Source organism: Drosophila ananassae (assembly GCF_017639315.1).
Source record: "Drosophila ananassae strain 14024-0371.13 chromosome 4 unlocalized genomic scaffold, ASM1763931v2 tig00000073, whole genome shotgun sequence".
Taxonomy (NCBI): Eukaryota; Metazoa; Arthropoda; class Insecta; order Diptera; family Drosophilidae; genus Drosophila; species Drosophila ananassae.
The window spans coordinates 609167-711582 of NW_025319042.1; the positions used below are offsets into that span (position 1 = coordinate 609167).

At 35.5% G+C, this 102416-nt stretch overlaps 8 protein-coding genes, 1 long non-coding RNA gene and 4 other non-coding genes across 17 annotated transcripts; 7 read left to right on the top strand and 6 right to left on the bottom strand.

Moving 5' to 3' along the window:
• Window positions 1-29158: 29158 nt before the first annotated feature.
• On the top strand, window positions 29159-31298 carry LOC123257868 (ATP-dependent zinc metalloprotease FtsH-like). Its single transcript, XM_044717840.1, has one exon. The coding sequence runs from the start codon at window positions 29179-29181 to the stop codon at window positions 31015-31017; it is 1839 nt and encodes a 612-aa protein (XP_044573775.1). The 5' UTR covers window positions 29159-29178; the 3' UTR covers window positions 31018-31298.
• An 11178-nt stretch (window positions 31299-42476) lies between these two features.
• On the bottom strand, window positions 42477-42548 carry Trnac-gca. The gene has a single exon. It is a non-coding gene; the product is annotated as a tRNA-Cys (tRNA).
• Window positions 42549-46981: 4433 nt separating this feature from the next.
• Window positions 46982-48757, bottom strand: LOC123257880 (ATP-dependent RNA helicase CshA-like). Its single transcript, XM_044717852.1, has one exon. It carries the CDS (start codon window positions 48294-48296, stop codon window positions 47088-47090), a length of 1209 nt encoding a protein of 402 aa, XP_044573787.1. The 5' UTR covers window positions 48297-48757; the 3' UTR covers window positions 46982-47087.
• A 12058-nt stretch (window positions 48758-60815) lies between these two features.
• LOC123257879 (probable chromosome-partitioning protein ParB) lies at window positions 60816-62197 on the bottom strand. The gene is made up of 2 exons (XM_044717851.1): window positions 61205-62197; window positions 60816-61140 (listed from the first exon to the last, which is right to left on the bottom strand). The coding sequence occupies exons 1-2, from the start codon at window positions 61974-61976 to the stop codon at window positions 61121-61123; spliced, it is 792 nt and encodes a 263-aa protein (XP_044573786.1). The 5' UTR covers window positions 61977-62197; the 3' UTR covers window positions 60816-61120.
• A 2641-nt stretch (window positions 62198-64838) lies between these two features.
• Window positions 64839-69080, bottom strand: LOC123257902. Its single transcript, XM_044717868.1, has 3 exons — window positions 68805-69080; window positions 66047-68318; window positions 64839-65932 (listed from the first exon to the last, which is right to left on the bottom strand). Exons 1-3 carry the CDS (start codon window positions 69078-69080, stop codon window positions 64839-64841), a joined length of 3642 nt encoding a protein of 1213 aa, XP_044573803.1.
• Window positions 69081-72574: 3494 nt separating this feature from the next.
• On the top strand, window positions 72575-72646 carry Trnae-uuc. The gene has a single exon. It is a non-coding gene; the product is annotated as a tRNA-Glu (tRNA).
• A 933-nt stretch (window positions 72647-73579) lies between these two features.
• Trnap-ugg lies at window positions 73580-73653 on the top strand. Its single transcript has one exon. It is a non-coding gene; the product is annotated as a tRNA-Pro (tRNA).
• Window positions 73654-74323: 670 nt separating this feature from the next.
• On the top strand, window positions 74324-75242 carry LOC123257877 (succinate--CoA ligase [ADP-forming] subunit beta-like). The gene has a single exon (XM_044717849.1). The coding sequence runs from the start codon at window positions 74325-74327 to the stop codon at window positions 75240-75242; it is 918 nt and encodes a 305-aa protein (XP_044573784.1). The 5' UTR covers window position 74324.
• A 3-nt stretch (window positions 75243-75245) lies between these two features.
• On the top strand, window positions 75246-76189 carry LOC123257878 (succinate--CoA ligase [ADP-forming] subunit alpha-like). The gene has a single exon (XM_044717850.1). The coding sequence runs from the start codon at window positions 75246-75248 to the stop codon at window positions 76119-76121; it is 876 nt and encodes a 291-aa protein (XP_044573785.1). The 3' UTR covers window positions 76122-76189.
• Window positions 76190-78796: 2607 nt separating this feature from the next.
• LOC123257881 lies at window positions 78797-80515 on the top strand. 2 transcript variants are annotated; one of them, XR_006507932.1, is made up of 5 exons: window positions 78797-79293; window positions 79360-79445; window positions 79508-79643; window positions 79935-80092; window positions 80152-80515. It is a non-coding gene; the product is annotated as an uncharacterized LOC123257881 (long non-coding RNA). The 2 variants fall into 2 exon arrangements; XR_006507931.1 differs by having other exon boundaries at window positions 78801-79293; window positions 79935-80515.
• On the top strand, window positions 80035-80107 carry Trnav-uac. The gene has a single exon. It is a non-coding gene; the product is annotated as a tRNA-Val (tRNA).
• Window positions 80516-83558: 3043 nt separating the features above from the next.
• LOC123257870 (primosomal protein N'-like) lies at window positions 83559-85271 on the bottom strand. 2 transcript variants are annotated; one of them, XM_044717843.1, is made up of 2 exons: window positions 85057-85271; window positions 83559-84982 (listed from the first exon to the last, which is right to left on the bottom strand). In XM_044717843.1, exon 2 carries the CDS (start codon window positions 84767-84769, stop codon window positions 83564-83566), a length of 1206 nt encoding a protein of 401 aa, XP_044573778.1. In that variant the 5' UTR covers window positions 84770-84982; window positions 85057-85271; the 3' UTR covers window positions 83559-83563. The 2 variants fall into 2 exon arrangements, with proteins under 2 accessions (XP_044573778.1, XP_044573777.1); XM_044717842.1 differs by having other exon boundaries at window positions 83559-83804; window positions 83875-85271.
• A 9655-nt stretch (window positions 85272-94926) lies between these two features.
• LOC123257867 (type IV secretion system protein VirB11-like) lies at window positions 94927-102078 on the bottom strand. Of its 3 annotated transcripts, XM_044717838.1 has the most exons (4): window positions 101373-102078; window positions 99917-101320; window positions 98985-99115; window positions 94927-98920 (listed from the first exon to the last, which is right to left on the bottom strand). In XM_044717838.1, the coding sequence occupies exon 4, from the start codon at window positions 98071-98073 to the stop codon at window positions 96055-96057; it is 2019 nt and encodes a 672-aa protein (XP_044573773.1). In that variant the 5' UTR covers window positions 98074-98920; window positions 98985-99115; window positions 99917-101320; window positions 101373-102078; the 3' UTR covers window positions 94927-96054. The 3 variants fall into 3 exon arrangements, with proteins under 3 accessions (XP_044573773.1, XP_044573774.1, XP_044573772.1); XM_044717839.1 differs by having other exon boundaries at window positions 94927-99115; XM_044717837.1 differs by having other exon boundaries at window positions 94927-99115; window positions 99917-102078.
• Window positions 102079-102416: the final 338 nt, after the last annotated feature.

The window sequence follows — 102416 nt, forward strand, 5'->3', positions numbered from 1 at the left end:
GAGAAACAGCTTTAATTCGCTCTCTTCTTAATATATTCATACGATAAAGCACTCAGAGTTGTTGCTGCGCCAATCTAACTTAATGTTGAATGCAAGCTGTATAGCTAAAGTAAGTAAGATTTGCCCCACGCTGTCACGAGGTAAACCTTACTTATTCTAGCTATATCAAAAAGGAGGGTTATTATGTCAATAAGATCTACTTCACCAAGAATATCTGTGCAACGTAAATCTAAGCCTGAATCTTTTCCAGTTACTTTAGAAGAGGTGAAATCTTTTTTACGCATTGAGAACGACCAGGATGATAAATTGATTTCAAGTTTAATTTTTATGGCAACTGATTACGCTGAATGGCATATGGAAAAGTCACTGGTGAAACAAACATGGCAAGTTTCATATGAAGATTATGTAAAAGACAAGATTTGATCTGACAGACAAGAATTAACTGACAGAAGAATTGAGGTAGTCAAAACTAATATCAGGCTCTTGTGTAATGCTACTAATATTTTTCTGAAAAGCAATATATTTGCTATCAAGAAAAGTTTGCATAGGCGTTTTGCCATAGCAATATTTACCCGAGTGAGGTCTTGTCTCATTATAAGAACGCAACCAATGATCAACATCAATCTGTAGATCTTCCAAAGAACTGTAGATTTTCTTTCTAAAGATGATATTGTAACACTCATCTTGCATGGTTCTATGAAACCTTTCACATATGCCATTAGTCTGTGGAGAGTTGGCTTTAGTTCTAGAATGATCGATGTTTTCTATGCCCAAATAAAGCTGATAAGCGTGATTTTCGGGCTTGCCACAGTACTCCGTACCCCTATCAGTTAAAATGCGTAATAATGGAATTTTCTGCTCATCAAAAAATGGAATAACTCTATCGTTGAGAAGATCTGCAGCTGTAATAGCTGTTCTGTCCGTGTAAAGTTTAACCATTGCAACTCTGGAATAAGTATCAACAAAAGTTTGCTGATAAATGCGCCCTATACCTTTGATATTGCCCACATAATAGGTATCTTGAGAACCCAAATAACCTGGATGTTGCGTCTCAATTTCACCATGAGCTTCCCTTTGTTCTTTCACTTTTTCTAAAGCTGCAAGTTGTTCTTCAGTTAAAATGATTCCGTCTTGAGCTACTTTTGTCTCTAGTGCTTTAAGTCTCTTTTTGAGAGTTTCAAGGTCATTTCTTAGCCATACAGACCTTACTCCTCCCTGAGAAATTATTATACCTCTTTTTCTCAGTTCATTTGCAGCTCTTTTTTGCCCATATGCTGGAAATTCTGTTGCTATACCAATCACTGCTCTTTCTATATCGTCGGAAACTCTGTTTGCTAATAGCGGTTTTTTCTTACTTATTTCATGTAATGCTTCCTCTCCTCCATTTTCATATAACTCCTTAAAGCGATAAAATGTATCTCTTGAGTATCCCATCACTTTGCATGCTTGAGACACATTTCCTAGTTGTTTTGCTAGTTCTCTAGCTTTGGTTTTAATATTTTTGTCTGTATTGTACTCATATCTAACACTCCTTTATTTTTATTATTTTTAACTTACTTTTTTAAAGTGTCAGGTCAAGTCTTATTTAATACAGTTGATGTTGTATACGAAGCTGGTTATGACAATGTTCCTGAGCAGATAAAACTAGGTATTATGCGGCATGTTTCTGCTCTTTACAAAAATCGTGAATCGGAGGTAAGTAGCCATTTGTCTGAAGTGAAGAAGGTATATTCTCCGTTTCGCGAACCAAAGGTTGTGTTGTAGCTCTTTCTTGTCATCCAAACTGGGCTACTACGTCATACCGTTACGGATAGATCCCGCTAACAAGCAGCGGGATGACGAGGTATAAACCTTATCGTCATACCGCCGCGGTATCTCAGCCGCTAACACGTAGCGGAATGACAGCAGTCCTACGTCATACCGTCACGGATAGATCCCGCTAACAAGTAGCGGGATGACGAGGTATAAACCTTATCGTCATACCGCCGCGGTATCTCTTAACATAGATCCCGCTAACAAGCAGCGGGATGACGAGTTTCTATATATCTTTTGAGGGTTAATCATGAAAAAAATTCAAGCTATAAACGAGTTGTACAATAGCATTTATGAAGCACTAAAAGCAAATTCTGATTTAAGAAAATATGTTACTAACATTTATGACTACTTACCTAAACAGGTCACCATTCCTTACTTGAGATTGCGTGCAGTGAATTATAGCAACCTGCATATGCTGTCCAATTTTGCTACAAAGGCAAGATTTTCATGCGACATATATACTTATCATATAAACAGTATGTTTGCCATTATAAGGCATATTAACTTGATACTTAAGAGCATTGAAGGTTTTAGTAGTGAGGTCATTTTAGAAAGTAATTGTGCTATGGATCAGCACGATGAAATTTTACATTCAACAATTAATTTTGATATTTTAATAAAAGGAGGTGATAATGAGCAAATTACAGCTAAAAATTAAAGATCATGACAATAATTTTATTGTGTTAAATAATATAAGAAACCTAAGGTTTACTTTGCGTAATAACAGAGAAGAGGTAAAAGATATTTCTTCTTTTGGCTGGAGGAAAGTGCTCGATTGTGCTGGAAGCAGACACATTACGATAAAAATTAATGGAATTTTAGACTCTGTATTAGCTGATGAATTATTACGTAATTCTGCTATGCTAAACTCTAATAATGATTATGAAATTAGTTTTAATGCTAAGGAAAAGATAAGGCTTAGGTGTTCAGTTGAATTGTATGAGAGGTATTATGATCCTGTTACTTTTGACAGCTTTACTGTCGTTTTAGCTAGCGCTGAAGTTGTAAACGCTTTTCATTAATGTTAATTTAATCTTTTCATATACAATAGTAACTGGTGAGAATTTTAACTAAATTAAAAAAAATCATGAACGACAAAGACCTTTTCGAGGAAGACGGTGATGATATTGAAGAAAATAACGATGATAAAAGAGAGAAAAGTTTAGAAAATGAAAATCAGCAAAATCAAGAAGAACAACACAAAGAGGAAGATAAGCAATACATAATACAGTATATTCAAGACTATTTGAAAGTTTTTGAGGATATTCTAAATCAGATCGACGAAGGAATTGATAATTCGGATAGTTACGAAAGGACTATGCAAATAAAGCGAAGCATAGACAGGCTCATAGAGACTTTATATAGTCAGGCTGCGTCCGAAGATATTGATGCAGAATTTGAAACTACCAAACACACTCGCGATAAATCAGAATCTATGAAAAGAGTTAGAGAGAAGAGAAGAAAGCAAGTGATAGAAGAAGTATTAAGTAGCATGTTTGCCCAGCAACAAAAGGAGCTAATGAACGCTAAACACTTAAGTCATGGACATGAAACAGCAAAAGATGGGGATGTCCACGAAGCAAAGGAAAAAGTGAAGTCTTCAATCAGGGGAGTGTTGTTTTCGGTGATTGCTCATAGGATGGATCCAAGAAGGAGGGCAGGGGAAACTGCTGACGGTAACGAAAAGCAAGCTCATATATATGGCAGGGAAGCAGTTGGTGGAGCTTTAGGTGCATTGTTAAAAACGTTTTTAACAGCAGTTGTTGCCGTTGTGCGTGAAATTGCTAAGCCACTTCAGAAACCGGAAACATCTTTTGCAAAACAAGTTGAAGAAAGCAGAAACGCAGATTCACAAAAGGGTCGATCTGTGTAGATTTCTCCTTGTAATAATCTTTCGATTCTACTGTCTGTTAATTCAAATTAGGGTTATAAAATTTTAGAAGCTAGCCTTATATAACCAATTTATAGCAAGAAATTACGATACAAAAATCAGCGTCCGTTAGAAAATAAACATAACACAGGGTGATAGAGTTGCCCCTATCCATAAGCGTCAGTTAAGCTCAAAATTGTAAGCTTAAAATATGGTTGAATAATTATTAATAATAGTATATAATTATTAACGTTTTTCAGGCATTTTGTTATGGGTGCGCCAAGTAAGCGTTTAGAATACAGTTGGTGAAAATCCAACGGACCTTACCCAGAAAAAGTGGAGAGAAAGTGTGGAATGTTTTTTACAAAAAGAATGATGCATCAAATTGTTCTGGAATGCAATAGTTAATAGTGACGTTGTTTGTTATAAAAAATTTCTATGTATTCAAATATTGCAGTTCTAGTGTGTTGAGCAGAGTGTTGTGAAGTATCAATAAGTATTTCTCTTTTCAATGAGCTAAAGAAGCTTTCTGCAACAGAATTGTCGTAACAACAGCCTTTATTACTCATCTATATTCTTTACAGCTAAGAGATATTGATACCCTTGCGCAGTATATTGTGAACCTTGGTCACTGTGCAGCAGTAGATTTTTAACAGGTTTACGCCTATTAATGGCCATTAATAAAGAGTTCATAACCAATTGTTTATTTATTGCACTACTCATTAACTACCATACGTGAGAATTATTGCTGCCAAATATAGCCATCCCTCCTTGGTTTTGATGTAAGTAATCCCATACTTTATTTGGTTGATCAACAATAAAGTTTTGATCTAGTATATTGGGAGCTACAGCTCTATTATCTGTTTGTTGTTTTTTAATTTTAAACTTTCTTCTCAGAGGTTGTCCGGAAACAAGTAAAAGGCTATAATATCTGAAATTTTAGTACGGGGTAAAGATGAGAAAAAAGTATCCAACAGATCTAAGCGAAAGGGAATGGGCAAGAATAGAAAAACACTTCAGAGTATCATACAAGAAAGGAGGAAGGCCGCCAAAGTATAGCAAAAGAGAAATATTAGAAGCAATTTTCTATGTATTGCGTACAGGGTGTCAATGGCGGTATTTACCAAATGATTTTCCGCTATGGAAGACTGTGTATGAGCAGTTCAGGCAATGGAAGAAGCAGGGAATTTTTGAGAAAATGAATTATGAAATTACAAAATATAGTAGAAGAAAAATAGGAAGGAATGAGCAGCCGAGTGCCTGTATAGTAGATTGTCAATCTGTAAAGACTACAGAAAAGGGGGGATCAAAGGCTATGATGGAAGTAAAAAAGTAAAGGGTAGAAAAAGGCATATAATTACAGACACTCAGGGTTTTATACTAGGTTGTTACGTAGGCGCTGCTAACGAAAATGATAGAGATGGTATTAAAATAGCATTAAACAATATGAGAACAAAATATACTAAAGTTAAAAAAATGTGGGCTGACATGGGATACCAAGGAAGAAATTTAAAGAATCACATAAAGGAAGAATATGACATAGATATTGAAATTGTTAAAAGGCCTCCATGTAGATTTTGGGTGCACAAAGATACGCCACCTGAGCTACTACCAACAAGAGAACAAGGGTTTAAAGTACAGCCAAGAAGATGGGTTGTAGAAAGGACTTTTGCTTGGGTTAATAGGAATAGAAGGCTATCGAAGGAGTATGATTTACTCACAACATCCACTGAGAATTTCATATACCTAGCTATGAGTAGGGTTATGTTAAAGAGGGAATATGCTTGAATTTACTAGTTTCCGGACAACCTCTCATACCAACTCTCATTGTTGGCCAGTCAAATAGGAGACATTGCAGAGTTGTTTAATTGTGGAGCTGGCAAGAGAAGTAATAAATTTGCACAAAGCACCCTCAAGCAGAGCAATTGTATCGTATATTTTATTGCGCAAAATGTTCTGTTTTATATATAACCAAAGCCTCTCAACAGGATTTAGCTCAGGTGAGTACGGAGGTAGGTATATAATATCGATATTTTTAGGTACCTTTAAATTTTTTGACCTATGCCAACTAGCACAATCCATAACAAGAAAAGCCTCTCGTGTTTCTAGATATTGCGACATCTGCTCAAGAAATATGTTCATGCAATCAGTGTTGACATTTGGTGCAAATAAGCTAGAACTCTCTCCATTTCTAGGATTAACCGCACTATAGAGATAGAAATTTTGCCTACCTAATTTTGTTTTAACCTGTGTTCTAATCCCCTTTTTAAACCACCCATGTCCAACCTTTGAATGTGTGCCAAACCGTGATTCATCAAAGAAAAATAGCTCTTTTTCTGGATACTTGCTAATAGCTCCATTGAGATTTTTTTTTGAATTCCTCTTGTTTGCTTTTATCTTGTCCATTATGAACTGGTCTTGGTGTAATATATGAGAATTTCATCTTTTGCATATAGCGGTGTACTGTAGATTTGCTGATATTTAATCTGAACTTTTCCTGGATTCTTATTCTCATTTCTTTAATGGTAATATTAGGATTTTCTTCTATCCACTCTTCAATTTGCTGTAGTTGAACCTGATTTAATTTAGTTTTTCTACGGCGTTGTGGAGGAGCAAACAGTTTTTCTTCTCTGCCAAATTTCAAGAGTTTTACCCACGAAGTTAGTGCGCTTCTTGAAATGCAATATATTTTTGCTACAGCCGTTATACTGTACTTTTTTGCTGCAATTACAGCATTTAGTTTTTTTGAAACATATGCATTATTCCTTACTTTCTTCAGCATTTCTTTTGCTGATTCTACTACTTTTTCATCCAATAATTTTGATCTTAATGCCATTTATACCTCAACTATTTTACTTACTTCATTATGGCTTTTCTTCCATCTTTGTCCATCTGTTTGCCGTGTAATGGGAATTGGTATAACGACGTTTTTGTAAACGGTAGATCTGTGTGTCGAAAAGGAGATATCTTAACTATGGGAGAGACACTAACGCAAGGATCAAACAGCGTATTTGTTAATGATATTGGCATAACAAGAACCGGTGACTTGGCATCGTGTGGTTTTCATGTAATGAGTATTAGCAAAAATGTATTTGCGAGCTAAAAATGCGTGGGATGAGCAATAAAACGGGAAAAGAGCTTGAAGGAATAGAACATTTAAAGCAATCAATTATTGATATATTAACCACGCCGATAGGCAGCAGAATAATGAGGAGGGAGTATGGCTCAAGGTTATTTGAGTTAATTGATCGGCCAATAAATAGAGATTTTTCGTTAGAAATTTATGCAGCAACAGCGGAAGCACTGGGAAAATGGGAAAAGAGATTTAAGTTAGAAAAAGTAAAAATCACAGAAGTAAAAGAAGGGAGAGTAACATTGGATTTAGAAGGTGTCTATCTTTCAGAAGGTAAGTTCATAAATATTAATGGAGTAGTTGTTTAAAAATGCAGCAGCCAGAGATAATTGAAAAACTGAGCTACGAAGAAATATTCTCGAGAATGAAGGAAGAGTTAGTTCTTCGTGACCCAAGCTTTACTGCTCTTATTGAAAGCGATCCAGCAACAAAAATTATGGAAATAGCGGCCTGGAGAGAGCTTTTGCTAAGAAAGAGGGTTAATGAAGCAGCAAAAGCAAATCTGCTCCGTTTTGCAACAGGAATAGACCTTGATCACCTAGCTGAATTTTATGGCGTTGAGCGAAAAGGTGAAGAAGATGATGAACGATTTAGAAAAAGAATCAAGGCAAAAATAGAGGGCTGGAGCACAGGAGGTAGCAAGGAGCACTACCGCTTTCATGCGCTTTCAGCAGATAGCAGAGTTAAGGATGCGCTGGTTGAATCAAAAGTGCCAGGGAGTGTAGAGATCTCGATTTTATCCACGGAGTTATCCACAAATGGCATAGCATCTGAAGAACTACTGGATATTGTAGGAAAGCAAGTCACCAGGGATGATATAAGGGTATTAACAGATACGATAACAGTAGTTGGTTGCAATATTATTGAAATAAATATCCACAGCAGAATTAGTATTAAAAGACCAGATATTGTTGAAACAGTGAAGAAAAGATTTATAGAAAAATTTGAAACAACGAAAAGATTGGGATGGAGTGTAACAAGGGCGTGGATTATAGCAAATCTATTTATAGAAGGAGTGGAAAACGTGGAATTAATAGAGCCAAGAAAAGATGTTGTGGTAATGGGGAATGAGTGCGTTTGTTTAGGCAAGCTAGAAATCGAATTAATGGGCAAAAGCTAATGTTACTTCCACCTAATAGCACAAAAGAAGAAAGAGCCATAGTAGAGGCTATCGATTACAAAGTTGATCCAAGCAGGATAAAAGGATTTAAGTTTAATTCTAAAGATGAAATACTACCGTGGATAATAGAAGAATATGGATTGGGGGAAATTCTGCGTTGGGTAACAGACAAAAGAAAGGCGATAAAAGAAGGGATAAAATTTCAAAGACTGCGTGGCACACCAGAATCACTTAAAATAGCATTAAAATGGGCAAATATAGAAGATATTACGATCATTGAAGAGCCACCCGGTAAACACTTTTTTGAGTTGCAGGTAGGGATAAGAGATGTACCGAATGACTTCTTCGTGGATGCAGTAGTAGAACTAGCAAAACTATCATTGCCAGCAAGATCGAGGCTAATGAGGCTTTTCAATGACCACTATAATATTGGAAGATTTATTTTAGATGAAAGCTTTTTTGGCAGTTTGTTATCGGATTATTCAGGGGTAAAAGTTGAAAAAGATGGACCAGTGTTATCATTTGGAAGAGTAAATTTTTTCAGGTCTAGTGGTCCAGTTATTAGGATTATAGAGAACTATCTACGCGATCATTATGAACAAGCTTTGAGCAATGATATATATCGCCTAGATGTAGCAATACTTGGAGAAACCGAGCCTCACACAAAGAATTACAGAGGTATTTATGAAAGGAATCATGTGTGGTATAACTTCAAAGCGCTATATCCGCTACCACAGAGCTTATTACCGGCAATTAAGTTTGCTAAGGCACAAATAGTATTATCAGATAGCTGGAACTTAGGGGAAATAAACGCATGTTTTCCGGTTACTAGTATAGAAGAGGAAGGGGATAAATTTTTATTGGGAAGTAGCAAACTATCTGAACAACTGTGGAATTTAAAATATAAACCAGTTTTAGAAAGGTTTAGCGTTACTCACCACTACAAGGTAGAAGATTTTACCAACCAAAAAGTTATAAGATTTGGTGTGGCAGAGCACAATGTTCATTTTGAAAGCGATTTAAATTCAGAGCAAAAGGATTCAATACATGAACCGGAAAATTACATTTTAGTGTTTTACCCAGGTGTACTAACATGGCACGAACATCGACATTTGAACAGGTCTTGGAAAGAGACGCAAGTAATATGTTTAATGCGTTAAGCATATATATTTATATCTTCATATACTATATTAGTATTTAGTTAAAAAAGGTGTACTACACGAAAAAAGACTTGCCTTTTTATGCTAAAACACGCATAACTTAAATAGTAGCAAGTAAACATAAGAAATTTATCTTGCGCTAAAAAAGCTAATTTTGTGAGGTACATATGTTATTTACGTTAAACAAAAAACTGGAAAAATTAAAGGAGAATTCATTTCGTGGAATAAATGAAAAAGACGCAGCAGGTTGCACAATATTGCACCGAGCAGCACAAGTGTCAGACCCAGAAGTAATAAAGTTACTGATAGAAAAGGGAGCAAAAACAAATATAGAAAACAAAAGCGGAGAAACACCACTACACCTAGCAGCATTCTATGGAAAGGTAGAGAATGTAAAAGTACTATTGGAGGAAGGAGTAGATGTAAATGCTAGAAACGGTAAAAGAAATACGGCATTACATTATGCGAGTCTAATGGGGTATGAGGAGACGGTAAGGGAGCTAATAAAAGGAGGGTCAAATGTTAATACTGGGAACTACATAGGAAGGACCCCCCTACATGAAGCAGTATTTATGAGGGAAATAGGGAATGTGAGAGCGATATTAGAAGCGGGAGGTGACGTAAATGCGAGAGACCAAAAAGGATATACATCACTGCATATAGCATGCAAAACAGGAGAAGGAAGGATAACAAAAGAGATAATAAAAGAGCTAGTAAAAGCTGGAGCAAATGTAGAGCAAAAGGATAAATTTGGCAAAACAGCAATGTATTATGCGAGAACTGAAGAGTTGCTAGAAAAACTAAGGGAGTTATCGGAGCGGACAGTAGATGCGATATTGAGCCTAAACCTAAAAGAAAAAGGAGAAAGAAGGTTTGAAGAAATAAGGGAAAAGCTAGAAGAAGCACCATTGGTCAAGAAGGCACTGATGGAAGTGGAAAAAGAGCTAGAAGATATGGATGAGAAGATAAAAGAGCTATAAAAAGAGCTTTCTGTAAGAGAAGGGAGTAAAAGGTAGGCTACAAGATAATAGGAATAATATGGAAAAAAAGATCATTAGAGGGAAAAAAGGAGCTTGATGATTTGGGAGAGTGCTCAATTGATGAAAGATAGCGTATGTGTTTCTAAAATTTTGCATAAAAGCTGAGAAAAACAAGGGTTAACAGTTGCGTCTTTTTCGCAAGAGTGACTGATAAATGGATTTATGGAAAAAAAGGAGTGCCCGAACTATAAAAATATTTACAGGAGAAACTATGAGAAAAAAGGTATTAACTGTAACTTGTCGATATGAACCTGATGAGTTAGCAGAGCAACATCTAGCAGACGCTTATGAGCTGTTACTAAGATATGCGGTAAAAAGAAACAACGAAAAGGAGATGAAAGAAAATGACAACAGTAGCATTATATGCGAGAGTTTCATCGAAGAAACAAGCGCAGAACAATACAATAGAGAGCCAAATTGCCGAGCTCAAGTGTAGAATTGCTGCGGATAAACATGAGTTATTAGATGAGTATGAATTTAAGGACAATGGCATTAGTGGGTGGATTTTAGGGCGTGAAGGTTTAGAAGCGTTACGTGATAAAGTAGCAGAAGGTGAAATTGATAAAATTTATATTCATTCACCTGACCGGTTGTCAAGAAAATCTGCACACCAAGTGGTATTACTTGAAGAGTTTGAGAAAGCAGGAGTAGAGGTAATATTCTCAAATCATAAGATTGAAAATAATCCAGAGTCTAAATTATTGCTAGGAATGCAAGGATTATTGTCAGAGTACGAATGTACAAAGACTATGGAACGTAGTCGTAGAGGAAAACGCCATAGGGCAAGAAAAGGTTGTATAAGTGTAATTGGTATTGCGCCTTTTGGTTATAAACGTATGAAGCATGTAGATAGAGAAAAGACAAGTTTTGAAATCAATGAAGAAGAAGCAAAAATAGTAAGGCAAATATTCATGTGGATAGGACAAGAAAGAATAAGTATAAGGGAAGCTATACGTAGACTAAAAGATATGTCAGTAAGAACAAGAACTGAAAAGAAGGTTTGGCGTCCAATAATAATTTGGAAGATGTTAAGAAACCCAGCGTATAAGGGACAAGCAGCGTTTGGTAAGTTAAAAAGGGTTGAAAGAATATCAAGAAAAAAAAGTAAACAAAAGGTAAAAAATGTTTATGTTTATCGTACAGATGAAGAAAGTTGGATTTATATACCAGTACCAAAGATAGTTGATGAAGGATTATTTAACAAAGTACAAAAGCAACTGGATGAAAATAGAAAAAGAGCAAGAATGCAGAGAAGGGAAGAGATAAATCTACTACAAGGTCTAACTATATGTCAAAACTGCAAAAGTACGTATAGTGGTGTGCATCATAGAGATGGGGAAAAAACGTATAGCTATTATCGCTGTAGTAGTATAGTACGTATTACTGATGATGAGGAAAAATGTAACAATAAATTAGTCCGAGCAGATATGTTAGAAATAGCTGTATGGGAAAAGGTGAAAGATGTACTAAAAAACCCAGAGATGATAAAAAAGGAATACCAACGTAGAGTATTAGAAAATAAAAATGATGAATCATCAGAGAAAAAGTTTGCAAGAAGAAAAAATCAAATAAAAGAAGGTATCGAAAAATTAATGGAAGATTATTATAGTCAAGAAAATGCAGGAGAGAAAGGATATATAAGCGAGGAAGAATTTAAACAGACAATGAAAAAAATGAAGGAACGCTTACAAGGGATAGAAGAAGAGAAAAAAAAGGTAGTTGATCAGAAGGCAGTAGAAAAAGGAATAAGTCTTATTATAAATAGTATAAAGAATTTTTATTCTAGTGTAAAATCGAACCTGGAACAGCTAGATTGGCAAACTAAGCGCGGCATTATTAAAGCATTAATAGGACAAATTAACATTGGTCGTGATCAGGTAGAAGTAGGATTTCAGATCGAAGAACCAGAGCAGGATGGGGGAATTCTTAATTTGTATCATTGTACTACACATCATGATAAGGGGGCTGGCGGAGTTTGTCAAGCAAGTTTTTTCGTTTCTATTTCCAATAAAAGTTCGTTATATGGTTATGCAAGAAGTCTAATGAATCGCGGCATGACGTCTTAGCTATAGATGCTGGTCTGTGTGATTTCAAGAGAAGCTTAGTAGATAAGTTGTGTTTTAAACCAGATTCGGTATTTTAAACTGAACATTTTCAATAATACCACCTGGCATAACTGAAACTTCTACATTCATGCTTACTTTTAGGTAGTCCATTAATTCATCAACTAATATGTCAGGAGCAGAAGCACCTGCAGTGATCCCTATCTTTTCTACGCCCTGAAACCAGCTTTTATTCACACATCTGTAATTATCAATCAAGTAGGCTCTTTTTCCTCTAGCAGTGCACAGATCTAATAAGCGGTTTGAATTTGAGCTATTTTTACTTCCTACAACTAATACCATGTCTACAATTTCAGCTAGCTTTTTAACAGCATTTTGTCTATTTTGCGTTGCATAGCATATGTCCTTTAAATCTGGACCTGTTATGCCTGGAAACCTTAATTTTAGGGCAGCAATAATGTCACGGGTATCGTCGATGCTTAACGTGGTTTGTGTAACATAAGATAAATTATCTGGATCTTTAACCTTTAAATCATATACATCCTGCAAAGTTTGCACTAAAGTGATAGGATTGTTTACTCTTCCCCTAATTCCCTTAACTTCTGGATGGTTTTCATGCCCAATGAGAATTAATTCTTTACCACTGTTTTCATACCTTTTTGCTTCTTTATGCACTTTGTTGACTAAAGGACATGTTGCATCAATCACTTGAATACCCTTTCTTTTTGCCTCATCTTCTATATTTTTTGACACTCCGTGCGCGCTGAAGATCAGTATTCCTCCATTATCTTCAATTTCCTTGATACTGCTTACAAAAACCACTCCTTGTTTCTTAAAGTCCTCTACTATATATTTATTGTGAACAATTTCGTGTAGCACATAAACTTGGCGCTCGTTTTTGTATTTTTCTAAAGTAATAGCTAATATGTCCACAGCTCTTTTTACCCCGGCACAAAAACCTCGTGGTTCAGCTAAGATGATTTCCATTTTTGTCAAATCAAGTAAATATGCAAGCATTACTTAAAAATAAGCTCCGCTCACTGTGTTTTATAGTACCATTATTTATATTTTATATAATAATTATTTTTCGCATATTCTCTTTAACATTTGATCAACTTACTACTTCAGAAAATTTTAGAAAAGATAATATAGTACATAAACAACCCGATATTTTAGATAGAAATGGAGTGGTAATAGCAACAAATGTGCCCACAACATCACTATATATAGATGCAACCAAAGTAAAGAATCCGGAAAGTATAGCAGCACAACTGTGTTCTACTTTGCATGACCTCGAATACAAGAACTTATATAGAGTACTTACTTCAGAAAAGAAATTTGCTTGGATAAAGCGGCACTTGACTCCAAAAGAATTACTAGCGATCAAAAACGCTGGTGTACCAGGAGTAAATTTTTATGACGACATAAAGCGTATATATCCTCACAGTAATTTATTTTCACACGTGCTTGGTTACACTGACATAGATGGCAACGGTATTGCAGGAGTTGAGGCATATATAAGTAAAAATAATGAGCAAGAAAAGCCCATAATACTATCCTTAGATACACGAGTGCAAAGCATAGTGCATGAAGAGCTAACTAAAGCTGTAAGCAGATATCAGGCACTTGGCGGAGTAGGAATTGTTTTAAATGTGAGAAATAGTGAAGTTATCTCGATGGTCAGCCTACCTGATTTTAATCCCAACTTACAGAATAAGGCAGAAGACGTACAAAAGTTTAATCGCGCCAGTCTTGGGGTATATGAGATGGGGTCGGTATTAAAATACTTTACAATAGCCGCAGCGCTTGATGCGAACGCTACAAAAACTAGCGATTTATATGACGTATCAACACCAATCACCATTGGAAAGTATAAAATTCAGGATTTTCATAAATCTAAAATTCCAAAAATTACTGTGCAAGATATATTTGTAAAATCATCCAACATTGGTGCAGCAAAAATTGCAGTCAAACTAGGTATTGAAAAACAGGTAGAATACTTTAAAGCTATGAAGCTATTTTCTCCTTTGAAAATAGAAATACCAGAAAAATCCACACCGATAATCCCGGATAAATGGAGTGAAAACACTTTAATAACAGCATCTTATGGTTATGGCATAGCTGTAACTCCTATACATCTTGCACAAACTGCAGCAGCATTAATCAACAATGGGATATTTCATAACGCAACCTTGATGTTGAATAAAAGAAGTATAGGAGAGCAAATTATCTCAAGAAGAACTTCCAGGGAAATGAGAAAATTATTACGTGCAGCAGTAACAGATGGCACTGGCAGAAAAGCAAAAATAAAGGCATATTCAATAGGAGGAAAAACTGGATCGGCGGAAAAAGTTGTAGATGGTAAATATAGCAAAGATGCAAACATAGCATCATTTATAGGAGTGCTAACTATGCTTGACCCAAGGTACATAGTGCTAATTGCTATTGATGAGCCTCAAGGGATGCACCATACCGGGGGAGTAATTGCTGCGCCTATAGTAAGAAACATTATAAATAGAGTAGCACCTATACTAAATGTTACACCTGAGATGTAAAATTATGATTGCTTTACTATAATTTCAAATTTATCATTACCAAAATCCTTATTAATATACCAAGAACCATCATCTTTAGTTACAAATTCAAGACCTTTAAGGTCTTTTTTTATTGTCTTTCCATTTTGACCATCAATAGCGATATTAATATCGAATGTAATAATGTCTAGATTTATCATAGCTTCTTTCCCGCTGCACGAATTTAGACTGAACTTGCCTAACATGACATCATTAAAACTCACTTCCCCTGTATAGACATCACACTGACCGTCCACACAACACGTAGTTTCAATATAGAAAAGATCTGACATACAAAATACCTTAAAAAAAAGAACTAAACATATATGGCCACTACACCACACCGCTAACAAGTAGTAAAGCGTCGATAAACCTAAGTTACTTTAGCTACGTAGCCATAATACAGCTAGAAATGTAAAATTCAACAGTTAATTGTGTGATTAATAGAGAAGTCTTATTTAGTACACCTTATAGGAATGGCTGTTTAGTTTTTTTGTTAATCTTTTTTACCATGCTGTCAATCATATGCTTTATCCCTTGATATACAGAGTATGTACTTTCGTCGCTACGCATATAAGCAGAACAGGAAAATACATTATGTTCTTCGTCTTCTATTGATAACTCTGTATCGCATTTTATGTGCTCGCCGCCAAGCCTTTCTATCAACTGTTCTCTGTCATCTCCTATAGTTACCTTAACCTTACTTTCTTCTTTACCTATCTTGCTACTTAAAATTGAAACAATGATGGCTGGAGATATGCATATCGCTCCTATTGGCTTTTTTGTAACAAAAAATTCTGAAACTAATCTTTCAAATTCAGGCATTACTGTCACCATGTCTTTACTTTCAGCTAAGTCAGATAAATTTTTCGCAACCCCGTATCCACCAGGTACAACTAGCATGTCAAAATTTTCAGCTTTGGCTTCTTTTAAGTCATATATTTCGCCTCTTGCGATTCTTGCTGCTTCCACAAGTACATTCCTTTTTTCTTTTGTTGCCTCTTTTGTTCTATGATTCATAACTTGTGTGATATTGATATCAGGTGCAAAGCATTTAACATCCACTTCCTGCTGATCAAGCACAAGCAAACTTAAAACCGCTTCTCTTACCTCTACACCGTCAAGGTGACCACACCCTGATAAGACCACAGCAGCTTTTAATTTTTTTTCACCCATAAAGTACCTTGATTTCATATAATCTAGATATTTTAATACAAATTCTATATTTGGAAAGGGGTATGTTATATCAATTATAATATAATTAATGATTAGTATGTATAATTAGGCATATTTATAATCAACGAAGCTGAATATGGAATCTAGCAATAGTATGTTTTTTGACACTGACTATCCAGAACTAAGAAAAGCTATTTCAGATATAATAGAAAGTATTGCACAATCCTCACAAGAGGGGAAAAAAGAGTTATTTACAACCCTATCAGAACAAGTTAAAGGGATGAACCTCAAAGATTTAGGTTTAGCGATTAATGACCAAGGCTTGCAAAAGGAGGTAAATAAAGAATTATTTATAAAACTCATTGAAGAAGCACTTAAAGATTTAACTTCTGAAAATGTTGACTCAAAAATAATAGAAGAGGCGTTAAAATCTGTTAACCAACAAGCAATAAGTAATGTTATAAATAATAATAAAGGTCCACTGGACAATCTAGTCAATTATTTTAAATCAGCATCTGCAAATAAAAAAATTGGAATAGCTTCTGCCGTAATGGTATTAGGAGCAGCATTTTCTCCACTTATTGTGCTTGCTACATTAATAGCGCTTGTAGCTATTGGAGCACGTTATGTAGGAATAGGTATAGGAAGGGCGGGTGAAAAAATAAAAGAAGGTGCGATTGAAACAGGAAAAGCAGTGAAAAGTTCATATAAGGATTTAATAGATAAATTACCTACAGTTCAAGCAAGAGAGAATAACTTTAGCAGACTAAGAACAAACGTGCTTGAAACTATTGCAAACATTAGTCTTAAAGATAACAAAAACGTTGACACTAAAAAAGGTTTTGATGATGGGAAAAAAATATTAGAAATGCTTCAAAATGAAGGGCAGCGATCTGCTATACAAGAGTTAGTAAAGAATGGAACCATTCAAAATTTTTCAAAAGATGATATGAGCAGACTTCTGGAAAAGGGCCTCAGTACTCATGTAGCAGATATGAAAGCACTTAATGACCTTATAAATAAATTTCAACCTGTAATTATGGCAATTGGTAGTGACATAAAAGAGGTAGAACAAAAAGTTAATGAGAAAGCTCAGGAAATGAAGCCAAATTCTCACTTAGGTATTTCAAGTGCTGCACGAGTTAGTGAAGGAGGAATCACAGGACCGAGTTGATGCATTTTTTGACGCAAAAATTACTATCAGAAAGAGGGATTGCGCTACTCCTTTTTATCCACTTTTTTGAGCAATCCACTTTCAAATCTAACACACATTTCAGTGATTATAATATCCAATTTTTGATCATGTTGTTCTACAGGTAGATTTTTACAATATTGTTTCTCATAGGCTACTCCTATAAATATTTTTCCAAGCGGCCGTAATTTTTTTATCATTGTATCATACCAACCACCGCCAAAACCTAATCTATTAAAATGATCATCAAAAGCAATAACAGGAGTAATGATTGTGTCAGGAATTACGTCTTCATTTGTTTTGTTCCATTCCTCAAATTTTAGTAACTTATTTTTATTAGGAATTGCTACTTTATAATCTAAATCGAGTAAACTATGCATCAAAGGCACAACATCTATTTCCCCATCCATTGGAATGTAAGCCGCAATTGTTTTGCCTTTAACGTAGCTTAAGTTCTGATTAAAGAGATTAATAAGGGAATTTGCTGCATAACTGGAATAACTTTCATCAATATCTTTTCTTATAGCTCTATATTGCTCTCTTATTTCCTTTTTGTGCTGTTTAATATCTTTGAACATGATCTATCCATTTCGCAGTAAGTTTTTCTTGTAAACTATTTTGCTTCAAGCGCTCACTTAAAAAGTCAAAGTCAATAAACTCCATATCCTGGTCTTGATTACTGCAACTATAAACAAAACTTCTTTCTCCTGTTTCCTTATTTATATGTTGCTGAACACATTGAGCACAGATTTCTTTCATCATACACTGCATAGGAGAATTAACTGACGATATTGCTATATGACTTGACTTCAGATATGGCTTTAAAATTGTTTTTCTAGCTTCATTCACAGCTTTCATCATTTTATCAGAACCAATAGTGATAATTTTATCTATAACGTTCAAATTAATACCTAATCTTCCTTGTTGATAAGAGACTATTGCATCAACTATATTACCATGAAAGGATTTATCTTGATCTCTGCTTGTTTCTATCAATCCTTCTTCACATACCCAAACTACCGCATTTGATGCACGCTCTATCAGTGCTCGTTTAAATACATCACTTAACTTCTTATAGCCAGCGAAGTACAAAACCTTGTTATTATTTTCAAGACATGCCTTCCCTATCGAAAATAACACTGCATTTCCAACTCCACCACCAATTAGCATTATATTCTTCATGTGCTACTTTAACTACATTTGTTCAAATTTTTTGAAATTTTGTAGAACAAAGGCACACAAAGACAGAGACAAGGACACTCTCTGACTTCAACTATACCGATAACTGATAGCTGCATTTTTACGCATATCATCTAATAACAAGTTGCTTTGTATCATAATCTTTTGTTGGTACATTTTCTGTTTGATTGCTTCTATACCCGCTACATTACTCTTGATATCACACAACATCATCAACTTTGCAGTGCCATTTTCTCTCAATTCTACTATTTCATTCACACTTGTTTTACTAAATAAAATCTGTAAATCAGGATTTAAATCTCGCATTTTTATTTCAAATTCTTTTGCGTTTGGCAGCTTAAAATTATCTGCTAATTTATCAAAATTTAAACAATTAACTTTTTGCTCCTTGAGATTATCTAATAAACTTTCTGAACCTTCAACCACAATCTGTTTTAATTTTAAAGTGCTTTCCAGCAGTGCATGATTAAGTTGTACTTTATCTATTACTTTTATAACGGAGTAACCTTCACTGAAACTGAATGGACCTGCTATGTCGCTGGTTTCTAATCCTTCTAAAACGCTCTTGAGTTTTCCTTTTAGCTGACTTAAATTAACTGTTGCTTTACGCATCTTTATTGGAGATTCTGGGTTATTACTGTTGCGTAATTTTTTTACTAAATCTTCAGCTATACCATAAACGTCCTTGTCTTTTTGATCAGGAATTATAAACTCTTGGAACGTGATAAGATAATTCGGCTTTTCTGTTTGCCTTTTTACATCATTTATTTCTTTATCGCTTATATTAATAAATGGCACAATTCTTACTTCAATAATTTTGCTCCACAGTAACTGACATTTTATTTGTTTTCTTAAAATACCAAGATCTATATTATGCTTCTCTATGTATTGATCAACTTCATTAGCCTTAAGTTTAAAACTTTGGGTTAAAAATAACATAATAGCATTATCTAACTCCTCGTTGCTCAATTTTATATTCAGCCTCTGTGCTTCATTGATAATGACAATTTCGTCTATTAGCTCCCTAAGCACTTGAGGCTTTGCTTCTTTTTGATTAACACTTTGAGTGCCAAACAATGAATTTATAAAGTTGATGCGTTTTTCGATATCTAAATTTGAAATTGGTTCACCATTTACATCTGCAACAATTTCAATCTCGGTTGCAAGCAACCTAAGTGGCAACACTATCAACAGTAAAATTAGTATTTTATACATACAAGTAAAGTTGTTTAGTTAATAACCAATTCTATAATAAATACTGAGTCAATGCTAGCCAACTTTTTAATAGTGATCTCAGTGACAATGGAAATAAAAACCATTGCAACAAAATCAGGTACGCTGGTAAATAGGCTAAAAACATGCTAATATAGCGAATTTAAACCGTGCTAAAAACAGTATACGGAAGGAGAGGGATTCGAACCCTCGATACGACTTTTGGGTCGTATAACGGTTTAGCAAACCGCCGCCTTCAGCCGCTCGGCCACCCTTCCAAATTTAGAACCTAAAGATTATATAATACCAAGACCTCTACCACCTGTCTAATGCTTTTAATTGCAATATTTGTATCTGTTCAGATGCATGGCTAATGCTGAAACAAAAATTCCAGTGCTCCCTTTCTTGTCATCCCAGTGCCCAGACACTGGGATCCAGGATTTTGATTAGCACTAAGTTGGTGAGCATATAAGTGTTATGTTAAAATATAACGTTTTTACGGAAAGTCTGGATCCCAGTGTCACGCACTGGGATGACATCATTTACTATGTGCCATATTGCAATGTTCGTGCAGTTGTGCGCGGTATAGATTCCGCTAACACGTAGCGGAATGACGAATTTGTTATTTTTCAAATCGTAGAGCCACTTTAGCTATAAATCAACAAAAACTAATTTCCGCTTTTAATAGAGCTTGCAACAATTTGTTTTGCTTCTTCTACACCAACCCATTCTCCAACTGCTACCGTTTTTCCCTTTTCTAGATCTTTATAATGAGAAAAGAAATGAGTAATTTTATCTAGTAGGCTTTTAGATAAGTCAGAATAGTCCTTTATATTGTCATAATAGCTATCAACACTGGAAACAGGCACAGCTAATATTTTCTCATCTTCTCCTTTTTCATCTTTAGTGAGTAATGCGCCTATTGGACGCACCGATATTAAAACACTAGATGCTAAGGGAAATTGAGTTAGCACCAAAACATCCACAGGATCACCATCACCTGCGCAGGTATTTGGTATAAACCCATAATTGCAAGGATAAGTCATTGAGGTAGACAAAAATCTGTCAACTTGTAACAACCCAAACTCTTTATTAAATTCATACTTTACAGGCTCAGCATTCGCACTTATTTCAATTACCACATTCACCGCATTTGGTCCCGCTGTTATTTTACTTAAATCCATAAATTACCTCTTAACTTAAGAATAAGCATTATACAATATGTACTTTTAAGTTGCTACATTTATGTAGTTCTAAGCTTGTTTTGCATGGAGCGGTCCTAAATTTTCATTCATCATCTTATTGACTGTTGAAAGTGGTGGTTCCTGTGGTGGTTTCAATAATTGAAATAAGGCATATACTATTACGATAGTAAGCACTGCAGCAATTACTAGATTAACAAAATTATCCTGTGGTAGGACACCTTTTATTGGATTAAATAATTTTTGCTCCATAAAGAAATAATCAGCAACGTATAACCCAACAGATAATACAAACATACCTAAAATAAGTTTACAGACTGTGTTTTTATGGTCTTTTTCTTTTTTCTTGCTGGTGATAGGATTTGGCCTACATTCATTCTCTTCTTGCAGCACTGAGTAGTATATATTATCAGGGCTCGTTATTAATTGTTCAAATTCATCACTATTTTGGTTTTTTAACAGTTGCTCTAGGGTGTTTTTTGTATTTATAGGATATATTAATCCATCCATTTTCAATGCTTTCTCTTGCCGATCCACATTCTCATGGTCGATTGTATATTTATCTCTACTTGATAATCCGATCATGTGTAGTTTGCCAGCTAAGAACATTATATAGCTCTCTATTAACTGATTCTCACATATCTCTAATACTTCTCTTTTTACTGTTTTGTTAGATGACGAAAGTTCTTTATAGTGACCACCCAAAGAAAAGAACAATGCTATATCTTTATCTGCTTTTATGTCATGAATGGAATAATAGCTGCTGATAACGCACTTATTTAATGCAAATTCTCTGTCATATTTGTTTAATGTATTTCCTTCACTTAGTAACTTTCTAAGACCAATGAGTACTTTATTTTCAAAATCTTCTTCTGTTTTAAATATTGGTTCTCTCTTTGGATTTGCTAAGATGTTAAGTAAATCTAATTTTCTTCCATCTACTACTTCATTTATATATTCATTTAACTCAGATCCTTTAATAACTTCATATATTTTATCTATGACATCTTTAGTATTCAGGTTATTGTTTTCACTTAGAATTCGATAAGCTTGAGCATAAATTAAAAACAGCCCTTGTAGACTAAATTTTAAGTTAAAATATTTATCTAATGGTTCCTCTTTTTTTCTAATGAATTCAGACAAACCAAAATGATTTCTGTGATCCATAAAACGACCTAAGTCAGCATGTTGAAAGCTACCTAAAAAAATAAATAACGTCTCTAATAAATTACCCTTACCAACAATTTTTATTAGTTCTTCAATTTCTTTTATCATTGCTGAAACCCATAATGTTCTACTTTATAGTATAAGGGATACATGGCAAAATAGCAACAAATGTTATTAGACTTCTTGCATAACCCAAACTAAGTAGAAAAAGGTATAGCTATACCGCCGCGGCACTAACAAGAGATCCCGCTAACACGCAGCGGGATACTATCTACACCGTCATACCGCGATTCATTCGCGGTATCTCTCAACATAGATCCCGCTAACACGTAGCGGGATGACAAGGCTTATCGTCATGCCACCGCGAACCGTCATACCGCCGCAGCGCTAACAAGAGATTCCGCTAATACGCAGCGGGATGACGAGACTTATCTTTATGCCGCCGCGAACCGTCATACCGCGATTCATTCGCGGTATCTCTTAGCCGCTAACAAGCAGCGGGATGACGGTTGTCGTTTAGCTACAAACATTAAGAAATTTACCAAATGAAAAAAAAGGCAAAAGAAGCCCCGTGGTTGGCTAATTACTTACATTATACTTTCAAGTATGGCGTTTTTTTATTCTAAACACTTAATAACCGCGATTTAGCTGCTTTTAAGCCGCAACTAATCTAAATTATAAACGTTAAGAAATTTACTAAACAGAAAAAAAGGCAAAAGAAACCCTAGGGTAGCTAGTTATTCACTATCCATTTTTTAAGTTGGCGTTTTTTAATGTTTTAAATGCTTTATAAGCGTATTTCAGCTTGTGTAGGTAAAAACCCAGAAATTTGATAAAGACATAGAGTGCACATAGTGCAAAAAATTAAACATGAGACGCCAGATACGTGAGTTTTTTTGTCATTTAATCTGTACAGAGAAGATAAATAAATAGCTTCAGTTTCATGATAAGGGGGCTGGCGGAGTTTGTCAAGCAAGTTTTTTTGTTTCTATTCCCAATGTTATATGGTTATGCAAGAAGTCTATTGTATGTTTACACTCTGCATTAAAGCTTTTAGTTAAGAGCATATCCATCCACCGCCGATAACTTGTTCACCTTTATATGCCACGCAGGCTTGACCTGGACTGATGCCAAAGTAATCGTCGTTTAAAATGACACAGGCTTTATTTTTTTCGTCAGTTGAATGTATTGTTGCTAAACTTCCCGCATGTGATGATCTCAGCTTCACAGTTACTTCCATACCTTCCTTTGGTTGTTCTAACCAATTTAACTCCTTGATCAATATTTTTTTTTGCATTAATACGTTGATCGGACCTACTATAACCTCATTATTTTCTGTATTAATTTTTATCACATAAAGAGGTTCATTGTGTGCGATACCCAAGCCCTTTCTTTGCCCCACTGTAAAATTTACTATGCCACTGTGCTCGCCTAGCACTTTTCCATTAACATCCACTATTTTACCTTTCTGTACAGATTGTGGAGCTAATTTAGCTATTGTTTTACTATAGCTTTCGGAAACAAAGCATATATCTTGACTGTCTGGCTTTTCAGAAATTTGTAAACTGAAATATTTTGCTAATTTTCTTATATCACTTTTATAGAACCCACCTAGCGGAAATCGCAAAAGCTTTAACTGCTCTTGAGTTGTAGCAAACAAAAAATAACTTTGATCTTTACTTTTATCAATACTTCTGCACAACTTTACCTCACCATTTTTTTCTAACCTTCTCACGTAATGTCCTGTTACGAGCACATCCGCACCAAGATTTTTTGTAACTTGCAATAGATCACGAAATTTTACCGTTTGGTTACATCTCACGCATGGTATGGGAGTTTCCCCACGCATATAGGTACTCGCAAAATCCTCTATTACTTCCTTTTTGAATATTTCCTCATAGTTTAAAATATAGTGAGGAAAGCCAACACTTTCAGCTACACGCTTAGCGTCATAAATATCCTGTCCAGCGCAGCATGCACCCTTTCTTGCGTTAGCATTGCCATCAGTGCCATATAGCTGAAGAGTTACACCTATCACCTGGTACCCAAGGTTATGTAGCAGTGCTGCAGCAACCGAGCTATCAACTCCCCCGGGCATTGCAACAATAGCCTTGATCTGGTGCGGAGCTTTATCTTTTAGCAGAGGTTCAATTTCAAATTCTTTTAGCATAATCGCCTTAATTTATAAACGCAAATCTTGTGTCATTCCAACATACAACTGTGCAAACGTTTTGATTTGGGGGCAATTTACATAGTAGATGATGTCATGAAAGTAGCTGACACTGGAATCTAGCTTCTATTACACAAATTCATTAAAACAGCATATTTATTTGTAATCAAGTTTCCTGGATCCCAGTGTTAGCTACTCGGATGACACCCTTTTCTGCTAGAAGTTGCCTTCAAATTACTTGGTGCATGACACTGGGATCTCATTTATATTACATAATTCCATCAAAACAATTCAATAAACTACCTTCAAAAATAATTTAATCTTGCTTGAATAAAACATGGCCAAAATAATCCATGTTTTCAAGCACTTTTCCACTACCTAAGGCAACACAACAAAGTGGGTCATCTGCAACACGAACCGGTAATTTTGTTGTTTCACTGATAACTTTACCTAGATTACGTAATAATCCACCACCACCGGATAAAACTATTCCTCTATCGACTATATCAGAAGAAAGTTCAGGTGGAGTGCTCTCCAGCGCAGTCTTAATAGCAGAAATTATCTGATGTACAGGCTCTATTAAACTCTCTGCAACTTGGTATTCTGATAAAAGCATTTCTTTTGGCATGCCACTCACTAAATCCCTGCCTTTAATTATCATTCCCTCTTTGTTATTTTCACCTGGCAGACTAGCTGAACCTATGCTTTTCTTAATTTTCTCAGCGGTTGTTTCACCGATTAATAACTTATGATTTTCACGAATATATGATTTTATTGCTTCATCCATAATATCGCCACCTACTCTGGCAGAACGTGAATAAACAATTCCGCCTAAAGAAATAATTGCAACTTCAGTTGTACCGCCTCCTATATCAACGATCATAGAACCCTCAGGTTCAGTAACCGGGAGCCCAGCTCCGATTGCTGCAGCCATTGGTTCTTCAATTAAAAATACTTCATTTGCACCAGCACTTTCTGCTGCATCTTGTATAGCACGCCTTTCAACTGGCGTGGATCCAGATGGAACGCATATGATAATATTAGGTTTATTAACAGTGAATTTTGTGTTTGCACTGCGTATGAAATATTTTAGCATTTCTTCCGCACTTTTAAAATCAGCAATAACTCCATCCTTTAAGGGCCTTATCGCCTCTATTTCTCCAGGCGTTTTTCCAAGCATCATTTTAGCTTTTTTACCAAAAGCATAAGGAACGTAGCTTCCTTTTTCTTTTATTCTTGCTACAACTGAAGGCTCATCAAGCACTATTCCCTGATTTTTCTGATAAACTAAAGTGTTTGCAGTGCCAAGATCTATAGCAATATCGCTAGCAAACAAACCTTTGAAAGTAAAAAGGCTATAAAACTTTCCGGTTAATTTTCGAACAAAATTCATACATAACTCAAGAAAACCATTTATTAAGACAAATTATACTTTTCAGATAAGTAGTAAGTAACACACTCAACGTCTAAACCCTTACCTGTTACTTTTTTTAGCAGTTCCAGGCCACACTTTGCACTGTATACATTTTGAGATAACCAACTGATAAGTAAACTAAAATCTCCTTTTATTATAGCACTTAATGATTCGTAATGATTCTTTTTAACGAAAGAGAAAATCTGCACAGCAGCAATTAAAGCAATAATTTTTATAGGAAAGTAGCCCATAACACCGCTTGCCCAATATTCATCTTGAAAATAAGTGTTTAGCTCATTTTCAGCTTTTACTGGAATTTTATAGTGCTTCATACCTTCCAGCCACGCATCATGCAGGTCTTTGACTTCCAATGTACCATTTATTATATCTTGTTCTAACCTAGTTCTCAACATAATATGAGCTAACAGACTAAATTCATCTGCATTTTTTAAAAAAGAAGAAAGGTTTATTTCATTGAAAATCAAGTACAAATTTTCAACACTGCTAACTTTCTCGTTAGTTTTGCCTTTTATAGCAAATTTCTCTTTTATGTGTGGTTGAATAAACTCAATAAATTCTCTGGATGTTCCAATCATCCTTTCCATGAATAACCCTTGAGTTTCATACATAACATGTCTCGTAATTGGACTACTTATAGAATTTTGCGCTAAACATTTTTGATAAATTGCATAACCACTATGCCGTAAAAGTGAAAATAAACCATAACAAAAATCAGATTCATCATAATCTATAGGGTAGTAATAAGAAGTACGAATCTCATTTAGTGCAATACCCATTTGCTGTAAACATAATGAGCCAAGTTCAATCTGTTTCTGAGTAGCAACTTTTTGTATATTAGTAACCTTATCCTTTTTCTGCTTTTCAATTATTTTATCTACATTTTCGCTAAAAAATTTGCCTACCTTGGGGAATACTTCCCTTATATTCTTTTCTGTGATATCAGAGTCATAGTCAGCAAGCAGTGAGTCGTATTTTGAGCATTTTAATTGCTGCGATTTTATAGAAGCTACTTCGCGAATGAGTGTGATTAAATCAGTAAAACGTTCTTTTAGTTTTTCTAAGTTACTGGTTTCAGAATGAGATAGCTTCCATAAATCTTGGCATTCAACCTTAGCTTTGGATAAAGACTTTACTAAATCAATAGGAACAGCACTGTTGCTTTTATGTATTCTCTCTATTAACTTTAGCTGCTGAGTATTTGCACTTTTTTTGTTACCAAGAGCATCTGCTAATGATTCCTTTATTGCGTCATGAGAGATAATTTCATGTCTGATTTCTTCTAGAAGACTCATTTGTTCAACTTTGTCCTCTATATTCAATTGGCTTTGGTTTAGTACTTTTAGCGTATTTTCGATATTCTTTACCCTATATAATACTTCCTCTAAAAACTTATAAGATTGCATATTTGTTCATTATTTTAGAAAACATCTGTTTAATACCGTAATAGATTAATAATAAAGTTAAAAGTATATTTGCTTAAAGTACAATAAAAAATTGTACTTTTTATTCTTTTATTGGATTTTTCTACTCAGAGTCCAGCATATTATAGGAAAATTAATTGTAAGGTTGTAGAAAAAGTATTTAGTATTTTATTTCTCTTGACTATATTACAATATGGAGAGATATTAGCTACTGAAATTAAAGTTACGCACTATTTAAAATTTATGGAGGTTTAGTAATGTGGAGTAGACTGGTTATAATGTGCTGTTTTTGTTTATTACTTACTGGTGTAAGTTCTTGCCCAAAAAAAGGAGCAAATACAACAAATAAAATAAATTCTGTTGTTAAGCAGATAGGTAATAAAAGAGTTTTCTTTGGTTATGATGAATCTAGTATTGCTGAAGTAAGTGCAGATGCATTACTTGACGTAATGGAGGTGTTACAAGATAACCCTGACGCGAAGGTTACTTTAACTGGTCACACTGACAACCGTGGTTCTCATGAATATAATCTTGCGCTAGGCGCTAGAAGGGCAGATGCAGCTAAAAAATTTATGGTTAGTTGTACACCCTACATAGAAAACAGAATAAAAACTGCTTCTAAAGGTGAAACTGAGCCTTTGGTTAATGTAAAAGATGATTCTAGAAATTCTAAATATGAAAAAGAGCATGCTAAAAATCGTAGAGTGGAATTTTCATTTTCTGGAATAAAGAAATAGTTTCTTGCATTAAAACCTGGATCCCAGTGTCAAACACTGGGATGACATAAAGAAAGGGCACTGGGGTAGACAAAAAAGGACAAACTTGTCATATTTCGTTGCTTGTTAGCGGGATCTATATATACCACAAATAAGTCGCGGTATGACGTAAGAGATCTGACCTGTCTGGCCATCAAGAGACATAATGGAATTAGAGTTATTATTTCAAAATGTGGTTAATAGTTTTGCTTTCTATAACAATCAAGTTGCAGTTGCAGTATCAGGTGGTGTAGATAGTATAGTCTTACTGCACTTAATGACTAACTGGGCAAAAAAAAACAAGCTTTCACTTCCTACAGCATTAACAGTAAATCATGGGTTACGTCCAGAGTCTCAAAAAGAAGCTGATTTTGTTGTAAGTTATGCAAAGGAACTTGGAGCAAAGGAATCGTTCATATTAAATTGGGAGAAGCAAAATATTAAAGGCAATATTCAGTTACAGGCACGAAAAGCACGGTATAAGTTACTAGCAGAGTGGTGTAAAAATAATAATGTTAAATATTTACTTGTTGCTCATCACAAAGATGATCAAGCAGAAACGTTCTTGTTAAGATTAGAGCGAGGTAGTGGCGTAGATGGATTATCATCAATGGACTACAAGTCTTTCCTAAATGGTATTTATATATTTAGGCCATTGTTAAATTTTAGTCGTAGTGAAATAGAAAAGTACGCTAAGCTTCATCGGTTAAAATGGATCGAAGATAGAAGCAACTATGACTTAAAATACAGGCGAACTTTATACCGTAACTTACTTAAAGCAAGTGATAATCAAGAGATTTTAACAGAGCGAATATGCCTCACAGCCCTTCATATGAAAAGAGCTGCAAAAGCGTTGATGCACTACACACGCCTTGCGTTTAATGACTGCGTTAATGTGCATGATCTTGGTTATATTGAAATTAAACTAAGTGAGTTTTATCAATTGCCAGAGGAAATAGCCTTGAGGCTTCTTCTTTACTCCATAATGGCAATTGCCAGTAAACATTATAAACCAAGGTACAACAGCCTTATCGTAATATTTAATAAAATATTGCAAAAGGATAGTAATGTTAATTGTACACTTTCTGGGTGTAAAATAAGAAAACATGGAGAAAATATCTTGATAATTAGAGAATCGTCAAAGATACAAGAAATTACCTTAAACCTACCTTTAAATGAACCTACTCAATGGGATAACAGATTTAGCTGCACAATACTCGGAAATCAAGAGTGTTCAGTTATCATCGCTCCATTAAAAAAAACACAAAAAGTTCCTGAATTTCTGAAGGATTACAACTGCTGCCCTGAAGTTTTCTATTCTTTGCCTGTAGTGCTAAAAGATGGAAAGGTGCTTGCTTATCCTGATGTAAATTATAACGGAAAAAATACCAATGACGATAAGGTTCAATGCATTATTAATAGCACGATAAAACAAAATTTGGTAAGCTTGATTAGTATTTAGTTAGAAATAGAAATGAAAAAATTTTTAGAAGGCTTATTGATCTGGTTAGTAATTATTGTTCTTATTTCAGTTGCTTATATTCAGTTCAGCGGAAATGTAGGTAAAAGTAAAACAATTATACCTTTTTCGGAATTTTTAACTAGACTAGAAGACAATGATGTAGAAAATATTGTCATAAAAAACCAGAGCATTGAAGGCAAGTTCAGGGACGGTTCAAGTTTCAATTCAAGCGGTGTCATATATAGCGACCTAATAAAAAATTTACATGATAGAAAAGTGAGATTCTCCTTTTCAACTGGAGATTCTGCCATGAACGTAATTGGTGGATTACTTATCTCATGGGTCCCAACATTTATCTTTATTGGCTTCTTGCTATTCTTTCTTAAACAAACACAAGCGGGGGGCAACAGAACTATAAGCTTTGGCAAGTCAAGGGCTAGACTCATGACTAGTGGAAAAAAAGTAACATTTGATGATGTTGCCGGAATTGATGAAGCAAAAGAAGAGCTAGTAGAGATCGTTGATTTTCTTAAACAAAGGCAAAAATTTCAAATATTAGGTGGAAAAATACCAAAAGGGTGCCTTTTGATTGGCTCTCCTGGAACTGGTAAAACTTTACTTGCTCGTGCAATTGCAGGAGAAGCTAATGTGCCATTCTTTAGTATTTCTGGATCTGATTTTGTTGAAATGTTTGTGGGTGTTGGTGCAAGTCGTGTTCGTGATATGTTTGATCAAGGCAAGAAAAATGCTCCTTGTATAATTTTTATAGATGAAATAGATGCGGTGGGTAGACATCGTGGCATTGGTCTTGGTGGCGGCAATGATGAAAGAGAACAAACATTAAATCAGTTATTAGTTGAGATGGATGGCTTTGAGTCTAATGAAGGTGTAATAATAATTGCTGCGACTAACCGTCCGGATGTCTTAGATCCAGCACTGCTTAGACCTGGTCGTTTTGACCGACAGATTACTATTTCTTTACCCGATATAAATGGGCGTGAAAAGATATTAAATACTCATATAAAGAAAATATCAATAGCACCAGATGTAAACGTGAAAACAGTTGCAAGAGGAACACCAGGTTTTTCAGGGGCTGATCTAGCAAATTTGGTGAATGAATCTGCACTTATCGCTGCAAGAAGAAACAAGAAGATTGTTACCATGGATGATTTCGAATATGCACGTGATAAAGTGATGATGGGCGTAGAAAGGCGATCTCTCATTATGACAGAAGAGGAAAAGAGACTGACTGCATACCATGAAGCTGGTCATGCGATGATTGCTGTTAATATGCCTGCTTCTGATCCTATACACAAGGCAACAATTATTCCACGCGGTAGGGCACTCGGTTTAGTTATGAGACTACCAGAAACAGATAGAGTGTCCCTCACAAGAGAAAAGATGCTAGCAGATATAACTGTTGCAATGGGTGGAAGAGTGGCAGAAGAGCTAATTTTTGGCTACGATAAAGTCACAAGCGGTGCATCTTCGGATATAAAACAAGCATCTGATTTATCACGCGCTATGGTAACAAAATGGGGAATGAGTGACAAAATAGGCCCGATCTATCACAATCGCGAACAAACCATACATGGTTCTGAGATAATTTCTGAAGATACGTTAAAACTTATAGATGAAGAAGTGAAGAAAGTTGTATCTTCTTGCTATGAAAAAGCAAAAGACATTTTGACCAAGCATAAGAAAGGCTTAGATCTCATTGCCGAAAATCTACTGGAGTTTGAAACTTTAACAGGAGATGAAATAAAGGACATATTAAATGGAAAAAAAATTGTTAGAGAGGAAAATGAGAAGAATGAGAAAATAAAAAAATCCTCTCTCTATGAGAGTTGACCTCATCTTAAAAATGCTAATCAGCTAACGCTGCAATAAAACATTCAGAATTGTAACTGTCAATATAAATTGTATTAAAATATTCATAATATTGCATTTTCATCACAATAATGCTATCATTCAGTTAGTATTAATGTTTAATGAGGTGTGAGTAATGATTGATATAGCTTCTATTGGTGTAAGTACAGTTATTGATCAGAATTATAGAAGAAAAGCACAATTATGTTTATCAGGATTATTTGTAACTGTGTCAATAGCAACTGTTACCTGGTTTATTTTCCCTGCGTCACAAAATGTATTAGCTCCGTTTTTACTTCCGGCTATGTTCTTGCTCTTCACTTTATCGATGGGTTATTACATGTTCATATTTAGTTGTGAAGAAAAATCTTTGGTAAAGAATGTTCTTGGTATGGTTGAACCGGCTGAATCGGTAAAGAGAGTGCATTGCCAAGAAAATATTAAGTCCTTATTAGCAGAAGTGAGAAGTACTACGAAAGATAGGTTTCGTAACGTGCTTGTTAATCTTTGTTTTGAAGATCGTAGTAAAGCACACAAACTTGCATTATATGTGAAAGAAATTGACAATATTGTGTCTTCAATAAAAAATAAAGACCTCTTAGACCATTTTGATCAATTTTTTACTATTACTGAAGTAAGCAATAAAAAAAATAGAAGTGAATTAATGAACCTCGCAAGGGCATATAAGATGATAAGTGAAGAAGATCCAGACAAAATACAGGATTTTTTAGCTACTCAAACAAAAAGTTATTCATATGAAATAATGTTACCTGAAATTGATAATTTTCTATCACAAGCTAGGTGATTTTATCAATAATTTCATTGTGTACGTGATTATCATTTTTTGTTTCAATTCCAGTGATAACACTGCACCTAACGGGCTCTTTTATGGCTATTTCCTGAAATCCTTTTCTGACCTTATTGTAAAAATTAACATCCATTTCTTCATATTTATTCTTGTCTTTTGCTCTATTTAACCCAACTTTAACATCAATATCTAGAATAAATGTAATATCTGGACATTTAATTTCTACTAACTTATGTAAGTCCCTTATTAGCCCTAAATCAACACTAAGCCCATATCCTTGGTATGCAATAGTTGAATCAATAAACCGATCACAAATCACTATTTTTCCTTCTGCAAGAGCTGGTAATATTAATTTTTTCATATGTTCGCGCCTCATCGAAATAAGTAGCAAGAGTTCAGAAATAGGATCAATATTATTCGTTAACAACACTCCTCTTATCTTTTCTGCAAAGTTAGTGCCACCTGGTTCTCGAGTCAATACCACATTATTTTCGCCGTGAATTTGCTTAAAATGATTTGCAAGTAGCTTAGATTGTGTTGTTTTACCAGAGCCGTCTATTCCTTCGAAAGTTATGAACATAAGTTTTATAATTATAATACTAAAAAAGAATATGCAAACAGTATACATAGAAACCGTTTGACATTTAAATAATAAGACCGTAAATTACATGTGGTATAATAATAGTCTATGGTTGCTCTGAATACTCCTAAAGTCGATTTTAGTTTTACTGCAAAAGATTTTAATCTTTTGGGAGTAGACAATAAATACTATACATTAAGTGACTGTTGTGGAAAAAATGGTCTTATTGTAATGTTTATATGCAATCACTGTCCTTACGTTCAGTCAATTATTAGTAATCTGGTAAGCGATGTTGATCAATTGAAAAAAGATTATCAGGTAAACACCATTGCAATAATGCCAAATGATGTAAATGAATATCCAGAAGATTCCTTTGAAAATATGATTAATTTTGCCAAGGAAAATAAGTTTACATTTCCATATTTAATTGATAGTACACAGAAAATAGCTAAAGAATACGGGGCTGTTTGCACTCCTGACTTTTTCGGCTTTAATTCCAATTTAAACCTTTGCTATCGTGGACGTTTTAACGACGCAAAAAAAGAAAAGGTTCAAAGCTATGAAGTAGGAAGTAGTGACTTATTTCAAGCTATGAAATTTATTGCAGAAACTGGTAATTCTCCAATTGACCAAAAATCAAGTATTGGCTGCTCAATTAAATGGTCTAATTCTACAGGTTAAATATCATGCACAGTGGCTCTCAGCATTTGTTTGATATTATAATTTTGCTTTCTGCTGCTGTGTTTATAGTCATAGCATTTTGGAAAATGAATATTAGTCCAGTGCTTGGTTACTTCGTTGCAGGTGCAGTTATTGGTTCTCACGGATTTAATCTGATACACTCAGCTGAAGCAATGGATAATCTTGCAGAATTTGGTGTAGTTTTTCTATTATTCATTATAGGCCTTGAATTGACATTTGAACGCCTGATCGCTATGCGTATTCATGTATTTGGGTTCGGTTCTCTTCAAGTTATAGTTACCATGGTAGCAATATGGTGCATCGCTCTTGCTTTCGGAGTGAATACGAATATAGCAACAGTTATTGGTGGTGGGCTTGCGCTATCCTCAACAGCAATAGTGTTGCAGGTTCTGCAAGAAAAAGGTTCTCAAGCAAGTCAGGTTGGTAGATTGTCGATAGCAGTGCTATTAATGCAAGATTTTGCAGTGGTACCATTAATAGTATTGGTACCTTTACTTACTGGCAATTCTGAGCACAGCCTGATAAGCTCATTGGCAGGTTCATTGGTGCAAGCAGCTATTGCATTAGTGCTGATATTTATAACTGGTAGATTATTGCTTAGACCTTTATTTTCGGTTATTGCTAAAATGGAAAGTAATGAGATCTTTATATCAACAACGCTTTTAATAGTATTAGGAGCAGCATTTATTACTGAGCAATTCCATTTATCGTTAGCATTAGGTGCATTTGTTGCTGGATTGTTAGTTGCAGAAACAGAATATAGACACTCAGTAGAACACGCAGTATTGCCATTTAAAGATTTGTTTCTTGGCTTATTTTTCATGACTGTTGGTATGTCCATCAATACCGAACTTTTACTCAATAAGTTACCACTAATTACTTTATTATCGATTATCCTTATCGTTTTAAAAACATCTATTATATATATATTGTGTAGATTTTTTGGGTTTAAGAGTGCACCTGCTATACAAGCTGGGTTACTGCTTTCACAAGGCGGTGAATTTGCGTTTATTTTATTTCGCTTAGCAGATGAGCTAAATGTGCTACCAAGTGAAATCGCTCAAGTACTTATGATGGTAACTACAGTAACCATGGCTTTCACTCCTCTTTTATCAGGGCTTGGAGATTGGATAGCAAACTCATTTAGCACTGAGAAAACAATATTAGATGATGAAGCTGTTGAAACAGATACACAAGATCTTTATAACCATGTGATAGTTGCTGGATTTGGTAGAGTGGGATATATGGTAACAAAAATGCTTACGGCAGAGCATTTAAGTTACGTTGTTGTAGATATTCAATCGAAAATAGTCAAAGAAGGAAAAAGTGATAGTTTTCCTATATATCTTGGAGATGTTACAAGATGTGAAATTTTAAAATCGGTAGGAATAGAAAGAGCTCAAGCTCTCGTTATTTCAATAAAGAATGAAGTTACTATAAAAAAAGTTGTTTCTTTAGTTGCAGCAAATTTTCCGCATGTAAATATTGTAATACGCTTACCAGATCTGAGTAATGTGGAGGTTTATAGAGATCTAGGAGCTAGTAAAATTATTCCTGAAACATCTGAGATAGGATTGCAGCTAGGTGGAGCTGCACTGAGCCTTAGTGGTATTAGCGAAAGTGGAGTTACGTCTTTAAAAAGTAGATTCAGAAAAGGCAATTACAGTATGTTAAAAGACCTTGGTAGTGATAAAGATGAATAACTACTTCTCTAATTTTATGTACAGAAAGCTTCAAGCTTTATTGAGGTTTTGCCTATGGTAAATTATGCACATAATCAACCAAGTTAAGGAAAGTGCAAACCAAGTGATTGCATATTCCAAATGCTTCATTGGCTGTATAGCTAATTTGCTGCCAAAATTGTTCGGCCACAATATACACTTCTCTAGCTTAATACCTAACTCATTGGAAATTTCCTCTGTACTCAGGGTAAACCATGTATTCGAAGCAGTATCGTTCTTGATAAACCAATTTTTGCTTTTACTGCTATTGCAATATAAAACTCCACCTGCAGCTACTTTTTCAATTTTTGCTCTTTCCTCTTTTTTTTCTTTAACTATTCCTTTGTTCACTAGCATATAATTTCCAGTAGTAAGTAGCATAGGAGATAACACATGATAGCCATGTTGTCCTGCAAAAACATATAGTTCTATGTCACTTAGAATCCCATCAATCTTGACATGCCTATAGTTAAATTTTTCAAGGTCGTTATTGGGCAATAGATGAACAACTGGAAGACTCATATTTTTGATAATATTATTCTTCCAGTTCAATCTGAATACTTGCCATAATCCTAATAAAAAAAGGAGCAAGCAAGGTACAATTAAAATAAATACTATTTTTTTTAACACTCTATATTTGTGTTCTTAAATAGTTTTCAACACCCATTAGTTCAATAAGGTCAATCTGTTTTTCAATCCAATGGAAGTGCTCTTCTTCATTTTTTAACATCTCTTCTAATAACATTACACTAACAAAATCTTTTTCTTTCTCAGCGATAGAAATCGTTTCTTTGATATCCTTAATACCTTTTCCCTCTAATTTCAAATTAGCTTCTAAGATTTTCCGTATTGTGTCTTTTGTAAACTTTCCATCATGCTTTGATATTTCGTTTGTATCCTGAAAATTTGGAACTCCTTTGAATAACAAAATTCTTTCTGCCAACTTGTTTGCATGTTCAAGTTCTTCGTTAAGCTCATTTTTTACCTTTTCTGCAAGTCTATTAATTCCATTGTTTTTGAGAATCGCAAAATGCAAAAGATACTGGCGTACAGAAGTCAGCTCATTGGTCAATAATTTGTTCAAATGTTTTACTATCTCTTCATTCATAATCTTCCCTTAGTTCAATTCATCAGCATAATTTATATGATAACGATAGTTATAGCAACTCATTTAATAGTTCCTTTGATAACAACCGTATTAAATAGCATGTCGTGGTATGTCTGTTTTTTCTTAGAGAAGCAAGCAACTAGATACCAATAGAGGGTGAGCAGCACTATCATTACTTTCAATGCACTCAAGACATTCACTAATACTTCCTGATCTTGCAAAAATTCAGTAAGGATAACTGCTACACTGTTTAACAAAGGAAGAAAAAACTGGGAAGTGCTTCTGTCAAACGCTAAATTCAAGTCTATTTTAGAATTATCTAAATTGATAGTATATATATTCAGTAACTGTTGGCCGGGAGTTGCTTGGGCCTTTGAAGATATAAAATATGTGAAGTAACTACAAATTACACACATGTATGATAGATGTAATATCAACGGAGAATCCTCTAATAGCAGTATAATTAATAAAGTTGGAATTAATAAAATTGCTACATCTACTAAATATGCGCAAAAGCGCCTTTTTATGCTGGCAATCTCTGTCATTACCTATCTTCTAAATACTTTATTATAAAATCTGTAAGTTTATCAAAATGTTGAAAACATAACAAATCTTCATAACCGCTTATTGATTGACCGTATATAATAGGTAAACAATTGGCATTTTGTGCACACAGAACATCTGTGATGCTATCACCAACGAAAAACACATTTTCTCTATTTATAGGCAACGTACTCTCTTCTAGTGCAAATAGCAGTGGGGTTGCAGATGGTTTATCTTCCGCGGTATCGCATGACCCAACCACTCTTTCAAAGTAAGAATCTAGTTTAAAATAGGCAACTTCTTTACGTAAATTAGTATTTTTCTTATTACTTACTATTGCTAGATAAACATTGTGGCTTTTCAGTGTCTGCAACATTTCCTCTACTCCTTGATTCAGAGCAATGTTTTGTAATAGCGCATTATCTAAGTATTGTTGATATATCTGATTTGCTTTTTTCCACTGATCGCCAAATAAACTGACCATATAGCTCTTTCTCGACTCATGGGAATTTCTATCAGCAGCTTTATTACTATACCCCATTGAGTTTATGGTATGCTTAATAGCATTAAAAATATTATCTTGAGTGTCAACTAAGGTATTATCCCAATCGAATACTACTGCTAATGAGCTATCTTTCATCTCTTATATAATTATACATTTTAACTTAATAAGTAAATAGCATTTTAATGAAAAAGATATAAATAGGACGCCCTTGATAAACACTTTTTACCACAAGTTATGTTAACTGTTTTTTATATAATTAGCTAATATACTGATTATATGATATGTTTTAATAGGTAACAGGTATGGCCCAGACATCTAAAGAAAGTGTTGAAAAAAAGTTTAAAGATGTTTTTGAACGTTCTCCAGGTGCTTTTCCAGAAGGTACCTCATTAGAAAAGAAGGTTAATTATATCGCAAAAGGAACAAAGGCTCTAAAAGCTGTGAAAAGTAAGGAGCTTGAGAACAAAATGAAAAATGTTGCAGAATTGAGTCAGAAATTTGAAAGTCAAAAAGGACGTGCAGATGAAAAAGTACGTCAAGATTTTGAAAGAATTGCTGAGCTTGACCAACAATATAAAGGGAAGGGCATCTTCACAAGTGAAAAAGTTGCAGAGCCAAAAAGTGACAAAAAACTCCAAGACACTCCGAGAAAAACTACAACAGCAGTTAAAGACCTTGAACATAATACACAAAAAAAGACTACTGAAGCTTCTGTGCAAACAGCATCAGAGCACGATTCACAAACCGTTAATCCCTCAGTGAGCAAGAGTTCTGTAAAAGAGAAGCTCAACACTGAGCCGGACAAAAAAGATAACACGCCTCAACCACAAGAAAATCAAAAAGAAGAAGGGTTTTTGAGTCTTCTGAAGCGCTTTGTTAAGAAAATATTAGAAAAATTTTTAGGTGAAGGTGAAAAGGATGTAGAGAATGCTCGTGGCATGAAAGAAGATGCTCAAAGAGATACGTCAAATAACGAAGAGCAACAAAAGAGTAAGCAGCTTGATGAAATTTTAAAGGACAAAAGTGTAAGCGAGGGTTTGAAGCAGGCAACAAAGCTTGAGAACCCGGCAATAACGCCTGTTAATACTCCTAAAGTGAATGAAGTAAACACGGGTCGTGAAAGGTGATCCGCTTTCAAGCTTCATTATACCGCCACGAACCGTCATACCGCCGCGGTATCTCATCCGCTAACAAGTAGCGGGATGACGATTGTCAGGGTGTCATCCCAGTGTCCCTATGATGTCATCCCAGTGCCCTGACTACTTGGATCTAGCAAGCTTTGCTTGCAAATAAGTCTAATACGCGTCGCGTTTTATGCCAAAACACAATTGGAGTTACATGCAAAATAGATCCCAGTGTCAGCTACTCGGATGACAAAAAAAGGAGCACTGGGATGACATCATTTGTTGTATTTAACAAAGTTCGTACTTAGCTTCATGTTAGCTATAAACATTAAGAAATTTACCAAGCGAAAAAAAAGGCAAAAGAAGCCCCAGCTAATATCTATTTTAGAACATTGGCGTTTTTTAAGTCTTAAACACTGCAATTTAGCTGCTTTTAAATGCAACTCACCTTAGTTTAAATGTTTAAGAAATTTACTAAGCAGAAAAAAAGGCAAAAGAAACCCCGTGTTAGCTAGTTGTCACTCCCTAATCCTGCAAATTGGCGTACTATACTGTCTTAAACGACTTATAAGCGCGTTTCAGCTTGTGTAGGTAAAAACCTAGAAATATTGTGAAGACATAAGGTGCACATAGTGCAAAAAATTAAAAATAAGACGCCAACTACGTTGTTTTCTTGCTGTTTAATCTGCACAGATGAAGATAACTGAATACCTTCAGTTTCATGATAAGGGGGCTGGCGGAGTTTGTCAAGTAAGTTTTTTCGTTTCTAACGGTTGTTGCCAAAAACTATGCAAGAAGTCTATTGACAGGTGATTAAATTATAATGTAGCCTATCGCCGTATATCCGGGGGTGGGTTGTTGTGAGGCTTTTTCACTTTTTATTCTTGTTAATGTGTTTTTCTCTGTATTACTATGCGGGTTTTATATTTTCGCCCTGCCCAAAAGCTACGGTTTGCTTTTCACCTGGAGAAGATTGTGCTGTACCGATAATCAACGTAATAGATCAGTCTAAAAAATCTATCTTAGTTCAAGAATATACATTTACTCTTGGAACAGTTGCAAAATCTTTGATTAATGCTAAAGAACGCGGTGTTGATGTTAAAGTCATCTTAGATAAATCGCAACTCTACTCAAAATATAGTGTTATAAATGAATTATTTTCAGGTGGAGTACCAATTTGGATCGATGATAAGCCAAAGATTGCTCATAATAAGATAATGATTATTGACAATCAAAAAGTCATCACAGGGTCATTTAACCTTAGTAAGACAGCTAAAAAAGGAAATGCTGAAAATTTATTAATTATTACAGATTATCCTGAATTGATTCAGCAGTATGTGAAAAACTGGGAGGCACGAATGTCACAATCTTACAAATACGCTCCCAACTAATCGAGAGCGCTTGCTCAAAATCAGTTTTAAAAACAGCAAGGGAGAGCTTTTTTGATTGATTGGCATAATGATTATGATATAATGAACTAAAAATTTAAGGAATAAAGTAATGGATTATATAAATGATGCTGCCGGTAGCTACACTGCTATTCATGATTTTTTTCAAAACAACGGTGTTGGAGATTACAAAGTTCAATGCAATTATGGTGGGGTGCCGTATGCTACTGATGAGTACGTGCATTCTGGCGATAAATTTTGGAGTAATAATTTCATAGACTCACATTTTGGCAGGGAAATAAAAATGTATCCTCAAAGTGAACTTTTAGCTAAAGAATATGCTGGAAATACGTTGCCAGTTTCAATATCACTAGATAAGGATTTAATAAAAATGAAGGAATGTCAGAAAAAAACGAAATTTGTGGAACTAGAAAGGGAGTCAGGTGCATGATAAGCAAAAGTATGTAAAGTGTTACACAACAAAGCTATCATATGATGATGTACATATTTACAATAACGATAAAGTTTCAACATTTAGCATAAAATACGACGTGCCAAATGATCCGAAATACAGTTTAAATATAACATTTACAAAGGTTAATGATAATAAACCAGGATTTTGGCAGAAATTTAAAAATATGTTTTAACGTGACCATTCACTGGTTTTTACTCAATCAACCAACAACAGTTAATATCAAATTTTTATAATTAAAAAATATGCTATTTTTTAAAACTTTCATTCTCCTTGACTCTGTCAACTTCACAAAACAACTCTTGGACCAAATGTATCTGGCATAACACCTTTTGGTAACTTGCTACTTCTTTTTTTCCGCATCTCCGACAACAGCCATTGATATTCCACTACATAAGGCTTGATTTTTGGTAGATCAACTTTTTTATGAATAATACTATGCTTCTCCTTAAATTGACCATTTACCCTAAACGCTATTAGCTTCCTTAAAATTTACATTAATGCCTATTTTGCCTAAACTGAAGCGTCTTTTCCAATTTTTTCTAGCATCAACTCAGCAGCTTTTTGTTCAGCAATCTTTTTACTAGAAGCGCATGCAGAAACTTTACCATAATCTTCTATGCAAACTGATATAGTAAATTCAGGATTGTGCGCTGGTCCAGTTTGTTTTACAAGCTCATACTCTGGTAAAGGCAATTTGTTTTTCTGAGTCCACTCTTGCAGTGAGGTTTTAGGATCTTGAGGGGGGTCAAGCATGCCTTTAGCTAGCTTTTCCCAATATTGGATAATAAATTTTTCAACATTTTCAAGCCCGCCATCAATATAAATTGCACCTATTAGTGCTTCAAGCGAGTTTTCTAAATTTTTTAAGTTACATCTCCCTCCATTGCAGCGTTCACTATTATTCATGATGATAAAGCTGCCTAATTTTATTTCTTTAGCAACATTAGCAATGGTGTTGCCACAAACTAAATCCGTCTTTCTTTTTGCCAATGCTCCTTCTTTTTCTTCAGGACATAGTTTAAACAGTGTGGCAGATACAACCATATTCAAAACACTATCGCCCAAAAACTCTAGTCTTTCGTAGCTTACAATCTGGTTTTTGCTATTCCTTTTATTTACGCTTGGGTGAGTTAGTGCCTCTTCTAATATTGCATAATTTGTAAATTTATAATCAATGATCTTAGATATTGCATCATTCAAACTCTTCATACCAATTATTTAAAAGAAAAGCACTTTCTACCACCTTTATACCAGAGAATTAGTTTTATTTTATTAAAATAATACCACCAACTTCCAAAATTAATGTATACAACCCACCACCTCACTAATGTTACTAAATCCATCTCTCCTTATTAGTTCTGCAAGTTCTAGATTAATTTTGTTTACAACTTGAGGTCCGTGGTATATGAGAGCAGTGTACAACTGCACCAAAGAAGCTCCTGCCTTTATTTTTTTATATGCATCAGCACCACTTGAGATTCCTCCGCACCCTATCAATAATATTTTGCCCTTAGTAAATTTGTACATATCGCCCAATAACTCGGTTGAAAGTTTAAACAGCGGTTTGCCACTCAACCCACCACTCTCATTATGGTGAGAATGCAGATTATCTCTACTTACCGTAGTGTTGCTTACTGTTAATCCGTCAATCTTATATTCCAACGCAAGCTCAGCGATATTTTCTTTCGTTTGCTGATCTACATCTGGTGAGATTTTTAATATTATTGGTATGGATTTAGAATTATCAATTGATTTTCGGGTTAGAGTTACGGATTTCAACAATTTCGATAATTCTTGCTTATTGTGCAGATTGCGTAAATTAGGCGTGTTTGGGGATGAGATGTTCAGCACTATATAATTGCTCTTTCCATATACTATCTTTATTAAGTCAACATAATCGCTGATTTGGTCCTTTGATGTACTGTTTTTTCCTATGTTGATGCCAAAAATGCAGTCATCAAGCTTGGTTTCACCTATTTGTTTAAGAAAATAGTCTATTCCTTTATTGTTAAATCCCAATCTGTTAATTACCCCTTGATCTTTAATTAACCGAAAAATTCTTGGCTTTTTGTTTCCATATTGTGGATTACGAGTTACAGTACCAGTTTCAATAAACCCAAAACCAAATGAGAGCATAGGCCTTATAACTTCTGCATTCTTGTCAAAACCTGCAGCCAGACCTATGGGGCTTCTGAGCTTATTACAAAAAAATTCACACTCAAAGATTCTGGTAGCTCTATAGGATTCTTATAAGGCATTTTCTTTAATGCCATAATTGCCAAAGAGTGAGCAACTTCGGGCGGTAGTAAAAATAGTAAATTACGTTTGTAAAACACTTTGCTTATTTTTAGTTTATTTTTTACCATGAAACGCTATAAGAGTATAACCATAACTTGAAAAGAAATTGATTTTACTATGGACAAGCTTTCTCTATAGGTTACACACTTAAAGCTACTGTTAACTTTTACTAGATATAGAGAATGAAAGAGGCCGGGACCGGAATTGAACCGGTATAAAAGGATTTGCAGTCCTCCGCATAAGCCATTCTGCCACCCAGCCGTTTTTTATGTGTAGATATCCATTATATCTTTTAGCATAGATAAAGCCTCCTCCCTTTTGCGTTGAAAAGTGTTACGTCCAATGATTGAACCATTACCGCCACCCTGCTTAATTTCTTTCGCTTCATTGTATATGTTATCTACTTCCTTCGATTCACCACCAGAAAAAACTACTATTCTTTTCCCTGCAAAACAAGACCTTTTAACATATTCAATTCTTTTAGATAATGATTCAATATTTTCTGTTTCTATTTTCTCCCTTTCCAAATATTTAGTTGGAAGTTTTACTTTTATTATATTAGCGCCAAGCAAAGCTGCTATGTGTGCAGCATAGGCAATAACATCAACTGCTGTTTCGCCTTCTTTGGAAATTCCTTCACCGCGTGGATAAGACCATAGCACTACTGCAAGCCCATAAGATTTGGCTTCAGCTATGATTCCACGGGCTTCCTCCATCATATCGAAACACTTAGCAGAACCAGGATATATAGTAAATCCGACAGCTAAGCAGCCCAAACGCAGCGCATCTTTCACAGAAGAGGTTATTGCCTGATCAGAAGTCAGATTCTTCGAATGTAAAGAGTTGGAACTATTAAGTTTCAAAATAAGTGGGAGCATTCCAGCATAAGTTGCAGCACCAGCTTCAATCATACCAAGTGGAGCAGCATATGCACTTACTCCCGAATCAACCGCAAGCTGAAAATGATAATGTGGGTCATAAGCATCAGGGTTAACTTCAAAACTTTTAATTGGACCATGCTCAAATCCTTGATCTACTGGCAGAATCACTAACTTGCCAGTGCCGCCAAGCTTTCCATGCATGAGAATACGAGTAAGATTTGCTTTTACCCCGGGGTTTTCACTTTCGTAGTGGTTTAAGATTTGTCTTATTTCTTTACTCATTAACGCTATGAAGTTCATTTAAAGTATAGCAAAAACCACAGTTGAAGCAAAGATCTTTTTATGGTTCTTGTCCTGCAGGTGTACCTAAAGATGTAACGTTAGGATTGGTGGTGTGCTGTTGTGGCTTTTTTTGGATTAAATCTCTAAAATACATTTTGACAATAGGAAGAACAAGTGGCATAAGCACTAGCTTGTAGTCATACCATGCAAATTTTTCTTTATAGCTAAATTCTGCATCTTCTTCATATAAGCGCTGAATGCAATGTTCACTATATAGTTCAGATGCCTTTGTAAAAGTTCTAAGTAAAGCAATAAGTAATAAATCCAATGCTAAATTAATCATCAGCATTGTTCCATATTGAGCAGGCCAGCCATTTTGTGCTACCTCTGACACTAGACCACATATAGCAAATGTTGCTGCGATACATATCACATAATTATCAGCAGCAATAAGTAGATTGTATCTTCGATTTAATCTATCCAGATTTTCCTCTTGTGAACCTTTTTGTTTACTTGCTGCATAAATAATACCACAAAAGGATATAATAAATAACAACGGCCAAATCCCTATGCTAAATGCATAAAATTGATAAGCGATGCTTTGCACCGTGCCACTATTAGCAAGTTGCGATAAGCAATACTCAACTTTCAGCGATGGAGTAAACACCGCATTTGCTAATATAAAAAATAAAAGTGCTCTATTTATAGCTTTGCTTCTACGTGATAATATTCCATAAATTTTTGTTTGCCTCCTCCGTTCTTCTTCACTTGATAGCCTTTCATATTGACTAGGAGTTTTTCCTTCTTTTAAAGCGTTGAGATGCTTCTCTAGCTCTTTTTTATCTGCACTAAGTTTTTGAAACTTTTCTGTAGCTATCTTTTTCTTCTCTTCATCTTTTTCTTTGTCAGGGTGGCACTTTAATGAAAGCTTTCTAAAGCTCCGTTCAACTAACTTGAGTATATCGTCAAACTCCTGGCTTATTACTTCTTCTGCTTTTATTTCTAGTCTTGAAAATAAATTCTGTAAATCGCGATTACTGTAATACTGATTTCTAGTTAAACTTGCCACTATAGCCTCATTATTCTTAAAATAAGTATACTATCAGTGTAATAAAAAAACAAGAATTTCAAACTATATCAAAAGCAATTTTATTTTCTACTTTATTCATATAGATTCTTAATTTCTTTCCTTTTATTAATTTACGATTCAGTATTTCTTCCGCTAAGTAACTTTTTATCTCTTTTTCAATAAGTCTCTCTATCGGACGTGCTCCCATTTCCTTACTATAACCTGTTTGTGCAAGATAAGATTTCACTTCATCTTCTACCAAGCAGTTTATGCCTTTTTGCGTCAGCTGCTTTTTCAGTTCCTGAATAAATTTATCTACAATATGCAGAATTATATCCGCATTTAAGTCAGAAAAAGAAATAATCGCATCAAGACGATTACGAAATTCAGGGCTAAAAACCTGTTCTATCGCTTTTTTACTATCACCAGTGTTAAATTTTTTATGCCCAAAGCCAACAAAACTTTTGCTGCGTTCAGCTGCTCCTGCATTAGTTGTCATAATTAAGATTATATTGGAAAAGTTAACTTTACGTCCGTAAGTGTCTGTAACGCAACCATAATCCATAATTTGTAGCAATATATTATAGATATCGCTATGAGCCTTTTCAATTTCATCAAGCAGCACAACACTATATTGATTATTAGATACAGACTCTGTGAGTAATCCACCCTGATCATAACCTACATATCCAGGAGGAGAACCAATCATCCTTGATATCGTATGAGACTCAATATATTCGGACATATCAAAGCGTATAAGATTCATGCCCATGCTTTCTGCTAATTGTTTTGCTAGCTCGGTTTTACCAACACCGGTTGGCCCTGCAAAAAGATAATTTGCTAAAGGCTTATTGTAATTTCTCAACCCAGATTTAGCAATTTTAATAGAATTAACAAGAGATTCTATTGCCTGCTCTTGGCCAAAAATCACCTTCTCTAGATTAGCTTTTAAAGACTTTACTTTCTGCAAATCATCAGATTCAGATCCGCAAGGCACATTTGTAATTCTAGTAATGGTATTCTTAATATCTCTACTATTTACAATTTTACCCCTGTTTCTTAGCAATTTACAATATGCCCCTGCCTCATCAATAACATCAACCGCTTTATCAGGTAATATTCGCCCAGTAATATACTTATGCGAAAGTTCAGCCGCAGACCTAATGGCATTCTTTGTATAATATACTCCATGATACCCTTCATAGTAGTGCTTTATACCATCTAGTATCTTTATCGTTTCATTAACAGAAGATTCTTTAACATTAATTTTTTGAAACCTTCTCGCTAGTGCTTTATCTTTTTCAAAACTAGTGCTGTATTCTCTATATGTAGTTGCACCTATACAACGCAGTGTACCTCTTGCAAGTGCAGGTTTGAGCAGATTACCGGCATCAAGAAAGCTACCACTTGTAGAACCTGCTCCAATGATAGTGTGTATTTCGTCAATAAAAAGGATAGCACCTGGTTTTGCCTCAATCGCTTTTATTATGGATTTTATTCTCTCTTCAAAATCACCTCTGTAGCGTGTCCCTGCAAGGAGTGATCCTAAATCCAAAGCATAAATTATACTGGACCTGAGCACACTCGGAACACTGCCTTCAATGATTTTGAGTACCAAACCCTCAACTATTGTGGTTTTGCCAACACCTGGATCTCCAACATATAAAGGGTTGTTTTTTCTACGCCTCAATAATATTTCTATAGTGCGATTTAATTCATAATCACGACCAATAACATAATCTATTTTTTTGCTTCTTGCATAGTCATTTAAATTTTTACAATAACTTTGTAGAATTTCCTCATCTTTTAGTAGCTCACCTTTATTTACTGTAGTAGGAGCATCATTATTTTTATCAAGTTTTACTTTATGATTAGTGGTGTATTCATCTATATCGTTAGAGTATTTCATGTTAGATATGTGGTAAATCAAATTGGAATCTTTCGCACTTTGTTTCTGCAATAGATCTTCAACGTATAAATCTTGCCCAGACAAAATTTCTACTAGAACACTTGCTCCATTTATTTCTTTTTTCCCCAAGCTATGAGCCCGTATTATTGCTCTGTGTATTATGCATTGAAACATTGAGCTAGGTTTAACTCCACTGATAATCAATTCAGAACTGCTTTGTAAAAACCCTTTTATATTATTATTATAATCATTAGCCTTAATATTGCATCTTGATAGAATGTTATCCATACTGATGATTTCATCGGCTCTGATATTACATCTTGATAAAACGTAATTTACATCCACGTCTTTAGTTAACGCCAGCAATAAATGTTCTACTTTCGCATATTTAAGATTAAAATTAGAAGCAATGAATAGTGCTCTATTCAAACTTGCCTCTAAGTTTTTGGAAATCATCTCCTATTCTCTTTAAAAGTGGGAACTCATATATAATGAATAGCACACAATTATTAAAAAATTTGAAATCCAGCAGTTCGCTGTAGCCAATTTGAATCCCACTCTGGATCTACGTCATAGCACCGCAATATCTCAGCATAGATTCCGCTAATGAGTAGCGGAATGACGAGTTTTACGCTTATCAAATTGTAGGTAAATCCTATTTAATACGCTTTTTCTAGTACTCTGCTTTTCTTCTTAAATGCATTGATCTTTTTTCTACCGTATTTAGTCTTTAACGTACTTGGCCTTTTAAAGACCTTTTTGCTGTTACGTTTTTTAAATTGCACACTACAATCAAAATTTAGCTCTCCTTCTTTGTCTGCCAGTACAGGCAGTCTTCTCTTATCTTGAGGTGTAACAAAAGATAGCGCATACCCTTCAGCTCCAGCGCGTGCAGTTCTACCTATACGATGAATATAGTCAGCTTGCGATTGTGGTGCATCATAATTGATAACATGTTGAATGTGGGGAATATCAAGGCCGCGAGAAGCAACATCTGTTGCAACCATGATTTGATTACGGCCACGACGAAAAGAATTAATGACCCTTTCGCGCTTGTGCTGCCTTAAATCACCATGAATTGCTAAAGCGCTATAGTCATCTTTGTGCAATCTGTGAGCTAGCTGATCCGCTCCTCGCTTTGTTTTGACAAAGATAATGATTGATCCTTCGCGCTGACATAGTTGTGTAACAAGCTTTTCATATTTTTCTGATTCTGATGCATAAACAATTTCTTGCTTAATTTTTACAGAAGTTGTAACCTCACAATCAACAGAAATACGTTCTGGTCGATTAAGGTACTTCTCAGCAAGTTTTACTATATCTCCAGGAAGAGTTGCAGAAAACATAAGAGTTTGCCTTATTTTAGGCAAATGCTTCATAATTTCTTCAATCTGAACTCCAAAGCCCATATCAAACATACGATCCGTTTCATCAAGCACAAGAACGCTAACATTGCGAGTAATCAAAGTTTTACGCTCAATATGGTCTATAATACGACCAGGAGTACCTATTACAATTTGTGGTTTTTTCTGAAGCTGATTTAGCTGCCTAAAAATAGGCTCACCACCAATCAACAAAGCGACCCTTAGTGCAGAATTTTGAGATAAGAGTTTTCTTATCTCATTTGTTACCTGATGCGCAAGCTCTCTGGTTGGCACGATGACTAAAGCTGAACCAGTGTTAGGCTCATTCAGCAACTTAGCAACCAACGGAATAGCAAATGCTAAAGTTTTTCCAGTCCCCGTTTGAGCAGATCCGAGAATATCTTTACCTTGTAGCGCTAAGGGAATCGCTTGTATTTGAATCGGAGTTGGGACGAAAAGATTATTTTTATCTAGAGCTTGTCTAAGCGAAGCTGGGAGACCCATCTCATGAAAATTATTCACAATACGTTAATCCTGTTAAAAGACTTCATAATAGATTAATCTTCCAATCTTAAATTTATTGCAGATTTTTTATCTTCTCCGTTTCTACCGCGCTCCTCTTTAACCTCATAACTCACCCTTTCTCCTTTTATTCCCTTCTCTTTATTCTCTCCTTTAAGTGCCTCAGGTCTTATTCCCGAACGTTCCAATGTGCTAATATGTACAAAAACGTCACCCCCTTTACCTTCTGGCTTGATGAAACCATAGCCTTTTTCGGCATTAAACCATTTTACATTACCAAATTCCATTTAAACAACTCCTAAATTATTAACTAACATTACTAATGTGATGAAAAACTTTGAAATTACGATTGAGAATGCTTTAAGCTTAGCTATTGAAACTAAACCTTTATACTCCATAGTCTATTCTTAACATTACATGACAATAATACACAATTGTTGTACTTGATGCAAATAAATTTTTTAATCGTTAAGCGAACCTGCAACCGTCATTTCGCTAACTTTAATCGTTGGTGAATTAAATTGCCCACAAAAAGTTAGATCATCTGCAACGACTAAATTGCTAAACATATCCTTCAAATTGCTAGCAATGGTAATCTCATGTATTGGATACGTTATTTTTCCATTTTCTATAAAAAATCCGGAAGCGCCTTGGCTGTAATCGCCATTGATTAAATTGACACCAAAACCAAATAAATCAGTTACATATATTCCCTCTTTCACTTCCTGAATTAATTCTTCAAACGATACATCACCATTCTCAATGTAGAGGTTACTAGCTGCAGGAATAACTGCAGCATTACTTGCACGAGTTGCACTTCCGGTTGTTTCTGAGTCTAATTTTCTAGCCGAGTATAAGTCTAAAATCCAATTTTGTAATATTCCGTTTTTTACAAATATATTTTTCTTGCTAGTTATCCCTTCTCCATCAAATGGTCTCGATGCTATGCCTCTTGGCAACAATGGATCATCGATAATATTAATTCTATCGTTGAAAATCTGAGCGTTTAAACTACCCCTCAAGAAAGAACTGTTGCTTATAATACTGCTCCCATTTATAGCAGAAGCAAAACTTTTTACTAGCCCTTTTGCTGCTCTTTTTTCAAAAATAACTGGAAATTTACCAGTTTTCATTGTACGTGAATTCAATTGATCAACTGCTCTTTTTGCTGCTTCTTTTCCCATTAACTCTGGCAACTTTAAATCACTAAAATTACATGCTATATCATAATCGTAACCAACCTTCATTTCACTTTCTCTTCCAGCAACAACAGAGACCTGATTAGCAAAGGTTGATTTACTAAACGAGCCAATAAAACCAGAAACAGTCGATAATACTGTATTCACTAAAGCGTATGAAGAAGAGGCTCCTTCAGAATTAGTGATACTCTTATGTGCAAGGGCTGAATTTTCTGCAGCTTCAGCAATTTCTTTTAGGTTATCAACGGTTACAACATTATTATCTGAGATACTTAAATCTGCAGAAGAGATATAATTACTACCATTTACAGCAAAATTAATGCAAGGATCTTCTGGTGCATTCTTTGCCATTTCTACCACTTGGCTTACTGTATCACTCAGATTATTCAAATCGTTTGTAGAAATATACGCAGCTTTGTTTTTACCTGCTATAGCTCTGATTCCTACAGTGCAATTTTTAGATTGTGATATTTGCTCAATTTTTGATAGACGCTGAGAAACTGAAGTCTTATTAGTTTCATATATTGTAACTTCCGCATCTTGATTTTGCTTTTTTATTAGTTTAGTAATATCTGCTGCAATATTTAATATATTCATTTTCTATTCCTTAGATTTCTATAAAGATTCTGCACCACCTATAACTTCAATTAAATCAGTCGTAATCGCTGCTTGACGAGAACGATTATAAAGCAATGCTAATTTGTTCAGTATCTCTTTAGTGTTTCTGTTTGCTGATTCCATAGCAACCATTCTAGCACTATTCTCACTCGTTGCACTTTCAAGTAAAGCAGAGTAAAGAGCAATTACAACGTAATCTTGAACCAAAGATTTTAAAATAAATTCAATATTTTGTGGTTCATACTCATAGCCGTAATCTGTTATTGGACCAGCCAGAGAGTTATCAATCAAGGATGAGTCTTTACTCCATGGTTTTATTGTTTCCAACATTGGTTTTTGCGTGAAGGTATTATAGAATTTGCTATAAAAAACTTTAACTTTATCGTATTTACTTAGATCTATACCACCAACCAAAGCTTCTACGTGCTTTAACGTGATTCCCTTACTATTTTCAATTTTTAAGATACTTTTAGAGTCAAATCTATTTTTCCCTATATCAAAAGCTTTTTTACCAAGAAATACAATATCTACTTTTTTGCCATTTGTGATTAACTTATTTTGACTAAATTTGACAATAGAAGAGTTAAAGTTGCCGCACAAGCCACGATCAGACGCAACAATGAATACTAGGTAAGAACCGTTGTTACTGACATTTAGAATTTTTGCCAGTAATTCTTGATCAACTGATAGCATTAATGAAGAAATAATGCTATGCAGCTTAGATATATATAATTTTGAATTTGATAATTTCTTTTGGCTTTGTAATAACTTTGCTGCAGAAACCATTTGCATTATTTTCGTGGTTTTCTGTACAGACCTAATATTCTTAATTCTTAAGGATAATTCCTTTAAGCTCTTCATTTTGTATACAACCCTGATTTATTAAAATATATAACTGTTAGTGTCTAAAAGCAAGTTTTTTTGACATTAAAACCAAGTCTAGCTAAGAAACTTGCAGGTTTATTGTTTGGAGATAAGGATTATATTAAGAAAGTGCTCTAACTTCAGCAATATCAATGTGAAAGTAGCCTAATGGTAATTTCTACACTTTGTGGAATTTTATAATATATAATAAACACAATTAAAACTATTACAACTTGAACACTTATGATCCCATTGTTCTAGTTCCCTGTTACAATTTTTACATTTCCAGCCTGGATCAGGCAAAGCTTCTGAGCCCATCTTGTTTAGCCAATAAATTACCTTGTCGTGTTCTTGCAATGTAACCTTGAGTTGTATTACAATAAAGTAGATTGACATGTAATTAGCTTTTTTCATAGCAGTGTCTAAATATTGACTTGCAAGATCATATTTACCTGAACTCATTGAGGACAAAGCAAGTAAACAGTAACTAAAATAATAATCAGGGCGTAAGTTGTATAGTCTTTCAGCACCTTTACTATTTAAATTGATGTACATTTTAGCTGACTGAGGAGTAGGATTTACTGTATACTCTGCCTCTAGCACTGCAGAAGCTTTTCTGATTTTTCCAAGTTTAATATATAATTCTGCCTTTAAATAATTGATGGGCTGAAAAATTGCACTATAACGTTGTGCTCTAAATAAAGACTTTATAGCCTCCTTAAAATTTCCTTTACTTTCATATTGCTTTGCTAAAGCGCAATAAAACACTGCAAACATTTCTTTATGATCAAAGGGGAGAAAAATATTGGACTTAACTGCTTCCTTCAACCTCAAAATTGCATTAATCCAATCTTCTTTCAATATGCAATGCTCTATTTGAAAGGGAATAGATAGCATTTTATCGTTAATTGAACTAGAGCAATATTCTATAAATTTTTGAAAGACTACTTTTTCTTGTTTGAGGTGGACAATCAGCTTATTGGCTAGAAGTAGAGCTAAGTTACGATTTTTATTTGCAATATTTGTTAAACCGTTACTGAAAAAGCTGTAATTTCCCGTCTTACCTGAGTTAAAGAGCTTTATTAAAGACAACCTATCGCTCTCCTCACTCAGACTTTTAACTAGCTTTTGGGCATTCTCTATATTGTCTAAGTCTATGCTAAAGAAAGCTTCAAAGAGAAGCAATTCTTCCCTATCCCTTCTTCTATTTCTTATGTTGGCAAATGTTGATGAAATGGAGGAAAAAAAGCGTACAAGTGTAATTAATAAAAATAATAAAACTACACAAGTAAAAATAATGAAATATAGATCAATACTTATAGTGTAATTGCCTAATTCCAATTTTATTACTTCACCACTTACCTTGACCCATATACCAAATAAAAACGAAAAAGCGAAAATTATAAAATAAATCATGAGATATATTGTAATAAGTGATGATATATTGTTGAAATATTCTTAGAAGCTACAATAAAACCATTCAATTTATTCAGCCATGGCTTGAATTCTGAATGCGTTAAATTGCTTACTGTAACAGTTATATTTTGCCAATCATTATCATTTATTGACTCCTCAATTTCTGCGAATTTTACTCTTAATGGATCATTTCGGTCGTCTACCTTTATCCAGTTTGAAATGATCTTTTTAGACAATGTACTTTTGTTGTAATCGATAGTATCAATAGTTTTTTCAAAAGATAACTTCAATTCGTGTAAGGTATTTATCTCTTTCAAATTTTCTAATTCATCTACTGCATTTTCTATCTCTGGATCGTCAAGCTCTGATATCAAAGGCTTTATTGAATTTATATGGTTATAAAATTTTGCTTCTCGCAATAACGAATTCTTCATTTTAACCACAAGTAATAGCAATTTTGCAAGGTTCTTACATCTTGAGTTATTATCACCTTGCTCACATTGAGTATGCTGACTTCTCTTGAGGTCAAATATCTTTTTTTCTATTCTAGATTGATTAACTTCAAGCAACATTCTAAATTCATCCATGTTTTCCGTTAAAGCTTTCACATTGTTTTCACTCTCTTGCTGATTTATTTTTAAAAAGATTATGTTATTTATTGTGATGTAACCGGTAAATAACAATACAATTAAGAACCAACCTATGTACTTTTGCTGAGTATCATTCATAACGTAGTATCTCCGCAGGATCTTGTGCAGCTGCCTGCAACGCAGGAGCAATTGTCGCTAAAAATGATAAGAGTAACGCAAGTGCAGAAATATTTACTACGTCTTGGGGTACTAATATCACTGGCAAACTTGAAAAAAAGTATATCATAGGATCAAACAGCTTGACGTTAGTAATGTTTTCTAAAAACACTCTAATGCTTTCGATATTGAGAGAAAAAACGACACCTATAATACAGCCAAGACAAGTTCCCGTAAAACCGATTAATAGACCACAAGCGCAAAATATACGCATAATGCTTCCACTTGTTGCACCAAATGTACGCATAATTGCAATCGCGGATTTCTTTTCTTGCACTATCATCATTAAATTTGAGATAATATTAAACGCTGCTACAACTATAATCAAAGTGAGAATTAAAAACATCACATTTCTTTCAGTTTTTAAAGCACTAAAATAATGGCTTTGCTGTGATTGCCAACTTTCAGCTTCCATTCCTATTTCTTTTTCTATAGCATCTGCCAGCTTATCAGCTCTAGTAACGTCGTCTACAAGTACTTCTATATTTTTTATGCTATTTTTATAATTAAAAAAGGCTTGTGCTGATTTTAGAGGCATATATATCAAGGTATTATCATACTCAAACATACCCATATCAAATATTGCTATAACTTTATATTTTTTCATTCGCGGCATTTCACCAAGTAATGCATCAAATTCTTCAGATGATATAAACGTAATTTCGTCGCCATAGTCAACGTTCAAAGCTTCTGCTAAGCGTGCTCCTATTATTATTCCTTCATCAAATTTTTTTACATCACCTATAATTACATTATTTGTAACGGCAGTACTATCAAGCAAGTCTTTAGTTGATACACCTCGCACTACGCTACCTGCAATTTTACCGTTTGCTACAATAATAACTTGATCATTGGTCATAGGAGTAGCTTTTAATATACCAGGAATTCTCTCAATAGATTTTGAAACTGCGTAGTAATCTGAATTTATGTTCCTATCAAAATAAACATTAATATGGCCATCAATGCCAAGTATTGAGTCAAGCAACTTTGCTCTGAATCCGTTCATCACAGACATCACCACTATTAGTGTTGCAACTCCAAGGGCAATGCCGATAATAGAGAACAAAGTCATTATAGAGCAAAATCTGGCATTTTTCGCTCGCAAATAGCAAGCAGCCATAGTAATTTCAAAGGCAATGGACATTACAAAATATTTTGAGGTTAAACATTATATTTTTGAAACTTCGTATAATTGTAGACTTTTCTTTATTTGAAAACTAGAGATTTTTGCTTCCTTAAATTTAGCAGGCTTATAGAGTATCTTTAACATTAGAATTTCAAAATCTTCCATATACATCATCCAACCTCACTATATCATTATCAGATAAATGCTCTCCTATCTGAAATTCAACTATTTCAAGTGGAGAGCTTATGCTTCTATTTTCAATCCTATGGGAAACTTCCCTTGGGATTTCTATCATATGGTCTTTTGCTATAGCATATTCTTTGTCTTCTAAACTAACATACCCAACTCCTGATAGCACTATATGGTATTCATCTCTATAGTGATGGAATTGCTTAGAAGTGCAGCTTAATGGATTTATAAAAAGATATTTTATAAGAAAATTTTCGCTCATTAAAATTATACTACAAAATCCCCATGGTTTAACTTCTTTCCTTATCACCTTTACTTTCTTAACTTTATGAATAAATGAAATTAGACTTTTGTTTGGTTGCTTACAAGCTCCACCCAATAAATTTTTATTACTTTTTGTCGTTGAAACTGGTTCTTTTTCTCTAATCACATGCTGAAATGACACCGGTTCTTTACTAAACTTCTCACTCAATTCTAAAACTGAATTCCAAGTTCCAACATCCAACCAATCGAAATTAGCTTCTATCATTGCAACGTTTTTTGCTTTCTCCATCACCAAGTAATCAATGGATATGCCTTCAATTCCTGCAAAATCTCGTTGTTTTAAATACAGAAATCTCTCTTGCGGTGTGAAATATTTAAAACATAAATTGTAAAGATTCGGGGCAGATTTTTTAATCTCATCTATGTAGCGTTTTGCTTTAAACACAAATATTCCAGAGTTCCAATAATGATCGTTACTTAACTTACGCTCGGGCTTTTCTGTAAAATCTTTCACTATATGACATTTTTCTTTCTGATCATATACTGCATTTATATAGCCGTATTCAGAATTGAATTCATGAGGCTTAACCCCAAAAGTGACTATAGAGTTAGTTTCAGAGGCTAACTTAGACGCTTTTTGAGTAGAAGCATAAAAACTATTCAAATCACCTATAAAATGGTCTGAAGGCAGAATTAACATTGTCTCGTTTTCATTGCAGAGAAGTGCAGCAATTAATATTGCCGCTGCTGTTCCAATTTTCACTGGTTCGAAAATCACTTTATATTCTTGCAGTGCATGCAATTCCTCCATCACTAATGACTCGTACTGTATATTTGTAGCAATTATGGGCGGCATATAATCGCTTTTTAGCCTCAACAAAGTGTTGTGAAACATAGTGTTCTGACTAAATATTTTCTGAAATTGCTTTGGCTTAGATAAAGGCCAAAGTCTGCTACCACTACCACCACACAATATTACAGGGCGCATTTAGTTAAGATATTAATTAAATAATTAATATCTTATACTGAGGGCAAAATACATGCAAGTTTTTGTTGTGGAATAGTTAATAAAGAAAATAAATGTTGATTTAAAGTAATTGCTAATGAGAGTGATCATGTGTAGCGCCTTGCCCTTGCTGTGAATTTCTTCTATTTTGTAATTCCTCAACATGACCTTTTCTTTTATCACTTAATATTTCATTACCCTTATTTTGTTCTTCCTCAGGACTCTTTAGTATTTCATTACTCTTGCTAACTTCTTTATCATCCCCTTGTTTCTTTGGCCTTCTAGCGTTAAGCTCATCCCATGTGCCCACTAGTGAATCACGATTCCCATGATCCGGCTTTAGCCTTTCTTCACCTTTAATAACATTAAAGTCACTTTTTGCTTCTTCCAAACATCCTTTCAGTTGGTGTTTCCACATGGTGTAGTAAGCATCACCATATTTTTTCTCATTTGCTACAAACAATAAAATTGGAGCCTTAAGTATGGTAGCTCCCATATCCACTAAATTTTTTACTGCCGCTGCAGGAGTGAATAAAAGATAACCAAAAGACTTTGCAATTGGGTTTTGTTCGCTTATTAAATGCTCCCCTAACTTTATAGGAAGAGAAGTCAACAATTTAGTACAAACTTTAGCTAAACTTGTAGCAAAAACGATAGGAACAGATATAAGACTTTTATCTAGCTCTAGATTACCATTCTGATCTCTAATTTCTGAAAAATGGGTGCTTAGCTTCTTGTAATCACTAGTGTATAATAATTCTCCATTTCTTCCTTTTTCATCAACAACTTCCTGAACTTTACCTTCTTTATTTTTTACCTCTTTAGTTAGCACAGAAGAATTAGTTAATTCAAATGGATATTGAGGATCCTTAGTTTTTTCAGCTTCAAAAATTGGCACGTGTTTTTTCAAATCCATTCTCGAAAAGCCTAATGGCTCAAAATATGACTTATGCAACTCATTTATCGGAATTTGCTTACCCTGATTGTCTATATAATTGATAGTAAAATAAGATCTATCATTATCTTTATCTTTGGTAACTAAAGATAATCTGAAACTTGGTTGTTCTCCATTCTCATCTTTTTGACCATACAAAAGTTTATAGGTTGGATTTTTATCTTTATCTAGTATAGCATTTCCATGCATATCCCTGTTTTCTATGATTTTAGCAGACTGTACAATTTGATCATAATTTTTTGGATACTGGCATTTCCTTCCATCATACATCATTACCTTTCTAAGGTCTTCGACGTAAACTTGAGATTCAGGTGAAGTAAGCAGACCTTTTGCTTTAAGTGTAAGATCTATTGCTCCCTTTTTTAATGCTTCAAACATATTGTCAAACCAAAATCGCTATAATGCTATAGTTCAATAATAAAACTAGTACACTAATAATATATTAACACAGCACCGGTGATTTTACAAGAAAATACGCCTGTAGAAGATAAAGATTGTAAAAGCGAGGGTTATATAAGTAATGCTTGATAAGTACTTTATGCATGTAATTGTAAAAATCCTCAAAGGTACGCTGTGTATATAATCTTCGCATACTACCTGCATTCCAAGAACTGCGTGCCAAAAAATGCAAAACAACAATACAACAAAAAATAAAAGCTCTAGAGGGTGATTAATAAATTTTTCACTAAAAGACAAAGAGCTATCAGTATAAAATGTGCAAGAAAATGAATAGATAAACCAAGGAAACAGGAACAGTAAAATTACCGCAGAAACACGCTGAACCCACCAATGATGTACTGAATTTCCAGACTGACTCATATAAACATAAATAAAAAAGCCATAGTAGAAAGAAGTAGCGTTACTGTCAGCAGTATAGCACTCCTTGAAACGCCAGTAATTTCTAAATTAAGCCCAGCATCCCACAATAAATGACGAATACCATTAAGAAAATGATATACAAAACTTATAAAACATAAGACATAAGCTAATTTAGCAACAGGAGTGAATAATAATGCATTTAAGTACCTTACTATAAGTAACTCAGGAAAGTAAACATGTAATATGAAATACCAAGAAAGTATCATTAATAAAAGGAATAGCAAGATACCAGTCAATCTATGCATAATAGAGAAAAAACTAGTAACTTGTACTTTATATATTTGTAAATGTGGAGAAAGAGGTCTATCACTCATAAAATTCCGTTATCGGGAAATTAAAATAAAGTAGAAGTAAAGACAGCAGTATAGCACATAACAACACCATCATTAAAAATGGTAAGTTATGCGCAAAGCCTAAGGAGGTAATCCAGCTGCAGATTCCCCTACTGCTACCTTGTTACGACTTCACCCCAGTCACCGATCCCACTTTAAATAACTCCCTCCTTGCGGTTAGGTCGTTAGCTTCGAGTGAAACCAATTCCCATGGCGTGACGGGCAGTGTGTACAAGACCCGAGAACGTATTCACCGTGGCGTGCTGATCCACGATTACTAGCGATTCCAACTTCATGCACTCGAGTTGCAGAGTACAATCCGAACTGAGATGGCTTTTAAGGGATTAGCTTAGCCTCGCGACTTTGCAGCCCATTGTAGCCACCATTGTAGCACGTGTGTAGCCCACTCCATAAGGGCCATGATGACTTGACATCATCCCCACCTTCCTCCAGTTTATCACTGGCAGTTTCCTTAAAGTCCCCAGCATTACCTGATGGTAACTAAGGATGAGGGTTGCGCTCGTTGCGGGACTTAACCCAACATCTCACGACACGAGCTGACGACAGCCATGCAACACCTGTGTGAAACCCGGCCGAACCGACCCTATCCCTTCGAATAGGTATAATTTCCATGTCAAGGAGTGGTAAGGTTTTTCGCGTTGCATCGAATTAAACCACATGCTCCACCGCTTGTGCGGGTCCCCGTCAATTCCTTTGAGTTTTAATCTTGCGACCGTAGTCCCCAGGCGGAATGTTTAACGCGTTAGCTGTAATACAGAAAGTAAAACTTCCCATATTTAACATTCATCGTTTACAGCGTGGACTACCAGGGTATCTAATCCTGTTTGCTCCCCACGCCTTCGCGCCTCAGCGTCAGATTTGAACCAGATAGACGCCTTCGCCACTGGTGTTCCTCCTAATATTTACGAATTTCACCTCTACACTAGGAATTCCTCTATCCTCTTTCAATCTCTAGATTAGCAGTTTTAAAAGCAATTCCAAGGTTGAGCCTTGGGATTTCACTTTTAACTTACTAATCCGCCTACGCGCCCTTTACGCCCAATAATTCCGAATAACGCTAGCCCTCTCCGTATTACCGCGGCTGCTGGCACGGAGTTAGCCAGGACTTCTTCTGTGAGTACCGTCATTATCTTCCTCACTAAAAGAGCTTTACAACCCAAAGGCCTTCTTCACTCATGCGGCATGGCTGGATCAGGCTTTCGCCCATTGTCCAATATTCCCCACTGCTGCCTCCCGTAGGAGTCTGGACCGTATCTCAGTTCCAGTGTGGCTGATCATCCTCTCAGATCAGCTATAGATCATTGCCTTGGTAGGCTATTACTCCACCAACTAGCTAATCTAATATAGGCTCATCTAATAGCAATAAATTTTTCCCCCGTAGGGCGTATACGGTATTAGTTGCCGTTTCCAACAATTATTCCGTACTACTAGGTAGATTCCTATACATTACTCACCCGTCTGCCACTAAGTTATACCATAGCAAGCTACAATATAACTCCGTTCGACTTGCATGTGTTAGGCCTGCCGCCAGCGTTCATTCTGAGCCAGGATCAAACTCTCAAATTTAGACTTCAACCTATAAAAGGTTGAGGGTACATCGGATAAATCCGACAAAAAATAATTTAGCTTAATACTGCTGTCTTTATTTCTACTTTAGAAATATTTTAATCTCCAACTATTCAAACAACCTTAAGAATATTATTATGTGATATAATCACTATGTCAATATGTTTTTGCAAATCAAAAGCATTAATGTATAAATATATAACTATTTGGAATATTACCATGAAAAAATACATCTTTCTGCTTGCACTCGCGCCAATGTTAGTTGGCATCACATTATACTTATTGCGCAACATTGATAACACAAAACAATCTATAACTGCAGGTGACAAGTTTTACGAAGTATTATTCTTAAAAAAAGATAATAAGCCGCTGCTAGAAGAAATAGATTCAAATTGGGAGTATTTAGCAAATTTTGAACGCGCATTCAATCATATCTCAGATTCAATGCCAACAGACACAGCATCTATTTATAATGATTTGGCAGATGATAAAGATGCTCCTGGTGTTTTGCGTGAGTTAGCACAATATTTAGAAGTAATGAGCTTACTTCACTCCAACGGTGAAAAAATAAATAAAGATAAAATTGATAATTTAGAATCAAGTGCAGTGTATCCTTATTCAAGCCAAGAAGCTATCGCTGTAGTAAAGATACACAATAACGACGTTAAGGGTGCAACTGAAATATTGCATTCCCTATTAAATGATAGAAAATGCCCTATCCTAATCAAAGCTAATGCACAAGAATTACTCAGGATATATGGGAGTTAACTCATTGGACTTTTTGCATAGCTTTTGGCAGCGCATCGGATGAAACGAAAAAACTTACTTGACACCCTTCGCCAGCGCCCTTATCATGATAGTGAAGCTATTGTATTTGCTTTCGCCAATCTGCAGATTAAAAGGTAAGGATTACTTAATGTATCGGCGTCTTATGTTCAATTTTTTGCAGTATATAGATACTGTATGTCTTTACAAAACTTCATCTACATCTAGATTTTTATCTAAATAAGCTGAACGCGCTTATAAAGCGTTACAAGACATCAAAAAATGCCAATACTCGACAGAGATAGTAAAAGACTAGCTAACTCGGGGATTCTTTGTCTTTTTTTCTGCTTAGTAAACTTCTTAAACATTTGCAGCGTAAGTTAGTTGCAATTAAAAGCAGCTTAATCTTGCTTGTCAAGCGTTTAAAACATAAAAAACGCCAATATTTTAAAGCGGATAATAACCCCAGGGTTTCTTTTGCCTTTTTTTTTATTTGGTAAATTTTTTAAATATTTATGGCTAAAGATTGCACGAATGTTGCAATTACAAAAACGATTTCTACTAGGGTATCACGCACTGGGATGACACCATTCTTTTTCCTGGATCCAAGTAGTCAGGGCACTGGGATGACAGCTACCCTGACAATCGTCACCCCGCTGCTTGTTAGCGGATACCGCGGCGGTATGACGTAGAAGTTATACTTTTATGCTTACCAACTTAATAAAATTCCTGGATTCCAGTGTCAGCTACTTTCATGACACCAACAGTTGATATTGGTTTGTTGCTTTGCTAGCCAACTACTAGCTATGCCTCAAGTTTCCTATTCAAAATTTTCAATATCAAATCCAATTCATTTGGATTATCATACCGTATCATAACTTTACCCTTAGAATTGTTGTCATTAATTTTGATCTTTAAACCAAGTTGAGAAGATATAGCGCCTTCTATTACTGTCATATCTTGATTTCTAGTATATCTCTGCTCTTTTTGATTGTTGTTTTGATGTAGGTCCTTTATCAGTTTTTCAGTTTGTCTAACGCTTAAGCCCTGAGAAACTATTTTTTCTGCAATACTTTCCGCATTTTCAACATTAATCAACGCTCTTGCATGACCCATAGACAATTTTTTCTCATTGATCATTGTTTTCACCCTATCAGGGAGCAACAACATCCGAATCATATTGGTTATGTGGCTGCGGCTTTTGCCTATAGCTGAAGCTAATTCCTCATGTGTATAGAAAAACTCATCTATCAGTTTTCTGTAAGCTTCACCTTCCTCTATTGGATTAATATCTTGCCTTTGTATGTTTTCAATAATGGATACTTCCAAGCATTCCTTGTCGCTCAGATCTTTTATGATAACCGGTGCACTATCAAGATTTGCAATCTTGCTTGCTCGCCAACGACGTTCTCCAGCTATTATTTCATAACCATCATCATTTGAATCTTTGCGTACCACGATAGGCTGTATAATGCCACTTTTCTTTATCGAATTTGCAAGTTCTCTTAATGACTCCTCGTCAAAATGTTTCCTCGGTTGAAATTTGCTTGGGTGCAGTAATGAAATAGGCAAATGCTCTTGTCGATCTTCTTTATTATCATAATTATCGCCTATGAGACCGGCAAGACCTCTGCCGAGGCGTCTATCATCCTTCATACCACGCCCTCGCTTACTAGCTTCTTCTCCTTACAACTGCTCGCGTGCTTTTTTAAAATTTCCCTTGCCAAACTTATATACGCTTGTGCACCAGGACATTTAAGATCATACACAATAGCAGGTTTTCCATGAGAAGGTGCTTCTGATAACCGTACGTTACGTGGAATAACAGTCTCATACAATGGGATGATAGTTTTGTATACTTTATCATTTAAATACTGACAAATATCGTTTTTAATCTGCTCACTAAGTTTGTTGCGCCTGTCATACATTGTTAACACTATCCCTTCTATTGCCAAAAAAGGGTTTAGGTTATTTCTTTTTATCAGCTCTACAGTTTTAACTAAATGGCTTAATCCCTCCAAAGCAAAAAATTCACACTGAAGAGGGACAATAATAGAATTAGCAGCAGTCAAAGCATTTATGGTCAAAAGCCCAAGTGATGGAGGGCAATCGATGATTATATACTCATAATTATCGCGTATCTTCTCTAATGCGCTTTTTAGCACAAATTTTCCTCGCTCAAGTTGCGATAATTCAATTTCTGCAGCTGATAAATCAACTACTGACGAAATTAGTGATAAATTTGGAATTTCCTTTATATTGAAAATTGCCGATTCTATCAATTTATTTTCGCTGCTTAGTAGTATTTTGTATATATTTTTTTCTTCCCTACTACGATAAGAAATCCCGAGCCCGGTGCTAGCATTTCCTTGAGGATCAAGATCTACCAATAAAGTGCTTTTTCCCACAGCAGCAAAGGCTGTCGATAAATTTATACTAGTTGTGGTTTTGCCAACTCCACCCTTTTGATTTACTATTGCAATAATCTTGCTCACGCCTTTTATCTTATGTATAAAATAATTCTATTGTATATATGCAAGAAACTTTTGCATTAGAAAATTTTTTTGTTGTTAACCACACTAAAATTAGACTGTCTTTTTTGCTTTGTGTAACACACTTTGAACCTTGTTTCCTAATTCATTCAGAGTGAATGGTTTTGGCAAAAAGTGAAAATCTTCTATATTGATGTCATCACTCTTTAAAAAAGCATCTTCTGCATACCCAGAAATAAAAATAACGTTGATATTTGGCCTATGGATCAATGCTTCTTTAACTATTTCTGGGCCGCTCACCTCTGGCATGATTACATCAGTGATTATAAGATCTATATGTTGACTTTTTTTACTGATTATTTCTAGCGCCTCGCTGCCTATGCTTGCTTCTATTACATCAAATCCTTTTCTTTTGAGTGCTTTAGAGATGAATTCCCTTACTGAATCTTCATCTTCGATTAATAAAATTATACCATTACCTTTAATTTCACTTACTACCGGTCTTTCTGTTTCTTCACTATCTTCCTCTCTATCATTTTCATCTGATATGTAAACCATGGGCAAAAATATGCTAAATTTAGTTCCATGATTTACTTTGCTAGCAACATAGATGTATCCTTCAGTTTGTTTAATAATGCCATATACAGTAGAGAGGCCAAGACCTGTACCAGAGGTAATATCTTTGGTAGAAAAAAATGGATCAAAGATCTTTTCAGTTGTATCACTCGTCATTCCACATCCAGTATCAATTACTTCAATCACAACATAATTTCCATGTTCAATCGCTTCCTTGTCTGGAGAAAACATATCCTGAGGTGTAGAATTTAATGAGTCAATCTTTTGATTAAAGGTTCGTATAGTTAATTCTCCGCCCTTTTCCATAGCAGCACTAGCATTGACTGCTAAGTTAAGTATAACTTGCTCTAATTGCCCTTGATCAGCCCTAACAGCACCCAAGTCTCTACCATAATAAATATTAAATTTTATATTTTCACCTATTAATCTTTTTATCATTTCATAAAGATTAGCTATAGTATTATTTACATCAATAATTTTTGGCTGCAAGGTCTGTCTTCTTGAGAAAGCAAGCAATTGTCTTACTAAATTTGATCCACGCTTTGCATTTTGCTGTATCTGTATTATATCTCCAAAAGATGGATCACCAGCTGAATGCTGGAGTAAAAGCAAATCGCAAAATCCTATTATCCCAGTCAATATATTGTTGAAATCATGCGCAATACCACCTGCTAACTGCCCTATAGCTTGCATCTTTTGATAATGCTCAAGCTTTATCTCTAGGTTTTTGTGTTCAGTATTGTCAATAAAATAACAAAGTATGAAGATCATTTTATTATGAAGAAACTTATTGAAATATATTTTTATGTTATTACCGCCGTTGAGCTGTACATCAAAAGACGCATTATTTATTCTATTACTCGAAAAATATTCACGTATTTTCACATGATAACTATCCAATATCAACGTAAAGATTGAATTATTATCTGACCCTGCAAGCTTTATTAGTGCCGTATTTTTCTTTACAAAGTTGCCGTTTATGTCACATTGTGCAATAGCAATTGATGAATTTGCAAAACAAGGGTGTAATTGATAATCAACAATATTTGATTCGGTTGGTGTTATAAAGCCATATATATTGATCCCCAACCGGCAAGACGAATGAGTAGTGGACTGTAGAGTAATATGTTCTTGTCAGTTTCGCTGTCTAATTGGTACTAAAGAAAATTTACATTTGTGGAACTTAACGATAGGTGTGTGTGTGCATACATGTTGTGGATTCTAAAGCTAGTAGGTATAGAAAATATAAAGATGACAATATGGGATAACTTATAAACTATGTATCGATAGTTCCTAAACATCCCGGGCCACCCTGAAACACGGTTTCTGAACTGGGTAGTTTCGCAATTTTCGTTATTGGCCGGGTCAATTCTCCTGCTGCCGTCTTGATCTTGACTGCGCGAACCATATTGTCCTTTCCTTGGAACGTGTCGATCACCTTCGCTAGATGTCATAATGCTGGTGGTGTGTTGGACTCCTTGACGAGCGCAACGCTGCCGATCGAAATGTTAGGGGTTGGCGTGGTCCACTTAGGACGCTGCTGATGCTTCGCCTCTGCTGACAACTGCGAATGTTGGATTCGTCCACCTACTCTTAGCAGGTTGTCCTTGTCGATGATTGGTGAGATCTTGACCAATTGAGATTGGTTCCCTAGAGCCTTGTTTGCGCGTAGTAACTGGATCTCCTGTTGAAAACCAGCTTGAGCGTGTTGCAGCCACCGAGTCCTTGCTGCCTTGATCTCATCGAATGTTAGAGTGTTTGATGTTTGTTTCGAAGATGGGTGCTTCATGCGATGAATGAAGCGCAAAACGTAAGCAAGTGTGTGTATAAGCTTCAGCCAAGATGAGTTGCGATTGAGAAGCTTATCCCATGGGTTGTCCGTCGTGACATTCGTCTGCGCAGCTAGGCAGGTAGTTTTGACTTCGTCTTGTATGCGTTTGTCTGAAAGAGAAGTACAGTTATGAGTATTGTTCAACCTTTCCAAGAATTGTTCCTGGTCCCTCAGCCATGAAGGACCCTTCCACCATAATTGGAAGTCAATGAGCTCGGATACTCCCAAGCCACGGGATGCGCAATCCGCTGGGTTCGATTTTGAGTCTACATGCCGCCATGCATGCTTCGGGATGGTTTCGAGGATTTCTGAAGTGCGGTTCCCAACAAACGTCTTGAGTTGGGCTGGTAAATACGATAACCATGACAGGACTATCGTCGAATCACTCCATGCGTAGATCGTTACGTCGTTGTTCATTAGTCCAGCTTTTATGGATTGCAGAAGTTGACTCAATTGAAGTGCGCCACATAGTTCCAGGCGCGGCAAAGACTGCTGCTTCAAAGGTGCCACTCTGGTTTTTGCAGCAAGTATGGCGACCGAAATGGTTCCATCGTCGTTAACCACTCGGCTGTATACCACCGCTGAGTACGCCTTGGTGGATGCATCTGAAAATCCGCGCAATTCGATTGTCTGTTTGTCGCTTTTAACTAAGCGCGGTATCTGGAGCTTGTGAAGGTTGTCCAGATCAGCTCGCCATTTGAGCCAGTTGTTTGCTAGTTTGCTCGGTAGTTCGTCGTCCCAATTCAAATTCAACAACCAGAGTTTTTGAAATAGTATTTTGAATTGAACTACGATTGGTGCTAATAGACCGAGAGGGTCGAATATACGTGAGACATCCGACAACACTTGCCTCTTGGTGCAGCGAGGGTCTTTCGATAGGTTTACATTGTACGACAATGTGTCCTCTCCAGGGTGCCAATGCAGCCCTAGCACTTTGACTGGTGATTGTGAGGAATCCGTGTTATCCTCCGATTTGATGCGTTTGGTATTCGATACCCATTTCCCGAGCTCTAGGTTAGCACAGGACATCAGTTGGACCAGTTCGTCCCTGTTGCGTAGCAGCTCATCCTCACTATTTGCTCCAGTGAGAACGTCGTCGACATAGAAGTCCTCCAACACGATTTTTGCTGCGTTCGGAAACTCGTGCTTATGGTCAGCAGCTAGTTGCTCTAGCACTCTGACTGCTAGAAATGGTGCGCATGATGTTCCATACGTCACCGTGCATAGTTGGAAGTGCTTGATAGGATCTGAGGGATCCTCTCTCCATACGATTCTTTGATAGTCTCTATGTTTTTCGCTCACCCATATTTGACGGAACATCTTGACTATGTCCGCTGAAAAGACGTATTTGTACATACGGAATCGCAAGCACACAGCAAATAGGTCTCGCTGAATACTCGGTCCGATCGAGAGCGTGTCGTTTAACGCCATGCCTTTGGCGTCTTGATATGATCCGTCGAAAACCACTCGAAGTTTCCGACCCAATACGGGATGATGTGGCAAGTAGAAATTCCTACCCTTGGGAATTTCGGTCGGTGAGATTTCTCGCATATGTCCTAGCTCCTGGTATTCCCTCATGAACTTCACGTAGTCGTTACGTAATTGTTGATTCTGTGCTAAACGTCGTTCAACTGATTTGAACCTCTGCAACGCTCCTTGAAGTGTATCTGCGAATTGTGTTTCGGATACTTTAAACGGAAGTTCCACGATGTACTTGCCTTGTTTGTCTCGAGTGTGTGTTGCAAGAAAGTGTTTCTCCACCTCCTCGTCTTCAGGTTGAACTTCTGCTTTGCGATGTATGCTTTCCAGTTCCCAGAACCTTCTGAGATAAGCATCGATGTCTATTGTTGTTGTAAGTGCCGTAGCGCTGCATGCGCGTGATGAAAGCAGTGATGTAATTACCCATCCGAAAATTGATGATATAGCAATGAGCTTTCCTTTGTCGTCGTAGATTTTTCTTCCAGTTATAACACTCCAAACGTGTTCGCTGCCCAAAAGAATGTCAATTGGGGCATTCGTGCTAAATTGCGAATCTGCCAATTGCAGATCGTTGAAAACTCGAAGTACAGACGCGTCGATGGTCTGCCTTTCCAATGATGACGTAATCTTTCCAAGCACGTGAGCCTGGACTACCAGCTGATCTTGCGAAATACGGGATTGGATGCTTATAGTGCTGCATCCCCTTGTAGTGTCTGCTTTGGTTGATGAAATTCCCGTAACCAGTATGCGTGATGGCGTACGAGCCAAACCAAGTGTTTGTATACAGCGTTCAGATATGTACGACAGTTCTGAACCCGTGTCCAATAGGAGTCGGCATGCAACCAAATCTCCCTTTGCGTTGCGAACGTTGACCATGGCCGTCGGCAAGGTGCTCCTGTTCCATCCAGTTGATTGTTGTGAATTTGCAGTGCCTTGTGCACATACCATTGCTGCAGAACCTTCTGCTTGTGCGATGTGACTCGTAGTCACCGTTGAGATGTGTGCGCTAGGATCCTCCTGATCCTCACCAGTTTGAGAGATTGTTCCAATAGCCTGTTGCGTGCGTTGCAGGTGCAACAGTGAGTGATGCTGACCTTTACATTGTCTGCACTTGAACGTAGATTTGCATTTTCTGACCCCATGACCAGGATTCAGACAATTGTAACATAGAGCGTTTTCCTTGGCAAACGAAAACCTCTGTCCTGCTGACATGTCCAAGAATTGTTGGCATCCATACAGACGATGCTCTGTAGAATGACATTTGCTGCACTTGTTTCCTTCAAGTACAACCAGCGAATGTGTGACCTTCCTTCCCTTGTCACCGATTGAGGCTGTAGTCTTGCCTCCGATTGTTTCACGCTTGCTGAGCTCTAGTTCCTCGCAACGTGCATCCAAAAATTTGAAGAATTCCTCCAGTGTGGGTGAGTCTGTCTCCACACTGCGCTCGATCCACCTGCGTCGAGTATCTGCATCCAGCTTCTCCAGCGTCAAGTAGATGATCCAACAGTCTCGTCCTGTTTCCTCTATGGCATCCAAACCACGCACTATTTCATTGGCGCCGTCTGACACCTTCCGTAATGTTGCTGTATCCGACCTTGTTGTTGTTGGCAGCTTCATAAACTGCTCCAATAGTGAATTCACGATATGCCGTGGACGATTATATCTTTCATTAAGTCGCTCCCACGCAGTGTTGTAAGCTGAATCCGTAATAGCCAAATGTCGTACCAGATTTGCAGCTTCGTCGATCAGAAGAGATTTCAAATGATGAAATTTGTGCGTATTTGTCAAATTCGCCTTGTTGTGAATTGTGCTCTCATATATGTCTTTGAAAGCTGGCCACTCTGAATAATTGCCAGCGAACCGTTTAATTTGAATTTTAGGCAATTCGCTTTGAGCTGATGCCCCTACCATTTGAGCACTACCTGAATTCGCCGCGTAGGCGTCTCCTCCTTCAGGTCTCGACATGTTTGCAGTGGCTCGATTTGCCGCCAACTGCTCGAAGAGTTGTTGTTGTTGTTGTAGCAAACTTATTATTGCGTCGTTGTTTTGCAGCACGCCGCTGCCGTTTTCACTGTTCCCAATTGATGGACTAGGTCTTGTACCTACCATCGCCGAAAGTAATGCATGCGCCCTTAGATATTTTTCCTCGTAGAATATGTTGTCATGCTCCGGATCCACATAGCCATCTACTTCGTCGAGCATAGCTATTTCATCACCAAATCTATTGAAGTCTTTCCATGTTGTGTTGAGATGCTCCAGCCGCGAAGACACCTCTGCCCGTGTGGCGTTCGAATGTTGCGCGTCCTCAGCCCAAGCCAAGCTCCGTGTGATATTGGCCTTGAGTCTGGCGCGCCCTTTTGTCAATGCTTTTAATTGCTCCATGCCGAGAAACAATTACAAATGAGAACCAATGCACAGAAAACTACAAAACAAATCCGGATGCGAAGGACCAAACAATGATCCCCAACCGGCAAGACGAATGAGTAGTGGACTGTAGAGTAACATGTTCTTGTCAGTTTCGCTGTCTAATTGGTACTAAAGAAAATTTACATTTGTGGAACTTAACGATAGGTGTGTGTGTGCATACATGTTGTGGATTCTAAAGCTAGTAGGTATAGAAAATATAAAGATGACAATATGGGATAACTTATAAACTATGTATCGATAGTTCCTAAACATATATAGCTATGGTTGTATTTATCACAAAATATAGCAGTGCTCATATAAGCCTTGAATGGAATACCACTTATAGTAAAAAACAAAATTTCATTATCGGTTGTTGTATTGTTATATTTAGATTGAGATATAAAATCACTGATTGAGCTACCTTTTTCCAGTTTTTTTAGTTCAAATATGTCTAAAAATCTTTTATTTACAGATAAAATCACCCCTTTGGCATTTGCAATGTAAGTTCCTATGCTGTGTTTTTCTATTAACTCTTCATATATCTGCTCCTTGTTTATCTGTGTTGCTTTTAATACAAAATACCCATCTGGCCTTGCTATTGGCACTAATGATAAATTTAAAATCTTATTACTATTTATAGCAATTTGGGGATTATCTGGTATTGACTCAAAGAGCAAAAGAAAGTTAGATACTCTATTCTTCTTGTTTAAGGAAATGCATACCTGTACAGAAGAGTTATTTTTTAGTGCATGATAGAGTACTTTTTTGTCTGCTTCTGAAACATCTCCTATTTCAAGAATCTTGCCTAACGTAATGTCATCATCTATTATATGATCTTTAAACCTTTCGTAGAACCTTGCATCAGCATAAATAACACCCTCATCTTTATGTAAAATAAGGCAAAATTCTGTATTATGATTTAGTGCATTTGCAAATATTGCATTTTGAAATTCTATAGTGTTAAGTAGGTATCTGTAGCGTTTTACATTATACATCATAAAGAGAGTTGTTAGAATGCTAACTAATAAATTAATCTCTATATTAATATGCTGACTATATATATCAAAAAAGTAGAGTATCGATATTGCTACTGGAGGTAAGAGCATAATAACTGCCATCACAACAATTGACATTCCATAATTTCTTAGTATGAAGTCAACCCTGTTCTCTTTTTTGTTATCTATGTATCTTTTATTCATTATTGTTACTTGGCATTGTTGTACATACGAAAATGTTCTATTATATTGATTTAATTATTATAGATTTATTAACGTCTTTGATAGATAATTATCATCCAAATCTAATTAAGTTCCTTAAATATCAGATATAACAATGTTAATAAGCTAGCAAGAGGATATTATGGAAAAACAAAAAACACAAGCATTTAAATGGTTCTGTGCACTAAGAGATAAGATCATAGAATCTTTCTTATTAATTGAAAAACAATCATCCGCAGAGCCAAAGATCGAAAAGAGAAAGTGGGATCGCCCAGGTGGTGGAGGTGGTGAATCTACAATTATTTTTGGTAATGTTTTTGAAAAAGTTGGAGTAAACGTTTCAAAAGTACACGGAAAATTTGCAGATTCAGCCATCAATGAAATTCCTGGTGCAAGTGAAAGTAACGGAGAGTTCTGGGCAAGCGGTATATCTTTAGTGTCTCATATGCAATCGCCCCTTATCCCTGCAGCGCATATGAACACAAGGCTGATATATACTTCAAAACAATGGTTTGGTGGAGGAATGGATTTTACGCCAATATATAGAAATGAAGAAGATTGCAAGTATATTCATGAATCAATCAAAATGATATGTGATAGATTTGACACCGGATATTATCCAAAATTTAAAGAGCAATGTGACAATTATTTTTTCTTACAACACAGAAAAGAGCCACGTGGCATTGGTGGTATTTTCTATGATAATCTGAGTTCTGGTAATTGGGAAAATGATTTTGAGTTCACAAAAGCAGTAGGTGAAGCCTTTTTGGAAATTTATTTGCACATCATACGTAAACATATACAAAAATCTTGGACAAAAGAACAACGAGAAAATCAATTAATAAAACGTGGCAGATATGTAGAATTCAATCTGTTATACGATCGTGGCACAAGGTTTGGTTTAATGACTGACGGCAATCCAGATGCAATTATGATGTCAATGCCACCACTTGTTAAGTGGTTATAGAGAGCTGCTATTAGTAGAAAATAAATCATCATAGTTTAAAATTGTACCATGGTAGTGAGCTTTTATATAGGGGGTATAATCATGGGCATAATAGATAATTTTTTAATTAAATCTGTCAAAAACAATGACATAAAAGGTGTTAAACTGACTCTAATTCTCTATGATGCATTAAATAGTTTTAGAAAATTCTTTTCAAAGACTATGTCTCTCAAGAATACAGGATCATTTGATATAAATAATAATCAAGCTTTAAATCAGGCTTTAGGACATGCTACAGATCACAAAATAATGGAATTGCTGATTAATCGTGGAGCTGATATCCACTCAATAGATGAGAATGGAAAGAATGTTATAATTCGTGTTATTGAGAGTTTAGCAGAATCAAAAAATCTAAAATTGGATAGTGAGAAAAACTTACCAGCAGAGATAATTCTTCACCCCACAGTTTCCTTTTTACTAGGAAAAGGCGCAGAGTATTATTCTACAGATGATTTGAATATTGAAGCTATACAACAAAAACCTCCTAGAACTTTTGAGTATAAGTCAAAGAATACTAGCTATGATGCTTTGCCTTCAAAAGAGCCCATTTACGCTGAGGTGTATGATGCTAAGGTTAGTAACTCATTAGGGGAGAATGGTTATTTGAGTGTATCAGAAGAATCTATTTATGCTGAAATATATGATTCACATAAAAAATCCACTGAAAATTTATCATTGGAAGATAGTGGTTATTTGAGTATATCAGAAGAACCTATTTATTGCACTATAGATGATCTTTCAGAACAAAAAAAGCCTACTAGCCTAAAACAGAAAGAGCCAGAACAGTCGTCAGAACCTATTTATGCTAGGGTAGATTTGTCCAAGAAAAGAGCAGAAAGAAAAGCAAAAGACATAAAAGCTAATTCTGGAACTTGCCATGGGTTAGTGCAAGATAAAGTGAATGATTGGCAAGTGAAGCTAAATGAGCTAAGTGCTAATAAGTCGATAAGTCAGCAACAGACTAATGATCAAAAAATTAAGACCAAGGCTGGCTTTAGTGTAGAAGAAATAAGGCAGAAATATGAGCGTAGAGATTCTGGCTACGATTCTGGCTATGATTCCGATACAAAAGTTGAACAACAATTAGAATTAGCTCCTAAATCTGAGATAGGTTCAGTGAGTATTGAGCATGGAGTAATAGGAGGCTGTCGATATAAGATTACTGATATATCCCTCTAACTATGTGATTCAAAATAATTGAATTGACTTTATATATGTAATCGATATAACCTAGTTAGATTCAAGTTGACTCTTTCGTCTAGTGGTTAGGACACCACCCTTTCACGGTGGTAACACGGGTTCAAATCCCGTAAGAGTCACTCAAGTAGAATATAATTAAAGTTTTGAATGGGAAAAATTAGGCTCTATGTTGAAGAAGCTTTATCACAAGGCGTGAGTTTAGCACTTAATCCACAACAAAGTCACTATATTTGCAATGTAATGCGGCTTAAGAAGTATGATAATCTCTCTCTTTTTAATGGAAAAGATGGAGAATGGTTAGGAGAAGTAGTTAATATATCGCGTAAATTGACAGAAGTTACACCCAAAGAATGCACTAAACAACAGCAATATGAGGAAAATTTATACCTGTATTGTGCCATGGTAAAAAGTGCTGCTTTGAACAACATAGTAAGACAGGCAACTGAAATGGGAGTAATCTGCATTCAATTTATTTCAACGGAACGTACAGTGGTAAAAAATATTAACCTAAGTAGAGCAAAATTACAAGCAATCGAAGCAGCGGAACAATCAGGTAGGATAAGTATACCAGAGATTTTGCCTCCTATTAACTTTTGTGAGTTACCTGATTCCCAGAGTAAAAATTTTGTTTTGTGTGATGAAACAGGTAAAGCTGACAAAGTGCTGAAAGGCAAAAAAAATGTTGCTATTATTGTTGGCCCTGAAGGTGGTTTTTCATCTTATGAACTTGATCTTGCCGATAAGTTTTGTCAAAAATTGAGTCTAGGAAAAAGAATTTTAAGGGTCGATACTGCTGTAGTTGCTGCACTCACTTTCACCAATTGGTGTAGCTAGATTTTTAAATATGACTAAGGTTTGGGTCATAAAGAAATCTGGTTCAGTGTTGCGCGCACAAAAACCCTGTAGACTTTCTACGAAGCAGTCTGTTGTTAAAGAGGAGCTAATAAAAAACATATTCTAAGATAATATTAAATCTCATATTATATTTTTTCTAAAGTAAACAAATGAATCTTGCATTTTGCCTGAGTTATTGATACTCTGAGTAAAGAAGTCGGGGCGTAGCGCAGCCTGGTAGCGCATTTGGTTTGGGACCAAAGGGTCGGGAGTTCAAATCTCTCCGCCCCGATGTTAGTACGATTGTAAAAACGCTGCAATATAAGAGCAATCTCCATCAGTAAGCAAGTAGCTGACACTGGAATGACATCATTTACCATGTAAATTGTGGCATATTATATTTTAATGCTCAAGTTTATAAAATAATTGACAATGTTAATTTTCTAATTTATAAATAGATTTTGAAATGATTACCGAAGGAGGTATAGAGTTTGATAGAAGTATCAGTCCATTATGGTGATGTAGACAGAGCTCTTCCAGTATTGAAAAAAACAATTCAAAAGGAAGGAAGAGGGTTGAAAATGAAAAAACAATATCATGAAAAAAAATCAGAAAAAAGAGCTAAAAAGAAAGCTGAAGCTAAAAAAAAGAGGTACCAACAAGAGTGCAGAAGGCAGCGTTATGGTTGGTAGTTTGTACTCAAGTTAATAGTTTATCATTGGTTATTTTATGAATATTCACGAATATCAAGCGAAAGAAGTTTTACATAAATTTAATGTCTCAGTGCCAAAAGGTTTTGTTGCTACATCTGCGGAAGAAGTAAAGACTCAAGTAAGTCAATTAAAATCTGACGTGTTTGTAGTTAAAGCTCAAATTCATGCAGGTGGTAGGGGTAAAGCCGGTGGCGTAAAGCTAGCAAAGTCAGCTGAAGAAGCTCAACAGTTTATAAAGGACATGATTGGTATGACTTTAGTTACTCATCAAACAGGGCCAAGCGGGCAGCAAGTAAGAAAAGTGTACGTTGAAGAAGGCTCAAGCATTAAGAAAGAGTATTATTTAAGCCTGGTAATCGACCCGAAGCTCAGTAGGCCAATATTCATATTTTCCTCAGAAGGTGGAATGGACATTGAAGAAGTGGCGAAAAATTCTCCCGCAAAAATTGTGAAATTTGATATTGATTCTGCTACAAGTTTTGATAGCAGCAAGTTAAGCAGCAGTTTTCATTTGAGTCCAGAACAAATAGAAAAAATAACAAATGTTGCAAAAAATATATATGATGCGTTTATTGCAACTGATGCGAGCCAAATTGAAATTAATCCACTGGTTGAAACAAGTTCTGGAGATTTTATTGCGCTCGATGCGAAAATTAATTTCGATGATAATGCTTTATATCGTCACCCAGAAATTATGGAACTTCGTGATTATGATGAAGAAGTGAAAGAAGAGATAGAGGCTTCAAAGTATGGGCTCAGTTACATCAAAATGGATGGCAGTATTGGTTGCATGGTAAATGGTGCAGGTCTTGCTATGGCAACAATGGATATAATAAAATACTACGGAGCAGAGCCTGCTAACTTTTTGGATGTTGGTGGTGGAGCGAGTAAAGAAACTGTAACTGAAGCATTTAAAATCATATTGTCTGATAGCAACGTAAAAGGAATTCTGGTTAACATATTTGGTGGTATAATGCGTTGCGATATTATCGCAAGTGGAATTGTTGCGGCTGCAAAAGAAATGAGCATTAAAGTTCCTCTAGTGGTTAGATTATCAGGTACTAATTTTGAAGAAGGAAAAAAAATCTTAGAAGAGTCAGGATTAAATATTATTGCTGCAGATGAACTGGGTGATGCTGCACAAAAGATAGTAAAAGAGGTAAAATAAAGCATGTCCGTTTTAGTAAACAAAGATACAAGATTAATATGCCAGGGTTTTACTGGTGCACAAGGCACATTTCATTCAGAGCAAGCAATTGATTACGGAACGAAAATGGTGGGAGGTGTAACTCCTGGAAAGGGTGGTAGCACTCACCTTAATTTACCGGTTTTTAATACTGTAGCAGAAGCCAAAGAAAAAACCGGTGCAAATGCTACAGTTATATATGTACCTGCTAAATTTGCTGCTGCTGCAATACTTGAAGCAATAGATGCAAAAATAGAATTGATAATTTGTATTACAGAGGGCATTCCTATACTTGATATGGTGAAAGTTAAGCGTGCGCTTATCGGCTCAAAAAGTCGATTGATTGGTCCCAACTGCCCGGGAATTATTACACCTGAAGAATGCAAAATAGGAATTATGCCTGGCCATATCCATAAGCGTGGACACATAGGAATTATGTCTCGCTCCGGAACTTTAACTTACGAGGCAGTAGCACAAACAACCGCTGTTGGTCTTGGTCAATCCACGTGTATCGGAATTGGGGGGGATCCAATTCATGGTATGACATTTGTCGACTGTATGGAGCTCTTTTTAAAAGATAACGATACTCATGGTATTGTAGTTATTGGTGAAATAGGTGGAAACGAAGAAGAAGATGTATCACATTTTGTGAAAGCAGAAAAAACTAAAAAGCCAATCGTTGGTTTTGTAGCAGGCCAAACGGCACCTCCAGGAAGACGTATGGGACACGCTGGAGCAATCATTTCTTCCAGCGGTGGAAGTGCTGGTGCAAAACTAGAAGTTATGCGGAGTGCCGGGATTGCAATTGCTGAAACCCCTGCAGTAATTGGTAAGAAGGTATTGGAAGTAATGCATCACTAGAATTAGGGTCACAAAAACCCTATATCACCGGTCATGAATACGTTATTTGCCCATTCGATTAATAACTTCCCTCCTGGTAAATTTACTGAAGTCTGTTGGACAGTCAGATATCCACGTAGTGTGGATGTAACAAGTGCTGCACAGGCTGCACTACCGCATGATGCAGTAATGCCTGTACCTCTTTCCCAAACTCTTAAAGCTATTTCTCCAGACTTTTCAACTTGTGCAATACTAATATTAATTTTCTGAGGAAATAATGCGTGATTTTCTAGCTTTGGTCCTAAACTTTGCAATGGTATTTCATTTACACTATCAACAAAAAAAACTATGTGAGGATTACCAATATTTACTGCAACAGGATCTTTTAGCATTTCAAGCTCTATAGGTAAGTGAAGAGTGTCACACTCAGTAGACAAGGGAATTTTATGCCATTTTAGCAAAGGTTTACCCATGTTAACCTTTATGGATTTATCACCCACTTTAAAACACTCTAAAATGCGTTTGTTTACCAGCTCAATAGTGATATGCTCAGTACCTTTTTCTGACATTAGCAAATATCCAACGCAACGTGCTGCATTTCCGCACATTTCAGCTTTGCTACCATCAGCATTATAGATATGCATAAAGCAATCGGCTAAACTGGAGTTTGTTATCACTATGACTTGATCGCAACCGTTTTGGTTAGCAATTTTTTTATAGTTCCAATTTAAATCATTTGCTGAACATGAGTCTATGATAACGAAGTTGTTACCAGTTCCGTGCATTTTGATAAAATTTTCAGAATTTTGGCCACTCATCATAAAAAAATATTTCTTCTATTGGTCTTCTTTTCTTCTTACTTGTTTCAGCACCCTCTTCTTCGTAACCAACCGCTATCACTGACATTACGTTAAAGTCATTGGGTATATTGAACTCTTTCACTATTTTATCTCTATCAAATCCACCCATTTGATGGGCCATTAAGTTCATAACTGCAGCTTGTAACATAAGTCCATAATTTGCTGCACCAGTATCATGACTAGCCCAAAGATTTTCTCCTTTACCTTGTTTACGGAAGTTTTTAGCACTTAAAGATATGATTAACACTTGTGCATCTTTTGCCCATTTTTGATTAGATTCATCAAGGCAATTTAGCAGCTTTTCCCATGCGCTTTGATTGTTCTGTTTGTTGCATATTACGTATCTCCAGGGTTCATCACCAAAACATGAGGGAGTCAGCCTTACAGCTTCCATTAAAATATCCATGTCTTCCTGAGATATTGCTCTTGTAGGATCGTATGAACGTCCGCTGTGTCTTGCTTTCATCAACGATAATAGATCTTGTTTACTCATCATTTTTAATTTAATAGTGCATAAATAATTCATTGTAGCACAATATAAGCAAAATTTAAATTGCAAAACCTCTCATACACATATATTACATTTAATAAGTTATTTTTATTGGGAAGGTATGTTTATAACACAATCTAGCAGCAGATCAACACTGGCTGAAATATTGTCTTGCGTTTTACTTTTATTCTTGATGGCTCAAATAAGTATACCATTGCAGCCTGTGCCTATCACATTGCAAACTTTAGGAGTAATGCTTATTGGGCTTAAATTTAACCGCAGAACAGCATTCTATTCTGTGCTTACATATCTATCACTTGGTGCAGCAGGATTGCCTGTTCTTGCAAATTTTTCTGGTGGTTATCACGCTCTCCTTGGACCAACAGGTGGATATTTAATTGGCTGTTTAGCTGCTGTTATGGTAATGAGCAAAGTAAATGAATTACTGAACTCTAAGTATAAATCATTTGTATGTAATTCTTTAAGTTGTCTGGCTGGTACAGTTGTAATCTTTATTTGTGGTGTTAGTTGGCTTGCTGTTTACTTGGGTCTGGAACAAGCAATAATGGTGGGTGTTTTACCATTTATCCTTCCTGGTTTGGTAAAAATTTTTCTACTTGTAGCGGCTTTGCAATATTTGAAAAAATGATAAAGTTTCGCCCTCATCATTTCATGTGCACCCTCGCGTTTCGGGGATATGGGTATTCTCAGGGTTTTGTAGAAAATTATAGGAAGATAGCAAGTGAAGTGGTTAGTACTCAAATCGAAGTAGTTGGTAACCTTGATAGTATCTGTAGTGCTTGTCCAAATCAGACTAAACAAGGTAAATGCACCACACAAGCTAAAGTTTTAGAGCTAGATAGAAGGCATATGGAAATTTTAGGAGTAAAAATTGGCGAGACTTTAACTTGGAATGAGGCAGTAAAAAAGATTAGAGAGAAAATGTCTTTAGAGAAATTCGAGTACGCATGTGAGGGGTGCAATTGGCAGCCATATGGAATATGTAAAAATGCCCTTTTAAATCTACAAAGGTAGTTGACAAAATGTTAAGATAAATCGAAGCATTTTTGTGGAAATAAAGCGAAATATGGAAGACAAAAGATAAATGCATTCTGAAAGGCTACACAGCATGTTCGTCCCGCTAATTAATAATATCTTTATTATTGTATGAGATAGGTAATTTAGCATTTATGAATTTGTAATGTGTTGCATATAGCTCAAAGAAATAAGGTTTACTGGTTACACGCTGCAGCCAATGCCACAACACTAGGACCTATGTTTATCTGCATGTTAATTTGCGTTGTGATTTTATGGAGGTCTTCTGTTACCTATGCTAGTGAAAATTTGGAGATACAGAAGGCCTTTGATAGTGTTGTCAAGCATATAAAAGCTGATAAAAAATATAAAGATCTTGATGTTATTGAGAGAAAAAGTGATAAATTTAACATCAAAATTGCACAGAATTCTGGCAAGAGTTTTGACATATACTCTACTTTAAAAAAAGCAAAAGATTCCTTTGAATCAGGAGATAATGAAACAGCTATTTCTCTCCTTAATCAGATCATTGCAAAGTTTCCTTATCATAAAAATGCTTTAATTGGATTGGGAAATATTTATTACGCTAATAAAGAATACAAAAAAGCTGTAGAGATTTACACAAGACTGTTAAAAGAACACCCTAGTAACCCTTACATATTAAAAAATTTTCTGACGATAATCTCACAATATGATCCTGATCTGGCGTTGAGTGAAATGTTAAAATTGTATGATATACATAAAAATTATGCTCCTTTATTAGCAAATTTAGGTCTGATCTATATGAAAAAGGAGGATTATGTAAAAGGTAAAGAGTATATGATAACTGCTATTTCCCTCGATGAAAACAATATTTTTTATACTTATAATTTAGCTGTTATTCTAGATAAACTTTCAGATTTTCAAAATGCTACAATATTCTACTTAAAGTTGTTAAACATGGCTACAACTTCGAAAGATGTGAGTGAAAAAATACCTTTATACAAAGTGACAGCAAGACTAAAATTTATAAAACTCCACAGCACGCACCCAAAGATTTCATAAAAGCTTATAGCTTACCTAAATCTAATTTATCGTATCTGTTCAAGGGAGTGGCTAATGTGCAAATATTGAAGCAAAGTGTGTGACACACAGCTGTACGAACATTTGTTTGCAAAGGTAATTTGCACAACAAATGCATAACTGTACGAACATTGTGATTTTGGCCCATCAGGAGGGTGTCATCCCAGTGCTTGACACTGGGATCCAGGAATTTTATTAAGTTGGCGAGCATAAAAATAGCTGTTTTATGTTAAAATACAACGTTTTAATGATTATGAAAAAGCTGGATTCCAGTGTCAAGCACTGGAATGACACCATTCTTTTTTCTGGATCCCAGTGTCGGCTACTTGGATGACACCATTTATTGTAAGGACTTACCTCACATTTACTCTATGATTATCTTTTTAGATCACCTTGTCTACCTATTTTGCCACTCTGCTGAACGGATACAATTTATTGCTATTTTTGTTTACAATAATAATATTGAGCTATAGAATTAGATCTAAAGGGGCAATTAGCTCAGCTGGTAGAGCATCTCGTTTACACCGAGGAGGTCGGCAGTTCAAGTCTGTCATTGCCCATTTGCTTAACTGAATGTTAGTATTATTAATTACTTCAATTAAAGTATAGAAAATGCAGGATAATATAGTACCAATCTCAATAGTAAAAGAGCTGGAAGATTCTTATCTTTCCTACGCAATGAGCGTTATCATAAGCAGGGCTATACCTGACGTGCGGGATGGATTTAAACCTGTTCATAGGCGTATATTATATGCAATGTCGAGAGCTGGATTCGATGCCGGTAAGCCATATAAAAAAGCGGCTCGTATAGTTGGGGATGTAATGGGGAAATATCACCCACATGGTGATGCAGCTATTTATGATTCCTTGGTTAGGATGGCCCAAGATTTTTCTCTTCTTTTACCACTTATTGATGGGCAAGGTAACTTTGGTTCGATAGATGGAGATCCACCAGCTTCAATGCGATACACAGAAGCAAGACTTCAAAAAGTGTCGCACTTTTTACTGAATGATATTGATGAAGATACAGTTGATTTTAGGCCAAACTACGATGGAAATGAAACAGAGCCTGTTGTGTTGCCTGCAGAGTTTCCGCATCTATTGGTAAACGGTGCAAGTGGTGTTGCAGTTGGTATGGCAACCAATATTCCTTCTCATAATCTTGGAGAAATAATAGATGCTTGTATGTTATATGTAGATAATCCTGAAGTGACTTTGGATGAGTTACTTGAAGTGATGCCAGGGCCGGATTTCCCAACTGGGGGAACAATTCTTGGCAGGTCTGGAATAAGATCAGCGTTTGCCACAGGTCGTGGATCAATTGTTGTGCAAGGCAAGACTCACATAGAAGATCTGCCACAAGATAGGCAAGCAATAGTGATTGATGAAATACCTTACCAAGTAAATAAAGTAAAATTAATTGAGAAGATAGGTGAGCTTGTAAAAGAAAAAAGAATTGATGGTATAACAGAAATTAGGGATGAGTCCGATAAGTCTGGTATTAGAGTAGTAATTGACCTCAGAAGAAATGCTGAGGCAAGTTTTATACTTAATCAAATATTGGGGCTAACTCCACTAAGAAGTAGTTTTAGTGTTAACACTTTAGTGCTCAATAACAACAGGCCTGCTTTGATGTCATTAAAAGAAATCATAGAGGCCTTTATTGATTTTAGAAAAGAAGTATTAATCAGGAGAACAGAATTTCGTCTAAGAAAAACGAGAGAAAAAGCTCATATATATATAGGGCTCTACATTGCGGTCCTCAGCATAGATGAAGTGATAAAAATCATCCGCGGTGCAAAAGATCCTGCGGAAGCAAGTAGAGAACTTTTAAATAAAGAATGGAAAACTTCGAATGAAATCAACACTATTATCGAGTTGATTTCAGATAGCGCAAGCTTTTTGAAAGATGGAGTGTATAGATTAACTGAGCTACAAATTAAGGCTATCCTTGATATGAAACTGCAGCGTTTAACAGGCCTTGAAAAAGACAAATTAGAAGCTGAGCTAAGTTCAATGATCAACCTGATAAAAGAATATATCGCTTTTCTTGGCTCAGGAGAGAAGTTGATGAAAGAAATAAAAAACAATCTACAAGAAATAAAGAACAGATTTGCTGTGCCGCGAAAAACTTCAATAGAGGAATCAGATACGGACATTGAAGCTGAAGATCTAATTCCACAAGAGGATATGGTGATAACCGTAACTATGAATGGTTATATCAAGCGTGTGAAGCTTTCTCACTACAGAACTCAGCGTCGTGGTGGAAAAGGAAAGCTAGGACAGGGATTAAAAGAAGAAGACGTAATTACAGAATTATTTGTGACAAATACTCACACTAGCGTTTTGTTCTTCTCTAACATTGGTCGAGTTTATAGATTAAAAGTTTATAAGTTACCTCTTGCAGAGCCAACTGCACGTGGAAGAGCGCTTGTTAATATATTCCCTCTTGCTGAAGGTGAAACTATAACTAATATCATGCCGTTACCAAGTGAAAATGACGAAAATCAAAACATAGTTTTTACTACTGCCTATGGAAACATAAGGCGTAACTCTTTAGCGGACTTTCACTATATTCCAAGCAATGGAAAAATAGCAATAAAGCTCGATGAAGGAGACAAATTAATATCGGTTAAAGTATGCAATGAAATTGATCATGTTTTTCTTTCAACAAGATTCGGCAAAAGTATCAGATTTGTTGTAAGTGATGTGCGTCAATTTAAGAGTCGCAATTCAGATGGCGTAAGAGGTATCAAACTTGCAAAGAATGACAGCGTGATATCCATGACCATATTAAATGGGATAGGTGTAGCAACAGAAACAAAAGAACTTTACTTAAAAGTTCCACTTGCAAAAAGACTGGGAACTGCAATTAATAACTCCATTGATTCTAAATTGGAAAAGACTTTGAATGATTTAGGAATAGATAACGAATTATTCTTAAAACTTGCAGTGAATGAGGAGTTTATATTAACTATTACCGAAAATGGCTTTGGTAAAAGAACTTCTGCGTATGAGTATAGAATAACTAACAGGGGTGGTGTTGGTATCACCAATATTCTTACTACTAGCAGAAACGGTAATGTTGTTGCTAGTTTTCCAGTTGAGCAGGGTGATAATATAATGCTTATTACAGATAAAGGAAAGTTAATTCGTATTTCAGTAAATGATATCAGAATTGCAGGACGTAGCACTCAAGGAGTCACTCTGTTTAAAACAGAGAGTAGAGAAAAAGTGGTGTCAGTAGCGAAAATTGAAGATCCTGATTCCACTGAAGATAGTATTTCTGAAGTTGAAAACTCTATCTCTTCTCAACTGTAGTACAGATTAAACAAAAAGCGCAAGTTTTTGTTGATTAATACGCAGTATTTAATTTAAAATATATACTTATGGCTGAGTAAAGATCAATGGACAAAAAATTGACTAAAAATAAAAAACCACTGGCAAACAAAGAGGATAAAAAAACACCTCCCGTTAAAGATCTTACTAAAAATAAGAGTAGGAGAGATTTTATAACATTAACTACATGCGCTATGGCAGGTATAGGAGCTGTAAGTGGGCTTTGGCCACTGGTTAAATCTATGAATCCTTCTGCTGAAGTTCTAGCAACTTCCACAGTGGAAGTGAATTTGTCTGGAATTCAGGAAGGACACGGAGTAAAAGTAAAGTGGCAAGGTAAACCAGTATTCATTCGTAGACGCACAAAGCAAGAAATTGAGGCTGCAAGAGCTGTGAATGTGAAGAGCTTGAGGGATCCTCAATTAGATGAGCAGAGAGTATACGAAGGAAAAGACGAATGGTTAATCATGATCGGAATATGTACACATCTTGGGTGTGTACCGGTTGACCACGCTACAAGAGATGGTAATGGTTGGTTCTGTCCTTGCCACGGTTCATATTATGACACATCAGGCCGAGTGATTGGGGGTCCTGCACCAAAAAATATGGTTGTACCTGACTATTTTTTTCCCAGTGAGAATGTTGTAGTAATTGGCAAGAAGGCTTAACGGAACTCGTTAAAAAAAACTCACAGGATCAACATCTATTATCACTGCAATACTCGAATTCAAGTTACAATTTTTAATCCAATATTTCAGCTTTTTTTGTATAGATAAACTGTGTTTATTGTGTATTTTTAATAATACCCTATACCGATACTTATTATTTAAAAAATTTATTGCTGCTGGTGATGGGCCAAGAATTTCAAATTCCTTTTTGTCTGCACTGACATTTTTTTCCTGGATACAAGTAGTTGAGCTACTTGGATGACAAAGAAGAGATTTTACTATTTCATTCGCTGCTTTTTGTGTTGCAATCCGATTCTTACCACAAATGATAAGCGCTATTAATCTGCTAAATGGTGGCATTTTGGCTTCACGTCTTGACTTAAGTTCGATTTCATAAAATGAGTCTCTTTTTTGATGCAGCAATGCTTTTATTATTGAACTTTCAGGATTATTAGTTTGCACTATTACCATTCCTTTTTCATTAAACCTTCCTGATCTGCCTGCAACTTGGTGCAATAATTGATACGTCTTTTCCGCTGCTCTTAAATCAGAATTTTCGAGGCTCAAATCTGCATTTATTACTCCAACCAAAGTTAATTTGGGAAAATTGTGCCCCTTAGCAATTATCTGTGTGCCGATTATAATGTTCACCTCTTCCTTTAACACTAAATCAATGATGTTACTAACCGACTTCTGATCGCTGCTTATCATCGCAGTTTTTGCGTTTGGTATTAATTTCACCATTTCTTCAAGTAACCTTTCAATTCCTATGCCGTAGAGGGACAATGGCTGTTCACTTTGGCAATTAGAGCATTTTTCTGGAAGTTTCAATTGATAAGAGCAGTGGTGGCACAAAAGAGCATTTTTTTTCTTGTGATATGTAAGCCAAACAGCACAATTTAAGCAGGAAATTTTATATCCACACTTTTTACAAATTGCCAGTTGTGCATACCCTCTGCGGTTTAGAAAAAGCATAACCTGCTGTTTTTTCTCTATGGTTTGTTTGATGCTTTCAAAAAGCTCAGAGGAGATCCATTGCTTGTTGTTCCTCATATCTACTACTTTAATGAGTGGCAATTCTGCACCACCAAATCGCTTAGTTAGCTTTACATGATTGTAATTCCCGTTTTTAACATGATGAATCGTTTCAAGCAGTGGAGTAGCTGATGATAAAATAATCGGAATATTTTCAAATTTGGCTAAGATTATCGCCATATCTCGAGCATTATATATAATTCCCTGTTCTTGTTTAAAAGATGAGTCGTGCTCTTCATCAACGATAATCAATTTTAGGTTTTTATAAGGCAAAAAAAGCGCTGACCGTGCACCAATAATTATCTGCGCATTTCCATTTGCTATATTGAGCCAATTATTCCGGCGAGTTTTTGGAGTGAGCCCTGAGTGCCATTCAACTAAGTTTTTTGATATCTGACCGCGAACACGATTTACCAATTGTGAAGTTAAAACAATTTCAGGTAGGAGGATTAAAATTTGTGTATTACCTTCTCCTGATGTCATTTCAACATATTCTGGTGTCATACTAGTACGTGGCAAAGACGGTATGCTAAATGTTACAGTGGGTTTTGCCTTGAGTATAAAGGTGTCATTCCAGTGCTTGACACTGGAATCCAGGAATTTTGATTGTAAATTAGGTATTGGTTTTAAGTTAAAATAAACATTTGTAATGAGGTTATATGAAAAACTGGATCCCAGTGTCAGGCTACTCGGATAACACCCTCTTGGTAGACCCAAATTACAATGTTCGTACAGTTGTGTCTCTGGGCACTGGGATGGTAAAGTCTGAGCAGCATTTGGAACGGCAGTGTAATTCTTAATCAATTGTGCAATCACAGAGAGATAAACTTCGGTTTTTCCAGATCCTGTCTCACCGTCAAGCAAAGTCACTGAATACTCGTTCAAATTGCTTATTATTTTATCACTAGCTATCTGCTGTTCAGGGCTTAATTGGCAACTTATTTCACTTGTTTCCTGCTTTTGTTCAACACAAACCAATTTATCTATGTGATTTACTTTTAACACTCCTCCCATTATCACTTTGGCAAGCATACCAATAGGTATTAAATTGTATTGTGCAACCCACTCTGCAAATGCAATCAATTTTGGTCTAATATTTGGTAAATCGATTTTTTGCTCAATAAATTTTAATTCTCGGTTACTTTTATCACTGTATTTCCAAACTATTCCGATTAAGCGTTTTTTGCCAAATGGCACCACTACGTAATCTCCAAGTAAAATCTCAGTATTTTCCTCAATTGCATATGAAAATAACTGATCAATTGGAAGTGATAGTAATACGTCAACTGTTTTTGCCATAGTGATTGAGTTTAACATTGTTTTAAAGAGCTTGTAACTTTATTAAGCCTGGCAATATAGATGAATCGGTACAGAGAAAATCTTAACGTTTAACACATTTTTCATATTACAGACCGTATGATTGATAAATAAAATGATTTATAGAATTTGTGGAGGCTACCAATGGTCAACGACAAGATTACTTTGAACTTTGAAATAGAAAAAGGCGAACCTATAGATCGATACTACTTTTCTGCACATATAAAGCTTACAGATGAAAGCAAAAATCTTTTGCGGGAGAAGCTTGGCAGTACAATTCAATTCGATAATCTAGATGATCACTTCAATCTTAACCATGAGAATTTTTATATCTACTACAACAAATATAGTGAGCACAATGGTAGAAGTGAGCTACACGTTAGGGATGATAACGGTAAATATTTAACCTCCAATCTTCCACTTAATTACTATGGATTCTCAATGGAACTATCACCTGACGGAGCGTCAATTGCAGATTATGGTTTTTATCCTCTGTATGCAATCTATAACCCAAATCAATATAATAAAGCAAAGGAAAAAGTATTTGATGATCACGGTGAATTGTCACCAATTGCATCAAATGTGTTAGATAATTTTTTAAGCAACACAAATAGCTTAACCACACAAGATATATTACAAAATGTATTCTCACAACTGCAGAAGAAAGCTGATGAAGAAGCAGAAAGATTGGCAAGAGAAAGAGAAGCAGAAAGACAAAGGGAGGAAGAGTTAAATGAAAAGAACGAGGAGTTAAAAGAACTTGTAGAAAAGGATGAGATTAAAATATTCAAAGTGGTAAAAGGTAATGATTTAGGTAATGGGCATTCAGCAGTAGTTTTACAACTTGATGGGGAAGAAGGTGACAAGATACCTCTCGACTCTAGTAAATACTACATAGCAGAGTATAGACACCACCCAGAATGGGAAGGCGATGAATATTTAAATTTTGTTAGCCCTGATAGTGATATGCTGGTTAATTATGAAAACTTATTTTTTGTGCTCAATCAAAGCTCCTACTCAGACTTTGAAAGTGGGTTTTATTCAGAAAACAGAACCGATCCCCATAATTATGCTAAATATTCAAAGGAACCATATTTGAGTGGTGACCAGCTATCTGAAAAATTATCTAATGAATTGGAGGAAGATAGCAATCAGATAGGTACTGAATTTACAATTGATGATGAGCAAGTAGACGAAGAAGTTGTGGTAGAGAGTGAAGCCAAGTCTGGGGAGAAAGGAACGGTTGGTGAGGATAACGCAAAAAATACTATACAGGAAGAAGAATCTAACTATATAGATCAAATGCAAGCGGATGATAGCAGCAGTTATAAACCAGCTTTGCAAAGCAATCGTGATGATTATGCTGATACGAAAAAAGCTCTGCAGGAAAAATTGCATGGAGATGAAATACACAAGCAAAGTAATGAGAAAGCTCAAAAAGATATAGAAGTAAAAAAAGTAACTGTGGAAACTGACAGTAGCAGTAATAAGACTGAAAAACAAACAAAACCAACAGAAGATGAACAAGAAACTGTTATGGCAAGTGTGATAGAAAATATGGATAAAAATTCTGATATTGAAGCAGAAACTTCTAACAGTGTTGCAAATTCACAACATCCCTTAAAAATAAAGACAGGAAGTTCTCTTGAAGTGGGAAAGTATAAGGTGGAGCTGCAAGTGACATATGATGATGTAAAGAATTTTTATGATACCGTACGTGGTAAATATCATGCTGGCGATGGATATAACTACGAACAAGTAATGGTTTTATATAATGAAATTGTTAGGCCCGCTCACAATCATCATTACGAGCTGTTTACTCTTGATGAAGCACATGTTGCTAATGATCACCTGTTTATCAAGGGTCAGGATTTTGGAACTCTAAATGATTTTAATGAGATGTTCTATAAAAGTGATGAGTTAATGTGATGTAAAAAGCAAGATTCAATCTGGTGAACGAGAGTTAGAGGTTGTCCGGAAACAAGTAAAAGGCTATAATATCTGAAATTTTAGTACGGGGTAAAGATGAGAAAAAAGTATCCAACAGATCTAAGCGAAAGGGAATGGGCAAGAATAGAAAAACACTTCAGAGTATCATACAAGAAAGGAGGAAGGCCGCCAAAGTATAGCAAAAGAGAAATATTAGAAGCAATTTTCTATGTATTGCGTACAGGGTGTCAATGGCGGTATTTACCAAATGATTTTCCGCTATGGAAGACTGTGTATGAGCAGTTCAGGCAATGGAAGAAGCAGGGAATTTTTGAGAAAATGAATTATGAAATTACAAAATATAGTAGAAGAAAAATAGGAAGGAATGAGCAGCCGAGTGCCTGTATAGTAGATAGTCAATCTGTAAAGATTTACACGAAGACTTACACGATAAGGCCTTTTGTAGCGATGTGGGTAGTGAAGAAATATCAAGGCTAGTGAGGGAATACAGGAAAATTAAGGATGAAACGTTGCGTGATATTGTGCATTCAGTGATAAAAGCGCTTGCCAATAAATAATATTGCCTGAATATATCTTCAATCCACTTCTACAAGCAATGCTAGTTAAGGTAAATTTTTTATGGTAATTTTGATTAAATTTCAAGAACTACTTTACTTTGCAATAATTATGGCTATGTAAAAACATAGCCACCAATCAAGAACGTCCTACAGATGTCGTTTTGGTATCTTTTAATTTGCTCACCCAAGAAAAGGTCTCACTACTTTTAGAATTTTGGTCGCCCCACCTTCCACATCTAGTAAAGCTGCCTTTTTCCACTACTTCTTTAACAGACATTCCACCAAATAAACAACCCTTTCCTACGATTTCTCCTATTTCTTGCAACTCGTTCCACATTTCTTCATCTTCTACCTCAACTTGTACTTGATGATAGTCTTCTGTGTCATGATATACCATTAAATTTAGCTCTCCTAGGCTAGTGCAAAGTGTTACTGTAAAAGCGCTGTTATCGGATATATCTACGTAATTTCTTTTACCGTCTTTCCCAGTTTTGACCTCAACTTCACCATCACCTATTTTTATGATACTACCGCCAAGGTTTAAGTCTCCTTTACTTAAGCCCAAATTTTTTGCACCTTCTACAACTTTGGCAACATCAACTATGCAGCTATGTGAAAATTCAATATAGAAGGTCTTATTATCGATTTCTACATCTTCAACAGTTCCTTCTATAGTAGCGTCTTCTCCAACTTCCCTAAGTTTCTTGAGCCTACTATATATTTGTGGCTCAATTTCTTTTTGCACTTTTTGATACATTTCAGCTATTTTCTTATCAACTTGTACATTAAAATCTGCTCCATGTAAGGCTAACTTTCTGATTATATCTTCTTGTTTATTTTCTTTGAATTCATCACGATACATCTTAAACATTGTAACGTTAGTGAAGCTAAAGCCATCTTCGTTGCGAGCGTTTACTCTTATTCCTAAATCCAAAGCTTCATCGACGATTTTACTTAATTTGTCTAGATTTTCAGCTGCAATAGCTTTTTCCAAGAATTCATTTAATTTCACATTTTCATATTCACTTAGCCTTATCTTGCATAAAGCTGATCGAAATGGATTGAGCTCCTCAGGATATGTTAAGACAGGTAATTTACTAATCTTTTTATTTGCTGTTGGAGCAGCTTTTATAAAATTAGGTAATAACCCTTCTTTTGCTATTCGCTCTACCGCTTTTAACATTTTACTAGACAATTTTTTACCATTTATTTTTTTCATTGTAACCCTCATTTAATTTCATTACTATTCGATCATATCGTGATAAATATTATTTAATTGTTAATATTATACGACTTATTGATTTACTATATATTATAATAACAAGTTTTGCGGGCATCTACACTAGAAAAACACATCCTATAAAAATTATTTCAGTTTCAACAAAAATGGGGTATCGTAATCGTAAAATTGAAAAAAATGGATATCCTATCTTACTCTACTGAAAAGCTGAAAAAGCATTGTCAGCTACTTGATGATGAAGAAAAAATAGTTCTATATGAGCAGCTGCTAGACAAGGCTAAAGATATACTTGAAAACTCAAGAGATGATATTGCAAAGTTGAAAGAGGTAAGCAAAGCAGTTGTAGCAATAGAGGAAACTACCGATAAGCAGTTACTAGAAAAGTTTAATGATGATCACCCGCTAAGAGAAGTGGACATTTTAATCTACTCTCCTCAAGGAAATACTGAATATCTATTCAGCATAGATAACTCATCAGAGCTTTATGATTTAAAAGAAGATAAAGAAAAAGCTCTTTATAATGCAGTAAAGTTAAATGATGTTGAGCTTGTAAAAAAGCTGCTAATGATCCTTTCACCTACAGAAGTAAGTAATTTTGACACGAAATACTTGGAAGAATTGAAAATATTGCTGTCAGGAATTCACAAAGAATTGCAATTATCACAAGATATGAAAAATTATCTTGAGAAGACGATAAAGTTCTATAGTTTTTTATATTCCTATCTGCTATTCCTATCGCTATAGGAAATCCCGAAATTATACCACCTTCTTTTATCAACTCCAAGCCATTTTCTACCCCAGGAATATACTCTTTTGGAATAGCACCACCTACAATTTTACTTTCAAATTGAAACCCAGAACCAGGCTCAAGAGGTTCAAATTTTATTTTAACCTTAGCAAACTGACCAGCTCCACCAGATTGTTTTTTATGAGTGTAATCAATTTCAACAGATTTAGTGATAGTTTCACGATATGCAACCTGAGGAGCACCGACGTTAGCCTCAACGTTAAATTCGCGCTTCATTCTATCAACAATAATCTCAAGATGGAGCTCACCCATGCCTTTCAATATAGTCTGGCCACTTTCCGCATTTACTGACATTCTTAAAGAAGGATCTTCTGCAACCAACCTATTTAGAGCAATACCTAATTTTTCCTGATCTGAAGTGGTTTTAGGTTCCACAGCAATTTCAATAACAGGCTCAGGAAATTCCATACGCTCCAATAATATAGGAAAATCAACAGAACATAAAGTATCTCCGGTGGTTGTTTTCTTTAGCCCAACTAAAGCAACTATATCTCCAGCCCTAGCCTCAGTTATATCTTCTCGGTTATTTGCATGCATAAGTAACATTCTGCCAATCCCTTCAGTTTCGTTTTTTAACGCATTTGAAACGGTAGATTTAGACTTTAATTTACCAGAATAAATACGGATAAACGTCAAGCTGCCTACAAATTTATCCGTCATCACTTTAAATGCAAGAGCAACAAATTTCTCTTTTTCTGAAGGTTTGACCTCAATTTTCTTTTCTGAATCTTTAGGATCAATTCCAACAATTACATCAACATCAATAGGAGAAGGTAAAAAGTCAACCACACCATCTAAAAGTGGTTGTACGCCTTTATTTTTAAAAGCTGATCCACATAACACAGGAACAAATTTTCCTTTAATGGTCCCATTTCTCACGCATTTTTTCAGTAAATCTACTGGCAGATCATTAGACTCAAAGTAAGTATTCATCGCTTCGTCATCCATCTCAGCTGCAGCATCTAATAAAAGATTTCGATATTCTTGAGCCTTATCAAGCAAATCAGAAGGAATATCTTCATAAGAAGAAAATTTAGCGCCCAACGTTTCTTCTTGCCATATAATGGCTTTCATAGAAATAAGGTCAATTATACCTTTGAAATCTTTCTCACTCCCTATTGGTAAATGAATAACTAAAGGTGCTGCACCAAGCTTCGTCTTTATCATATCAACACATCGATAAAAATTTGCCCCTATTCTATCCATCTTATTAACAAAGCAGATACGAGGAACGCTATATTTATCAGCTTGACGCCACACTGTCTCAGATTGAGGTTCAACTCCAGCAACTCCATCAAATACAGCAACTGCACCATCCAAAACCCTTAAAGATCTCTCAACTTCAATAGTGAAATCAACGTGACCAGGAGTGTCTATTATATTGACCCTATGATCATTCCAAAAACATGTTGTTGCAGCAGATGTGATTGTAATACCACGCTCTTTTTCCTGCTCCATCCAATCCATAGAAGCTGCACCATCGTGCACTTCACCAATTCTATTTTGCTTACCAGTATAAAATAAAATACGCTCTGTTGTGGTAGTCTTACCAGCATCTATGTGAGCCATTATCCCTATATTTCTGTATTTAGATATTCCAATTTCCATATCACAATTAATTAGCTAACATTAAAAACGAAGATGAGAAAATGCCTTATTAGCTTCAGCCATTTTATATTTTTCTTCGCACATCTTAAACGCACCACCGCGTTTATTATAAGCATCCAGTATTTCAGATTGCAAACAATCAACAGTGGTTTTTCCACTCTTTTTTCGAGCAGCAGAAGTTGCTTTAGCAATCCACCTTAACGCTAAAGAAACCGCTCTATCTTGTCGAACTTCAACAGGTACTTGATAAGTTGCACCACCAATGCGTCGAGAACGCACTTCTATAGAAGGAGTAACATTTCCTACTGCTGTCTCAAAAATTGATAACCCACCTTCGCCTATTTTCTTTTCAGCTAAAGACAAAGCGTCATAGATAATCTTTTCTGCAGTAGATTTTTTACCACATTTCATGATTGTATTAATGAAACGCATCAGCAAAACACTGCCGTAACGCGAATCAGGACTTATTTCTCTTTTTTTTGCTTTATTCCGACGAGCCATAAACTTTAACCAGATTTCTTTACACCATATTTTGAACGAGCTTTCTTTCGATTTTGCACACCACGCAGATCAAGGGCACCTCTTATTATGTGATAACGCACACCTGGCAAATCTTTAACCCGCCCACCACGTATCAAAACAACAGAGTGTTCTTGTAAATTATGACCTTCACCAGGTATATAAGCCGTCACTTCACCATACCCACTAATTTTTACTCTGGCTACTTTACGGAGTGCTGAGTTAGGCTTTCTAGGAGTTGTAGTATACACCTTAGTGCAAACACCTCTCCTTTGAGGGTTGCTTTTTCCCAAAGCTGGTACCTTTTTCTTATGGGTCAATCCTAATCTACCCTTACGTATTAATTGATTTATCGTAGGCATATGTTATAAACTCAAGCTCATTAAAATAACTAAGTTTTTAGTTATAAAATAATAAACCTCAATAGTCAATATAAAAATAAACATTACTACTCTAATAATTAAGCTCAACTGCCTTGAAAGCCATCAGTAGACTTCTTGCACTACCTCCCAAGCTACAACTGTCATTCAGTAGAAACGAAAAAACTTACTTGACACCCTTCGCCAGCCCCATTATCATGGTACTGAAGGTATTCATTTATCTTCAATCTGTGCAGATTAAATGACAACAGTATTACGTAATTGGCGTCTTATTTTTAATTTTTTGCACTATGCACACTTTACGTCTTCACAACATTTCTGGGTTTTTACCTATATAAGCTGAAACGCGCTTATAAAGCGTTTAAGACAGTATAGTACGCCAATTTGCAGGATTAGAGAGTGACAACTAGCTAATACGGGATATCTTTTGCCTTTTTTTCTGCTTAGTAAATTTCTTAAACATTTAAACTAAGGTGAGTTGCATTTAAAAGCAGCTAAATTGCAGTGTTTAAGACTTAAAAAACGCCAATACTGAAAATAGACAATGACTAGGGCTTCTTTTGCCTTTTTTTTGCTTGGTAAATTTCTTAATATTTATGGCAACATGAACTGGGCAGGAAGGTGTCATTCCAGTGCTTGACACTGGAATCCAGTTTTCCATATAATCTCATCGAAAATGTTGTAACCACTTTCTGTGCTAGTTTGCTTGCTTACAAGCAAACTTTTCTGGATCCCAGTGTCTGGGCACTGGGATGACAGGGGAGGAAGGCTACTTGGATGACACCATTCTTTTTCCTGGATCCAAGTAGTCAGGGCACTGGGATGACAGGAGAAGGTACTAGGATGACACCCTGACCTCGTCGTCCCGCTACGTGTTAGCGGAATCTAGAGATACCGTGACGGTATGACGTAAAGCTCGCATTAGCTATACTTTTATGCTCACCAACTTAGCTGGATCCAAGTAGTCAAGCTACTTGGATCTGCAAATTGCAATGTTCGTACAGCTGCGTGCTTGACACTGGGATTTAGTGCAGCTACCCTAAACTGGAAGCTCATCTTGCTATTTTTGGCTGAAAGAAACATATTTTTAGAATAATGAAAACAATCAGCACTTTAATTCAAGAAGGATCGGAGTTATTATCGTCACATAAAGTTGAATCACCACATTTAGATTGTGAAATCATCATGCAGCACGTACTTGGAGTGGAAAGATCATTTATAATTGTGAACCATGCTGATCAAGTGCCGATGGAGAAAGAACTTTTATTTTGGAAATTAACAAAAAAAAGAGCGGAAAGATATCCAATATCGCAAATAATAGGTAATCGTGAATTCTGGAGTAAAAATTTTATAGTTAATCAGCATGTTTTGGATCCAAGACCAGATAGTGAAACATTAATCTCAACAGTGTTAAAATATTACCCAAATAAAAAGCAGAGACTAAAAATTGCAGATTTTGGCACAGGCACAGGTTGTTTATTGATATCCGTACTTAGTGAGTATAAATATGCTGTTGGCGTCGGTTTTGAAAAAAGCTTGGAAGCATACAAAGTTGCCTATCAGAACACAAAAAAACATGATCTTCTCAGCAGAGCCAAAATATTTCCAAGTTCGTGGATAGAGTGCAGCGATTTATTTGATCTGATAATTAGCAATCCTCCATATATTAAAAGAAGTAAATTGAAAGACTTGCAAGCCGAAGTACAAAAGGAACCAAAAACTGCCCTTGATGGTGGTATTGATGGTTTGAACTGTTACTTGAGCATTTTTCCAATATTAAGGAGGTGTCTTAAAAAAAATGGGTTTGCGATATTGGAGATAGGTGAAGATCAAAGCAATATTGATAAAATAATCCCCTCATACGAATTAGCTTTTCAGGAATATGTATATGATTTGGCAGGAATGAAGAGATGCATTGTTGTGAAGCAATGTATAGCTCCGCTTCTGTAATCCTATGATAGGATCCAGTCTTATAGCTAAGACGATTTGAAAAATCGTCATTCTGCTACGTGTTAGCGGAATCTATACCGCGAATGAATCGCGGTATGACGTAGGAAAACCTGGCCTGCGCTGGAATGATGCCAAGAGATCTATTGTTTTTCTAAAGGGCAGTTAAGCTTTACTAGCAAAGTGGAAAGTAAGACCAGCCTCTATGCCGTGTGTGTGAAAAAAGTCGTTCTGTATGGTAGTAGATACTTGATTATCACCTGTTTGTTCAGCCATTCCACCTTTTGGCTTATCTTTGCCATTATCATGGTTGGGATCCCATTTTAAGGTGTCTAGTTTATACTCACTGCTACCAATAGCACCAAAACCTCTATATCCGATATGCATATTTACATCTTCGTTTATGCGATAATCAAGGCCAGCTTTTAATTGACCTGCGGGTCTTATTGACGATTTTTCAAACATTGTCATTCTTGTTGCACCGACTCCAACCCCAACATAAGGAGAAAAAGAGAAACGGTCACTTTTCCAATGATGATAAACATTTGCCATTACAGATATGTTCTCAATTTGGTCATGATTGACTATTGCTCCATAGCTCTCTTCTGGTCTAGTTTTATCCTTTGTGTAGGATATTGTCATCTGGCCGCTTGTTAAACCAATATTATCCACTTTTACAGAAGAATACATTCCTTCCAATTCAGCTCTGTAGCTATTGCCATTCAATTCCCCTGTATAACCCAATGCTACATTTGCAGCAAAAGGCGGATTATAATCTCCTTTATACTTACTTAGTGACTGACCTTCTGTGTTCTGAGCACTCCTGTCATTTACAGATACATTATTGGTAGCTGTAGCAGCAGTATCTCCAATTTTTGCTTTCAACTCACCCGTGTAATTTAAATATTGACCGTAATACCCACTACCAAAGTAAAACCCTTCTGTTTCACTCGCAAAAGATTGTTGTGACAACAGCAAAGCAAGCGCTGTAACCGCTAATGTTTTTTTACTAATCATTACTACTCCCCTAGTTAAAATAGCTAATCTAATACTAATTAATTAAAAATGGCTTAATATGAAAAACCTAATTATTTGCATAACTTGCACTTTCCTAAGCTAAAAAATAGGCGAAGTTAACCTTACTTCTCGTCATTTTTGAATTTATCATCAATATCCTCATCTTCAAATTCATCCTCCTCTTCTTCGTCATCAAACCCATCATCGCTCTTTTCCTCATCATCAAACCCGTCATCATCATCTTCAAACTTATCGTCGATATCTTCATCATCAATATCTTCGTCTGCAAATTCATTTGATTCATCATATACTGCATCTTCTGTTTTAGTTTCAGCAGGATAATCAACTGAATTAGGTCCCTCAAGAGCATTATTCCCCTCATTATTAACCTTATCTTTGCTCGCAGCGGCAGAAAGAACTTTGTTTGGGTCATATGGTTCTTGTGTAGGCACACGAGTTTGCTTGAGCAGTCTTTTTGTGAAGGTGCTATCACTATAGTACAAAATTTTCTTTGATTTAATTGGGTAAGTCGACTCTATTAAAATTATCTGATCGTCGCGTGGCAACATAATAACTTCTTGAGGCAATAGCAATGCTCTCTGTATTTCAGAGATATGTAACGACCTTGAAGCAGGATTCAAGTCTAAAAACTTAGGTTTGTTTAACGATTCTTGTTGTACAGTTTTATTTCCTATAAGTTGCGATATTAAATTAGCTGTTTCAATATTATTGGCTGCAAAAGTTATTCTGTAAGTCGAGTTTGACAAAAAGGAGTTCATCCCTGCTTCTTCGTATATTCCTTTGAGCTGCTCAGTATCTTGAACAATTAAGAATAACCTAACTCGATAACCACGAAAATATGCAATACCTGTTTGAAATTGCTCCATTTTTCCAAGTGTAGGAAACTCATCCATTAAAAACAATACGCCATAAGGCTCGTCATCTGATGGCAATTTTCTACATAAAAACTCAGTTGCCTGTTGGTAAAAAACCTGCATTAAAGGCCTGAGCCTAGTCAAGTTGTCAGGAGTTAAACCAACATAAACTGTAGTTTTCTTCTTTTTAAAATCTAAAATATTAAAATCACTTGACGCAGTTGCAGTATCAATCAATGGGTTTGCCCACAATTCAAGTGATGAGTTCATGGTTGATACAACACCCGACCTTTCTTTATCAGCTTTTTGTAAAAAAGCTGCAATGTTCATATATGCTACAGGGTGTAGTATTTTACCCATTGTATCAAGAGCAACAGCAAGATTATAGACTACATCATCACTACGCATCGTACGCACAACTTCACCAAAAGATTTGACTTTCTCTGGTGCAGCAAGTAAGTATAATACCACTCCAACAAATAAACTTCTTGCTTCATTTTGCCAAAAGTCTTGTTCAGGCATAATTAGGTTGGCTATTTTCTGCACATCGTCAACCATCTGTCCAGGTTTTTCACTAATCCATTGTAATGGATTGTAACAGTGACTTATTCCATCTGGCTGCGCTGGATTCCATACGTATACTTTTTGTCCTTGTCGTTCTCGCCAACCACTTGTTATTTCATAGTTTTCTAATTTTATGTCGTGTACAATTACCGAGTCAGTCCAAAATAATAAATTAGGAATTACAAAGCCAACACCCTTACCAGAACCTGTAGGTGCAAATAACAATGCATGCTGAAACCCATCAGAAATGAAGTATCCTCTTTTATCTTTACCAAGCAATAATCCCTTTTTGCTTCTTAATCCTGCTTTTCGTATGTCTTTCTCTGATGCCCACTGCGAATCTCCATGAAGTGATTCCTTCTTTTTAAATGGTCGCCACTCAATTATCCTTTCTCTTAAATTCCATAAGATAATCATTAAAACAATGATAGGCAGTGCAGAAGATATAATTAATGTGATTTTGAGCTCAAGGCTATATAACTCTGGATGATGCCAACAATATTGTATATGATCAAAAATCGTTGGCCAAAGAGCTTGAGGGAAAGGCGTCAAACTAGGATTAATTGCCTTAAAATCCACAGCATCCGGACCATCAGCAAACAGAACAAACAATATACCAGATAGATAGAAGCAAAACTCAAGTACGCTAAAAGCTACTACACCTCCTATGAGAATATTACGTAGGTGATTTCCATTACTCATAAACTACTCTTCCTTAACTTATGTATAAATTTAAGCATTTTCGCTCGCAGATCTAGTAAATAATATCTCAGAAATGCTTCTTTTGCCCCCACCGGTTCTTTTTAGCTGAATAACAATATCAATCACATTTTTAATGTATGGTATAATTTGGTCTGGAGGAATGCCAAGATTTGCCTGCATAACCATCAATTTTATTTGCTCAAGGGCCATTGTTGGACTATCTGCATGAAGGGTTGATATTGATCCAGGGTGACCAGTATTTATCGCCCTGAGAAAACTAAAAGCTTCCGCTCCACGGAGCTCACCAACTATTATTCTGTCTGGCCTTAAACGTAAGCACGCTTCTATCAAATCTTGAGTGGTTACTTTTGCTCTGCCCTGCCCTCCTTTAGAGGCAATTAGATGGACTTTATTGGGATGATCGTTCAAAACGATTTCCCTTGCATCCTCAACAGTAATAATTCTTTCCTCAGCTGGAATAGCACGCAAAGTAGCATTAGTAAAAGTAGTCTTACCAGTGGAAGTTCCACCACTAATTATAATATTTTTCTTACTTATTACAGCGTATTCTAAAAACTCTTTTATTTTTTTTTGCCTTAACAATAAATCCAAATGACGGTCAACTGGATTATCAGTTGCTTCTGTAACAGTTTCAGAAAAAGCCCCCATTTTTTCGTAATCATCGAGTGCTAACTGCATGCTAGAAGGCTTACGAATCGACATGACTACTTTATCAGGCTCACATGCTGGCGGAAATACTATCTGTATACGATAACCATTTGGTAATGTTGCCGAAAGTAAAGGTGCTTCTTCGCTAAGTTTTTGTTCTGTAGCTTGAGCAATCAGTCTGCCAAGAGATTTCAAATGGTTAAGATCGAATATTTCTAATTTTTCACACCTTATTTCACCACGATTTTCAATCCATACTTCCTTTGGCTTATTTATTGATATTTCATTTACGCCTTCTTCTTGAAATATGCCTTGTAATGGCTCCAAATATGTATCAAGTGCAGCATAGTTCATTTCATTGATTTAATATTGCCTGTGGAGGAAATACTATATCTTGGTTAACAAATACTTTCAATGCAGTGCCTTGATCGACATAAATAGTTGGTTTTTTATCTGTATATCTGCCCACTATATCTCGCATGTCTTTAGAAAAATCATTGATTGATTTCCCGATTGCTTCATCATAAACAGATTTGCTTCTTTTCTGAGTTTGCCTCAACAGTTGACGTACATCGTCTAAAGTTATACCGATATTGTCACTAGTAATTGCATCAACTCCACTAGCTCCAGAACTTTTTATCACACTTACTATTTCTTCCTTTATTATTCTCAGTAAATCCTGATCACTTTTAGCATTTCGAATTTTTTCAATAGCCCTAAGACCCAATTTCCATTTTTCGTCTCCTACCTTCCCAACTTCAGTTTTTATAGCATCCTCCAATCTCTCAACAATAGCCCCTTTGAGAGAAGAAATATCTATTTCAGTTGCAGTAATAGACTTCACTACATCCATTGCAGTTAGCACATCGATAAGATTAGAAGCCTTTTGCCCTATAACAGCCGAACTAATTGAAACACCAGCAAGTGCCACTGAAGAGAATAACGCACTTACTATTTTATTATCAACTATTCCCGCTATCCCTGCTCTACCAAGCTCGTCAGTACTAAGTGATGAGATTGCAATATCTATTCCATGTGGCAGAATCACTCTGTTCCAGTTTATATTTACACGAGATTTAGCAACATTCGAATCAAATGAATAACTGCCTATCAATCTTGAGCCTTTAGGTATTAAAACTGTATCACCAGTTTCTGCATAAACATCTCTACTCACCATAGCACGCAGCATTCCTTGCAGATCAGAGTTTATTGCAGTTTCAAGAACAGCATCAATAATTTTACCTTGAGTAATCATTAAACCAAGCTTTCCTACTCTGGTAGCTTTGCTCGACTGTACTGAAGTGTCGGATAAAATAGCATCAGCAGCCTTGTTCTCTCCACTACCACCTGAAATTGTTAACATTTGTGCACTACGTCTTTCTCTAGGGTAACCACCATCCCCTATTGTAGGAAACGAGGTAGGTAGATTACTAATAACATTGTTAGAAGGAAAATTTTGCTTTGGCAAAATAGGTATATTTGACACAGGGGTTTCTTTTGGTTTCTCTTCTTCTTTTTTAATTTGTTTTATTTCTGGTACGATTTGTGGTGTAGGAAGAGGAGGTAAGGGTGGTAAGGGATCGGTTATTATTCTTTCTGGAACTATTACATTATCTGGAACTTGTTCCAACTTTCCTTTAAATTCTTGAACGTTTTGCTTTGTTTCCTCTTTTTTAATAACTTCTGAATCCTCTTTATGAGAAGGACTAAAATAGAAATAATACACTCCACCAACCAGAAGCACTAAAATCATGACCATCAATGCCCTATGACCTTGATTAGAGCCAACTGTTACTACCTTATTCTCTATTTCTGATTCATCTTCTGAATTGTTACGCCTTTCTTTATTCATATTGCATGTACCACAGCTAAAGTGACCTATTTATAATTTCAACTTCACCATCTTCATAACGCATAAATAGCTTTTTATGTACTCCCTTTATTATAACATAATCATCAAATAACAGCCTTTTACAAGGTTTATCCTCCTCTTCTACAAAAATCTGAGGTATTTTATTATTATTTCTAAATTTTAAATAGGTTAAATAACCATCATCAAATAGCTCAATCGGAACTATATCCGCATTACCACCTTCATCAATATATGTATAATTGTACTTCGTATCATTTTCTTGTATTATTTTTTCTAGCTTGTCTGTAGTATATTGCATTTGAGTAGGTAAAGAAACCTCATCTAAATCAACATCAAATTCACCTTCTTCTTGAGGATAATAAAAACGTACTACGTAAGATATATCCTTTTCAGCAGAATAATCGTGATCTACTTTCTTAGCATCAGTATCCGGGTATTTATCGTAGTTTGGCCTTGAGATTAAATCAAAAATGTAATTTCTTTTTTTAGTTGTCGTAATAATCATGTTAGTGCGGCTACTAACTTCAAATGGCATGATAAGCAATTTATTGTCATAAGGATTAATTTTCCAACTTGATGCATCACCAACAGCGATATTTTTAACTTTTTCTCCTTCCGCAAATTCAATATAAGAATAGTAACCCTGACTAAAAACCACCGTAAATACTTCATTAGGGCTATACACAAAAGTCTTTATTCTACTATCTACAGAAATAGGTTCATTATAATTAATGGATGCGTTTAAATTGCTACTTACAAGTAAAACTAAAACTAATAATATCCTATACATATTCATCATCTACTCTATATGAAATAACTTGAAACCCTAATGGGTTAATATATCTTTGCTGATCATTCATTTCAAGCGATGCATATCTATATGACATAATAACTATCTTATTTTTTCTTGTGGAACTTCCATCTTTCCGTATAAATTCCACAAAAAACCTCACCTGAAGAGCATCGTTACCCAATTTTTGAATCGAGCGAATTTTAAATTCATTTTTGGTATCTGAATATAAATTAAAAAGATCATCCATATTCTGCGATCCTATATAATTTCTAAATTCATTATACACATTAGGTGAGGAAAACAACCTCACCTTTGTATAATAGTTATAATTATAATGATATGGATCAAAAACCTCCCTTGCTTTTATATACTCTGAAATAAAATAATCGTTCAGCGCTTCATCTGCAGAATACTGCTTTACTGTGACAGGATCAACCAATTGCACTATTCCCGATTTCTTGTCAATTTCTATAACAAATGGCTCAATAGTGCTACTTGTGCTAATTTTAAATATGACTAATATGCTGATAGAGATCGTTGCTAATAATATTAACGCAAATAAAAGTAGAATATTCCTTTGAGCAATAACTGTGCTGTAGCGGTTTGAATTCCAATTTATATCCTTATCTAACGATTCAGTACTTTTCTCTCGCTTAAAAAATCTTAGCATTTTAATATTCTTAAAAATCTTAACTTGTGTTAATAAACATAGCAAATTAACAAAGTAGTTACAACAAAAAAGCTAAAAAACTCTTAACTTATGGCCTAGCTTACCAAACTTTGTCTCCATATATGAATCGTTATATTTATTACGTTCCACAATAAGTGGTAGACACTTTGTATTCCTTTTATCTCCTCCTTCTTGATTATATTAGACACTTGATTATATAGTCAAGGATTGCATAACTTTTGGTCTGTTTTTTGTAGTTTTGTTCGCATTTGTTTTCTATGCTCCCAATTATCTTGGGCATCCAGACAATTATATAGAAGCTGATTCTATGGTCACTC

Bases quoted from the DNA above. Each gene is read 5' to 3' on its own strand.
- LOC123257868 (XM_044717840.1), top strand. From the start codon at position 29,179: ATGAAAAAATTTTTAGAAGGCTTATTGATCTGGTTAGTAATTATTGTT.
- LOC123257880 (XM_044717852.1), bottom strand. From the start codon at position 48,296: ATGGGTCTCCCAGCTTCGCTTAGACAAGCTCTAGATAAAAATAATCTT.
- LOC123257879 (XM_044717851.1), bottom strand. From the start codon at position 61,976: ATGAAGGATGATAGACGCCTCGGCAGAGGTCTTGCCGGTCTCATAGGC. The intron at 61,141-61,204 runs GTAAAGTTATGA...AATTTTGAATAG, and splicing joins TAATGACAACAATTCTAAGG to GAAACTTGAGGCATAGCTAG.
- LOC123257902 (XM_044717868.1), bottom strand. From the start codon at position 69,080: ATGGAGCAATTAAAAGCATTGACAAAAGGGCGCGCCAGACTCAAGGCC. The intron at 68,319-68,804 runs GTAGGTACAAGA...CTATTGGAGCAG, and splicing joins ATGCATTACTTTCGGCGATG to TTTATGAAGCTGCCAACAAC. The intron at 65,933-66,046 runs GTATATTCGACC...CGAGCAAACTAG, and splicing joins AGTGTTGTCGGATGTCTCAC to CAAACAACTGGCTCAAATGG.
- LOC123257877 (XM_044717849.1), top strand. From the start codon at position 74,325: ATGACTTTAGTTACTCATCAAACAGGGCCAAGCGGGCAGCAAGTAAGA.
- LOC123257878 (XM_044717850.1), top strand. From the start codon at position 75,246: ATGTCCGTTTTAGTAAACAAAGATACAAGATTAATATGCCAGGGTTTT.
- LOC123257870 (XM_044717842.1), bottom strand. From the start codon at position 85,093: ATGACACCAGAATATGTTGAAATGACATCAGGAGAAGGTAATACACAA. The intron at 83,805-83,874 runs GTAAGAATCGGA...TCATCCAAGTAG, and splicing joins AATAGCGCTTATCATTTGTG to CTCAACTACTTGTATCCAGG.
- LOC123257867 (XM_044717838.1), bottom strand. From the start codon at position 98,073: ATGAGTAATGGAAATCACCTACGTAATATTCTCATAGGAGGTGTAGTA.